Genomic DNA, 144,179 nt, shown 5'->3' on the forward strand with positions numbered 1-144,179 from the left:
GGTATTTAATGATTCTTGGTGCAATTGTTAATGAGATCAGTTTCTTTATTTGTCTTTCTGTTGCTTCATTATTGGTGTATAAAAATGCAACTGATTTCTGTACATTAATTTTGTGCCATGCGACTTTGCTGAATTCATGTATCAGTTCTAGCAGACTTTTGGTGGAGTCTGTCGGGTTTTCCATGTAGAGTATCATGTCATCTGCAAAAGGTGAAAGTTTGACTTCATCTTTGCCAATGTTGATGCCTTTGATTTCCTTTTGTTGTCTGATTGCTGATGCTGGAACTTCCAACACTATTTTAAACAACAGCAGTGAGAGTGGACATCCCTGTCGTGTTCCTGATCTCAGGGAAAAAGCTCTCAGTTATTCCCCATTGAGGATGACATTAGCTGTGGGCCTTTCATAAATGGCTTTTTTGATGTTTAAGTATGTTCCTTCTATCCTGACTTTTTCAAGGGTTTTTATTAAGAAAGGATGCAGCAAATAGCACTGCTAGGAATTTACCCAAGGGATACAGGAGTGCTGATGCATAGGGGTACTTGTACCCCAATGTTTATAGCAGCACTTTCAACAGTAGCCAAATTATGGAAAGAGCCTAAATGTCCATCAAATGATGAATGGATAAAGAAGATGTGGTTTATATATACAATGGAATAGCACTTGGCAATGAGAAAGAATGAAATCTGGTCATTCGTAGCAACGTGGATGGAAATGGAGGGTATAACGCTAAGTGAAATAAGTCAGGCAGAGAAAGACAGATACCATATGTTTTCACTCTTATGTGGATCCTGAGAAACTTAACAGAAGACCACGGGGGAGGGGAAGGGGGAAAAAAAGTTACAGAGAGAGAGGGAGGCAAACTATAAGAGACTCTTAAATACCAAGAACAAACTGAGGGTTGATGGGGGTGGGAGGGAGGGGAAAGTGGGTGATGGGCATTGAGGAGGGCACCTGTTGGGAGGAGCGCTGGGTGTTGTAGGGAAACCAATATAACAAAAAATTATATTTAATATAAAAAAATAAAAATATTTTCAACAAAATAAAAAATAAAATAATAAAATAAAAAATAAAAAGTATATAGAAATAAAGATAAAGAAATGGACAATGAAAGAGATGGAGAGATCTTTCAATATTAGGGGTATCCACCTAATACCCCTAATATATGTAGAGCCCTGAAAAGCTGAAGAATAAATGACTAAAAATTGTACAAAGATATCAACATTTTACCAAAAAAAGAAATAAAAACAAATCATAAACATATAGACACTGTTCAGCTTCAAAATAATAAGAGAAATACAAAATGAGACAATGCTGCAATAGCTTTTATTTATTTTTTTCTTATCAGGTTGTCAAAATTTAAAAGCCTTGACCAAACATTCTGCTGGCAAGACATTGGGGAAATAGTCACTCTTATGAATTACTGGTGGAAATGCAAAATGATACACATTTATACAAGGGAATCTAGCAGTGTCTAACTAAACTACATGTATATCTTTTGACCCACTTTTATCACTTTGCCCTGAAACTATACCTCTACCATAATGAAAAGCCGTATTGACAAAAATAAGTAGTTGATCAAACTGCAGCACATCCATTCAGTGGAGTACTGTACAGCTATAAAAAAGAATAAGGAGGCTCTCTCTGAAATGATATGGAGTGATTTACAGAATATAGATTTAGCTTTAAAACAGTGAGGTGCAAATAATATCGATGGTATGTTACCTTTTGTGTAAGAAAATAAAAGTGATATAAGAATACAGACATTCATCTACATATTTTCACAGAATCACAGCACGAATAAAGGAGAAACTAATGAGTTTGTGTATTCAGTGGGTAAAAACAAGGTATAAAGGGATAAAGGAACACTCCACGTTCCTGGAATATCCTTTTTTATGTATCCTTTTGGCTTTTGGAAGTATATTACTTTTCTATTTACTCAAATACATAAAATTAAACCCACAAGAATGGGATGGATGAAAAATCTAAAATGGAATACAAACAGAAACAGGAGTCTCACTATATTTCAAACAAATAACCTAAGCACACCGAAGAAAAATAAATTAAGCCAAATACCTTTTGAACATAATACTTTGCTTCTATAACCTCGATCTAAAGACTAAAACAAGTTAAAAACACTGACCTCCACTTTAGTATGTACATTTTTCTCAGTGGTATGGATGCATAATTCCGAAATTATTTTCTGTGTTGTAAAATGGAGCAAATGGATAAATATTTTGAGGATGTGGGGAACCAGATTTCTCGCTTTGGGAGAAGATATACAAATATGGAGGGGGTAGGCTTTAAAGAATTCTGTGTTGTTGGATTGAAACTGGATACAGTATGAATCTGTAGTTTTTAGTGTATGTATAAATATAGAAATAGATATGCTTATTTGTGTATGTTTGTGCACAGTATGAATTTATAGCTTTAACATAGATATGAACATAGAACTAGATGTGTGTGTCTATTTCATAGGTCTGTCTGCTGAAAGGGCCTCACAGCTTTGACACTCCAGGAGCATCCAAATCTTGGTTTCTAGACAACATTCCCCACTAAAAGGAACAAGGGCTCTCTGGAGAAACAACTGATTCAAGGGCATAGGCAGAGAAAGTAAAAGATGAGTCTGGACTACCTTGTGTCAGAAAGTAAACAAGTGCCCAAATAATGAGGACATGTTAAAAGAACACAAGAACCAGCTTAACTTCGCCTCTGCTGGTCAAATCTGAGACAGTTTGAACACCAAAATTAATACTTATAGTAATGAACAATAACCCATTGAACAAAAATAAGAACCCACTAGCCCAGACTTACAATGAATGATACCAGTAAGTGTTCCCTCTAATGCCAACTGATAAATGTAGAAAAAAAATGATGGAGTTAGAAAATCAACAATTTTGCAGCTATCACAGTAATAATTGACTCAGATAAGGATCATTAATGGATGGTAGAACTAGTAGGTAAAAGCTTGATGAGAAATAGTTTATCTACAAAGTCTCAAAAAACTACTACAAAAGATTCATTAATTACAAACAGGAAAGTCGTAAATTTGCAAGAGAGAAATTGGCAGAGACACCACCACCTTAACCAAGTGATCAAAATTAACATCATCAATAATGGGTCAAACTGACACCGAGTGCCTCCTGACAGAACACACCGAGAAGGACACAGTATCACTTAGGTAGGATTCCTGCCAAAAAGGCATAACCTAAATCTAATCATGATGGACCATTAGACAAACTCATATTGAGAACTATCCTGGAAAATATATGACCTATACTCCTCAAAAAAAAAAAAAAATGTCAATGACATGAAAGGCAGAGAAAGCCAAGGAATCATTCCAGACTGTGCAAACGAAAAAGCCATGTAAGTAAATATAATACTTCATCCTATATTGGATTGTGAACCAGAAAAGCAAAATTGCTAAAAGGGACACAACTGGTGAAATTTAAATAAGATCTGCAAGTTAGATACTATGTCAATTTCTAAATTTCCTGATTTGATATTTGAACTGTACTTGTATTAACAAATATCCTTATTCTTAGGAAATATACACCGAAGTATTCAGGTGCAAAGAAGTATGATGTGTGCCACACACTCTCAAAGAGTTCAGAGAACGATAAATATTAACAACTGGTGAATCTGAGTGAAGGGAATATGGAAGGTTTTTTAAATCTATTCTTTTTTTAAAAAAATTTTTTTTTTCAACGTTTATTTATTTTTGGGACAGAGAGAGACAGAGCATAAACGGGGGAGGGGCAGAGAGAGAGGGAGACACAGAATTGGAAACAGGCTCCAGGCTCTGAGCCATCAGCCCAGAGCCCGACGCGGGGCTCGAACTCACGGACCGCGAGATCGTGACCTGGCTGAAGTCGGACGCTTAACCGACTGCGCCACCCAGGCGCCCCTAAATCTATTCTTACAACTCTTCTAAAAGCTTGAAATTATTTCCAAATGGAAAGGAGGAAGGGAAAGGAAGTGGGGGAGAACAGAGAGGGAAAAGGAAGGAGGAGAGGAAGGGAGGAGGGAAGGGGAGAAAAGGAAGGAAGGAAGGAAGGAAGGAAGGAAGGAAGGAAGGAAGGAAGGAAGGAAGGAAGGAGGGGAGGAGGGGAGGAGGGGAGGAGGGAGGGGGGAAGAGGAAGCTTCAACTGTACTTTATTAACAAAAAAAAAAAAAAAAAAAAAAAAGAATTCTAGTCTCCTATCTCAAAACCCTTTGGCCTCTGTCTCTGAGATCACCTAATGGGTGATCCCTCCCAGAAGGAAAGAGCGAGTGTCAGATGTTCAACTCATAGCCATGGCCTCAAGCTATTTGTGACTGTTTTATTACAAAAAAGAGAGCAGGAAAAATAATTTTTTAAAAAACACAACCCCAAGACCCTTCTGCATGTGTGGCCAAACTCGTTTTCTAGCTAGAAGTCTCAGGAGGCTTACATGAAGTTCCCCACAGAGCACAAACTGGGGGTTACAGAATCAGAACTAGGCTTGTAACCCTGCTCATAACTTAATAGCTACTTAACTGTCTGAACCTCAGTTTTCTCTTCTGTCAAATGAACATAATTGTGCCTACATCACACAACTGTGAAAAAGATTAAATAACATATATACATATACGATGACATGTGTTTTGTACCTAAAGTATGTTCAATGTGTCTTTTTTTCCTCTTCCTTTCCCACAAATGACAAGAATGAGCCTGACAGTATAAATATCTTTAGGATTGTGGCCAATACTCAAATATGAAAGGTAAATTTAAAAATTTTTTCAAGTTAATCAGTGGTAAGTAAATTAATTAATACCTATCAACAGGTAAACTAGCCAGAACTACGGGCTCTGCATCAGAAGAAAGAATTGGATAATGGTCTAATTTGAAACCAGATGGTCAGCTGTGAAAACAGCCCCATGTGCAGGGCACAAACAAGGAATCCCTTTGTCATCACTGTGGCTATTCAAAAGGTGCTCAGCATCTCGTTCAGTGTCCAGACAGGGCACCCTGGCATTCAGACCTTACAACTGTATCCCAGCCAAAATTCCTGTCCAAAGGCAACACCAACTTGCTTGAGATGGTAAAAGCTATCTGTCAACTCTGGAATGTTTAGAATTAAATATAGAGATGACGAAATAGACCATACTCATAGTTTGCTACTAATAGTTTGTTCATGCACTTAGGAATGATCTGTGTATATTTTATATTTGAAGTATTTGAAGTGTTTAGGAGATTTTAGGGAATTTGATAGATTTGGTCTTCGATTCTAATCTGAAATGTATCACTGAGTAGTTTATTTTAGACTTCGCTCTTCAGTTGAAAGATAAAGAGAATTATGCAAAGTTTGTAAGCAAAACTGGAATGGATATTCCAGTGGATGGATTTTAGCTTGAGATGGACCACATTCATTAACTTAATTAGCTTAATTAGAGCTGGAAAGGCTTTGGTGGGCAGGTTGGGCAGTAGAAGTGCTTTAAATAATCAGATACATTCAATTTATAAATGCAATTTAAAATGTTCAAGGGAATTTTAAAAATTGTGATGTAAATAGAACAGAATGTTTTAGGGAATTTGGTCTGTTCAGCTACTCAATCACATTAGAATCAAATACCTCCCTGGATTTATTATATTTATTTTTAAAGTAAGAATTATAATTTGAACATGAAGGCTTGAAGAAAACTAGTATTATTTTTACTTTGTAAGTTTCCTAAATTGAATATTAATTCTTAAATCTTGAGGCTTAAGTTGTATTTTATATCCACAAAAACATAGCGTACAGACACTACATAACTCATTGGACAGTGCCAATTTTAGGTTGATGACCACTAAGATTTCTACCGTATTTTGTTTCCTAGGAGAGCTGTATATAGAATTTACTCAATTTAAATATTTTTTTTATTTTTTTTAACGTTTATTTATTTTTGAGACAGAGAGAGACAGAGCATGAATGGGGGAGGGTCAGAGAGAGGGAGACACAGAATCCGAAAACAGGCTCCAGGCTCCAGGCTCTGAGCTGTCAGCACAGAGTTCAAGCGGGGGCTCGAACTCACGGACCGTGAGAGCATGACCTGAGCCGAAGTCGGCTGCTTAACCAACTGAGCCACCCAGACGCCCCCAATTTAAATATTTTAAAACCATTTTAAACGTCAGGAAATGGAAAGGAAATAGGAGGGAAAAAACTGCATGATAGGATGATAATGGTAATGATGATGACTAAAACTTATTTTGTCCCTAGTATATACCCAGCACAGCTCTAAGAGCTCCACATCTATTACCACTCACTTAACCTAAAAACCCATGAAATCTTAGAAGCAGAAGAACAAAGAACAGCACAGAAGAGTAAAAGTGTTGTATGGATTACCCCAATCTAGGATGGATGTATGGATGGATGGATGGATGGATGGAAAGAAGGAAGGAAAGAAGGAAGGAAGGAAGGAAGGAAGGAAGGAAGGAAGGAAGGAAGAAGGAACGAAGGAAGGAGAAACCAAGGAAGAAAGAAATGAAGGAAGGAAATGGAAGGAAGGAAGGAAGGAAGGAAGGAAGGAAGGAAGGAAGGAAGGAAGGAAGGAAGGAAGAAAAAAAAAGAATTCTAGGGTCCTATCTTAAAGCCCTTGGGCCTATGTATGAGGTCACCAGATGGCCCACTAATATGTGATCTCTCTTAGAGGGGAAGATCGAGTGTGAAATGTTAAAAAATTCTAGAAAAAAATCTTACGTCAAGGTTATAAAGTAGTTCAGTTACAATACGCAGCACGCTGTGATACACCTATTCAGGTATTCATTCACTCTTGCAACTAATATTAAGCTCTTACTATGTGTCAGGGCTAGACAGTAGCAAATAGCTTATAGGGAAGCAAGCCTGGAGACTGGTTAGGAGGCTGAGGTAACAATCCAAGAGGAACTGATGGTGCTTGACTAAGGGTGATGGCAAACGGAGATGTTGACGAAAGAATAGATTGAAGAGTTATTTAGAAGTTAGGATCAGTAGGACTTATTGGAAAACAGGCCATCAGGGAAAAGGTGGTATCTTTTCACAGGTCCTCAGAAAGCAAGGCCTGAGACCAGAGTTAAGGCCATAACAATATATTTGGCAGATGCAAGCCCAAGGAAGTGAGAATGAAGACAAGTACAGTGAGCAAGGACAGCCGTACCATAATGCAGTGTGCTGCCCTGACAGCCTGGCTCCTGTTTCATGACAGGATGCAAAAACAGACAGTGGGTGGGTTCTTTAGTGGGCATGTTTATTCAGCACACAAGACTCCTTAGAAGGGCTGCAAAGAACAAACAGACCCTGAAGTAACCTACCAAGGAGACAAAGGATAACCCTCACAAGTTATCTTCTATCTTCCATTTACCAAGACAAAGAACCCTAAGAAGGAGTGAGTGGAGGGGTAGAAAGTGATGAGTTAAATGTGAATATGTCTGATTGGCTTTTGTGAGGTGTCCAGATGGCAATATCCAATAGGCAGTTGAATATAAATGTTGTCTGGAGCTCAAGAGAAAGCCAGGTTCTAGAAGGCTGGGCAAGCAGTGTGTACTGGGCTATGCCACCCACAAACCCCATCTAGGGATGAAGCACTCATTCCCCCAGCTGCAGGGACTGTTGTCTGCCAGTGGCCCATGGCCAAATCCCCCTCCAAGAATTACCCTTTATCAAAGGAAGCGGCCTTGCCCAAGTCTATACACCTGTCCTGTGCATCCAATGACAGGTTGTTGTGGGGTACAAAGGCCTGTCCCCTCTGCCTCAATTCAGGTCATCTCTGAGAGGCCATGCCAGCTCTAGAGTTTCCTAGAGTTGGATGATGCCACTGTTGTACCTACATTGCCATTCCTGCCCCCTTCATCCCTCTCCCAAGGTGGTTTCTAGAACACCTGCCTCCATATACCACCCTCATACAAATCTCTGGGTCAGAGTCTCCCAGAAAACCTGACTCAAGGTCAAGCAGAACCTGAGGAAGTCAGAGTTCTAGGGGGGAAATTCTTTCAAGGAGCTGTCTGTGATGAGGAAGGAAGGTTCCTGGCAAGAAGTACTCTCAAAGGAGGATTTTTTTTTTTTAACTTGGAAACACTAAGCATTTTTATCTGCTGACGGGAAAGAGCCAGTGAGAGAGGGAAGAAGGGAAGATTCCGGGTGGACAAAAGAACCCTGGGAAGAAATGGGGTCCAAATCACAGAAGAAGGATCGCCCACTATAAGAGGGAAGACGTTCCCTATGGTGAGACTGAATAAGGAAAAGATGAGCGTGAATGTAGGTGAATTCATTTTCACTGTAGCCAAGGTTAGATCATCTGCTGAGAGGAAGAGGAACTCAGGGAAAGCCAGAAGCTTGAAGACAGTGGAGAACATTGGAAACAGGCACTGAGGCACCAGCAGGGTGAGTCGCCTGGCAGAATACTGCAGAATCGCTAAGCAGTGATGAGGGCTGGTGGAGAGTGAGGTCACCAGGAATTTAGAGTGGCGATCATCCTAGTACAAAACATGGTGTGTTATCGTTATTTACAGGCCTCCCTCAGCACATGTGCCTGACCGGCTACAGCACCCACTAAATGTTGAACGATTGAATGGACCCGCTTTAAATGAGCCCTCCAGTCAAAGGGCCTCATCTCCTCCGCCAACCTAGTTTCATCAACTAAAACCACATGACAGCTATCTTGGGTCTCTCGCTGATATTTTTAGCCTCAAGAAATGTTGAGGTGAAAAATACGCTTTTGTACAAATTTATCATAGGTTATAAAAATATATGCTTTGTAACACATATATGCACATTAAACAGTTTTCCAAAGACCACTGGGTAGGACAGGGCAGAGCTCACACTAACTCAGGTCACCTGATTCTCTTTCCATATACTGTGCTATGAGATATGCAGTGTGAAACTGCCAATGAGTTCCAGATGATTCCATAGGCCTTCAATATTTCTTTCTCTCTTTGCTTCCTTCCTTCCTTCCTTCCTCCCTTCCTTCCTCCCTCCCTCCCTTCATCTCTCCTCCCCGAGCATGGTAGACCTCTTGGAATCTTTTCTGACCTCCCTACTAAGCTGTCCCCCAGCTTCATTATGTTCAGCCCTCATTTGCACATGCTCTTGACACCTGGTGTTTGGTGGCAGAAATGGCTGATAAAATTCCACACTGATTAATTTCATGTTTAATCTAACTGATACTTCTGTAGCCTTTGCAAATAACCTTTTTGAACAAAAACTGCAACGGCTCATTCCAAAGCCGATCAAAGAGGTATGCATGACTCACAGCCACTAAATAAACATTGATGCCTGATGGCAGTAATATGGCTATTTATATTCAGAGCCTGATTTAACCAGTGGCATTCCTGTAATAAGATAATAAGCATGAGCTGTTTACTAGAAAAAAAGGAGAGTCTGTGGTGCTGGTGTTCAATAAAATCTCTTAACAGGCAAATGAGTCTCTGAAATTGGTTGGCAAATACATCCAGAATGAGATGTGCTAATTAGTTGCTGTTACTGATTTTCTAAAATAAAGAGTTTAAACTTAAATTAGCCCTGAAATTTAGTACAATAAAAATGCTGGATGTATGATATCATGTTGAAAATCTTATAGATTATGCCTAATATATGTCCAGCAATACAATTAAGAAAAAAGAACTCTGCACCTAAATCATTAGAATTTAAACAGAGACTAAGAAGAGGTTTTAAACGGAGAAAATTATAAGCACAGATATTTGAATCTCAAGTTCGAGGGTTTTTTCTACTCAGAGAGCATCTGTAGGTGATCCTCTTGGCTATACTGGCAGAGAAATCTATTACCGCGAGCACTTTAATTTTTAAATAGAAAGAGCAAAGGAATGCAAGAATTATCCTAATAGCATTTGGATACCCTTTAAAAATAGATTAACCTATTCAGAACCAAGATCACAGAGATTCTAGGTAAGCACAGAGGAGACAATTGTCCGGATTCAGAAATAAATGATGAAAGCTTCAAGCTTTGAAGCCCCCCCCCCCCCCCCCCGCCCCAACACCTTCCAGCACTGTTTTTCCTCCACTTAAGTAAGAGCAGCGGGCACATGGTGCTTTGCTTCCTTTCTCCTTCTGCTATCACTCCATGCAGCCCCTTCCACGCTGCTCAGGATGCAGCTTCAAACCTCCATTTTCACTGCCTCCTTCACTGAGCCGGAAGGGTCTGCTTCTATCGGGACTTGGAGCCTCAACGAGTGAGATGATCTCAGGAGACGACCAAAGTATTTGTTTAAATCAAACATTGCATCTAAAAAAGATATGGCCACGTAACAAGAGGATTAAGGTTGTGTTTCCACTGTTGTTGTTGTTGTTTCCCAAAAAGCCAACGTGAATTCAGGAAACTGTTGCTTGCATTTGGCAGGTTGAGATAACGTTTGTTTTCCCAGAGCTCACGGTCATTCCTTGAGAGCCAGCTAGATGGGTAGATGTGAGTGCTGCACCCCAGAGCAGTACTGGTCCTAAAGTTAGCAATGAGTTAATTCAATCATTTGGTTCCTATTTATCCATAGTTAAACAGACAAAGGTTGCTTATTTATTTGCTTTAATTAACATGTTTAGTCTTTATCGGAGTAACTATAGTTGCCAGGGGTAACTGGTTATGTACATCTTTGTTTCCGTTTTACAGTGGGGCCCCCTGGCTCAGGTAGCAGTGTTTCCAGCTATTACTGAGACCTAAAATCACGGAGGATGGTGTCAGCCAGGCTAACACATAATTGAAATCATAAACAGAATTCTGAGTCGTGAAACCGGTGGTCTTGCCTATATTTTTCAAAACTATTAAAGTTCTCTTGAAACCAACTCTGGCTAGCTTAAGACCAAAGGGAATTTACTTGAAAGGATACTCATAACCTTACAAGATGTAAGACTGAACACCCACTCCTCAGAAGTCAAAAATCACACCAGTTCCAGAGACATGAAAACAAGAGTTTCTGGGCTCATTCTTCTATTTTTGTAGCCCAGCAACCAACACCTCCTGGTTCCTTTGTTTCTTTTTTTCAGATTCTATATTCTTAAACAAGAAAATCTGGTTGGTCCAGCGTGACTCACACAAATGACCTGAATAAATCAGTTATGACTAACAGAAGAGGGGGACAGGGTCGCATGGTATAGACATGGCTTCTGTGGAAGTCCTGAGAGACAGGAGGATGGTTGTCAGGTGGGCAGCAAACCCGGTCCTCTACCAGTGCTCCTCCAAGTACCAGTCCGTAGTTTGATGTCAGCTCAAGAGGGGGATAAAGAGCATGCATCAGAATGTAAGTCAGTGCACTGCTTACTTTATCAAGAAAGTCTGGCAATTAAAAAAACAAATGTCAGCTGAACTTAAAGCGTATGCTCAGTGACATTGGATTTACATTCTGATTCATTATTTCTTACCTCCTCTTGGACCAGTAGCAAAGAGTTTACTGATAGGCAACTGCCGGCGGACCACTCCTTGAGGAGAAGTCTCTTCTCTTCAGTCCTTGTCTGACTTTATGGGATGGCACCGGAGTCATCAAGAACAGAGGCTTTGAAGTTACCTGGGTTTCAGTTCTTGCTATGCCTAGTACCTGAATGACCTGGGGTAAATAAATACACCTGGCCTCATTTTCCTAATCTGCATGGGAGATAACAATACTACCACATTAATGGGGATTCTTTCCATCATAGGCAGCAGAAATTCAAATCATTAGGTTAAACCAGATGAAATTGTTCACATCTAATCTGAAAAAAATGGCAGTTTTATATGGTTCAAACCAATGATTTAAACAAAAAGAGATTTTATTGGTTTATGAAACTACAAAGCATAATAGTGGAGTAGGTAACATACACATCTGAATCTTTATATGAATAAAGAGAAACTCTGTCTTTTCCAGCAACCAGAATCAGATCATATGGTATATGAAATTCTAACTGGCCCTACTGGTCATTCTCCCAACCCCCAGCCCAATCACTATCGAAAAAGACACAAAGTTTCATGATGGGCCGAGCTTGAGTCACACACTTGGGATTAGTTGGGGGGGATTATGATTAACAGATTGGCAGACCTGTCAGATACACCCTTTCTGTTTTTTTGGTCATAACCCTAATGCCTAGCGCATAATAAGTGTCCCCAAATTAGGTAAACAAAATGATTAGGGAAGGGGGATTGTGTAGGCTCTCCAGTCTAAAGATGAGGCAGACAAAAGCAATTGAATTCCATAATAAATGCCTACGTCATACGGTTGTTGTAAAGATTAACTATGAACGTGGTACACATGGGGCAGGCCCTGACCTTTAATGGCACTTTTATCTATAGTATAGACCAGGTCAGGGTGGGAGCCCACATCTTCCATGCAGTGACTTGTACACAGGCACCCTGGTTTCTGGGTCGAAGGAATTAGCTAATAAGTGAACTCATGAATGACAATGAGAAATCTGGATCTACTATCTTCGTTTGGAAAATGTTCCTCATCCTATTGCAATTTTGATTTTGTCTGAAGTTTTCCTATGAATAACCAGACAAGAATGATACTAACAGCAGGACAAAAGCAAACAGGCACTAAATTACAACTGGAGGCATTTTAAAGACCTACATTAAGAAAACCTCCTAGAGTCTGGAAAACAAATCTTCCTCAGGGAAACTCAAAGAAAACAGGCTGGGTTTTTTTTGTTTGTTTGTTTGTTTGTTTTTGTCATAATTCTTTCTGGTGGAAGAAAAGGGACAGGTGACTTTTCAGGACCCTAGCACGGTCACCGGAACCATTTGTCGCTCACATTCCAATCCAAGTGAGGGCAAGGGAAGGGGGATGGGAGCAGAAGATACAATCAGAATGTTTGCCTTGGCAGGGTCCACAGAGCTCCTCTAGTCTAACCCCCTATTTTACTGAAGGAGGAACTGAGGCCTGGAGGAAGGAAGGGGCTTGCCTGAGGGTCACAGCTAGGCCCCTGGTAAGGGACAGAGCTGAGAACACATTTTTTTAGTCCATGTCCAGTATTCATCCTCCACACCACACCACAGGCAGTGGTGGCACAGCGTGAACCAATAGTGCCCCATCACCCATGACAGGTGGATGTTTCCCTAAGCATATAGGGAATGCAATATCTCAGTGAGAAACTAGTGAAGATCTTCTTGCAGTAAAGGGTCAAAAGATGGGGATTAATGTGCGCTGAGGAATAACCTGGCTCTTACTTTTGGTCACAAACCCCATGTAACTATACCTTTCCACCTGCCACCTGGAGAGAATCCAAAACGTGTACAATATTTCTTTCAAAAAGTGACATGTGTCAAGCAACCTGAGCAAATAACGAATTCAGTTATATAAAATGCAAGACACATGAATCTGACAAAGGATATCTGAGCCTCTTCTGAGCAGGAAAAATGTATATTTAGGTGCCAAAATATTGATTTTGTGGGTTTAGGAGGAGGACAGGCAGGTCATTTCCAATCGGGACTAATCCAAAAGCCAAGACGCATGCTCACTTGGAGGGCAAAAGCATCAAGTTCGTGGTGGACTATCAGTTACCCACCCAATAACAGTTCTCCTCTTCCTCACTGGCAGAGCTCCCATGTTGCCAGGACTGACAAAATGCCCAGTTTAAGTTTTTTTTATGACTATGTGAGATGTAAGTAAAAGACACTGAGGCTTTCTAGAAAGCCCCCTTTGAAGAGACTAACTCAGATGGCAGGCCCTTTCTCTTCCTCTTTCTATACCTTCTAGATGCTGATCAAATGGCTGGAGCTCTAGAAACCATGCTATAAACATGGGCTCAAGAGCCACACCAGGGATTTTGGAATGGTGAGCTGCAAAGACCTTAGGTCCCCCAAAAATCTCATGGCACCACCACATCGGTCCTACACTGCCCACTTCTGGACATCTTTTTTTTTTTTTTTTTTTTTTTGAGAGAGAGAGTGAGAGCACATGTGCATGAGAGCATGGGAGGGGTGGGGGCGGGGGAGAGGGGGAGAGGGGGAGAGGGGGAGAGGGGGAGAGAGGGAGAGAGGGAGAGAGGGAGAGAGGGAGAGAGGGAGAGAGAGAGAACACATCTTAAGTAGGTTCCACATCTAGCACTGAGCCCGAGGCAGGACTCCATCTCATGACCGTCAGATCATGACCTGAGCTGAAATCAAGAGTTGGAGGCTTAACTGACTAAGCCATCTTATTCGATGAGAGGGGAATAAAGATCTGTCTTGCTTAAACCAATTTTCAGATCGTCCAAGTACAGTTCCCAACTTATACAGTCACACAGCATGATTGTGGCAAAGCAAGTTCTTTAGCCCCTCTGTGTCTGTTTCTTCCTCTTTAAAATTGACTAAGAGTACTAACCAGATTTAATGAACATTTAATACAGTGTTTTAATATTCTGTTTACTGAAGCCCTGCAAAATTTTTGGAAATAGTCCAAAGGACTGAGGGGATACATACATGGGTTTCTGAATGTCACCAATGTTCAATCGAAATAGTTCCTCTTTCATTTGATTTTTATATTCAGTTTCCAAGTAAGATTTTATCTGGATAGAGAAAAAAATAATTTAAAGGCAAAATAATTTGAAAATCACTGGCATGAAAAAACATTTAGTACTTCATATGTGAGAAGGACACTTGGGGCATATCACTGCTCCTGAGATGATACTTCTCCAAACTTGCCAATGGATCTGATGATGCCAGTTTCATGCTTCTTGAAACCAATATCCCATACTTGTAGACCAGTCTAAGGAGCAGTCTGGGGCCACCAAGCAGTACAAAATGCCCTGATCCATGCAAGAATAAAATCAGTCACCCCCAATACCTTCAAGCTGCATTCTAACTCCCTGAAGACTAATGAGCTGGAGAGCTGTGGGCAGCTGTGCTCTGAGGTGTTACATAAAGACTGGAGGAATCTAGGGAGCTGAGTCCTTAAGGAAGGTATTTTGTTACTCAGTGGCTCTTGTTACCTCCCATAGTCCAGACCTCTCTAATCCATCAGATTTAATATACTTATTTATTCAAGGGTTCGGTAGTCTTCCACATGGGAAAAAGTTCCTAACTGGTTTTTTTGTTTGTTTGTTTTTTGTTTTTGTTTTTTGTTTTTTTTTTAGGAAGGGAAAGGGAGGAAAGGGAAGGAGGAAGAAGGAAAGAAACAGGAAAAGGGGAGGAGGGAAGGAAGGGAAGGAAGGAAAGGGAGGGGAGGCAAGGGAAGGCAAGGGAAGGCAAGGGAAGGCAAGGGAAGGCAAGGGAAGGGAAGGCAAGGGAAGGCAAGGGAAGGGAAGGCAAGGGAAGGGAAGGCAAGGGAAGGGAAGGCAAGGGAAGGGAAGGCAAGGCAAGGGAAGGGAAGGGAAGGCAAGGGAAGGGAAGGCAAGGGAAGGGAAGGCAAGGGAAGGGAAGGCAAGGGAAGGGAAGGAAGGAAGGAAGGCAAGGAAGGAAGGCAAGGAAGGAAGGCAAGGAAGGAAGGCAAGGAAGGAAGGCAAGGAAGGAAGGCAAGGAAGGAAGGCAAGGAAGGAAGGCAGGAAGGAAGGCAGGAAGGAAGGCAGGAAGGAAGTCCATCTCTGGGCCTTTCACACAACTTTGACTTCTAATCAGGCTCTGTCTTGGCAGAATATCTCACCTGGGACCTGGGGAAAGAGCTAAAGTACAAAGATCTTGGGGTCTTGGAAATCAGCAACTGTCTGGTTGAGCCCCCCACCCATCCACAGAAATCACTTCAGACCCTGAATCAAAAGTGATACACACAAGGCTCACTGATTATAGAGACTCCTATTCACACCATGCCACCTCAAATAATAAGCAGCAGCTGAGGGCTGAGGACCAGAGCCTGCTCAATCAGAGTCCCTGGAGCAATCCCAGACCCTGACTCCAAATTCTCCTTCCCAACTGACTCGATTTCAACTTTGACTTGCCAGCTAAGCTATAGCTGTCCTACTCAAGTCCTTGGCTCTGTTTCTCTGAACATGATCATTGCCCATCTATTCCTCTCACTTTGTTGGAGTCATGTCCCATTACTGAGCCCCAGACCTTTCATGAGCCCTGTTTTCACTTAACCCTTGCTCACTCTGCACACCATCTCCAGCCTACATATGTGCCCACTCAGACCACTCCAGCTGCCCAAATTTAGACTCTTCTGGAAATAGTCAATCTCTTTCTTTCTTTCTTTTTTCTTTTCTTTTCTTTTTTTCTCTTTTCAAACATCTCCACACATTCAAATAGATCATTCAAATAACAGATATCCTATTTGCATTGCGTCTCACCTCTTTCTTTTCCACCCCAAGTCCACCTTTGCAAATACATCCTTCTGAGTAGGTTTTTGAATGATGCTGAGGGAAATAAAAGAGGAAAGAGGACATTAAATTTTAAGAGGAAAAATTTAGAGAGTAAGAAGAGGAGATGGAAGGTGTCTGTTTCCTATCAGATTCAGTGAGGCAGATGGAAGTGCTAAAATTTGTCTTTTGGCCCTCAGCATCTATTTCTGCCTGTTTCTATGCTCCCCTCTGCATCACAGGGGTTGGGAGGCTTAAAACCTTATTTTCCTGACTCCTTTTCTGCTAGGGTTAAAAATTTTTTTTTTTTAAATGTTTATTTAGTTTGAGAGAGAGGGAGAGACAGAGCATCAGCAGGGGAGGGGCAGAAAGAGAGGGAGACACAGAATCCAAAGCAGGCTCCAGGCTCTGAGCTGTCAGCACAGAGCCCAACGCGGGGCTTGAACTCACGAACCTCGAGATCATGACCTGAGCTGAAGTTGGACACTTAACTTACTGAGTCACCCAGATGCCCCTCTGCTAGGGTTTTAGATATGATTTATCATCTGCCATTAAAATGTACTCATGTGTCATCTGGCATGCAGAAGGGAAGTGGAGATCATTCTTTCTGGGACAGCAGTGACTGATGAGCCTGTTCCCACAAACACAAGCTTTGGCAGTGGCCAGACTCCATGTTATACTTTCTAATGACCAGACTCAAGGGTAATGAGCAGTTGTCATGCTAGCCACAGTTTCCTGACCTCTGGTTAATTGTAGAGAGTAGATGAAAGAGAGAAAGAAGTCTTACTGGATTCAGTAAAGTGGATCAAGCCACATGCCCTCGGCAGGAAGAGCTCCAGCTACTTAACCTCTCTCTTCTCCCCACCCCACCCCCAAATAACTGAGACACTATTCCTTATAAATGAACTTTAATATAGATAGTATTGGAATAACTGCTATTTGCAGGATGCAAGTCTGGTTCAATGTTCAAAAGTCAATCCATGTAGTCAACCATATTAATGAAGAGGAAATTTCATGTGCCTGTATCAATTGATGCAGAAAAAACATTTGATAAAAATTCAATACCTATTTGCAATTAAAAAAAAACTCTCAGAAAACTAGGAACAGCAGTTTGATAAAGAATGCCGACAAAAAACCTATAGCTAGTATTATTTCTAATTGTAAAAGACTGAATGTTTTTCCCCAAAGATCAGGTACAAGGTAAAGATGTCGGCAAAAATGTATGCTCTCACCACTGCTATTCCTGTGATCTAGCCAGCTTAATAAAGCAAGAAAAGAAAATAGAGGCATACAGATAAGACAAAAGAACTAAAAATGTCCCTATTTGCAGATGCCATCATGGTCTACATAGAAAATCCTAAGGAATCTTAAAAAAACATTCTTCACACTACTAAGTTCAGCAAGATCGCAGATATAAGATCAACATACAAAAATCAGTTATAACAACAGAAAAATTAATTGTGCTTCTATATTCTTACAGTGAATTTGTGGAAACAAATTAAAAATACAGTACCATTTATAACTACTCAAAAAAATATAGCAATGGAGTGATGGCTGTTCACAGGTCTCTTGGCTGCTAGAGAGTCCCATTCTGAGATAAGACACCTCTCCACCCTGACTCTAGTAAAGAGGTCAGGAAACCTTGAGTAAGAGTGGAGGTACTAATTTCGGGCAGTTAATTACATTCTTTCAGCATCCATCTCCCTGAAGTTTTCACTGGGCAAATCCTTCAGGAGGACATCCCCATTAGCTATTCATTTTTCTTTCGCACTGACTGGAGAATGAAGTGACTGTTGGCGGTGTCACACAACTCGTTGAAATTCACCCCTGGGTGAAGTGATCCTCAAATAATTACCAAATGTAGTTCAGGTAACTGAATTAGTGAATTACATTGGCTCCTTTGAGATGAAAGGCTCTTTAGGAATGTGAAATACTTTGGTTCTTTGTTATTAATAACCTGAACAATGAAAGACCCCAAAGTAGTATTCAATATGCTCCAGGAATGGGCTGACTAAAATTAGAGAATGCAATTGATTTTCATTTTCCATACTTTTCATTTTCTATCCTTTTCATTTCAGTAGTCAGGACTGAATACCACAAGTCATCAAATCCTCTCTGATGTTAATAAGGCATCAACTACAGAACTCTGAGAAGAGAAAAATTCAGCCAAAGTGTGGCAAGCAGGTGGTTCTCCTTTCTATGATTTATTACCATTTCCTCTCACTCACCCTGTTACAATACTCTGTGGGTGAAAACTTCCTACATCCTACCGGCTTTCATTTTCTTCTGCCTTAGTCTAATTTTCCAAAATTAAGGGTCTCAATTACTCTCCCACCCTTCAGGCAAACAATTGCACCCATGACTTGTGCCCAGCAAAGAAAAGTAGAATGCCCTCAGCTTAGTGCTCTGCCCTGGGTATGAAGAAGACAGAAGCATAGAGGCAAATCCCCGGCAGACAGCTTGACCTTGGGGCTGGAGGAATGGGAAGTGGTAGGGAGAGGGCTTAGGGCTGGCAAATGAAACCCCACCCTATCTGAGGTCGGTAGAGAGCTGCAAAAGGTGGAGATGCTGGACCCTACTCCTGCTAGACAGGGGTGTCCTCCATTTACTGAATTAGATCTACAGTTCCTCATTTTCAGTTTTCATTTTTATTTTTTTTTTAATTTTTTTTTTTAATGTTTACTTATTTTTGAGAGACAGAGACACAGACAGAGCCCGAGCAGGGGAGGGCAGAGGGAGAGGGAGGCAGAGAATCTGAAGCAGTCTCCAGGCCCTGACCTGTCAGCACAGAGCCTGATGGAGGGCTCAAACCCACAAGCCACAAGATCATGACCTAAACCGAAGTTGGACACCCAACCAGCCGAGCCACCCAGGCATCCCTCAGTTTTGGTTTTTAAAGCATTGAGGGCTTTTCTATTTCTCTTCCTTGCTTTCAAAATATCCTTTTTTTTTTTAAGTTTATATACTTATTTTGAGAGATACAGAGAGCATAAACAGGGGAGGTGCAGAGAGAGAGAGGGAGAGAGAGAATCCCAAGCAGGCTCCACGCTCCGTGCACAGCCCAATGTGGGGCTTGATCTCACAACCTGAGCCAGTATCAAGAGTAGGACCCTTGACTGACTGAGCCACCCACGCACCCCTCAAAATATCTTTTTAAGTGTAATTTATTCGGTTGGAATTGGAATAGGTAATACACTCACATCGTTCAGAAGTCAAAGGCATATAATTTTATACAGTGATGCCTCCCTTCCACACACATGCTCTAGCCTTCCAGTTCCTCTCCAGAGGCTTCAGTATCACTGATTTCCTACTTTTCCTTTCAGAAACATACAAGTAAACTTGCGCAAAGCACCTCCCACCATCTTCTGTTTACACAAATAGTAACTTACTATTCTGTTCCATTCCTTACTTTTACTTAGTATGTATCAGAGATCACACAAGTAACAAAGAGCTCCTCAATCCTCCCCCACGACAAGTAGTAACCCATTATATTAACATAGGACCATTTGTCTAACCATCAGTGGTTATTTCTCTCCCGTTGGTGATCATTTCCACTATTTCCAATTTTTTGATGCTACAAATAACGCTGCAATGAATAATCTTGTTCAATAAGGGATTCCCACATCGAGGAATATGTCTGTAATTTAAAAGAATTGCTACTAATAGAATTAGTACAAATAATTCATATAATTTCTGAATCAAAGATTATACATATTTGTAATTTTGATAGATAACTTCCAAAGTGCCAATCTATGTCACCTAACACAATATCCTTTACCCACGTTTGTAGTGTGCTGTTGGTCTTTTTCTTACTGGCTATGTAGGAACAAGTTGCAGATACGTTTCCCAATTTGTCCATTGACTTTTGACACCACTTATGGTTGTTTTTGCATGCATAGTTTTAAAAACATGGTTGAATTTTTCAATCTTTTATTTTATATCTGCTATAATTTATGTCATATTTTAAAAGGTTTTTTTCGGGGGTGCCTGGGTGGCTCAGTCAGTTAAGTATCTGACTTCAGCTCAGGTCATGATCTCTTGGTTTGTGAGTTCAAGCCCTGCGTCAGGCTCTGTCTTGACAGCTCAGAGCCTGGAGCCTGCTTCAGATTCTGTGTCTCCCTGTCTCTCTGCCTGTCCCCTGCTCCTGCACGCTCGCTCGCGCTCTCTCTCTCTCTCAAAAATAAATAAACATTAAAAAAATTTTAAGTTTTCTTTGGTCATAAATTACAAGAATATAGTCCATATTTCTTTTCATATTTTTGTGATTTCACATTTTTATATTTAAAATCTTTGACCCATTCAGAATTTCTTTGGTAAAGTGTGAGGTATGGTTTCAAATTTATTTATGTATTTATTATTATAGCTGGCTACCATGTTGTCCAAACAGCATTGACAAAACATCTAGTTTTCCTCAGTGATTTGAAATGAGACTTTTATTATATGTTAAATCCCCCTATGTTTAGGGCTCTACTTCTCGATATTGATTCTGTTTCATTTCTCTCTTCATGAGCCAGTGGTACCCTATTTTAATTTTTTAGAATTTAACTATAATCAGCAAGGGAAAATAAAAGCAAAAATGAACTACTGGGACCTCATCAAGGTAAAAAGCTTCTGCACAGCAAAGGAAACAATCGGCAAAACTAAAAGGCAACTAATGGAATGGGAGAAGATATTTGCAAATGACATATCAGATAAAGGGTTGGCATCTAAAATCTATAAATAACTTACCAAACCAATACCCCAAAAAACAAAAAATCCAGTGAAGAAATGGGCAGAAGACTTTTCCAAAGAAGATATCCAAATGACTAACAGACACATGAACAAATGCTCAATCAACATCACTCATCATCAGGGAAATACAAATCAAAACCATAATGAGATACGACCTCACACCCGTCAGAATGGCTAAAATTAACAACTCAGGAAACAACAGATGTTGGTGAGGATGTGAAAAAGGGCAACCCTCTTACACTGTTGGTGGGAATGCAAACTGGTGCAGCCACTCTGGAGAAAAGTGTGGTGGCTCCTCAAAAAATTAAAAATAGAACTACCCTATGACCCAGCAATTACACTACTAGGAATTTATCCAAAGGATACAAAAATGCTGATTCAAAGGGGCACATGCACCAATTTTTACAGCAGCACTATCAACAGTAGCCAAATTATGGAAAGAGCCCAAATATCCACCAGCTGACGAATGGATTAAGAAGATGTGGTGTGTATGTGTATATATATATATATATATATATATATATATATATATATACACATACACAATGGAATACTGCTCAGCAATGAAAAAGAATGAAATCTCACCATTTGCAACAACACGGATGGAACTGGAGGGTATGATGTTAAATGAAATAAGTTAGTCGGAGAAAGACAGATACCATATGATATTACTCATATGTGGAATTTGAGAAACTTAACAGATGAACATAAGGGAAGTGAAGGAAAAATAAGATAAAAACAGAGAGGGAGGCAAACCAGAAGAGACTTAAGTACAGAGAACAAACTGAGGGTTGATAGGGGTGGGTTAAATGGGTGACTGGCATTAAGGAGGGTGCTTTTTGGGATGAGCACTGGGTGTCATACATAAGAGATGAAATCACTGGTTCTACTCCTGAAGCTAAAACTACACTGTATGTTAACTTGAGAATAAAAAAAAAGAAAAAAAAACAAAACAAAGTGAACTATAATTAATTGTACTTCAATTTTTAAAGCTTTACTTATGTATCTCCCCAAAGAGACTTTCCTTTGGGTCAGTGATCCAATGGAAATGAGGTTTCTTCTCTGGGTCTTATAACTTTGTTTACTTTCCCTCAAATAGCTCAAGACCAATTTTTTCTTAATCTTCCAGAAAAAGAAATTTTGCTTCTACCATCTGAGTGGCATAGTCAAATACATGAAATAACCTTGGGCCTCTAAGGAGAAGGCCACGGGAATACCGTATTTTACTTTTCCAAATCCTAGTGCATGACAAGAACTCGGACAACATGCTCTTTTGTTTCGAAGGCCATCACTTTAAAATCAAGTTATAATTGACCAATATTTATGATATGGCAAGTTGTTTCAGTTAGGATGCTTTTGGCCTCAAGCCAGAGAAACAGATTCAAGCATCTTTAAACAATAAGGAAATGCATTCATTGCAATAATTGTAATTCTTAAGGGGCAGAGAGCTGGGTAGGCAGTTTCAGTGGCCCAGCTATGTGATTACAGATCTAGGCTCTTACCGTCTTTCTGCTCTGCCATCCTCAGGCTTCAACTCCTTCTCAAGGTGATGGCAAGATGGCTTCAATATTTCCAGACATGACAAGACCTTGAGAAAGAAGAGACAACATCTCTTTTGTTCGCTTAGGAGCAAGAAAACATTTCTCAAAAGTCTCCCGTGTCTCATTGGCCAGGATTGGGTGACATGCCCATCCCTGAATCAACCTCTGGCAACAGGAATGTGATTACCTTCAGGCCCATCAGACCCACCCTTGGCCTGGGGAAGGGTGAGTTTCGTCTAAGGCACATTGCTGCTTAGAAGAATACATCTACTGCACGAAACCTGGATTCGAGTAGTAATGGAAACAGGTCATTGGTGCTGATAATGCTTATCATGAAAAGTGCTATGTATGTAATTTACAGGTGCGATGGGGGTTCTAAAGAATGAGCAACTTCAAGGGGGAAGGGTAGAATAAACAGGGAATATTCCAGCTGAGCTTTAAAAGTCAAGCAGGTCATGGAGGAAGAACAGCCAGGCAGGAGAGACACTGTACAAAGGACAGAGAGGGCATTGGGCTGGCACACTGAGGTTCTGTCAAGCTATTGAATTTGATGAGGAGCCGCTGCTTTACCCAAGGCACACCTGAGGGGAAGCTTTGGGCTAGACGGCAACCTCAGTTTGCACCCTTTCAGAGATGTCATCAGTGGATACCATCCCTAAGAAGTTCTGGCAGCAGTTAAATTGTGGCAAGCACAAATAGCAAATCATTAATTAACCTTCTAAGGTCACAGACCGCATCTCAGAGACCACTATGTCTCTTCTCTCACTTCGCAATCAAGCTCCTTGCAAAAAGATACCCACACTAACAATCTTCTCACTTTCATTCAATCCTCAACCCCAACCCAAGGATGTTAAGGACATGCGGTTGCTCCTGCTAAGGTCACCAGTGGCCTCAATAATTGCAAGACACAAAACAGAATAAAACCAACAACATGGGGTGCCTGGATGGCTCAGTCGGTTAAGCGGCCGACTCTTGATTCCGGCTCAGGTCACGATCTACCGGTTCGTGAGATCAAATCCCACATCAGGTTCTACAATGACAGCCTGATGCCGGGAGGCTGCTTGGGATCCCTCTCTCCCTCTCTCTCTCCACCCCTCCCCTGCTCCCATGCATTTTCTCTCTCAAAATAAATAAACTTAAAAAAAAAAAAAAAAACCACCGCCAACAAAAAGACTCCTTCACATTCTACCTTGTCACCATACTGAACTATTTATAATTCACTAATTACATTGATCAACATCTTTAGGGACCAAGGCAGGGAAAATATGCTTTCTTTCTCCCACTTCTGTGTAAAATTCAAATTTAAAACTATCTTAAATCATATTTGTTCCACAAAGACTTCATTTTTTTGAAGTATCAAATTCTTTCAAAAACAAAATCAGTCTCTCTCCCTCTCAGTACCCCTGTTTGTTGCTTATTTAAGCACACAAATGGTCCACCAGTAGAGTAATCCAACAACGAACACATTTGCATCTTGTTTGTACTGGGTTGAACGGTGTTCCCCAAAAAAGTATAACCACCCAGAACCTCAGAATGTAAACTTATTTGGCCTTTGCAGATGTAATTAAGGTAAAGGTCTTCAGGTGAGATCATCCTGGATTAGGGAGAGCCCTACGTCCAACGACAAGTCCTTATAAGAGACGGAAACAGAGAATTGTAAGCCATGTAACACCATGTGAAGACAAAGGCAGAGAATGGAGCAATGTATCTACAAGCCAAGGAACACCAAGAATTACTGACAGCCACCAGAAGATAGGAGAGAAGCATGGAACAGATTCTCCCACAGAGCCTCCGGCAGAAGCCAACACTGCTGCCCCTTTTATCTCAGACTTCTGGCCTCCAGAGCTGTGAGAAAATACACTTCTGTTATTTCAAGTCATCCAGCTTGTGGTAATTTGTTACATCAAGGGCAAGGCATTCTTGCAACCCATACTCATGCTTGCAGACACCTCGTGCACGCGCACACACACACACACACACACGGCATATTGCTCACACTTGTCCAGAAAGATCAATGGCCCAATTGCCCAGGAACCAAGGCCTAAGCCCATTTCCCCACTAGCTGGGTTTCCAGAGAGCCAAAACCCCTTCCCAGTATTTAATGGGCTCACTTCCCCCCAACATTTACATACCCAGCTCACCAAGGAATGGCTAAAGGAGACTAGGTGCCTTGAGTGGGGACACAGGGTTACTGCCAGGGTCCCCATCACTACTCAGTAACTGTGAATGAGTAGACCATATGAATAAATGGGGCCGCTGGGGGGGGCCCCTGGGTGGTTTGACCAGCCTTAGGATAAAGTCAAAACATTTTGTTCTGGAGTCTCAGACGTCCACAGAAAAGGCCTGAGGCAGAGGCAAACCAGAACACGGGATCTCTCCTCCCTGGAAAGTTAACCTTCCACCCTCACCCACCCCTTTCCCAATTCTCCCCTCACCCTGTGAAAGCTCCCAGCCAGCCCAGGCAGTGACCCACCCACTCCAGCTTACTTCCCATTCGTTTCACTCAGTCATTCAACAAACATCCACAGGCACCTACTGTGTGTCAGTCACGGTGCCAGGCCCTGGAGATCCAGGGATGCCAGGCACCGCCTGCTTGCCAGACCCCGCCGGGGAGAGTGTAGGAGCCTCCCTCTGCTCCTCTCATTCCAGGCACGCTCCACACAAGGCCCTCTCTTCAGAGAACCATGGCTTCTCCATTTCTTCTTTCAGAGGCCTCCCCCTGGTGCAGGAGCAGTGGCTCAGAAAATCTGTCTTTTCAGTTGCATTATAGGATTTTTTTTTTTTTTTAAAGCAGCAGCAGCAGCAGGGGCAGCGCCTTACCTTCCAAGAAGCCTGTGGCTTAGGCTAATATTTACATGTATTTGCATTTCCTTTGTACACAAGGATGGGGAAAGGGTGGGGAAGGGAGTTTTGCCAAAGAAGGAACAGGCACCCTGAGCCAATCCTCAAAGTACTATTGCAGTTGCCAATTGAAAATCAAGAAGCAACTTGTTTAGCTAAAACTCAGGTGATTTCTATCATTCCCGCCCTGGCTCTCCTCCCCGCTGCAAACTCCTGGCTCCTCAGCTGGCCTGTGTATCTGTTCGAGTCAGGTGTGGGCGAGCTCTATTTTGTCTTGGTCTTACATGCACTGGAAATTGTCTTTCTCCCCTAATTCTTCAGGTTTTGGTCATTTTCAGAGAACTCTGTGGGCACCCTCTGGTGGCTGACTGAAAATTTTACCTGCAAAAGTTGCAGTTTAGCAGGATGTTGCAGGCTCTCTTTTTGCAGTCACGCTCTTTGGTTGGAGGTTAGAAGCTATAAGCTTATTTGCTGTTCTTTGTACTACGTCTTTCCTCACACGATACTTGAGCTGGAGGCCAGGACAGTAGCTCTGCCCGCTCCGGAGGAAAGACACTTTACAGAAAGGGCAGAGCAGGGGCGTCTGGGTGGCTCAGGTCATGATCTCTGTGGGTTCGTGAGTTTGAGCCCTGCGTCAGGCTTTGTGCTGCCAGCTCAGAGCCCGAAGCCTGCTTCGGATTCTGTGTCTCCCTCTCTCTCTGCTCCTCCCCCGCTTGCGCTCTGCCTCTCTCTCTCAAAAATAAATAAAGATTAAAAAAATTTTTTTTGGAAAGGAAAGGAAAGCAAGCAAGCAAGGGAGGGCAGAGCAAAGAAATGGCATGAATTGTGCTTTGCAGTTTTTCCAGGTCAGCCCAGGTGAGGAGGATGAGGGCAGCCTTCTTTGGGCTCTCAGAGGACTCACCTCAGAGGAAAACTCACTGTATCTCAAGGGCAGGCCAGGCTCCTGGAACGGTTCTCTTCCCAGAACTCCTGCTCCTCCACCAGTCCAAGGGGCAACCATTCCTGAGAATCTTCCTGATCTTCAGAGAAGGGCTGGGGCTGAAAGGAGGGAGGAGTAGAAGCGGGAAGAACTGTCCACCTGAGGATGACCACTCTCAGGCCTTAAAATCAGAAGATCTGACGAGCATTGCTGTTCTGTCAACACAATAAATACCACCACCTGATATTCCTTAGCTCTTTCTCCAAGGATTTCATTAGCCTCAGGTCACTTCCCAAAACCAGTTCATGTTACCTTCATTTTATAAAAAGAGGCCCCAGGAGGTTAACTACTAATGTGACTTTCTGCAGCTTGTCAGCATGGGCCAAGATGGTGTCTTCTCTCCTGCCTGCTGGTGTTCTGGAATATTTACCACTAGCTGCTGTGGGTCTCAGCCACATCCCACCCCTGAGTCTATCAAAGCAAGCCACCCAGGAACAGGCAAATCGTGATGAGGCCTTTGTAAGGCAAGATCTTAATTTAAGGAAGGGTATACTTGAGGCACAGGAGAATGGCAATATCGCAAGTGGGTTCCAGAAGCTGGAAGGACAACCAGGTTGCTCAGATTCCAGACTCCTTCGTCTTAGGCCTAAGTCACATCATTAACTGGGAAGAAAAGAAGCGTTGTCTACCAGAAACAATCCTCTTTATTGCTGCCATTTTTCATTTGCTTTCTTTCCACAACCAGGCCCCAGGGCAGAAGGGAAGCCCCGCTCCCGGTGAGCCATCAGTCACCCCACACTGGCCGTGGCAGCCCTGTTCTGCCCAGCTGGGTCTGAGAATGCCGCTGGGGGCAGTGGGAGGGGAATAATGTCTTTGGTGGACAGCCTCGAAGCTAAGATAAGACTGGGACAGAGCAGAAAACAAAGAAGTCCGTGTGACCACAAGGTCAGGGAACAGACAGCTCAACTACCCACAGAGCCACCCGCCCAGAGGCAGGGCAGTCAGGGATCTCCTGCTAAATCTGAACTGAGCTCATGGATTTCTCCCTCTAGCTAGTGCTTCCAGCAGAATGCAAATATTGTTACTGTAGGCCCCAAACACTCACGCAGGGATGGAGAAGGCATCTTGATCATCACAGCTGAGGGAGTGCTCCCTAAGTGCAGCCACCTCCCACTCTAAACCCTTCATCTAGGGGCGCCTGGGTGGCTAAGTCGATTGAGCAGCTGACTTTGGCTCAGGTCATGATCTCACAGTTCATGAGTTCGAGCCCCGCGTCAGGCTTGCTGCTGTCAGCACGGAGCCTGCTTCAGATCCTCTGTCACCCCCTCTCTCTGCCTCTTCCCTGCTTGTGCTCTATCAAAAATAAATTAACATTAAAAAAATATATTTAAACCCTTCACCTAGATGAATTCATTAGTCTCCATGACAGCCAAATAAAGGAGGTGCATGCTGTTATTACCCCCCCAGAAAAGGACACCACGACACAGAGATTCTTGCCCCACGTCATGCATATTGTCGCTGGTGGAGTCAGGATTCAAACCCAGCCGCCTGGCTCCAGAGCCTGTTCTCTTCAACCGCTTCATCCCACCGTTTCCCTACGTGTGTGTCAGGGGCTCCTTTATCCTTCACAAAAGCTGCACATCGTATGCACTGCTATCTCCATTTTACTGATGAGAAAATGGAGTCATAGAGGCGTTAAACAGGGTTACACAGGCAGCAAGGGGCAGAGTCAGAATTTGAATCTAGGCAGCTAGACTCCTGAACCCCAGCTCTAACCATCACATTCTACCACCTCCCTCTAAGCGAGGGCAATTCTCCAAAGCTTCCGCTCATTGCATTTTGCAGATTTCCTCCTAGACAGTGGCAAGCACCACCCTTGGCTTTGGGGCTGGCCCTGAAGCCCAGGGAGTAGCCCTCCTCCCCTCCTAAAGGCAGATCGGAAAAGGCTCCTCCCTGTCTGCACACTGCTCCAGGGATGGGCTCATTGCCTCATGCCTCTGACTGGCTAGGCAATATCAGTCTTGATTCTGTCCAGGTCACCCAGGGTTTACTCTGGGGCTTCCAGCCCTGGGAAAGTATCTCACTCTTCCTTACCCAGATTATTCCAATTTCCCTGGAAGCCCAAATATTTATTTTATGGGACATAAAGGCAAATTCAGCTCCTCTACTGGGTATCAGGCTCCCCAGGGCCCCCCTGAGGCAGCCACTTAGGAAATTGGGGAATGAGTAGGTCAGTCACAGTCCTGCTCCTGAGCTGAGGGGCCAGCACTCATAGGGCATTACTAGGTTTTACTTTTCTGATTAAGAAATGTCTTAAGCAAATTCTTCTCCTTTCTAATTGATCATGTATTTGGCTACCTTCCAAAATTGACACTGGCCTTCGTCTTCTAAGGTTTGTGTTCTGCTGAGTTGGGCAGTTGAGTTTTATCAAACAGGATCAACGCCGTGATATCAACTTCAAATTGCCAGGTACCCTTGCTGGATGTCTTCCATTTGTCCCTCCATATCTCCCTTCACACTTCCCCCAGGGTGCTGACCTATAAGGACAATATCAATAGGTTCCTTGTCCTCAGGCTTTCATTGGTTTCATCCAGTTGGAGGTCACTGGCAGTAAATAAGTAGGCAGGAGGAGAGAGAGGTCAGAGTGTTTATCCTGCCAGCTTACCTTGAGTTATCTGAGTGCCTCTATGGAGGCCATAACATATATTTATACTCCTGTATCCATTGGTAACAACTTACCTCAAACAGTAACTTAAAACAATAACAATCACTTATTTTATTGATGAACCTACAATTTGGATGAGGCTTAGAGAGGCAACTCAACTCTCTTCCGTGTGGAATAGGCCAGGGCAGGGTGACTGGGGCTAGAGAATCCACTTCCAAGATGCCTAGCAAGTTGGTGCTGGTTATCATCTGATCATCTGGGGGAACTTAGTCAGGGCTGCTAACAGAGACCTTTAGTTCTCCAGAAGGGCCTCTCCTTGGGGCTGTTAGACTTCCTCCCAGCAAAGTGAGTGGTCCAAGAGGAAAGTAATGGCAGCTCCCAGTCTCTTAAGGCCCGGGCCCAGAAACTGGGACAACATCACTTCCACCATGATCTTGGTCAAAGCAGTCACAGAGACCCCTCTGATTCAAGAGGAGAGAACACAGACCTCACTTTTGATGAAAGGACTATCAAAGAATTTTAGACTGTCTTTAATCCACCATGGTTTATAAGTGGTCTCTCCTACAGCTACCTTTCCAGGGTCCAATAACTGCTCTCTCCCCTTGCTCCATCAGGCCAGGAGTGGAACACCTGGCTCCTTGTTAGTGCCTGTCCCAAGGAGTGTCCGTGGTTTGATTCACCTCTACCCTGATCACACGTTTGTAATAGCCTCTTTATTAAACTCCACCTCAAAATATCCAGCTTGAGTGTACCCAGGGATGTGCCTGGACCCTGGCAATATTTCTCTGCCAAGTGCCTACTTGACCCCAACAGGAATATTCTGTGAGACCACCCTCCTCAAAACCTCTCCTCCTAACTCCAACCAACCCCCAAACTCCCCATACTCCAATAGCCTCTCAACTTTACCTATCACTTTCCTTCTGGCCCTTGGAAGACCTCAGCTCAGTCAATAAGAGCTGGCTAGCTTATCAAAATAATCCATGCTTCCATGCTTCTAGGGTGCTCATGATTCACACATACCTCACCCAGGAAAATGTTTATACTATTATACTTCCTCAAGAGTCAAATCTTAACCCAAACTCTTAAATTCTATGTTCATAAACATAGAAATTTGTGAACCTCCAAATAGGCTAATAAAGGGGTCTGTCTTTTGGTCAGGCTAGCCTTTCAGATCTCCTCAAACCACACAAAAAACTTCCAAATCTTCCTACCTGCAGCCTTCTAAAGTTTGCCTTAACCTTGATTTCCCATGCAGAGCCTGAAGATCTATTTTACTTCTTTCGGCTTTTTCCTGGTAACTCTCATGCCTCCAGTGGGGGACCTATAACTGATTAAGTCCAGAGCCATGGCAAAAGGGCATCTTGACTGCCCCCATGCCTCATCTCATTCAAAGACAAGTGTATCACCAGCAAGTGAAGAGGAACAAAGTTGGTCCTTCTATGACACTGCAAAAGATAGCATTTTCTGGATTCTTATCTGGAACTCCAGTAATTATGGTATCTGTCATTAACTTATTCAGCAGAACTGAGAAAGGCAGTACGAAACTATTTCTGAAGCACTTTCTTCACTTCTAGTACTTTCAACACTTTTCATTAATTCATTCACTGAAGAAATATTTATTTGAACACTTGCTGTATGTGATAGGCAATGTACTAAGCATTGGGAATCAATGATGAGCAAAAACAAACTGAATGGAAGATACGTCACTCAAAGAATTTCACAAATAAATGTGAAATAACAAATTATGATACCTTTTTCCTTGTATTATGAGTGTGCATAATAAGGAGACTGTCATCATCAGGGGGGTCAGGGATAAATATCCATCACTCTTAAATCCCACTGATGCTCCCATCCTCCACCAAACTCATCCCCACCCTGGGATAACCATGGAACAGCTCAAATGGAAGGGTTAGTCCCTGTTTCTTATAGCTCTGACCTGTAAGTGCTAGGGACTTCCACCTACAGCAGCCCTGTCAGCTTCCCAGTCCAACCCACCCACCCTAGGAGATATCAGGAGCCCAGGGACACCACTCCCATCAGTGGGAGGGGCCTGGAGTGGGCCTTAGTCGGAGTCTTCTTCTAAAGCAGAGTGAAATGTGTTTCATGGTGGCATGGTCAGGTCTTCTAGGAACCTACCTATTGCCATGCCAAGCTGCCCAAGGAATCTCTACCACAGAGTCCCAGCCCCATTTACCAGGATGCCTCAAAGGCAATGTTGCCGGAGATGTCGGTGGGGTATCTGGCTCAGCTCTTCATCCACATTTTTTTTTTTAAATTTTTTTTTTCAACGTTTTTATTTATTTTTGGGACAGAGAGAGACAGAGCATGAACGGGGGAGGGGCAGAGAGAGAGGGAGACACAGAATCGGAAACAGGCTCCAGGCTCTGAGCCATCAGCCCAGAGCCCGACGCGGGGCTCGAACCCACGGACCGTGAGATCGTGACCTGGCTGAAGTCGGACGCTTAACCGACTGCGCCACCCAGGCGCCCCTTCATCCACATTTTTAATGAACTGGTTTCGGGGCGCCTGGGTGGCTCAGACAGTTAAGCATCTGACGTGGCTCAAGTCCCGATCTCATGGTTTGCGAGTTCAAGCCCTGCCTCAGGCTCTGTGCTGACAGCTCAGAGCCTGGAGACTGCTTCAGCTTCTGTGTCTCCCTCTCTTTCTGCCCCTCCCCCACTCTCTCTCTCTCTCTCTCAAAAATAAACATTAAAAAATAATTTAAAGAGCTGGTTTCTACATCCTCCTGAGTCCATGTGCAACAGGATTTTACAGATCTCTTTCTACCATGTCTCTGGGTAGTACTATCCTGATACTTACTTTTAGTTGCTTCTCTTCTTATAGCTAATCATGGCAGAAGCTATACATCTAGGCAGTACCCAAGGTTCTCTGAACCTCATGTTCACTCTGTCTTCTAATGAGAGCCAAATGCCAGCAGAGAGCCCTCTAGGGACTTCTGGGCCCTCCCAATACCGCACATGTTACTAGCACAGACACCCCACCAAGCTCTGCCCTTCCCTGCTCCTCCCCGTCTGCGCATACAGAACATGTGTCTGCCTTCCAGCCGCGTCCCCATACATTCAGATGAATGTTCCCATTTGAGGATGCCAGTCTACAGAGGCAATAAACAACAACTGAGAGAAACCTAAGTCAGAACTGGATTTCAATGCCGGCTCTACCTCTTACCAGCTACGCGCATTTGAGTAGCATACCCAAACAGCCTCAGTTTCTTCACTGACAGAAAATTGAGATAATAATTTCCACCTTCTGAGAAGAAATAATGGCAACCCTAGTACAGTGCCAGGAACCCAGAGGGTACTTGACAAATGCTAGTTTCCTTTCTGTTCTGACAAAGCTGCTGTGGCCAAAGGTCCCTCAACGGAGTCTGTACTCAGCCATCTGCTCCAAAAGACTAAAGCAAAGGTGCAAATAATTTAAAACCACAGTCCCCTTTGCCGAAATGAAGCATTCTTTCCTGTTGAGGAGGACTGCATCCTGAAGGCTATGGAGGCAGAGGAGTCTGCTCCCACAGACAGCCCCCGGAAGGGGAAGTCTGAGGGCTGGGGGAGGGGAGGTGCACCAGCTCTAAGAGATTCTTTCAGTCCTGAGGGAGCAAGTGTGGCCACCGGAAAGGTTTCAAACGGAGTCAGCCCACTGCCCTAAAGGGTTGCCTTGACCCAACTCAGGCCAGCAACTCCATGCCCAGCCCACTCTAGGAGGCAATAGGAAGAATGACTACATGGGCCACATCCTCCCTCAGAAAGAGCCAGGGAGCACCTCCCAGCTGCTCTGATCAGAATAGCATCTGGGAAAATCTGATGTCACCAACAAAGCCAACGAATGGATCTAGACGACGCCTCCAAGCTGAATCGGGACTGTAAGAGCCTCCCTCGGCCTGGCTTGCAAAGAGGCCCTAAGAGGGAATCAATCTGAGCCGGGGCTCAGCGCAGCCTGCAAGCCTCCCCTCCTGAATAAATGCATGTTGTTCTGCATGCCCAGAGGACAAGACTGCCTCTCCTTGGGTGACCTTGCTGGCAGCAGTGGCTTTGTTAGTGTGTGGACTTTCATCATATTCAAAAGATTCTACATTTGAAAAGAGTTAAGCTGGAGGAAGCTGGGAAAAAAAGAGTCAGAGAAGGCCTACTGGGGTAGCATAAGCCTTCAACCGAGTTGTCACCCCGGGGCCTGAGTGGGTAGTACACAAAGAGTGCTTTTCTCTCCGACACACACTTTTCCAAAAGCAAGGGGTTACCATAATAATAGTGATAATAACCCCATTTACTGAGAGTTGACCATGTGCCCGGAACTCTACTAAGCACCACTTTGCACCACTTTACGTCTGTTGTTTAATATAATCCTCACAGCCACTCCATGAGGTATTATCTCCGTTTCACAAACAAGGAAACTGAGTCTCAGAGATGACATACCGCCAGCTCCAGGTCATAACTGCTATTAAGTGGTAAAGCCACGATTCTCAATTTGTGAAGAGTAGTGAAGAAAAGTGTGGCATCTTAGAATTAGAGTCCCTTTTGGCTAAGGGCTTTAGGTTTATACACACGGAGGATCAGAAGGATCTCGAAGGCGTCCCAGTCTTCACTCAGGCTGCTCTGTCTCCTCCCCACCAAGGGCAGGAAGAGTGAATCCCTGGGCCCTCAGTGGAACATCACCTCTTTCTTGGGAGCATTTGTCACACACTGTCAACTGTGTGTGGGAGAGGATTAAGGTCCTTCCCTTCTTATCCTATCTTCTCACTTAGGAAGGTCAGAGCCAGGGCCAGCTTCACCGGCCTATGATCTGTGAGTCACACAGCCCCTGGCTTGAAAGGGTCCCATGTTTGATCTACATCTTTGCTGTCACTGCTTTAAAATTCCTAATAAATTTTCAACAAGGGAACTTGCCTTTTCTTTTCTCTTTCTTTCTTTCTTTCTTTCTTTCTTTCTTTCTTTCTTTCTTTCTTAAATTTATTTTGAGAGAGAGAGAGACAGAAAGTGAGAGAGAGAGGGAGAGGGTGAATCCCAAGTAGGCCCTATCCTGTCAGCACAGAGCTCGACTTGGGGCTTGAACCCACGAACTGTGAGATCACGACCTGAGCCGAAACCAAGAGTTAGAGGCTTAACCGACCGAGCCACCCAGCGGCCACTCCCCCACCCCTCCAGCATCTCCATTTTGCAATGAGCCCCACAAATTGTGTAGTTGGTCCTAGACAGAGCTTTCCACTTAGAGCATGGATAGCAGCCAGTCGAACCACAGTTTGTGTCTTTTGACTTGTAGCCTCTTCTCACAAGCAGTGGGCTGCCTGGTTAGAACACCACACATAATGGAGCCCAAAGAGCATGAATAAGCTCCTTTCCAGCAAACGCAGATGATACGGTTACCTGAAACTTGGCAGGGTAGAAGTTCCTCGGTAAATGTGTTTTTTCAACAACTGAACCTTGTAGTACCTGGTACCAATGGCTAAAACTGGCCACCATCTATGCCAGGTTTTACCAGATTTCATATAAGCCACAAAGCTTGCTACTCTTTCCTCATCCTTGTTGAAGTAGGAACGTTAAGTGCACAATCATAGCAATTATCACAATTTTTCTCAGATTTCCACAGCAATACAGAGGATCATAAGGAAGAAAAGGAGCATTGTCTGCTGTCCAATTATGCAGAGCATGTAGGAACAGGAGTGTTTGTCCCGATGTCAAAAATCCTTGTGTTTATCAGAAACTGTGCTTCAAGGCATGCTTTAGTTTATGGTGTTAAGGAGCCAGATGCCTGAATAAAGAGACAGCAGGCCTTAATCATTTTCCTAGGACTATGATTACCTGAAATAGCACTTGCTTTCACCTAAAGACAAAAGTGACGATTTGGGTAGAGAATCTGTGTTTGTGAAGAATTACGTTCCTCCAAACATTGATTTCCTGGGACTTAAAAGTTCTCATAGGCAATATGAGCCCAGGTAGATGTAACGGACCAGACCAAATCAAAATTAAGCAGAGGTCCCAAGGTTTTTTGTTTTTTGTTTTTTTCTTTTTTAAAGAGAAGAGCAACTATTTTGACCTACTGTATAGGTCTATTTCCCCCTCCTTCCATAAAAACACATACAGTTTTACCTCCTTAACTCAAAGGTTAAAGATTTTCCCCCTCTAGGTTTGGTGCCTGAATAGCTGACAAAAGTGATGTTTATTCCAAGTCATCATTCATTCACTCATAAGCCCAGGTCAAAACATGTGGGTACCCTGAATAGGCTAATAGTTTAGCATTGCTTCTACCAGTATTCTTTTACTATCCGTAGTGCCTACTTAATGGGGGCTGGGAAAGTCTATTCAATATTAATGAAAAATGAAAATGTTTTTGTTTATAACCCACAGGTCAACTATCTTCCCGTGGCCTTTGAGTATTTTCAAAGCAAAACTCTACTTACAGAGGAGCATTGTTGAGCGATGTAATTTACATGGCTCAGCAGACAGTATTTTGCTTTAAGAATCCCAATACCTTGTGTGTAGGACACCAATATATGTTCCCCGAAGACGGAAAGGCTCCTCCAGGGAAAGAAAATAACCCTGCTCCTTTTTTTTTCACCTTTTGGTCATTACTATTCCCCCCACTCATCTTTTTGTCTTCAAAGAGTCTTCCACATATTCGTAGAATTAGTGGATCTTGGTTTAACCCAGCCAGTATGACTAGGAAGCAGAACAAAAGCAGAAAACACTTCCAGTGCCTTGGTGAGCAGAGACTGGCAGTCCCAGCGCAGCAGCAGAGCCTGGACTTGCCTCTCCTCTCGGGCACATCTCCTCCACCCACACCCCAACCCCACCTACACAGACACACAGACAATGTCATCAAGACAACGCACCTTCACAAAAGTGCAGATTCACCAGGGAAACCAGACTCTGACACGGTATCTTAGTGTAACTCAAAGGGGATGTTGCCCACCTGGTAGTTGCCTGAACCTCCTCCACTGGGGGCTCAAGTGCCTTGAGCCACTATGAAGTTGCTTCTGGAAACTAGCTGGGTGATCCTCTCTGATAGTTCCCCTTTATCTGGGATCCCTTCAGTAGAAGGGCCTTCTGGGATACAAGACCATGGATGCCGGAAACCAGACAGAGTGATAAAGCCCAGCTGGGACTCTTTGGACACAGGGGGAAAGCCCCCAAATGCCTGTAAAAGTGGGGGGTGAAGAGGAGAGTGATGTATGAGAAGCTAAGGGAAAACTGCCCGCTAACAGACCCACGCAAGGTAAACAGCAGAAGTTGTTAGCTATTACTCCCTCCTCCTTTCCGTTTCAGAACCCTCCTGAAGGATCTCCTGGGATGTGCAGCAAGTAATTAGTGATAGTTGCTTGTTCACATTTACTCCTTGCACAATTTCCTCTTCTAGCCATAGAGAAAGCTACTTCTTGAGCAGTTCTGACTGGGAATCAACAGTGATGATTTAAAAAATCACTAAGCATGCCTCATAAGGAAGGCACGTTATTAGAACATTTGAATATCTTCAGAATGAGACCCACAGAGTCCTCTCCCTCCTGTCATTTATATTGAATGAGTGTTACTCCAGGACTTTAAATTATCTTAATATGCCTTTCAAATCTCTTTCTTCTCTGTTTAAGCCCCCTATTGAACCACCCTTGTCTGTTATTGTTACCATCACTGCTGATGCTCTTAAACAGTACCCGCTCTCCCTAGCCTTACCTTCTAGCTGGAGGTGCAGGGAATACAGTAAAATGGCAACAACAACAAACCAAAGCAAGGTAAGGAGTGCAAGTATCCAGAGTGTTGCAGATGTAAAGTGCTGGAAGAATCAAGAGGGAAGAGAGAGCTTTAAGCAGAGGCAAGCAGGATAAGAGTGGCAAAGATTTTGAGGCCAAAGCAGATCTGCTCAAGAGAAAGTGAATTCCTCTGTCCAAACTAGACCAATCATTCAAAACGGAAGGGCTCAAGAAAATGGCGTGCAGGTAAAAACTTGGAATTGTACATTTTTCCAGCTACCAACATGATATCATTGAACACAGAGTTGGAAAGATATGCACAAAATTGGCTTTCCTCAGGTAGGTGCAAGTTGGCTCAAGAACACCACTGGGGCAAGACCTCTGAGACCTATAACTTAAGTTTAGCTCAGTTTCATTTAGCCCCTAGACAGAACTTTTCAAGACTGAAATAGGCTGACACAGAAAATAAGTCAGCTACATCAATAACTGATGTGCTGACTCCATATGTACAATAATGGGGAACTTGGCCTATTTTCAGCATTGCAATTCCCTGAATGCTGTTTGCAACTCTGTGGCCCACCCCTAGTCTTAATATTCCCTTTCATAAAGGAAATGGAATCTTACCAGGCTCTGTTCAGCCTTTTAGGCTAAAGAGAATGTGCACCAGACCAACCTACAAGGTTACCACCATTGTGGATCCCCCTGACAGCACCCCCCAACTTTTCTCCAGATCTGCCTGGAAGCACAGGTGGTTATCTACTGACTATATCCATCCATGGTTCAAAAATGGTGATCTTGAGGCTCTGGCCTGGAAACTGTACTAATAGTACTCATAGAACTCCTAGAAGTACACACCTCAAGACTCTCTGAACTCAAAACTTCTTTTGTTTTCCACAGAGCAATTGGAAACACGAAAAAATAACATTTAGGGCTCCTGGGCAGGCTTCTTATAGGAAGCTGTACTTCCCCTGGGGGTCCTTCAAGCATTACCCCAGTTCTCCTTTAATAGCCACTCTAGGAAAAGGACACTACTACATGGGCCAGGCCATATCAACACTTCAGGACCAACATCAAATAGGGTAGTGGGAGGGGGTTGGATTGGGGTAAAAGGGAGACTGTGGGGAAGAGGGGTTCAGTGTCTAGTCTATGAGTTCTATATGAAGGATTTTTCTTCTATCCCGTATCTTGAAGGCAGAGCAGATTCAAGTGTCAAGGCATGAAAGCAAACATTTTCCAAGTTACCCTTCACCCTTTTACCCTTTAGAAATATATGCAGGTTTTCTCAGAAAACAATATGTCAGAAATAAGAAATAAAGAATAAAAAATACGTCCTGAAAAATTAATGTAAATATAAATGCGAGCTTTATTTTTCATCCAAATCCTGCTCCCAATTATTACTTAAGGCCTTGATTATGGTACAATTAGAAGGAAACATTCTAGATAGCTGCTGTGGGACATAGTCAATAGGCCCATTTATAATATCTTGGAGCCGTCTGAACTATACAACCATTCTCTCTTGGCCTCTACCCCTTGCTTTCCAAGTGAATTGAGCTAAATTCATTATGAGAGATTTTATTGTATCATACTCCCCTTTGCTAAATACCTGACTGATTTCATTGTTTTCTCAGGCCATGAACCTAAAACCTAATTGACAGAGGGATATGTCTTCTCTTCAAGTCGCACATCCATCCCAGCAGAGGAATCGCTGCGTGTCGGCTGCTCCTGTTCCAAAGTCCCTACTTATTGATCCTGATATTGCACAATTTTCCAATAAATCTTAATCACACAGACATAAATTAGCAGAAGTACTGAGAGTCTTCCTGAATATTCACCGGGTGAGAAATGCAGGTGGCTTCTCTGACTAGAAAAGCCTGCAGGCAATTGCATGCCATGTTGGGAAGGGTAAGTGATTTCCACTGGGAGAACTTATCATTTCTTAAATATTTATGTTTGTTTTCTCAGTTATAAAATTACTGCATCCCTCTCAAGAATTCTACCAAATATGTCTATTGTCTGAGGGGATTGTTTTTTCTAGTTTACTACAGCTTTCAAGATAGTACATACATGACTTTCAAAACCTCACTTTGAAAATTCAGGGGATTCTCTTTTGTCATGGGAGAGATGAGCAGGCTCACCGATTTCTGTAATGTTTCCCCTTTTCATCGCTGCACAGAGACATCACTCTGCACACTCCCAACACTCTTCTAGATGCAAAGCTTATGACAATAGAGAACCTAATATATTTTTTAGAAAGTTAATTTCTTTTTTTAATGTTTATTTATCTATTTTGAGAAAGAGAGCATGCGTGAGTGGGGGAGAGGCAAAGAGAGAGGGAGAGAGAGAGAATCCCATGCAGGCTCCATGCCATCAGCACAGAGCCCGATGAGGGCTCCATCTCAGGACCCCTGAGATCATGACCTGAGCCAAAATGAGTGGGATGCTTAATTGACTGAGCTACCCAAGTGCCCCAAGAATATAAAATTGAACAAATCTTGCATTTGCCATTTATAACCCATTTCCTTCTGCTACTTGCAGCAAAATCTTAAGATTTCTGAGTCAGATTAATTTATCTGAAGTGACCTTTACAATTTCCTTAGCCTCACTTCTGCTATAAGCAAAATGGGGAGAAACATATCTGCTCCTACCCCACAATGAAGAAAAAAATGGATAGCTAGGCTCCCCTGGGGAAAGTGGTATTCTACAGAGCACAGGATAAATGCTGTTGGAGATGGAATAAAAGGTTCTCCTTTCCCAATAATTTATAATCCAGGAGCCCTAGATGGGCCAAAGTCTGTAACAAAAGCCCAGAGACAACTCCATTCACTTACATTTGAGGATTAAGACCGCCGTCTTCCTTTCCTAATTTCCCAAGGTGCTTAGCACATTTCTATGACCAGTAAATGTGGTGGACTAATGAAATGAAAGAAATAGTCAGTTTGATTAGTGTCCTATCTCTGGCTGATATATGTACAATATTTAGTTCTTCAAAAACTAAAATAAAAGATTGATAACCCTTGCTTTGGATTACAAAGTGTCCAAAATCCAAATTAAAAGTGTTTTAACTCATTTTGTTATCATATCTAAATTTTATACCATTCAGCAGCTTTCTAGGACACAGAGTAGAATGATAGAGACTTGTAGACATTTCCACAAGAGAAATGAGATTATCTCACCTTTTGGAGCTTCGTTGGCGCCCTTCTGTCTGACACACATCAAAACATCATTAATACGTTTTAATGTGATTTGTCAACTTGCAGAGAGGGTGTATGAGTTCTAGGCTCACTTCAATGGTCAGAGAATGTCTCTGCTGAATAAAAGCCAATTGGAATTATTTTTAGTGTGTGCTACAGTCTATCTCTACCTGATTTCTTCAAAATGTTACCTAGACAGTTAACTTGCTTAAAGTGAATTTCTAGTTCACCAACTTTTTTTCACCAACTCAATGGGCTGCTAGATTTTAAGGAAAGAGGTCAGAGCTGAGTAGCTATCTTTCAAGTGTAACTTAGTAAGCATCTCTCAGTGATAACCAAGATAGTGGTGGCAATGAAAACCTCTGATGGGAGCTGAAAACCTTGAGTATCATGGTGTCAAATTTCCTATATTGCTACTTTCAGGCCAAAAAGTTACTACTCGATCACCTTAATTACGCTTAAAATATAAAATGCCCCAGATTTTTTACAGCCAAAATATAGTATGAGTCTCTTAAACAGTTCTATAATTAATTCTGAGGTTTTTCAATGTTCAAAAGATGCATACCCACTAGAGAAATCATCTGTCATCCAAAACTGTTCTGGGGTCTCTCCTCTAATAATTTTGGAGACACATCCTAGGCAGTGTAATGTGGGTAAGATTTCTTAATGACTAGAGGGCTCTTTGGCCAAGACATCAAATGGATTCCTGTCCACAACCCTAATGGGACAACTTGAGCCCTATTAAGAGTTATGATATCACCGCCCTCAAAATGGAGAGTTCTCACCCCGAAAGCCTGGGATTGAAGTAACCCAGTGCCCAATTCTCAGTGAAGTCCACTCTGGTATTACCCCCATATGTTCTTCTCTGGTTCTTAAGATTTTTAAAAGTCTTCGCTATTTCTACAGATACTTGAACTGGATGGAATCTTGACTTCTTTGAATATCCTTGTCAGGTAGGGTCACAAACCTCACAAGTATTAAATGAATATCTGATCAAATCTCTCATGGCTTCGTCCAAATCTAGTCATAGTTCTGGAGTCTATGCCCAAGACAGTCTTGCCCAAGGACTCTTGGTGGGATGATCTGGGCCAGTAATACAACAATAAGGAGTGTGATGGTAGTCATGATGGAAGTAGCAGTAGAAGTACTAGACATAATGCTATTAACAGACATAGGAATCAAGGCAGAAAATGGATAGGGCATGGGTAGCCATTACTCCAAACCTCACAGACAAAAACTAGGCCAATGCTGATATTTATATTCCAACCAATCTGTAGTCTCTTTCAGTGAATGTATCTTTTGTGAAGCATGTATTTTTAAACACTGGCATTTCCACACACCTTTTATACCATGCCTTTTGACTTTCAGCTGACAGCGAACATTTCAAGTTATTGCATGGCACTGTAGCAAAACCGCCAAAGGTTGATTTTCAGCACCATTGCCTTCTTTGTCTGTACAATGTTAATTTGAATAGTTTATTACAGTATAACCTTAGCATTTGTTTGTTTTTTAAGAAGAAAAAAAAATGAAAGAATGCAGTTGCCAGGGATGCAAAGCACAGATTTCAAACTTACTCTAATTGAGTTCAAGACAGAAATCACAAGTGATGCCAAAACACTCAAAAAACATTCACCTAACAGAGACTCTTGAGAACTTAAGAAAAAAACTGTTCCTAATCCCCTAGCATTCTTGATAGAGTGTCAAACTTGCTCAAGGCTGCTGCCTTATAGGCCACAGCCATTCAAGTTCAGGCCAATCAGATTCTCCATCTCTCCCATCTGCAGCCTTTCTGAACCCTGAGGCCTCCCCTTGAAGGACCTCAACCAAAGATATTAGAAAGAAGGCAAAGGCTGGACTTCAAGATGTATGACAAAGCTGTAATCATTAAGACAGTATGGTACTGGCACAAAGACAAACACTCAGATCAATGGAACAGAATAGAGAACCCAGAAATGGACCCACAAACATATGGCCAACTAATGTTTGATGAAGCAGGAAAGAATATCCAATGGAATAAAGACAGTCTCTTCAGCAAGTGGTGCTAGGAAAACTGGACAGTGACATGCAGAAGAACGAACCTGGACCACTTTCTTACACCATACACAGAAATAAACTCAAAATGGATGAAAGACATAAATGTAAGACAGGAAGCCATCAACATCCTCGAAGAGAAAGCAGGCAAAAACCTCTTTGACCTTGGCTGCAGCAACTTCTTACTCAACACATCTCCAGAGGCAAGGGAAACAAAAGCAAGACTGAACTATTGGGACCTCATCAAAATAAAAAGCTTCTGCATAGTGAAGGAAACAATCAGCAAAACTGATCATTTACTGTTATCAGCAAAAAGCAACTGATAGAATGGGAGAAGATATCTGCAAACAACATATCAGATAAAGGGTTAGTATCCAAAATCTATAAAGAACTTATCAAACTCAATACCCAAAAAACAAATAATCCAGTGAAGAAATGAGCAAAAGACATGAGTAGACACTTCTCCAAAGAAGACATCCAGATGGCCAACTGACACATAAAAAAATGTTCAACATCACTCATCATCTGGAAAATACAAATCAAAACCACCATGAGATACCACCTCACACCTGTCAGAATGGCTAGCATTAACAACTCAGGCAACAACAGATGTTGGTGAGGATGTGGAGAAAGAGGATCTCTTTTGCATGCTGGTGGGAATGCAAGCTGGTTCAGCCACTCTGGAAAACAGTATGGAGGTTCCTCAAAAATTAAAATAGAACGATCCTATGACCCAGCAATTGCACTACTAGGTATTTATCTAAGGGATACAGGTATGCTGTTTCAAAGGGGCACATGCACCCCAATGTTTATAGCAGCACTATCAACAATAGCCAAAGTGTAGAAAGAGCCCAAAAATGTCCATCGATGGATGAATGGATAAAGAAGATGTGATATATACACACACACATACACACACACACACACACACACACACACACACACACAATGGAGTATTACTCAGCAATCAAAAAGAATGAAATCTTGCCATTTGCAACTACATGGATGGAACTGGAGGGTATTATGCTAAGCGAAATTAGTCAGTCGGAGAAAGATATCATATGACTTCACTCATATGAGGAACTTAAGATACAAAACAGATTAACATAAGGGAAGGGAAGCAAAAATTATATAAACACAGGGAGGGTGACAAAACATAAGAGACTCTTAAATACAGAGAACAGAGAGTTGCTGGAGGGGTTGTGGGAGCAGGGATGGCCGAAATGGATAAGGAGCATTAAGCAATCTACTCCTGAAATCATTGTTGCACCATGTGCTAACTAACTTGGATGTAAATTTAAAAAAATAAACAAATTATAGGAAGTAAAAAAAAAAAAAAAAAGGCAAAGGACCTCTAGGAAGCACAGACTATGTAAACAGCGAAACAAGCACCAAGATTTTTTCTGAGCCAAAATTTTCTAGATGGTTCCCTCTTCAAAATCCAAACTAAGTGGGGGACTTGCCATGCCTTCTCTCACAGACACAGGTTTTTTGAACTCTTTGGAAGCTAAGCACCTGATAAATAAACCATAACACAATAAATTAAATTTGTATCACTGCATCTATCTCCCAGTATGAAAGAAGCTCCTGGTCTTATTCTTTCAAGGTTTATATTTCAAGGCAAGATTTCAGCATAATTTAGAAAGTTTCCTTTTCTATTGAGTCAATTTGCTGTTTTTGAAATATTGTACAAATAACTCACATGTACCATGTTGGGTGGTGAATAATCTATCTTTTGATGAAAAGCATAAGTTCTTTTTAGAAGGAATCATTTATTTCTTAACATCCCCAAGGCAAAAAACTCCCAAGATAAAGCTAGGACTCTTCCTCTCTCTGGTTTATTTGACACCATATTTATAAAATAAGTTTTCTAAATCAAATGATCTTGAATATGTGACTTGGGAGGTTTGTGCTCTTCGATTCCTAAGGAAGAAAGCTATTGGGGAATGTTCATCATTCATTCAATCACTCATTCACTAGACACTCATTGAGTGCACTGGACTTGCAGAGCACTGTGCTAGGTGGTAATACTAAAGGATGGGGAAGATAAAAAGATTAAGAAAGCATTCCTCCACATTAGGAGCTTAGAAGCCTATAATACATGAACCAAGCACTAAGTACAAAAAGCAAATAGGAGACAGGATGGTGCCTACATCTGATTGCACACCAATATCACTTGAGAAACCAATTTAAAATAAAGAGTCTTAAAATCCTGAAAGAGAACACAGGCAGCAATCTCTCTGACATCAGCCACAGCATCATTTTTCTAGATATGTCTCCTAAGGCAAGGGAGACAAAAGCAAAAATAAACTATTAGGACTACACCAAAATAAAAATCTTTTGTACAGCAAAGAAAACTATCAACAAAATGAAAAGGCAACATACTGAATGGAAGAAGATATTTGTAAGTGATATATTTGATAAGGAGTTAATATCCAAAATATAAAAAGAACTTATACACCTCAATACCAACCCCCCCAAACAATCCTATTAAAATGGGCAAAGAAGACATATAGATGGCTAACAGACACATGGAAACATGTGCAATATCAGTAATCATCAGGGAAATGAAAATCAAAACCACAGTGAAATCTTACACCTTACACAATCATCTTACACCTGTCAGAAGGCTGGAATCAAAAAGACAAGTAATAAGCATTGGCACAGTATGGAGAAAAAGGAACTCTCATGCACTATTGGTGGGAATGTAAATTAGTACAGTCACTGTGGAAAACAGCATGGAGATTCCTCAAAAAGTTAAAAATAGAATTACCATATGATCCAGTAATTCCATTACTGGGTATTTACCCAAAGAAAACAAAAACACTAATCTGAAAAGGATATTATGCACCCCTATGTTTACCGCAGCATTGTTTACAATAGCCAAGATATGGAAGCAACTGAAATGTCAATCAATAGACAAGTGGATAATAAAAATATGGTACATACACACAATGGAATACTAGGCAGCCATAAAAAGGTGAGAACTTGCCATTTTCAACAACATGGATGAACCTAGAGGGTATTATGCTAAGTGAAATAAGTCAGACTGAGAAAGACAAATGCCATATGATTTCACTTATCTGTGAAATCTAAAAAACAAAACAGGTGAATAAATAAAAGCAGAATCAGGATCTATAAATACAGAAAACAAACTGATGGTTGTGAGGGGAAAGGGTCGTAGCGGATGGGGAAAATGGGGGAAGGGGAGTGGGAGATACAGGTTTCCAGTTATAGAATGAATAAGTCACAGGAATAAAAGGCACAATGTAAGGAATATAGTCAATGACATTGTAATAATATCGTACAGAGACAGATGGTAGCTACATTTAGCATAGCATAATATATACAGTATATATATATATATATATATATATATATATATATATATATAGCATAGCATAATATATACATGTATTATAGGCTTCTAAGCTCCTAATGTGGAGGAATGTTGTACACCTGAAATTAATGTAACATTGTGTGTCAACTATACTGAAATTAAATTTTTTTTTTTTAATTTAGGGCACCTGAGTGGCTCAGTCAGTTGGGCATCCAACTTCAGCTCGGGTCATGGTCTCGCGGTTGGTGAGTTCAAGCTCCGTGTCGGGTTCTGTGCTGACATCTGGGAGCCTGGAGCCTGGTTCAGATTCTGTGTCTCCCTCTCTCTCTGACCCTCCCCTCCTCACACTCTGTCTGTCTCTCTCTCTCTCAAAAATAAATATTTTTTTAAATTAATTTTTTTAATTAAAAAAATAAAAAACAAAGATTCTTGGGCCCCATCTGCTGGGCTGAGACCTACTGAATCAGAAGAAACTGAGAATTTGTTGGGGTTTTGTTTGTTTGTTTGTTTGTTAAGTAGGCTTCACTCCCAATGCAGAGCCCAACACAGGGCTTGAACTCATGACCCTGAGTTCAAGAGTTGGACACTTAACCCACTGAGCCACCCAGGTACCCTGAGAATTTGTATTTTTATAAATAGTCGAAGTAATTCTGAGATTCAGGCAGGTGGGGAATTCCAAAGCTTAAATAATGTTCTAGTGGCTAGAAAATCCCACGTAGGCCCTACCACGAACACCAATAGCATTTTGCTGCCAACTCATAGTCAAGATCAGGGACACTGAGATCCTCATCTGCAAAGCCAGAAAACTAGCCTACAAAGAAGGGGTCTGACTTGCCCATAGAGAGTATCCAGCTGGATATGCATCTTTAACTAGGAAGTCAAAGATTTCTAGCTATCATCACATTATTAGGAAATCAAATACCTATTTCAGCAGTATGCAAGACTATTCACACAGAATCACCGCTCATCAGAGCTGGGTGGGACCTCACAGATGGTTACAGGTCTCAGGCGGTAACGCAAATGACTAAAACAGGCTAGAGGGGTCAGGAGTTAAAGGCCACCCGCTGCCCCACCTGAGCTGGTACTTGCCATGAAACAACGTGGGCCCAATGTGCCATTTCTTCCAAATTTTCAAGAGAAGCCAGAAATCTGGATTTGAAACACTCTGCATGCAAATAAAACAGACTTCACAGACAGATTTGCCCCACGAGCTACCAGTCTGTAATTCCCGATGTAATCCAAAGTCTTCACTTGACATGTGAGAAAAGAACCTGGTCCTATCCCTTGTATATTTTCAGTTTGGCCTGCACCAGTAAGGAGAGAGAGTTGTGGTTGAATTACATTCTGCTCTTTTTCCTGGGTTTGATTTTGTCAATTTTATTGATTGGCCCTGATGTTCAAAGGCAAGTTTGGACGCCCTGGAATCTGGCATCCGGTGGCTGGAAGATGCTCACATATAAAAGCCCAGCACTCTCACCCCAACTCAGGACAACTCTGCAGAGCCACCCCAGCTTCACAGCTCCCCAGGGGATGAGCTAACACTGTTTTTGTGGCCACATCACAGCCAGGCTTCCCCCAAGGCCCAGTCCTGTATCCCCTACAGGTGTGGGTCCCAGAGCACTCCCCAGTACACTTGCATAGCTTCTCTATCTTCAAGTCTGCTTCCCAGGAATCTGGCCCCCAATGTCAAGCACGTCAGGATCTCACCGAAAATAACCTCACCTGTGACAGTCCGGACTTGCAAAGTCAAATCAGAGGACCATTCTGTGCAATGTGAAAATTTCTTCTGTAGTTTATTTCGAAAATGGTTTTATTGGTTTTTGAAAAATCATACTATAGTAGATGCTTCCTATTTCACGTCCCCACCTCTGCCCACATCTGTGACGGGCAGTTCCAGAAGTTCAGACTCAGCTGGTGTTGACAGTGTCTGGCTCCTTTTTCTGCCATTACACTCAGAGCTTTTTCTGAGGCTTCAGGGCCCACTGGCCCCTCACAGGTAGAGCCCGCAAAGATGGGGATGTTTGTGCCAACGAGGACTGGGAGCTAATGGATTACTGCTCCATCCAGTCTCCTGGCTTTTGGGCAAGTCCCAGGGCAAGGAGCTCCCATTCCCCACCCCACAGCCATTATACACCCTGACATGGGCTTCACCCACCCCATCACCTCTCTCCCTCGGTCCTTTTCCTGGGATCATGTCTCAAATCAACCATACCAAGTCCGGAATGAGATAGATGCATCCTCAATTTTTAAATGCTCAACAATACGCAAAAGTATAAGAAGAGAGTAAAAGTGCATTTGCAAAACATCCCTCCAATTGTATTTCTATGCATTAATGCCCATTTATAAATAGCTTCAAATAGATTGGATCAACCTAGATACTCTGTGTACTAACCCGGCAGGTCCCTTCAAACACTTGTCTTACTGAGTACATTTAAAATTCAAACCACCTTCTACAATCGTTTCATTCATACATCCATTCATTTGACAAATGTTTGTTTCAAGTCTTCTATCTGCAAGGCACAGTGCTAAATACTGTAGATGTTACAAAGACATCTCCCATGCCCTCAGGGTGTTTCTATCCATTTTTCTATTTAATTTTTCAGGAGCATATCGATTGAACAAATTAAGGCCTGCATGTTTTCAAAAACCACATTAGGACTCCTTGAAATCTAATGCCACAGGCTTAAATTAGAGTTTCCATCCAACTGGTAGATATAAGATGAATGGACTCCTGGGTTCAAATTTTGGCTCTGTCACTAAGCAGAAGTGTGACCTTGGCCCTCATTTTTCTTGTTTGTAAAATGGGGGATCATAATAACTCTTGTCAGTAGTTGTGAAGACAAAATGAGGTAATCGATATAAAGAACTTGGCATAGTGCCTGACACAGAATAAGCGCTCAATACATTTTCACTATAATAATTATTTTCGTCTCACATTAACCTCAGGTCCACTAAGTATGAAGCATGGATCCAGGCACCATGGGAATTGGGCAGAATATTGAAACTCAAAATACAGACACTGTCCAATGCTTTTCCACTCGTCAGTTTTATCAGCTTGGAGTCCCGTCACTGTCACTGGGGAGCTAAGGCACCAGAAACACAGTGCGTTCCCCTGACCACTCCCTGTAACCACAGAGAGATTGGTCTCACCTGTCAATTTGTTGCCAGTGCACAGGTGCAGGTGGTGGTTTTGCAACTGGAGTTTGCTCTGGGCCCCCAGAGTCCTGCACGCAGTGTTTACCAATCCTGTAGGGAAAACACAAACCAGAGAACATAGAAGAGATTTAAGTATCAGATTTGCTCAACTGTCTGAGCAAATACCTTGCTGGCATGGAGACTCATGCTGCATTTCAACTCCTCAAGAATTATCTGCTCCGGCAGTCACTCCCTAACACATATGTCCCCTCAGTATGAGGGGACATGTTCACCAGGAGCTTCTCTGTCTTCTATCTTGTGTAGTCCTCCTAGCGTCCGGCACAGGCTTAATCCTCCTAGATGCTTAATAAATATTTGTCTACTGATTGGCTGAGTGCTTACAGATCTTAAATATCACCCTGGCAAAGAAAGAGTGTGAGGAGTGTGGAGAATGTTTTAGGCTGTGCATCTCTTTTGAAAACCTGACTTTTCAAAAACTTCCTGCCTACGCTTTGTAAAGTGCTTTAAAGAGACAGAGAGAGAAAGAGAGAGCAGATAAATTCAAATTAGCCTCCTGATGCAATCGTGTGTGTCTGGCTGAGAGTGGAGCAAGGGTGGAAGCAAGACCAGGATGCCTGCCACTCCATGCACAAAAGATTGCAAAACCAACATCGCATAGATTGGAAAACATATCTAAGGTGGTGGCAAGAACAGGTGAGAAAGGAGATTGTTCTACAGCTGAGGACAGCAAGCCACTGCCGAAGATATATTTTGTTTGAATTGTTCATTTGTAAGACAACAACAACAAAAAAAAAGTATTAGAATTAAATTAGAAACACTAGAAACACCAGATCCAAACTCTACAAGGTAACAGTTGGCTCTAGTTTATTCATATTCGTTCCTACCACCCTCTACTGTCTCCCTGTTATAAAGTTGCATGTAAATTGCCATTTGTCACCTTGCTTCCACTATAGTTTTTCTTACAGATCACATGAGGAGGAAAATTGGGGCTCCTGGCTGCCTCAAGTGGTAGAGCATGTGACTCTTGATCTCGAGGTCATGAGTCCAAGCCCCACACTGGGTGTAGAGATTACTTTTTTTAAAAAATTGGGAGTAAAATGAAATGTTTGCATTCACGTCTCTATCAAAACTGGGAAAACAAAAGACAGACTGAAAGGGCCACATTGCTTCATGAAAATGTTTTACCCATGGCCCACTTTACTCACTTATGGCACATTCTGTGCCTTGTGGGCATTTTAACCTGCATCTTATATTAGTTTTATATTGTAATTATCACAAATTACTGCAGTTTGGTGGCTTAAACACAACACAGATACATTATGATTGTGAAAGTCAGAAATCCAAAAGGGTTTCACTGGACTAGAACAAGGGGTCTACAGGGTCTCTATTGCTTCTGAAGGCTTTTAGGGGAGAAAATTCGGTCCCTTGCCTTTTCCAGCTCCCCTTGCTGCCCACATCCCTGGGCTCACGGCCCCCAGTCAGGAACCCATCTCTGCTTTTACTCCAATTTCTGCTTATAGCCATCATATCTCTCTCACACACAGCCCTGCTTCCCTATTGCCCCTGTATGGGCCCTTGTAATTACATTGGGCCCACCTGGATAATTCACTCCCCTCCTCAAGGCACTCAGTTTAATCACATCTACAATTCCCTTTGGCCACATAATGTGACACAGTCCCAGGTTCCAGGAATTAGGATGTGGGCATCTTCGGGGAGCCATTATTCTGCTTATCAGATACCCTGTTACAGAGGCCAGGAATTGTTATGCCACTGCTTTCTGAAGAGAAGAAAAGGGGGAGGGGGCCAAAGGAAAAACTAAACATTTCAAAACTTTTGAAAATAATCCAGTTGAAATTCAACTTGCTCAAACTTCTGAACCTGAACAGGGAAATAAGGAAATAGAATGGTGAAGTGGTATTATGTCAACATTTAAATCCCTTTCCAAGTCTGGAGAATTTCCACCTTATGAGTTTTGGTGGGAATCAGGACCACTTTCCATCACAGGGTATGAATATGTTAGATACTGACTTTCCCATCATCCCTTGCAGCTGGGGCTGGCCTGGGATCTGGCTGCACCAATCAGAATGAGTCACAAGGGCTTGGAATTGAGAACTGTTAGCATAGGAAGTAAGGAATAGGCAGCTTCCTCTCTTTGGCCAGGCAAAGGCACCCACAATTTTCTCATCAAAACCCCTAGTTCTAAGGAGAACTAGGGCATTTTTCCTGCTTTGAGCAGGAATGCTTTTTCAATCACTGAGCTTGGTGTTCCAGCCTCACAATCATCCTGTGAACTACCCAATATTTTAAGAAACTCCTTCCCTGTCTAACTCCATTACACTCAACTTCTGCTGCTTGCAATGAAGACCAATGCAGAGAGTATATGGCTACAAATTGAGTATATAGGTTAAGATAGGTTAAGAGCTCTGGACTCAACCAGAGCTGGGTTCAGGTCCTAGATCTACCCCTTTCTAGCAGTGTTTTAACCCTGGCCAAGTTACTTAACCTCCCTAAGTTTCAAAGTAATTGTAACGGTACTGACCCTAACTCATAGGTATATGGACACCAAACAGGATAACACAAGTGAAGGACTTAGTCCAATGCTTAGTACATAGTGATAGATAGCTAGGTAAATAGCAGCTACTATTAATTTTAAAGCCTTTGAGTTAAAAATGTCAGCAAAGAATACCAATCCCTCAATATTCATTCTCCTCTCTTTCTTTGGTAATAGAAGCCCCAGTTTTAGATGGGCACATGGCCACATGGAATAAGGCCTATCCCAGACTCCTCTGAAAGCTTAATGTTCCTGTGTGACTTGGTTCTGGCCAAGAGGGTATAAGCTGAAACAAGCAACTTCTAGAAAATGTCCTTAAAGAGAGCAGACGTGCTCTAATTTGTTTCTTCCTCTGTTACTTGGAATGCAAATATAATGGCTGGAGCTTGGACAGCTTTGTTAGGCCATGAGGTGGAAGCCAAGGGCTAAGTAGAGTGTAGTGGCAAGATAAAAGTGTCTGAGAACTGTGGAATGCGTTCACAACCCCGGTACTGATTACCTTCAGGTCTCCTTTACTCCATAGAGAAGTGAACTTCCATATTGTGTAAGCCTGTGGTATTTTGGATTGCCATCACTCACAGCTGATATCACTCACACCTAATTGATATCAGAGTCCTTCCTACAACATCCCTAGTGGTGAGTCAACTGACTTTTGTTCGAACACTTTGAGTTATGAAAGCTTTGCTACCTGACAAGGAGCAAATTACCTTCTATTTTTAAAAGTTGCTTTTGTATTATATAGTTAATATATGAATCCACTGTGATTAAAAAACATGTAAAAAATGTTTTAATGTTTGTTTTTGAAGAAGAGGTGGGTGGAGGGGCAAGGGAAAGGGACAGAGGATCGGAAGCAGGCTTCGTACTGACAGCAGCAAGCCCAGTGCAGGGCTCTAACTTATGAACTGTGAGATCATGACCTGAGCTGAAGTCAGAGGCTTAACCAACTGAGTCACCCACATGCCCCCCAAAAATGATATATTTTAAAGTATGAAATTCCCCATCATTCCCACTTCCATGGATTTCCTCCCTCAAAACTAACCATGGTCGGGGCACCTGGGTGGCTCAGTTGAGCGTCTGATTCTTGATTTCGGCTCAGGCCATGATCTCGTGGTTCATGAGCTGGAACCCCACATCATCATCAGAGCCTGCTTGGGATTCTCTCTCTCTCTCCCTCTCTCTCTGCCCCTCCCGAGTGCTCTCCCACTCTCTGCCTCAAAATAAATAAATAAAACTTTTAAAAAAGAACCGACCATGGTCAACAGTCCAGTTATGTCTTTCTGGTCCAATCTCAATACAATTACATTCATACCAGTAGTGTAATAGTAGTGAGAATGCAGAGAAGGGACCCGACAAAAGAGAACCCACAGTACTCAATAACTGATGAGATAAGAGAATGGTGGAATTGAGAAGGGAGAACAGTCAAACAGGCAATCCAGGAGTCAAGCCGAGGTGAAACTGGGCAGGATGAGGGGGCACAGCAGAAAAAAGAAGAGGAGAAAGGATAATTACCAGCCCAGTTCTGGACAGTTTCATCTCCAGAAGTTGGCTGAAGCCACAGGCAGGTGTCTGAGAGGTTCAGAATTGAGGGTGAGGAATGCAGTCTCCTGCAAAGAGCTGGAGCTCAGAGGAGGAGAATGCGGTGATGGGGGGGGAGGGGGGAGGGGGGGATGGAGTTGGGGAGGGGAGGAGAGAAGGACCGCAGGCAGATTTGTGGGGGGAACACCTGCCTTTAGAAAGGTGAAGAGAAAAAGCAACCAGAACAGAAAGCAAATAGGTAGTTAGAAAGGGGAGGGCAGATTTCCTTAACATAAGAATGTATTACTTTTTCTTAAGCTTAAAATAATGAAATGAAAACTGAAGCGAGAAAGAACACGAGACAACTCAGCAGTCTGTAGGTGAATGAGGATGAGGTCACTGGGAAATTTTGAGAACAGCCATTTCCCTGAGCAGCGATGGTGGACACAGATTACACACAATGGAGGAGCAGGTGGGTGGGGTGGGAGTGGAGAGCTGAGCACATCCACCATTAGTTAGGACAGGCTAAACTCCAGATGAACCCACATCTCAGTTTTTTTAACACAATAAAGGTTTGCTTCTTATTCCTGTGAAGCCTGAGATGGGTCAAATTCGCATCTTCCAGCTGTGCCTTCCTGGACACAAGGCAGAGGAAGTAGACAGCAATGGAAGTGAGAAGCGGGCTTTTTTTTCCCTCCAGTTTTATTGAGGTATAATTGACAAATAAATTTGTATATATTTAAAGTGTAAAATGTGATGATTTGATATACATATATTTTGTGAAATGATTACCATAATCAGGTTAATTAACACATCAATCACCTCACCTAGTTATCTTTTTTGTGGTGTGGTGAGAATGCTTAAGATCTAATCTCTTAGCAACTTTCAAGTGTACGATACAGCTTGACTACAGACGCCATGCCGTCCATCAGATCCCTAGAATTTATTCATCCTATAACCTAAGGCTTATTGACCAGCATCCCCCCATCTTCCCCAGCCCACAGCCCCTGGTAAACACCATTCTACTCTCTAGGACTTGGAATTTTTTTAATCTTTTTTTTAATCCCACATATAGGGAGACCAAACAGTATTTGTCTTTCTCAGTCTGGCTTATTTCATTTAGCGTAATGTCTTCTAGCTCCACCCACGTTGTTGCAAATGGCAGGACTTCCTTCTTTTTCCTGGCTGAATAATATTCCCGTGTGTGTGTGTGTGTGTGTGTGTGTGTACCACATCTTTTTTTTTTTTTTATTTTTTTTAACGTTTATTTATTTTTGAGCCAGAGAGAGACAGAGCATGAATGGGGGAGGGTCAGAGAGAGGGAGACACAGAATCTGAAACAGGCTCCAGGCTCTGAGCTGTCAGCACAGAGCCCGACACGGGGCTCGAACTCACGGACCACGAGATCATGACCTGAGCCGAAGTCGGCCGCCTAACCGACTGAGCCACCCAGGCGCCCCTGTACCACATCTTCTTTATCCATTTGTCTGTTGATGGACACTTAGGTTGTTTCCATATCTTGACCATTGTGAATAAGGCTACAATGAACACAGAAATGTAGATACTGCTTCATTTTCATTTCCCTCAGATATATACCCAGAAGGATTATATGGTACTTCTATTCACTTTATTTATTTATTTTTAAATGTTTGTTTATTTTTGAGAGAGAGAAAGAGTGCAAACGGGAGAGGTATAGACAGAGGAGAAGACAGAGAGTCAGAAACAGGCTCCGGGCTCTAGGCTGTCAGCATACAGCCCAACACGGGGCTCGAACTCACAAACTATGAGATCATGATCTGAGCAAGAAGTCGGATGCTCGACCCACTGAGCCACCCAGTTGTCCCTGGTAGTTCTATTTTAAATTTTTTGAAGAACCTCCACACTGTTTTCCATTGTAGCTGCACCAATTTACATTCCCAACAACAGACACTGGTTCTTTTTTTTTTTTTTTTCACCTCGATGTGGAAGCTACACCTGTTCGGCTTTGTCCTCTATGCCACAACATGTCATCCACTTCTTTCCATAACTTTAAGGGAAGATTTAAAAAGGTTGATACTCCCGGGACACCTGGGTGGCTCAGTCGGTTGAGCATCAGACTTCGGCTTGGGTCGTGGTTCATGGGTTCAAGCCCCATGTTGGGCTCTGTGCTGACAGCTCAGAGCCTAGAGCCTGCTTCGGATTCTGTGTCTCCCTCTCTCTCTGCCCCCTCCCATTTGTTCTCTCTCTCTCTCTCTCTCTCTCTCAGAAATGAATAGACACTGAAAGAAAAAAAATTTTTTTTAAATGGTTGATACTCCCTACAGTCAGAGTAGACAGTGAGCTAGCCATGTCTTTTGAACAGTTTGTTTAATCTATTTTATTTATAATACTTTGTATAAACATGAAAGAAGTGGTTTCAGCAATTTCCACTGCAACTCTGGACTCCAGCAAAGTTTGTACTTACAGTCCCAGCTCTGCCTGGGGGCAGATTTAAACTGGCAGAAGAAATGAACGGCACTGCAGCCCAGCTCCCTCCACGTGCACCCTGCTGCAGGGACATTTTTGCTAGTGGCCCAAGGTCAAACTGTCCGGGCATGATGAGCTCATGGTATGTGCTATGCCTGGGCCTGTCCTTTCTCTGTCCCCTCCATGGTGTTTGCTTTTCATTAGGAGTCTCAAAAATGCCCTGTGACCCCTCGACAACTACAATCACCATTCACCGGGTGCTGCTGTGCTCCTGAAATGTGCACTGTCCCACTGAAACCTCACAGGAGCTCTGCAGAGCAGGTATTATTCTTAGTTTACAAAGGGCCAGAGAATTTAGGCAAATGATAAAGATTCCATAGGTGCAAAGAGCATGGCTGAGCTTCACAGCTCAGCCCATTTTTCTCCAAGGCCCAAGCACTTTCTAGTGGTCCACCTAGCCTCCTGGCTAAAGGACATGATAAGAAAAATGAAAATAGATCAACAATAATCTCCTTAGAGCATTACACAATGGCCTTTCCAATAGAGTCTGTTTCCTCAAGGAAAGAACATAGGAAGGGAGGGCGGGACAGAGACAGACACTTTAGATATTGCTTGGAACACTCTATGCATGGTTTCAATATCTGAAGCTGTGTTGTCCTCTGTTTTAAGAGCTACAGGTCTGTGCCCAGGCTGAGCATAGGACAGGGCCCTGAGAAAGAGCAGCGGAGAAGTGGGAGGAAAACGGGGAGAGAGGTAACACAAATACCAGGGGCACACAGGAGACCCTGGGCTCTCCACGCCAACGTCACCAGCCTATTAACAGGGTGCAATGATTTAAACACATCAAAGATTGGCATGTGGAGCTAAAGGGAGAATGCTAGAGGTTTGGCTTAAAACAGAAAAATAAACTTGCTTTTTCCTCTTCCTCCTAAAGCTTGTCCTAGGCTGCAAGTGCAAAGACACTTAGCCACGGAGGCTCCGGTGGCTCCTTTCACCCGCTGTTTGCAGGAAGGAAGTGACAGTCCCACATCACAGAAGCCCTCAGCTCATCCGCTTTCTCGGCTAACAGACTTCATTTCCAGCTTCACCTCACAGCCACTTGTGAGCCCAGCCCTGATGCCCAGAACAGCCTCTGAGCCCACATTTGTATGTCGGTGTGCGTACGTGAGTCCCTTCTCGTGCTGCGACTCAAACTAAATCAAGTACTATTTTCAGTCTGAGCAGCTGCCAGGTTTTCACGGCCAGGTTAGTGGAGGCGGCTCTTCACGCCCTACATGAACTGGTGTGAAACACGAAGAACACATCGGAGGAGATCAAAACCTTCAGCCTTTCAGGAAATACAAGTTTCAGACACTCCACATCAGTGATATCACTACAAAGATAGACAATTTTCCTTATTTTCAAAGCCCGTTGGAAGGAGCCGCAATGGCCGGGTACATCTTGCACAGGTTTTGAAGTCCTGATGTGATAGAGGGGCAGGGATTTGTGTGTCCCCAGCCCAGGCTCCCACAGCACCTACAGGACGCTGAGGGGAGAAGTCAACATGCAGTATATGGTGGGCATTAGCTCCGGGTCCCGGCCTCGGCAACAACTGTGACTCCCAGAGTAGGACTCAGGAGAGGAGACAGCTCTGATTTTAAGATATGACTCAAGTCACCAGAGGCCTTATTTTCCCTTGGCCCTCAAATTCCAAGTTCATAGGGACTCCTCAGGAATAAGTATGGACTCAACTATAAGGCACAGACCAATGGGGTCCCCTGGCAGACCCTATGAATAGGGTCAACGGCCTCAAATATTTTGCGTGGGTCATGCTGACCCAGTCCTCAGTGGGGGTGGGATGGAAGGTTATATGCTTCCTTAAAAAGGGTATGGACGAGTACAGCACTTTAGTGAGGGAATGGTTTAACCCAAGCCATGATGTACCTGAAGAAGCAACTCAAGTACCACCCCAAAACCATATATTAAGTTCAATCTACTCCCAATGTTGTTTTCTTTCCAAAAGAAACCTGGGAACTGGTTCAACAAAATAAACCCAGTCTGGGCCAGGGCCAACCTGACTGCCTTTAAAAGGGAATGGAGGCAGTGGGTGTGGATGGAAGGCAGGAGAGGGGAAGGAGGGTTTATTTGGGGCTCCCATGAAGGAGAAATCCGGCCTTTTTGTGCCTTGGCCATACCCTCCACCCTGTCCTCAGCACATTCTGTTACCCTAGCCTAACCCCTGCTATTGCTGGTGTCCTTTCTCAGGCTACGAGTCTTGGTCTTGCTCAACTGAGGGAAGTCAGGGAAGGTTCTGGAACTCACACGAAGCAACCTGACGAGATGGCTCAGAGCCTGGCTCTCCTGACTTCTATCCCAGTGGTCTTTCTTACCAGAACATAGATGAATGACCCGGTCTCTTCTGTCACAAAGAGCAATATCGACAAAAATATCCCGGGGACCTCTACAGTTGCATTCAGTAATGTAATCATTCTGTGAGTCAACTAAGTTCCAACTCCAAGGACACATGGTGAGGGCCCACCTGTCCCTTCTGACTCCTCTCCCCTTTATGCGTGAAGTGCAGAGGAAAGAGCACCTTCCCACTCGGCAGAGAAGGCTGAAGCAAAAGGCCCGAAGTGACGGGGCCAAAGGTCACACGAGCAGCTGGTGCTGGAGATGACCATGGACAGAAACTACGGCACCACCCGCATCACAGCAAGTCTCGCCTCTCAGCGCAGAACCTGCGGGCAGCGGACCTGTACCCGAAAGCCCGGTCGTCCTTGACACTGAGCATGCAGCCAGATCGCCCTTCCCCGCTGTGCACCCACTGTATAAAAATGTGCCGTCCAGGCCCTGCGAGGGGACAAGCCAGCTGATGCATTAAGTAGAGTCTAAGGGTGGGAGCCAGACTTTACATCTTCTTGCCTCAGGTCAAGTTCTGTAAACTTAAAGTTTTAACCCACAAAAATGTTTCCAGGGCTGAGAAATTTCAGGGCAGGTAGGACAGGCAGGCTTAGCCCTGGAATCTCCTGGGAGGCCTGACGCTGCCCCCTCTGGAGCAGGAACTAAGGCCAGGGACTTGTGGCTCCCAGCTGCTCAGGGGGACTCTGTCCACAGGCCCAGATCACCTCTGGAAGTTTCTGACCAGCAGTGAGCTCCTTTGAGCCCAAGTGTGGCAGGTCGCTGGAGGCCTCCCGATATGCAGAGAGCAATCTGCTGCCTGACACGTTCACCCTGGCTGGCTGGCTGCTTTGCATGCCTATGGGGCAAGCAGGCTATTTTTGAGCAGATTTCATAACCCCCTTTCTAGCTGCTGCGGCTGTTGATTGCACATGTGTTTCCAGCTCCGTTCCTGTGGTGAGAATGTTTACAGAGATGCACATTATCAGAGAATGTAAAGAAAGCAAGATTGAGAGATTAGGAGCACAATTTCCATGTCTAGACATAGCTCGCACGGCCAGCATCTGCTCCAGAGTCCCCGGAATGAGCAACTTGGGCTGATCATTCCCTGAGCCATTCACCCCACCCCAAGCCTTCTCCTGCGTGTCTGCGGTAGGGGCAGCGGGTGAGGAGAGCGCTCTGGCATCCTTTCTGAGAATAAACCAGGCGTGCATTTCAGAGTACTGTGGGAGGAAAACAAAGTATCGGAAAAATCTGTGAAAGTTGGGTACGATTTTTCTTTTTGTAATCTTCGATCTCAAGCCCATTCCACCCTCTGTGACAGGCTGCCTGGAGGGTCGTCACCACATTGGTCGTTTATTTATTTACCCCGGTCTGCTTTCGTCTCCTTTGCTTACCTCCTGTCAGCCCAGTGACAAGCCTGCTCACCTATTTTGTTTTTAATTTATCCCCTTGCTCCTCTTTTCTGCCTTCGCCCACTGTGCTCAGGCTCTGTCAGAAAGCACTGTTTCCCTGTTAGATTCAGCTTTCACTTCTGAGCCCCTCCGTGTTCCAACAACCAGCTCCATCGATCCTTCTTTCGAACCTTTGATTCCATTTGTTACGTGCCCCTTTCGCCCTGTTCTTCTCTCTTGGCTCCTGTCATGTCCTGTGTCATGATTGCCCATCATAAGCCACCTCGGGGCAGGATCTGTGTCAACTAACCTTTATTACCACCCTCACCACATTCTGGGATGGTGTTTTCAAGAAAAATAGTACCTAGCCAACAGTCACCAACAGCTGAGACTATACGGCAGGTGCTGGACTGATGCTCTACGTGCATTTTTAAAATTTCCACTTAATCCTCACAACAGTCTTCTGAGGAGGCTGCTGAGATTTCCCCAAGTTCACACACAAAGAAGCTGGAGCTTTGAGAGGTAAAGTTATCTGCCCAAGCACAAGCAGCCAACTAGTGGCAGAAAAGGCTTCAACTTTTGATCTGTTTCACTTCGGAATTTAGGGACGAACAAATGAATATTCAAGATACCCTGCCTTCTGGTCATTTTGCTTCTCATATTCATTTCTGGGGTTTGTTTGTTTGTTTGTTTGTAACTTTCAAGGAAAGTAGAACCCTGAAGAGAGTTCTTCCATCTAAACCCAGAAATCAACCCTCTATTCTCCTAACAGGTACTGGGGACTTAATGTACTTTTCCTTACACAGCACGGCAGAGCAAGGACTGTGCCCTCACTGGCTCCCTCACCACGAGGCCCTAGGATGACATCACTGCCCCCTTCACGGGTGTCCCCAGCAGCACACACGGCCAAGGAAGGCCAGGCCCCTTGCTCATCGGAGCTTGCTCAATACCAACTGCGGCTTACAGGGGGATAAACTGAGGCAAGACCATGATTTCCCCAGAAATATCAGAAGACAGGCCAAGAAAAGCACCAAAGATGGTCAGTGCCCTTCCCATTTATAAAATAATGAGCAAATTTTCTGTCACAGTGACTGCAGAAGCCTAAATCTCTCTTAAATTCTTTCAAAACAAAAAATTTTTTTCAATTTTTATTTATTTTTGAGAGAGACAGAAGCAGAACACAAGCGGGAGAGAGGGAGACACAGAATCTGAAGCAGGCTCCAGGCTCTGAGCTGTCAGCACAGAGCCTGATGCGGGACTCGAACCCATGAACTGTAAGATCATGACCTGAGCCAAAGTTGGATGCCCAACCAAATGAGCCACCCAGGTGCCCCTCTCTTAAATTCTTTCATAAATCTGACTTCCATGACCTAAAAGAGCTGAAAGAGAGCAGCCTATTATAGTCGAGCTACCAGCCTGAGAGGAGAAACGAGAGCTTAAATCCAAATCTTAACCCACACCCATCTCTTCCAATCCGTGGTCTTGCGACCTGTTATCCAAGATGACTGTTTTCATGGTTTGACAGAGGAACACCATGCCAGCCCTTCTCTGGTGGCCACCACTGGGGTTGGGGGTATGGAGGGCCCACGAAAAGGCATCAAGGGCAACTGAGGGACGACCACTTCGGTCATACTTCTGCCCTACCTCTCCCAACCCAAGCTCTGGCCTATATGTGAATTGCACCCTGCTGACCCTGACTCTGCCTTGCTGCCTGGTTTCCCAGGCTCAATTCTATCTAACAAGAGTGCCCTCAGCTCCTCGCAGGTGCTCACACCTGTCCCTTCGAGGGACAGGGAGCCAGGATACTGGAAAGGGCTATGAAGATCAAGGGGTCAGCGCTCACCGTCTCTCCCCTGTTGTTGAAAGAGAATCCAGAATTCCTACAGCTCTTCCCATTGTCCCTCCTCTAAAAGAGGAAGAATTCTTACTTCCTAGAAAAAGAGGCTAAGTGATCCACATAAGAAAAGGAAGGGTCCTGGGAAGCAGGGAGAAGAGAGGAGAAAAGAGGGAGCTGTGGGTTTGGTACATGAGAAGCTCCAGGACAGCTTCCAGAAGGCTGGAGGACTGGCCAGAGAAGAAGACAGGGAAGTTCTGTCTATGTGGGTTATGAAGTGGATCCTGTTTAGTATTCTTAGACTCTGATAAACAATGATTTTTTTTAAGTTTGTTTGTTTATTTATTTATTTACAGAGAGAGAGAGAGAGAGCACAAGCCAGCACAAGCAGGGGAGGGGCAGAGACAGAGGAGAGAGAGAATTGCAAGCAGGCTCTGCACTGTCAGTGCGGAACCTGACACTGAGCCTGAGCCAAAATCAAGAGTGGGATGCTTAACCTACCGAGCCACCCAGGCGCCCGCTGAATTGTGTTGCTTTAGATGTAGTTTCATGCAAAAACTAAGTCATGTGGCTCTGTTCTCAAAACATATAAAAGGAAGGGGTGCCTGGGTGGCTCAGTCAGTTAAGCGTCTGACTTCGGCTCAGGTCATGATCTCGTGGTTGGTGGGTTCTAGCCGCACGTGGGGCTCTGTGCTGACAGCTCCGAGCCTGGAGCCTGCTTCGGATTCTGTGTCTCCCTCTCTCTCTCTCTGCCCCTCCACGGCTCGCACTGTCTCTCTCTCTCTCTCTCTCTCTCTCTCAAAAATAAATAAAACATTTTTAAAAACAATTTTTTTAATTATAAAAGGAAATGTTTCGAACTCCTTGACATCTTTAATACAGAAAGACAATTACCAGTTCGAAGTCCTGTGCCCAGGATTGCTCCCTGGATTCCTTCATTCTTGGCTTCTTCCCTTTCCTCCTCCCGATATAGACTACAGTAGAGGAGAATCTGGCTCCTTAAGAACAGGTAAGATTTCCCTCTTCCTGCAGATGGCGGCCTGGTACGATCTAAGGCGCGGTACCTGAGGAGGACCCAACGCAGATGCACAACCCAGGGGCCAGCAGGAAATGTTCCCCTTCCAGGAACTGGCTCCTTTTGCACACTCGATGGGGCTGGTGCGGGTTTAAGCACTTTCTGCAACCATCGGTGCCTCACGTGGAGACGCGTCGGCTGGAAAAGCTTTTCAGTCCAAGCAGGGCCCTCGCCCCAGGGTGCGAACAGGAGTTCAAAGTCCTACACGGGATGGGAGAGCCCGACTCTAAAGGCAAGGTTGAAATCTTCATCTTGGGGAGGCGCCGGACCGGAAGCATGCCAAAAGGCTGATTCGCATTTTGGCTGCGAAGCCACGAGGGAAACAGTGTGGAAGCACAATGATGCTCAGCCTAGAAACCATGAAGTCTCTCGAAAGAGAGAAAGAATGTTCATTCCGGTGCTTTGCTCTCCACCGCAGTGTAGACCAGCCTGGGGGAAGCCATGCAGTCACCGGAAAAAGGTTGGGAGATTGTCTAGGAGCCTGTTACCAAAACAGCGTGATCTTTGCGACTGGGACCTCAGCGCAGGGGGCGTGGTCTAGGTCAGGGGCCTTGCCCTCCGAAGCTAAGTCTGAACTCTGCCTTTGCTCCTGCGGCTAAGGCGAAACTAGTGTTGTCAGTGTCCTACCCACCTTTCTCCTGCATAGACGCTTGTTTAAAGATTCAAACATGAGTTATAATTTTAAAAAAACAAACTTAAAAAAAACATATATAGATATATACATAGATATAGATTAGTATTGTCAAGGAAGGCAATCTTGGTTTGCTTCCTCCAGGATGAGAAAACCAAGAATTCCAAATGGCTGGTTCTAATTTTTCACAGTGTTTTGTCTTAGGTGAGCGTGGCTAGAATCTTTAAAGTTCCAGGAAGCTTTTGTAGGTTGGGAAGAACATTACTGTCTATTCTTTCATTGATGCTGATTTTGAAAAAAAAAATTCCATTGATATTAAACAAGATTTATTTTTAAAAAATAGAATAGGTGGGATTTCTGATCCACAGTGGTGAGCCCAAAATTGTTGCACAATAAATGATTACTGAATTGAATTAAAAATTCAACTGCCAAAAAATTCATGTCATGAGAAGATGCTTACAAAATTATGTCATATAATAAAAGGACATCAAACTATATCATCTAATCTCAATTTCTGTAAAAGAAAATATGTGTATATTCACACATACATATAAAAAACGGAATAACCAAAATACGTAGAGTTGAGTAGTTTTGTTTGATGGGAGTTTTTGATGTTGTGGTTTTATTTTGGTTTTTGGTCTATATATTATCCAAATTTTCTATTATAAATGTGTAGCTTCCCCCAGAAAACACTTTTAATTTTTTTATTATTTTATTATTTTTTAATGTTTTTCTTTTAGGAGACATATCCAGGAAAACGTTTCTACAGCCAACATCTGCAGAAATCCCTGCCTTGCTCTCTTCTAGGAGTTTTATGGCTTCAGGTCTCACATTTAGGTCTTTCATCCAGTTTGAGTTTACTTTTGTGTATCATGGGAGAAAGTGGTCCAGTTTCATTCTTTTGAAGAAAACACTTAAAAAAATTTTTTTTAATTTTAAGTAAATTCTCCCCCACACATGGGACTCAAACTCACAACCCCAAGATCAAGAATCACACTTTACAGACTGAGCCAGCCAGGCGGCCCCGAAGAAAACATTTTTTAAAAGGCAAGAATATTAAGGTCTGGTGCCTTTGGTTGATAGGATAGGTCTTTTGAGGAGAGAATAGTCTAAGCATAGACCTGAGAGCCTGAGAAGGTCTCAGGCAGGGAAAAATTGAAAAACTGAAAAAACCAGTCCCCACATTCACTGTGGCCACCTTCCTGGCAATGGTAGAACATTCTGTGCTGGTGGGTAAGCAAGGACAGGAGCACTCTTCTTTCAGTTAGGAAAACAGATTTGTTGTTAATCAAATGGAAATACAAACCTCCCCAAAAGAAATATTCCTCTTCAGAACAACCAGAGCATTAGGTTTCTTTCTTAACATTTATCTCTCCACTTTGCATCAATTCATAGGAAAGACAAGAGAACTGACAGTGAAATTAAAAGGTATAAATTCAGGACCTGGCTGTACCACTTACTAGTTCAGGGACACTGAGCAAGTCATTAGTCCTTTTCAAATCTCACTTTTCCTGCCATTCAAAGAATGTTGTACAATAAGAATAATAAAAGGGAAAGGAAGGAAAAACTCAGAACCAAGAAAAAGCAAGAAGAACAAATATGCTCCTTATAAGAGCTAATAGTGCTTCTTCTGTTTTATTTAGAACATCAATATGACTCTGTATTTCCTGGTGTTGTTTCTGTTTGTTGCTATCCAGCATCCAACCATCACTCTATTAGCCCACAGATCTTCCTCTTAAAGACTGTGCCATTAATCTCAAGAGTGGCTATCCCTCTTGGGATGTCAAAGGGACTAGCGTCCCAAACCAAATCCTGGCCAATCAGAAGTTTCTCTCAAGACTCAAATCTTGACTGAGTGACCCAATATCAGAGAGATGGTTGGACATCTTACTCACCTTGGCCAACAGCGTGTGAACCAGTTTCTGTGGCCTCACTTTCCAGCGTGCCTTTCATACATATCTATTTTCCAAACTCGATCTCTGAGCATTCCATCTATTTGGGAAGCTCCACTCAGACTGTATGACATTCCTTAAGTGACAAGTAAAGTGAAATCTGAAAAGGATAAATAACTTAACTGCCCCTGAGCAAGTCAGTGATATAGCAGGGTCCTGAATGTATATCTTTTGATTTAAATATCCTTTCAACAAATTCCTCTTTTCTGCCCAAGACAGCTAGAATTGATTACTGTGATTTGCAACCTAGAACCCCAGCTTATTCGCAGGGTAGAAATAGAAACATGATAAGTTACAAAATTCTCATACCTAAAAAGAAGACATAGACCATTTTCTCACAAGAGACAAGGTTTTCTTGGTACTAAATTCAAAAAGCTATTTCTCAAGGGGGAACACGTATGAGAGATGGCATTCAGTAACATAATAGATTATGTACCTATGATGACCAGACACTTTTGGAGAGCCAAGCACTTGGTGTTTTATATCTTGTTTACCTACAGTACCTTGTTCATAATAATGCCCAATATATTTTTGCTGAATAAAAGAATAAATGAATGAGGTAACTTTTTAGAAACTGTTCTCAGCTGGCATTCTCAGTCTTTTATCACCTTTGTCTAGGAAATACACAAACTTTCATTAAAAAAGCCTTTTCTTCCTCCATTCCTACATATACCTACCAGCATTAGCAGGCCCTACATGATCACCCACATGGTGGGTGTTTTCCTTATCTCCTGATTTGTCCCTCTTCTATCCCTTCCATTCACCTAGCCCAAAGCCAAATGTGGAAGTCAACCTGAGTTGGAGGCCATGGAGCTCAACTCTGACAACTAGAGAGACAGCATCTTGGAGGTATGGGGCAAGAAGAGCCAATGGGCAGGAGTAGGCAAAGCAGGACTGTTCCCTGAGGCCAGGAGCCCTTTCCCTATATCCACGACTGGTTTAATAATGAGACAGAAAATGACTTTGAATGCCACCCAAATGACTTTACAGGATTAAACTAGCCAAACCTAAGGTACTGAAGACTGAAAACTACTTCTCAGTGGGGCCTGGGAGCCCCATGTGCAGGACATATCCAAGCTGTCATTTTTCTAAGCCCATGTCTTTTTTCAAACCAATTATTCAAGGAAGTTTTCTCCTTCTCCATTGAGTCATGTTGATAATAAGATACTCATTTTCCTAAACTGTAGCGATTGTGAATCTTAAAAACTGAACCAATAATCCAATAATATCTTTCAGAAGAATATTTTTTCTCAGGATGTCTGGGTAGTGACCAGGAAGTAGCAGCTTCTATTCACCCTAGATAGGTCATTACTTGGAGTCCTAGATAGGTCATGGCCTGGAGTCCCTGGCAGGCATTAGATTCCTGATATAAGCTGTGTTTTCTTAAATACCGGGAAACACCAGACGATAGAAACAGCATCATGAAAGGGAAACATCTCGCCACCTTCCCACCTCCTGCCCTCAATTTCCTAGGCAAGCCATGTGCAATCAGAAGACCAACCTGTTCAAGTGTAAGGAACATGGTGTCCTAACAGGACTGTGACCTGCCCCACCACAGCCCTGCTTTGCATTGAGAAATGCAAAGAAACAACTCCTCCTTTCACCTGAAGCCAGTCCCCATAATAGAGTCAAACTGTTTCCATCACCCCTGATGCAAGACATCAAGTCACTGCTGAGTGCATAGAGAAGCGATGGAAGCCATTCAGCTTGGAAGGATCCACATTTCACCATTTCTCTACTATCGAGTCATGTAAAAATATGCTCCAACAGCATCAGGAAAGCAAGATATTACAGAAGGTCTGAATTAAAGCTCGGGGCCATCTCGGCTCATTAGCATTTCCATGGATGGCTGGGCAAGTTCCTTCCCACTGCTTCGCAGGGTAAGAAATTCATTGCCATTGCTTGAGTCTTGCTCACCAAGTCAAGGTAGTTCTCCTTACAGCAGCTAATACAAAAAGGGAGGTGGCAAACTAGAGCCAAGGCCACCAGCGGCCTTCAGTGGAGCCTCAAGGGCTTACCCCTTTGCTTTTTCTATAAAGCACTTATTTAAACTGAAATTTACATGTTTAGCTTCAGTCCAAGGACTGCCTGAGCCCAGCCTATTTTAAACATATAATAATGAAAACTAGAACTACTTTTTTGTCTAGCGTCTCTCAATTTCCCAGGAAGGCAGAAAATATACTCTTGCTTTGTGGCCTGAGGATGCAAATTTATCTACTTGGCCCCAAAGCTATTACTTTCACATATTTCCAGGCATCCATCCCTCTCAGTAATATTTTTCAGAACGCAAAGCTTTAACCAAGCAGGGAAAAAAAGAACTTGCCTGAACACATGGCAATTTTATAAATGTTGAGTTAGGTTAGCTCTCAGGTGTCTGAGAAGTTGGGTAAACATGGGCCAACACTCAACAATCATGTAGCTGTGGTTTTTCTGTTGAAGCCAGAAGATGACAGATGGCTCTGGGCAGCATTTATGTGATCGCTCCAATTTCTTCTCACAAAGGAATCACAATGAAAAGGCAAAATGGCATTTTAAGTACAGTGTTTGACAGGGTTGGGGAGATGGAGTGGGAGTGGAGGGTGGGAAGGAAGAAGGAACAGAATTATACACCTGAACACAGAGTCAGGAAGCACTTGTCACTGCGGCCACTTTACCACTCGCCCACACACATCACCATAATAACCACTCAGCGAGCCGGAACAAAAGACAAACCAAAAAGTGGTGTCCAAAGAGAATCTTGACCTGCAATAGTTCACATAAGAATCTACTTCTTTAAGAGCTTTATCAGGCTACTGCCATCTTCAAAGAACATCAGCAGTATCATCACAATCCTAAAATCAATTTGCAACAGGCACTTGAAGCTCTCCCAGGGATGAGAAAGGTGTGATTTGCTTGTCCTTCCCCATTGACCAAGTTTTGATTTTCTAAAATACTTTCCTACCTTGAAGGTGGCTTTCAGAAAGTGGCCCAGTTACAATTCTTCTTGATTCTGAGCCTCCCTCTGATATAGAACATCTTGTTCAAATGGCACAATGGGACAGCATGGCTGGGATGGCCAACAGGACTATGGCCTAGAAGTTGTGGGGCAGGAGCACGGCAACCTCTCTTTCAATGGCTCTTTACCATCCCCTACTCCGTGTCCATGACAGCCTTGACGTTACATGAAAGTCACTGCAGCTCTTCCCCAAAACTGACACTTTGAACATGAAGTTTTCAAAATCATACTAAGGAATATGCTGTAGAATCAGTGTTCTGTATCTTTGCGTTGGGAGTTGAGTTGTTCCAAAAAGAAGCATTTAAACAATTTAGGTGGCACCGACACTTTCATTAAGTCCCCTAATTCTCACACCCTCACTGGAAGTGCATGTCATTATGCCCAATCAAAAGACCCTGAAACTGAAGTCGGGAGAGGCCAGCTGTTTTAGCTTAGGTCACACACCAGTACACGGCAGAGCCAGGCTTGAATCCAGGCCTTCTGACCCTTTCTACTGCATCATAATTGGCTCTCAACTTCCCATGTAAATCAAGGGATGCAGACCCAAAAGCCTTCAGGGGCCATATCTTGCAGAGTCCTAGAGAACCACAGACCTCCTGCACCAAGAGGCAGTTGCTACACAGTTCCAGTGCAAAGTTTCCATAAGAACAGGGATTCAGGGACCAACTGGGTGCTTCAGTGGGTTAAGTGTCCAACTCTTGATTTTGGTTCAGGTCATGATTTCACAGCTTGTGAGACCGAGCCCCATGTTGGACTCTGCGTTGGCAGCACAGAGCCTGCTTGGGATTCTCTCTCCCTCTCTCTCTGCTCCTCTCCCCTGCACATGCACTCTCTCTCTCAAAAATAAACAAACTTGGAGCACCTGGGTGGCTCAGTCGGTTGGGCATTTGACTTCGGCTCAGGTCATGATCTCGCGGCTCACGGGTTCAGGCCCCACATCGGGCTCTGTGCTGGCAGCTCAGAGACTAGAGCCTGCTTCAGATTCTGTGTCTCCCTCTCTGCCCCATCCCCTCTCGCTCTGTCTCTGTCTCTCAGAAATGAATAAACATTAAAATTTTTTTTTAATAAATAAAATTAAAAAAAAAAAAGAACAGCAATTCCGTGTTACTAGGGATTCCAACTGTCAAGAGAAGCAAGCAATCTGAGTGTGTGTGTGTGTGTGTGTGTGTGTAAGAGAGACAAACAAAGCACCTCGTTTTTTAATGAGGGCAATTAACACACACATTTTAAACCACTGTGTAGACCAAACAAACATATCTTTAGGATAAGTCTGTCTCCTGGACCACTAATTTGAGGGGATGACAGGTGTAATGCAGGTCAGTTGCTATCCTTGCTTGGGCAAGTTTATTTCAGTTATTTCCCTAATAGAGAACCCCAACCCCACTTTCAAGGTCCTTCAAATTCCCCTCCACATTTGAGGTGGTCTGATCCCCGGAGCTTCTCCTCCCAGCTCATTGCACAGTCACCTTCCTCCAGTGGAGGCCCCTCTAGTGCAAAGAAGTCTAGCTCTATGATCTGAAAATCTGGCTCACTGCTTCCACATGACCTAGCTGAGCTTCAGTTTCCTCTGCTAGAAGACCTACGATTTAAACATTAAATGGAGCAATATCTTTTGTAGACCTTACAGTGTCATGCAAATGAAAGGGAGTGACCACAACCGAATGTCATTCGTATCAGGATTCAGGTGGTCCCATAGGAAGCTCTCCCCCACTCTCCTGCACTCTTTAATGCTCAGTATCTGCGCCAGTCACTGGACATTTAACCACACCTGCCTTGTGTCATCTGGTATTGGTACTAATGCTCATGTTTTGAACTCTTCACACAAAACATTTTTATTTCCCCAGACTGCAAGCTCCAGAAAGGAGAGATTATTCCCTGTATTTCCCACAGTCCACATCAGTGCCTGCCTATTGTGATCAACACCAAAAATATGCTGACTAAATTAAGTAGACACTCTGTGGACTCTTAGATGGTCTGTATTCACTTTTGACTCCTTTCCAGTCTCTGAGAGGGAACTGGGTTTGTTGAGGAACAGACTGAAGGGTGACTTCTAAAGAAACCATGGCAAGCTGGATACGGAGGAAACCAGGAAAGAAAAGAAGTTCTCATCCTGTAGACCCCTGACTGCTACTGAGAAGTGACCTCAGGGGACCTAGAAAAAGGCTATAGAGACATAGAGGTGAAACAGGAATTCTGGATCCAAAAAGAATGGGATGGACTGTCCTGTGTTTCCTCCCCATCCTGCCCTTTCCTCCCACCATTTCCTCGCGTAAAGCAAAGGAACAAAAAACAAAACCACACCAAACCCAACCCCAAAACACAAACAAGAAGATGAGTCAGGGAATTCCAGCTAGAGGCAAGCTCAGACAGAGGGATGAACCAGGGGAAGGCAGCAACAGAGCTGGGACCCTGATCTTCTGATGCTCCCTGCTCACTATCCTCACCTTCCTTGGTGTCCGGGTGACTGGCAATCCTGTTACCCTCACTCCTGGGACCTGCATCCTCTAGCATGCAGCTAAGAGAGCCCTGGTGTGTTGATACAATGCCCAGCATGATGTGGGAAAGAGAAGATCGGTGACACACACACACCCATGCTTACTATGACACCCTGGGGCAAGTGCCAGTTAGAAGCATCTTCACAAAAATGCCATGACTACAACTTCAGATTCCGTGTCAGATAGAATTGGCTCTGCTTCCTGTGTTAACTTTACAATCTGGATAATTGCTAGGACTCATTAAGTTCTTCCTTGTTGGCTGGAGTCTTGGGCTTTCCCAACTAGATTTTAGTTTTACCGATACTATTAAAAAACAAAAACAAAAACAAAAACCTGATGAACCTAAGTCTTTCAGTGGCTCAACCATTCTTTCTCAACTTCAGTTTTGAGAATTGTTGAGTCAAACATTTACTGCATTGTGTGTACCTCTTCCCTCATGTTCCTATTCAGCAACAGCTCAGTTCCTTGTATACCTTTCCTCTCTTTCTTATCTCTCTTATACATATCTGCAATAAAAGATTTTTTTTTAGTTTTTTTTAATATTTATTTATTTTTGAGACAGAAGGAGACAGAGTGTGAGTGGGGGAGGGGCAGAGAGAGAGGGAGACAGAATCTAAAACAGGCTCCAGGCTCTGAGCTGTCACAGAGCCGGATGCAGGGCTTGAACCCACAAACTGTGAGATCACGACCTGAGCCTAAGTCAGACGCTTACCTGACTGAGCCAACCAGGTGCCCCTGCAATAGAAGATTTTGATCTAGGAATCTACAATAAAAGATGGGATATTTTACTTGTCTGTGATCTAATACTGATAGAAAAACACTTGTCTTGGTGCACCATATAGGCAAATATTGCTTGACTCTCTCTCCTTTTACAGAATAGATAGGAAGGAAAGGAAAGGAAAGGAGAGGAGAGGAGAGGAGAGGAGAGGAGAGGAGAGGAGAGGAGAGGAAAGAGAAAGGGAAGGGAAGGGAAGGGAAGGGAAGGAAAGGAAAGGAAAGGAAAGGAAAGGAAAGGAAAGGAAAGGAAAGGAAAGGAAGAAAGAAGGAAAAGAAAGAGAGAGAGAGAAAATAAATTCAAGGTCCTCAGAGAGTAAATGGCTTATTTAAGCCATGGAATAAGTTTGAACCCGGAGATTAAACCCATGTCTCCCAAATTCTAAGCCATTACTCTTCCCCATATTCTACACTGGACTTCTAGGAAGTACCATGCATCCACTTTTATGCTACTCAGGGCACATGATCCCAACTGCACTTCTGGAAGGAAACGTGAAGAGGGGCTCCCACTCCTCAGAGGCTGTTCCGTCCTTGCTTGCACCAACTGCTGGCTATGAGAATGCCCATCCATCTGTTCTCCACTCCCAGTGGCCATTGGCTCCTTGCAATGGGCCTATAGTGGGATGCTCAACACAGGAGAGGAGTGCTAGCTAGAGCTTCATAGAGGGCAACTGAATTTCAACAGAAGATTCATTCCCCACAAAGAAAAGCAGAACCTCACGGACCTGGTCAGAGATCTCTTTTCTCATCTTCTACACAACCTTCTCATCTCCCCATTTCAGTCACCTTTCTGGTCTTTCAGCTTTTTGTTTTCTTTTAAATACATTTCCCCAATATTTCTACTTGTTATTATTTTTGTAATTTTTATTTTTATCTTTTTATTTCTTATTTCCTATTTTCAATCTTCAATCCCTTTCAGTATTTTCACTTTCCAGCTCATGGAGTATTTGCATATTGTCTTAGATTTTTATCTTCTTTGCTTTGTATGTTTTTAACCTTTTACCTCATTGGTTTATAACCTATCTTCTATTTTAAACCTCATCTACTTTGTCTTATTTTAAAAAGCTTAATCTTCTATCTTTCTTGGACTTGTGAGCTTTTTTTTTTTTTTAACTGACTCCTCTTCAGGTTTATTTATTTATTTACTTATTTATTTATTTAAATGTTTATTTATTTTTGATAGACAGAGAGAGAGAGTTTGGGCGGGGTAGGGACAGAGACAGGGGGAGACACAGAGTTTGAAGCAGGCTCCAGGCTCCGAGCTGTCAGCACAGAGCCTGATCCCGGCTCAAACTCATGAACCACGACATCATGACCTAAACTTAAGTCAGATGCTTAACCAGCTGAGCCACCCAGGCGCCCCTTGTGAGCTTATTTTTAACTTCTGTTTTTCTCTTACTTACATTCAATTTTCTTTTTATTTTAGTGGCATGTAAAGTTTTAGCATTGGTTTTAATATTAATCAGCATCAAATGCAATAAGGGAGAGGGTATGCCATAAACAGATTTTGAAGGTCTTTTTCCCTTTGGCTTCCTACACCTCCCCATTTTAAGGATGCCTTTTTTTATTTTTTTTTCTATTCTAATTTTGTTCCAACTTACTTTTTAAAAAAAATTTTAAATAGGCTCCATGCCCAACATGGGGCTCAAACTCACAACCCTGAGATTAAAAGCTACCTGTAGTATCTACTGAGCCAGTCAGCTATCCCTTAAGGATGGCTTTTATTTTTTTTTTTTTTTTTTAATTTTTTTTTTCAACGTTTTTTATTTATTTTTGGGACAGAGAGAGACAGAGCATGAACGGGGGAGGGGCAGAGAGAGAGGGAGACACAGAATCGGAAACAGGCTCCAGGCTCCGAGCCATCAGCCCAGAGCCTGATGCGGGGCTCGAACTCACGGACCGCGAGATCGTGACCTGGCTGAAGTCGGACGCTTAACCGACTGCGCCACCCAGGCGCCCCAAGGATGGCTTTTAAAATGCATCTGTCATGAAGGAATTTATAAATATGGAAAGGAAAGCCTCAAATAAAGCCCATGATCTTGGAGTAGAACCAGAGGTATCAGTACAAACTCATGGCATATATGTGTATGTGTGTGTGTTCTACATAGATTTACTTAGGTACACATACATATGCAATGTATCATATACATACTCACACACATGTATTTACTTCATAGCTCTGTCTTCTGACAAAGTAATAAGACCCCAGCATCAACGAGCATACATGTTGCCCAGAGCTAGGTTTCTAAATACCATTCTCCATTAAAAGGAACCAGGACTCCTTGCAGAAATTACTGCTTCTAGAACTGAGGCAAGGAAAATACAAGGTAAATCTGAAGTATCTTGCTGTATCCAGAAGAAAACTCAAATAAGGATACAGATATATCAAAAGAACAGTGGACCCAGTTTGGAGGAGTTCCCACTGGCCAAATCTGGGACATTTTGACTATCAAAATAAATAATTATAGTAATAAATTATAAAACACTGAATAAAAGAACCCATGAATCCATGCAGGAAAAAAAATACATACACATATACATATATGATGGAATGTTCTTCCTTACAGTAGAATGCCAACTAATAAATGTAGAAAGAATGATGGAGATAGAAAATCACCATTCTGCCACTATCATAATAATAATTGATTCAGGCAAGAACCATTAACATATATAAAACTAGTGGGTAAAAGTTTGAGGAGAATAGGCTATATATATGGCCTCCAAATATGTCTCTACAAATCACTTTTTAGTTTCAAAGGGAAAAAATATTAATTTTACAGTGGAGAAATCTGGAAGACACCAGTTTAAATTGTAATCCTTCTGCCATGATGCACTGTGAAGAAGAATACAATATCACTTCTGTAACATTCCTACTGAAAATACATAATCTGAATCTAATCATGAAGTAATATCAACTAAACTCAAATTGAAGGATTTTCTATAAAATAACTGGCTGTACTCTTCCAAATATGTCAAGGTCATTAATGACAAAGAAAGACTCAGGAACTGTTCCAGATTTAAAAAGATTTAAAAGACATGATAACTCGGGGTGCCTGGGTGGCTCAGTCGATTAAGCTTCAGACTTTGGCTCAGGTCATGGTCTCACAGTCTGTGAGTTTGAGCCCCGCGTCGGGCTCTGTGCTGACAGCTCAGAGCCTGGAGCCTGCTTTGGATTCTGTGTCTCCTCCTTTCTCTGCCCCTCCCATGCTCATGTTCTGTCTCTCTCTGTCTCTCAATAATAAATAACATTAAAAAAAATTAAAAAAAAAAAGACGATAACTCAAGGCAATGTGTGATCCTGGTTTGGATTCAGGTGTGGTAGGGCCATGGGGGGCAGTATAGCTATAAAGGACACTATTGGGGTAATTGACAAATTTTAACATGGACTATCAATTAGATAATAATAGTGTATGAACGTTAAATATTCTGATTTTGATGATTGTGCTTTGATTATGTAAAAGAATTATGTTGTTCTTAGGAAGTCACACTGAAGTATTTGGGAATAAAAATCTATAATATCTCACTAGCCAAATCTGGGACATTGGGGACATCAAAATGCACAATGATAGTGATGAATTACAACCCAGTGAATAGAAAGAGGAATCCGTGGATCCATATAGATATAAATAAATACATAAACGGAAATGGAAAGCTCTTTCTTCTGGTAGAATTCCCTCAAATGGCTCAGAGTCTTCGTGAGAGCAGACACACAAGTGAGAAAGCAAATGGGGGAAATTATAACAACTGGTGAATTTCAGTAAAGGAGAGTTTGAAAGCAGTGTGCCAGCAGCAGGTACTCGGATGGAAAGAAAGATAGGCTGATGGTGGAGAAGAGCTAGGTGGCACTGGATCTTCACCTCACTCTTCTCTTGTAGAAGGAAGACCATGAAGGATTCTTTTCTGGGCTCCATTCCCCAACCATCCTCTAATATATTTCTTTCCAGTTTGTTCCATGTCCCCCCTCAGCAAGCTCACAGCAAAAGTCAAACTCTTGTACAGTGTACTACCTTTCTTTATGACAGCTATCATTGGCCAGAATGGGGACTATTTCAACTGTTTAAAAAAAAAAATGTCATCATTCATGCCTCTTTTAGCCAGCTGCAACAGTGGTCCACACAGGAAATCAGGAAGGCCTGTTTCAATCCAGATCACAGGTCAATATCATCTCTTGGACACTTCCCAGTTACAAGATAGTGGCTGAGGTAGGCTGTCTCAGATCCACCATCTGGCTTCTTCAAGGGAAAAAAGATATTATGGAATAGATGATTCCTGAAGGACAAGTCAGTCAAACTTCAGAAATTGGCTTTAGTGACAAGGTAACTTTCTGCCCCACATCTCTTGTTAGATCCTTTTATAGGATTCCATTGGGGGTCATTGTACCATCACTCACACCCAGTTTCAGAAAGTGTTTTTCCCCTTGGTTCTGTTTTGACTGAAGAATGAGACCCTCAGGCTAGCCAAACCCACTGCTGTGAGACACCATACTCTTCAGGGAAATTCTTGACTCCCTGTATAAATTACTCAGCACCAAGTCCCACCCTGGTACCAGTGACCTGACCCAGATAATCTGAAGCGTTCCCTAATTCCAGGAATTGGCTTGTGCCCCACCTTGGACTGGATGAGCTTGACTTGCAAGGTATGGGACAAGCCAGGTCAGCTGAGGAAAAAGTTTAACAGGTGAGATAGTCTGTGTCTTTAGTTGCTTTCCTTTGGGCTTCCTAAGGTCCCTGGTGTTTACCCCTTAAAGAGTAAAGAGTCTTCTTCTAGAAACACAGCAGTGTGGCAAAGGTAAGGAATTGAATGTGTTGGTTTTTTAAAATGGGTTCTAATATCTTTGTAAAAAACCTCCCTTTTAAGACACCAAAACCCCTACAATAGTGGCTTAAAAGGTGAAGGACAGTTGGAGGAGAAAAGAGGAACAAGATATATATAGCCTTGAAATATGGCTCCGTACATAATACTTATTAATTACAAGTGGAAAAAATAGTAAATTTACAACAGAGACATTTGGAAAATACCAACTCAAACCGTGAACCTCCTGATATGACATATGGAAAGAAAACAATAACACTTCTGTAATATTCAAAATGAGTGAGATTCTCTTTCTTTTTACCCCTAGGCTACTTCTGAGCTCTGCTGCTCAAGTGGCTGGAACCTCTTCTTTCCAGTCCTCATTAATTCCTTTGGAAACTGGACATGATATGTCTTGACATCTTTCCCCCACTCACCTTACCTACCTCCCAAGTTCTCATTGTTTTGCTCCCTGTATAATCTTTTTGTTATGTTGTTTAAATCTCAAATTGTTCTGTATTTTTCATGGCAGAGTTGGTTGTTTCTAAGACTCTGTAGATCGGAATTTGCGGTGAATGCAATGAGATTCTGCTAGGAATCATTTAGTAACGAATGGGTTAATTTCCTGTGGTGTGAGGATGTTCCTTTAGAGACTCACTAAAATTCATTATGAATAGAATTGTAGTACTAAGCAATAGCTTATAGAAAAAAAATAAAGAAAAATTTTACTGTATGTCTTTCCCAAAGGTTAGAACCAAGTATTGTATTAGAGTCAGGTCTTGCTTACTTATTATAATCCTTAGAGTTAGCTTAGGACAGGGAGAAAGAGCCAATTTTTGGCTAAGTTTTAGCTAAGAGCCTAAGTTTTAAGTCTAAGTATATCCAACCTGAAGTCAGGTCTGCACTCATGTTTTTTCTGGGCTGGTTCAGAAGTCTGGGGATGACAAGTGAGTTGAGGGACTTTTAATTTCTACTAGTGGTCTGATGCCATCCTATGACTTTTCAGAACTTTGCCTCAATGCCTGGAGAAATACATTTCTTTGCTCCCTTCCTCCCAATTGGTTGCTAATCACTTAAAACCTGCCTCATTCACACTGGGTCTCAACCACATAGGACTTTCACTTCCAGTGCCCATGGCAGAATAACTAAAAAGAGCTAGAGACAGCTTGACAGGAAAACCAAAACAATATGAAACTAAAACTTACGTTATGCTAATCAGAGGAATTATCTGGGAGTTTTAAAATTTTAAACATTATGAAAGCATCAGATTAAAAAATACTTTATGATTGGGACGCCTGGGTGGCTCAGTCAGTTAAGCGTCTGACTTTGGCTCAGGTCATGATCTTGAGGTTCATGAGTTCAAGCCCTGTGTTGGGCTCTGGGCTGACAGCTCAAAGCCTGGAGCCTGCTTCCGATTCTGTGTCTCCCTCTTGCTCTGACCCCACCCCTCCTGTCTCAAAATAAATAAACATTTAAAAAAAATGTTTTAAAGTAAAAATACTTTATGATTAACCTATGTGATAAAATCAGAGTTTAACCATTAGATGTGGAAATGAAGGCAGATTCTGGGAAATTGTCATCACAGCAGTGACTTTGATGAATGAGGTCTTAGAAATCTGGGTTTTGCTCAACTGCTGAGCTTGATAAACTTTGTAGATTCCAGGCTGCTTTCTTCTGGATCTAGGTCATGCTCCTTGTATTGAACAACTGATTTCTATGAAGAAATCTGACCAAATAAAGCACATGAGGAGACTTCCTGCCCCTACAATTATTAAAGAACTGCTTGAAAGGGTATGCTCAGGTCCCTGTTTGCACATCTTTATTAGCTCCACAAATATTCTACCACCCAGCTAAAACCATTGTGAACTCTATCACAGCTTTTAAAAGGGCAACTATACTATTCCCATATTATAGAATTAGAGTGTTAGCAATGGCAGTTCCCAAAAGCAGTCACCCAAAGTGGTGGTGTCCTCTAGGCACAATGTCTCAAGATCAAGGAGGAGGCCATTTCCTTGAGCATCACTGCTGAAACCCTGAAAAGTCACATGGGCAATGACCACTGGAAGGATCCCACTTTGCAGCAGAACTAACCTAATCCTAGCTGCCAAAAAATGCAGAGAAGTAAGGAATGCCACCAGGCTTTCTACTGCTCTCCAGTTTCTGCTCACACTCAATCACACAACTATCACTTCCTGTTAGCTGCAGCTACATGTGATACTTCTGCAATATCTAAAAGCCAATGTCACAGAGAACTTGTCTGCTGAAAGGACCCAGCTAAAGAGAGCTGCAGGTTGTGACCACAGAAAAGGACTCCACAGATAGCAGCATGCCTGTTTCCTTCTTGATGAATTGCAAGTTTAGGTCCAGTGAGCCAATATTTTATTCAGGAGTGGTGGCCCATAGGCATAATTATTCCACTACTGATCATTGACAAACTCTGTATTAACTTGTAAAGAAATATCTTCAGAATTACACAAGATTGTGTGTGCTCTTTTTAGATCTCTTCTTTACATTTCAGTAGATGAGCATTGACTGTAATGGACATCACAAGGTCAATATACTATTGACCCTCATTATTGATGCTTAACGAGAACCTTTTCCTTAATCCACTGTCAGAGCTAGGATCTAAAACTGATCAGGTGGAAATTGTATAAAAGATGTTTTTACTATTTTCTACTTGTTTTTATTTTGCTTTCTACTTATGTATATGTATATATACATGTATACCATTCTTGCCTGGGCTGGATATGTGCCTTGTCATGGTACAGAGAAAGAAAAACACTCTCACACACAGATCCTATCCTTTCATCATTTAGAATATAGTGGTCTGCTATAAAATGACTGCCATAAAAAGTCTATCAGGGCACCTGAGTGGGTCAGTTGGTTAGCGTCCAACTTCATGATCTCACTGGTCCTGAGTTCGAGCCTCACATCGGGCTCTGTGCTGATGGATCAGAGCTTGGAGCCTGTTTTAGGTTCTGTGTCTCCCTCCCTCTCTCTGCCCCTCTCCTGCTCATGCTCTGTCTCTCTTTCTCAAAAATAAATAAAACATTTAAAAAAAAAAAAAAGGAAGTCTGTCTACAAGTCAATTATTCTAAAACAAAGTTATCATTTTGGGGAGGCATCTCACTTACATTTGGATTCAGGAGCCAATGTACCTGGGTTTGAATCCCACCTCTGCCACTTACTGGTCATGTGACTCATCTGTAAGATGATGATGGTACCAGTACCTGCCTCACGTGATTGTTGTGAAGTCTAAAAAATGTTAGATTATGTGAAGTACTTAGAACAATACAGCACATAGTAAACTCCATGTAATCATTAGTTGTGATTATTTGACTGGAATTCAGTATAGTCAATTATCTAGTACATAAGTTAACTCATTTAGGTACCTATATAGTGACATTTTTAAATAACCAATTTATTGCCAAAGTGATAGTTTGCAATAGTTGATTTAATTTTTCCCAAATTAAAATTAGTGCAGCCAATGGAATACTGACCACCCTTTTGACTGTGCACTGTTCCCTACCCAAAACTAGTCAAGGAGAGATACTTGGCCATGTCTTTAAGTACTTCTTGGCCCACCTGGAAGCAAGGTGGTCCTATTTATCCTCCTCTAGCTTCAAAAAATATGTAAGCATATGGCTGTATTCCAGGTACTACTCATAGAGTAGCACCTCATACCCACTGCTCTCATCAGAAACCCAACTGGAAAAGCATTACTTATGAACATTTGCCTGAAGGATATCAAACTCCTCAAAATGATTAGGTAATAGTGGTAGTAATAATAATAACCCTATAAGGATTTTGTTAGGGTCATTGTCGTTTTCATTAAAAGGTATTCTCTCAAAAGGAATTCAAGGAGAAATTTTCTTTCTGGTCTCAGTATCAGAAATGATAATAAAATGTTAATGTTCATTGAGTGCTACCAAAACTGATTAATTTTCAAAGGACTTTATATGTATTAATTCATTTAATCTGTGAAACACTTCTTTGAGTAGATAACATAATTATCTTTGTTTGGCAGGTGAGTAAGCTGAAATACAAAGCAATTAAGCAACTTGTTCAAATGACATAGCTAGTAAGTTCTAGAGACAGGATTAGAACTCATTCTAGCTCCAAGGAATAGTCTCCAAACCACCACCCTTTACTGCCCCTTGGAAAACTTGTTCTGCTCCTGAATAGCCAGTTCTGTTTTAACTCATTGATTTTTGTGAATCATGAAATTAACTTTAATTCATTGCTAGGAATTTTAGAGCCAAATCCCTAGCCATGTAAGAGATCTTATGGCATAAATGTTGCATTACAACCTAAATTCTAATTTTTATCTTTTATTTATTACTTACATTTTTCCTTTGTCTCATTATCCATATCCACTTATAAAAATCATGTGTGCTTGATATGAACACCTGTCAAGAACATTAAGGAAAGGAACATTACAAGCCAGACTTATCATGGTCATAGATGCAAAAATACTAAAAACGTTAAAGAACTCATTTAAGCAACATATTTTTAAAAAATCATAATCAAGGGCTCCTGGGTGGCTCAGTTGGTTGAGCATCCAACTATTGAATTTGGCTCAGGTCATGATCCCAAGGTTGTGGGATCAAGCCCTGCATGAGATCATGCTGTGCCCCATGCTCAGCATGGAGCCTGCTTAAGATTCTCTCTCTCTCTCTCTCTCTCTCTAGCTCTGCCCCTCTACCCCACTCTCTCTCTCTAAAACAAAAAAAATATTTTTCTTTTAATCATAATCAGATTGGATTTATCTCAGGAATAGAAAGATGACTTATCATTAGAAATATGTGAATAATGAAAGTCATCATATTAACAAATTAATAATATAATCACTTGAATTCATGCAGGGAAAAAAGTATATAATAAAATATAGCTTCTATTCATAGTTTTACATTTTTAACTAATTTGGAATCAAAGAAAAGTTTCTCCCCTTCTATTAATAAAAAAAAAAAGGGGGGCACCTGGGTGGCCCAGTGGGTTAGGCGGCCGACTTCGGCTCAGGTCATGATCTCATGGTCCGTGAGTTCGAGCCCCGCGTCGGGGAGCCCGTTTCAGATTCTGTGTCTCCCTCTCTCTCTGACCCTCCCCTGCTCATGCTCTGTCTCTCTCTGTCTCAAAAATAAATAAACGTTAAAAAAAATTAATAAAAAAAAAAAAGATTAACCGACAGCAAAAAACATATTAATGGTGCAATGTTGAAAACATTCCCTCTAAGATCAGGAACATGACAAGGGTTCCTATTGTCTCCTTTTCTATTCAACACTGAGCTGTGTCTTGCCAACAGAGAAAGGCAAGATAAAGAAGAAATAAAACAATCATTACTTAGTTATGATATGACTGCACATGCAGAAAATAAAAACTCCACAGGTAAATTACCAGAATTAATAAGAATCAGCATGCAAAAATCAAATGCATTCTACATATCAACAAAAACAAATAAGTACAAAAATGTTAAGAGACATCATTCTCTCACACTTTATGTTAACTAACTGGAATTTAAATAGAAAATTGAAAAAGAAAAAAAATAAGAGGCAGAAAAAGAAAAAAAAGAAAAGAGATACCATTCTCAATAATGCTTTAAAAAGGTCTTTGTGGAGGGGCGCCTGGGTGGCGCAGTCGGTTAAGCGTCCGACTTCAGCCAGGTCACGATCTCACGGTCCGTGAGTTCGAGCCCCGCGTCGGGCTCTGGGCTGATGGCTCAGAGCCTGGAGCCTGTTTCCGATTCTGTGTCTCCCTCTCTCTCTGCCCCTCCCCCGTTCATGCTCTGTCTCTCTCTGTCCCAAAAAAAATAAATAAACGTTGAAAAAAAAAAAAAAAGATCTTTGTGGAGAAAATTATAAATCTTAGGAAAAGACTTTTAAAAAAAAACTATATAAAAGAAGAAATATATCAAGTTCATGTATTAAAAACAATAATTTAAAGATGTCAGTTTTTACCAAATTGAGGTCATCTCAGTCAAAATCCCAACCTTTTACTTGTCTGTGGAATTTCACACCCTGATTCTAAAATTTATACGGAAATACCCAACCAAAAGAGACAAATCCTACTGATAAAGGACAGGGTGAGGTAACTTGTTCTACTAGATATTAAGACTTTTTATAAACTATAGACTTTGGAACAGTATAATGTTTGTGCAGGAACAGACAAGTGGAAAGATAGAACGAAATAATGAATCCAAAAATGATCCCATACACATATGGATATTTGATGTCTGATATAGTTCGCCCTGTAAATTAAGAAAAAAAACGGACTTTTCAGGAAATGGTGCTAGGACAATATTCCTAATGAAAAAATGGAAAATTAGACTCCTAGCACACACAAATATCAACGCCAGGATTAAAGTCCCAAAAGCAAGTGGTAAAATATAAAACTTCTAGGTGAAAATTTAGGAGAATACTTTAATTATCCATGGATAGAAAAGGAGTTTGTAAATAAGACCAAAAGCACAAACCATAAAATAAAGCAAAAACTCAATAAATTTGACTGCATCAAAATTAAGAACTTCATTTACAAAAGATTCCATAATAAAGAAGAAAAGACATCGTAATATGAGAGAGAAGGGAATCATAACCAGCGATCATAACCAGAATATATAATAAACTCCTATGAATCAATTTTTTAAAAAGGAAACAAATCAGAAAAGAGCTTCAAATAGGTACTTTCACAAGAGAAAACCTGAACAACCAATAAACGAATGAAAGGATCCTCAATTTCATTAGTGATCAAGGAAATATTAATTAAACCACAATGAGTGACAATTTTATAGCCACAAGATTGACAAAAGTGTAAAAGTCTTTGAATTTAAAATGCCCAATTACAGGCATTGGTGAGGATGGGGAGCAAAAGGATTCCTCACCCACTGCAGGTGAGAAGGAAATTGGAGGAGTCACTTTGGAAGACAGTTTGACATTACCTAGTATGGAACGGTGGTGAAGTCAAACACCACAAGGTCATTATATGCAGGCACAGAACTGGTTTCGTTGGGAAGAGTTAAAGCAGAGGGTCAGCAAAACAGGATGATGGTTCACCATTAGTTCAGCCTCCCGCAAAGTGTGAAGGGCCAGAGCATTGCTGGATGCACCAGGGGGCTCTGCTCCAGAGGCAGGACCCCGTGAGAATGGTCTTGCTAATGGGTGGGTGAGGGGTAGGGACGGGATTTGACCGGTGTCAAGCAAGCAGAATTTTAGATGCCAGCTGTTCAGAAACCTGTCTGGCAATACAGCTGCTGGCACCCCGTGATCTTGTGGGAAATTGGGTGGGGGCACAGCTCCTTCCTCTGAGTTAAGGGGGATCTTCTGGGCAACCCAAACCCTCAGGGGCATTTATCAATCACCCTCGTCTCTTCTCAACTAGTAAAGCTGACCGTGTGCCTTACAGCCCAATAATCTCATGCCGAAGTATATGCCCTAGGGAATCTCTCATACACTTGCAATATTGTAAATGTATAAGAACATTAATAGCTGCATGGCTTAGAAGACCAAACTCTGAAAACGACTCACATATCTATTAGCAGTCGACTGGGTAAATAAATTGTGGTTTATTCAAATATTGGAATACTATAGAGCAGAGAAAATAAATGAAATTTAGTTATATGCACCAATATTTTAAAAATCTTAATAACATGATACTTAGAATGAGAAGTCAATCACAGAATTCAAACAAGGCAAAACAATATTATATATTATTTAGGGATATATTTTTTTAGAAATTTTTTTAACGTTTGTTTATTATTGAGAGACAGAGAGACACAGAGCATGAGCAGGGAGGGGTAGAGAGAGCGGGAGACACAGAATCCGAAACAGGCTCCAGGCTCCCAGCTGTCAGCACAGAGCCCGACGCGGGGCTCAAACTCACAAACTGTGAGATCATGACCTGAGCCAAAGTCGGATGCTTAACCAACTGAGCCACCCAGGTGCCCCTATTTAGGGATATATTTTTAAGGGGTGAAATTGTTGTAGAAGGGCCCAAAGATTGCCTCTAAAACACTGTCAGTGCTCTTTATCTTAACCTGAGTTGCAGATACACAAGGGATTGCTTCACTATTATTCTTTCAACAGCACGTGTACATTTTTTACACTCTCTGAATGAAGACATTTCACATTAAAAAAGGCAGAGGGGAAATCACAAGTATATGAAAAATAAAGATACATTTCTGAGCATATTTCAATTATTATCCTTGAGATAAATTCCCAGGAATATTATTGGAGGATCAGCATGCATACACACTTCAGCAGAACCCCTTAAGTTTCTTTTTATTCTATATGCGTTTATGTAATTGCCTCCACTCTTCTGGATCAAGGGGAAGCCTAAATGAACGAGAAAGAAGGTGAGGAAGCGGGACTAGATGCAGGAACAGAGCCCTATGGCCTGTGTGAGGCTTTTCCACAGCAGAAAACCTGCTTAGAGTCCCACAAAGGAGACATGCAAATGGTGGGGGCTGACTCCAGGATCGCAGCAGCTCTGTAGCCATTATGAACCAACACAACAAACCAGGAACTCTTCTCACCATCAGCCTGTAAATACCCTGCTGGGCTTCCCTGCCCGTCCATAGCTGGAGGCCTTCTTGGGCCATCTACTGTCAGCTGTCTCATCCACCTGGCACTTAGTGCAGCCTTGTCCTGTGTGTGCATGAGATTCATTACTGGCTCGTCTTGAGGGAAATGCCGTGACTTTAAAACCACTGATGACTATCAGCCAAAAGTCTGACATAAACATTCTAAGAGATACTTCCTTTTTTCAGAGGCTTTGTGGGGTGTGGAAATAAATATTGCTGCCTGGGCCTGGGGAGAAAATAAATCTTCCCCTGCTACAAAGACCACTGGAAAAGCAAAAGCCTCTGCAGCTCTTGTGTCTTCGGCCTAGAGTGGTCCCAGGGACGGCTCTGCAGACACCCCCACTGCACCCTCCACTCATTTCTAGCAGAGCCCGTCCTCAGCAGGGGGAAAAACTTGTCTTAATGCCTGTCTCCCCTTTTCCCCATTTGACGGTGTCTTATGCATCTTTTATCCTCAGCACCAGCATGGTGACCGGTACTTACAACGGACTCTACTGCCGGAAGAAACTACCCTCAAGAACTGGTGGCACCTTACTCTCTTTACGCTAAGGAAGACATGGGTTCAGCTCGGCAAAGAAACATGTCAAAAGCCACAGAGAGGGTGGGAAGAGGCAGAATCATTAGTCTCTGAATCCCATCCTATTTACTGCCAAGGCATGAAGATTTCAGTAACAGCTATATTGTCTACCAGCTCTTGGAGTCTCAAGCCTGCATCTCTGCCCTGGCAGAAACAAAATGAACTAATTAAATGCTTGCCACTGGCTTATTTTGGAAACCTCATGGAGTGTGTGAGAGTCTCAATGAATTTCAGGCCACTATTGATTGCTTCAAATGCAGAGGAAATCATCCAAGCATGGGAAGAAGGTGAGGAAGCTAAACCCGTGGCCAAGGGTTATTAATATTGTAATGCTTTTGCTTATTGGTGCAGAAAAGCAACTCTTGGCTATAAGGGACTAAAGCTTTAAGACTATAATGGAGGAGAGTAAATAGAATCCTTCAAGGTTGAAGAAGAGTCCAACCAAATACTCCACCTAATTGCTTTGGAATAACCAAGACCACCCTGCTTACAGTGGGAGAAAGAAAATCAATAGATTGTATTTAGAGGAAACTAAAAACACAATTGGGTCATTCTCTGTGTGGCTAGTAGAGAGCCGTACCTTGGCATAGATCCCCAGAGGGACAGCAATTAAGTGAAAAGCAGTCCATGCTGCCTGAAATAATCTAACAACTTTTAAATATAAAATAGTTGGTTGCAAAACTTAAAGGCTTCCAGTAGATCTACAGAACTATCCATTGTGGAGAGGCTTTGATAAGGTGTGTGAACCTTCACTCACCCTCCCTCCAGCACGGACTCCAAAAAGGTGTGATTTAATCCAGTGGTAAAATTGATAAGGTTTTTAGGTCACAGCATTAGTCTCAGGCACAGAGATTTTGTGGAACCAAATGAAATCTCTCCTATTTCTCACGAAGGACAATTTCTTAGGCTTTCTATCCAGAGCTTTACATGCCCAACTTTTGAACTTTCTTATCCAAAATTTCCTGACATTGTCCATCACGTGACACTTCAGAGAACATAGGATGCTTTACAGAAATACGTGTCTTCCTTCCATCACTGGCACAGGTCTGATCCAGACCAAACAAACTTAGAAACACCTAGCCTCGGGCTGTGACCATTCCAACCTATCACCTCTCTGTATGTACCTTTTAATGATGACATTTGAAGTAACTAACATTTGTGAGAGTCTCAGGCTGGGGATTCGGGTGGACATTTAAACAAGGCATGTAATTTCTTTCAAAGTAGGTTATGGACCAAGCGATCCCCAATACAGTGTCAAGCCACATGATTCCGAAAACACTTCAAAATTAAGTAAGGTAGAGATCTTTTGCAGTATGGATTTTCAAGGCCATTATTAATTCATTCTGTGTCTGAAAGAAAAAAAAAAAAAAGAACGTGTAATTTGATTTGTGGATTTTTCTAAAGTCAGCCGAAACTTGGCTCATCATTTCCTTCGACCCTTCTATTCAATCAGTTGGTCATCAGCCTCCAAAGCCCCCACTCTAAAATCTGTTGGATCTTCTCCCTTCTCACGTTCCTCTGGCTGCTGGCACAGCCTCCTGGGGGCTCTGTCTGGTGCCCTGGGGCCACCACAGGCCTCTGCGCACTTGCACATCGTGCGGTTGCCCTCCTGCCTTTTACATCCTCCGTGCTCTCCACTGCTTAGAAAAGTCCAAACTCTTCAGCAGCATTGTGACCCCTCACAAGACCCCCTAGCCTGCCACAGCCTCACCTTTCTCTGCTGTCTAACAACCTATGCTCTGGTGGAGCTAGAGTCCCCTTTCCTCAAATAGGTCTGGCACTTCATGTCTCTGCCCTTTTTTACACGACACTCTGCCTAAGGTAACTCTTCCTTGCTCCCTTCCCAGGAAAAAATTCTACTTATTCAACCCCCTGCTCCTCACTACTTCCTGAAGTCTCCCCGTTCCCCTCTCTTCTACACTTCCGTTGCTTTCTGGAACACGTTTAAACTCCTGGGTGCACGACCCGCTCCTTGTGGGCAGGGCCCTTGCTAGGCTTATCTATATGTGTCTTCTGTGCTTCTCTCGGTGTCCAGCACGTGGAAGCTACAGCACATCTTTGTTGAAAGAAGATATTCTCCTGGATTTCCAAAGAAGTGATATTGTCCCCAGGAGCTGAGACTCGGAGTGTTGGCTCTATTGTATGCTTTACAAGAGAGGACAGCTCCGTGAGGTGCATGGCAACACCCACACCCACTTCTTTTGCAAAAGCATTTATGTTATCACCAGGTCTGATGTGTAATGCTGATACTGCTGTGTTGACATTACGTCTTTTCCTTGTCACATATTTTACCAGGGAGATGCTTCTTTGCATCTCTATCAGAGAAAAGCACTCCTGAAAATGGTTTCTCTAAACTCGGAGATTAAAGCTACTTCTTGTCTCAGAAACTATAAAGCTACCTGGACGTCTCTTTTGGTTTTAGCTTTGTCACAAAAGTCACACCTCTTCCCCTCCAGATGCATCCATTCAATTGAGTTCCGTGAGGTGGGGACAGTACAGACACGTCGGCTTGCCCAGTGACTTGCACAAACGAGGCACTCGGGAAGCGATTGCTGAATTGTAATTGTCAGTCTACGTTTTAAAAGAATATTCAGGGAGTACTGCTCCTCAGTATCAGTAGCTTCCTCCTTTGCTCTTGGATGTCGCTGATCATTTAGCTATACACTCCACTTTCACCCCCGAGACAGGACATATTCACCTTCACTAGGACATGGCTTTTATTACGGTTCGGTTTGTTTCAAATTTGGCTATTTTAAATGTTTCCACATTATTACTCTTTATGTATATTCACATGGAACAAAATTTGAAAGGAAATACATATATATATATATTAAATGTAATATACATTAAATAGAATAGATCACATGGCACAAAATTCTAAAGGAACCAAGAATAAAAGGGAAAATTCTTCCCCCTCCCCTTGTCTCCCAGCCCCCTCCTCCTTTCCTTGAAGGCAATAAACATTGCCTGTTTTCTGTCATTTCAGAGACCGTCTGTGCATATACAAATGCACATTTTTTTTCCTTTTTACACATTTGCTAACATATTATACACACTGTTCTGCACCTGCTCTTTTCATTTAATTTGCTTGAAGTTTGTTTTGTATCTGTCCATAAGGGCATTCTCATTCTTTCTACAGAGGCATGGTCTTCCATCGTGGCTCTAAATTACTCCTCCAAGTATGGCAGGTGGGGTGCCCAGGCCCCAAGACATTCAGGACGCCTCCTTGTGGCTGCCGTAAGACACATGCTGGGGGTAAACAACAAGGCAGCCTAGATCTCTTGAAAAGAAGTACTGCCCCTTATGAGCCTGGCATATATATGGACTGAAGCCATGTTGTACCATATCCAGCTAAGCCAATTGGCCCAAAAGACTTTATGAAAGTAGAAAAGTATAGCTGTGACCTCCACTCCATCAACAGGGTTATATATTCTGAATCTAGCCTGTGGATGATGACACAAGATGAACATACAATTTTCTTAGGATCTGCTCACCTAGTCTCTTTTGAGCTTAGTAGTAGTAGATCCAATGAAATTATTATTGATGAGATATACTTGTTCAGCCTTATCTAAAGTACCATTTAGGTTTTATATTATATGTAATGACTTAGCTACAAGTTCATCTCCACCATAACCCTTGTATAATTTATGATTGGAATAAGAATCAATAAAACCCTGGAAGATATATTTAAGATTCCTTTCTCAATTTGTCCTTCTCTCTCTCTCTCTCTCTCTGCTTTGTACAAGATATTAGCCATCAACCACATTTGGCATGATTTCTTGAAAAGTTGCTAGTACCAAGATAGACTAGAAGTATAATACATACACCAGATTTTGAAGACTTATAATAAATATATATATATATATATATATACTATCTCATTAATAATTTTATATTGGCCATGTGTTGAAATTATATTTTGAATATATCTCATTAAGTAAAATATATTATTAATAGTCCTTTCACCTGTTTCTCTTTCAGTGTGGCTACTAGAAAATTTTAAATTGCATGTGTGGCTCACGTTGTATTTGTCCTGGACAGTCTTGGTCTATAGCATGTGTTTACTTCCTACTTAATATGAAGTCAGACTAGAATGATAAAAGTACATTGTGTTTTAGCTTCTAGAATCTAGGTTTTGCCCTTTCTTTTGTTTGATACATGTAAAGAATTTTATTTTTTTTTTTAATTTTTTTTTTCAACGTTTTTTATTTATTTTTGGGACAGAGAGAGACAGAGCATGAACAGGGGAGGGGCAGAGAGAGAGGGAGACACAGAATTGGAAACAGGCTCCAGGCTCTGAGCCATCAGCCCAGAGCCCGACGCGGGGCTCGAACTCACGGACCGCGAGATCGTGACCTGGCTGAAGTCGGACGCTTAACCGACTGCGCCACCCAGGCGCCCCTGATACATGTAAAGAATTTTAAAATTCAGAAGTCATATGCGATTTATCAAAATGCAACAAAGAAGGGGAACCAAAAAATGACCTATGAAAGCACAATTGGTACTGAGGATTAGGAATTTCAGAAGCATGGAGGAAGATGTCACGTTCACCAGCAGGTTACATTAGGAAATGCTTGGAGAGTCTCCTCGCTCATCAGGAACAGGTTAATGGAGCATGGCTAGGAGAAACGGTAACTGAAAAGTCAATTCCTGACTTTATCAGGCTAAGCCTTAGAACAATGACGCTCCTCTCCAGACGTCCTTTGATATTCTCTTTGTCCGGTTCCTTTTTTTCTCTGGCTGATTTCAACTTGAAAACTCAAAAGCAGAGTGTTAATCAGAATCAGGTAAAAATCTCTAGGATCTCACCCAGTCAAAATAAAAAGTCATGTTTTCGGGATTTCTTTTATAAAGAATATGAATTACCAAGCCTCTCTTGTCATTATCAAAAGCTAATCTTATTCAAGTTCCAATCATAGAAAGAACACTACAGCAGGCACCAAAAATACAAATGCACACAAGTCCTGTCCTCAGGAGACATAGAATCTGACAGGGACAGACAGAGCAATCCCTCTTCTTCCCCATCAGGAAAGGGAAATATAGGTTGTGAGCTGTCTGGCCTCCTTGGACTGGCTCAGGAGCCTTGTTTGCCAGCGTACGTCCCTGCCCTTGCTGACCCTGGAGCACACCCTGACCGTGTGAGAGGCCGCTCGACCCCATGCTGTCTGCAGTCTGGAATGTGGGTCCTTGTGACATTCGGGGTGCAAATCACATGTGAATCACCAAGGGTGTTCTCTGTCCTCGGCAGCTGATTGCCAATGTCAGTCTACTCCTCATCAGAAGTGACACAGGCCTCCCTGTGGACATTCAGCTGCCCTTGCCTGGGAAACATCTCGTCACCAAGGTGCATTTTATTTACACAACATATGGCCTATACTTGGAGACAGACCTTTTCAACTCATGGCCTCAGAACTTCAGGAAAATCCAGCCAGTCAGTTTTGAAAGGTATAGAAATAGAGAAAAACTTCATTGAAGTTGCATAGACAATTGGGGGATTTTTTTCCCCCTGGGTGGGGGTGGGGAAGATGGTTGTTGGATGGTGTCTTTCCCCTTTCAAAGTCACATTCCAACATTTGGCATATTTTTCTGTTTCTTCTCCTTGGCTAGATCTAGTCTGTTAGTTCCTTGGCTCACATCCCTCCTTGACTTCCATTTACTCCATGTTCCTTTCCCTGTGTTAATGGTTAACAGAGCATGTACTGTAAATTAGCATTTATAAAAATCAATTACACTGCTTCATAAGACAGAGCAGAAACTTAGATTGTCTTCACCAGATCATTTGTATTTATCTGTTAATTATAAACCTTAATTGTCTCTTTTTATCATATTAATTTGCACAAATTGTACAACTTCAGAGTTTAGCAGTTTTCAAGCCCTTGAAATACAATTATTCTCTTAACATTCTTTTCAGAAACATGGTATTCATTAATGATTAGGTTGGTAAAAATTAGCAGTTCTGATAATTGGCCTTGGCTTCTCCTTGGCTTTTTTTTTTTTTCTTTCCCCACTAAAATCCTGGTTCTCACAATTATGCATGCCTGTTAGCCTCTTACTGTGCCCAGCTCTGTTTTAATTGGACTTCATGGCCCATGAGATTTCACGGGGTTTTGGCTCAAAGTAGAATACAGTTCTATCCCAGTGAACTTATTCCAAGTAGGTTTGACTCTTTTCCCCTCTCCCCAGCAGAACCTGGGCTTTTGTCCCCAGGGACAGCCTACTTGCCCTAACCTTTGATATAAAAAGACTTATATATGAAGGGAGGGAAAAAGCCTTCCAAATCCCAGCTCCATTTGTGTAATCGTTGCCCTCCTGCACTTTGCACGTTGGCGAGCAGACATGAGGAAGAAGGGGCTCTCTAGGCATTCCCCAGCCACCTCTCAATTATAGTTCTGTTTTCACTCAATGTGGCAGCCACTTAGAAGGAGTCATATGTCACACAGCATATATCCAAAGGCCAAAATAAGCTTTCTTCTTTCAAGAGGCTGTGCAAATCGGAGTTATGGGAAGTGATCCAGGCTGAGGGACAAGGCGTCCCGACCACCCTGGAACCAAGGGGCTTCCTGTCTTGGGCACTGTAGGTATGTTCCAGATGCCTTGCCTCCAACTTTGATGATGCTGACAGATAAGCTGCATGTTCTGTCCCACAGGAGCCATGAGGAGGAAGACACATCCACATAAGGGAACAAAGAAGAAGATTTTTTCCTATCCCACTTGGAAAACCCAGCTGCTTTCCCCTGAATAGTGGGGTTCACCAAGTGTGAGGTGGTTATCCAAGATTATAGGACTAAATGTCTGATACAACTAGAATTCACTGGGTTCTCTGACTGGGTATCTGGAAATGCTTAGCTCAGCATGATTCTGTCCCTTCAGAAGCAACAGTTCTCATATGTCATCTGAGACAGGACCTCAGCCACATACAAATTTGCGAGTCAAGATCTGAAGTCTCTGAGCTGTGGTTTTGCAGGGATTTGTTCATTTCACTGGTTTACTGAAGGTGCTGTGAAAAGGCTGGCTGGCCAGTAGGGACTGGCCCAAAAGGCACATGGGAAGAGAACAGCTCACCAATGTGCTAGAGTATGAGAGGACTGGCTCCATCAGAAGGGAAAGGCTTCTCTGTGTGCTTTAGATACAGGAACACTCTACAGTACTCTTCATATCAGGTTTCACTTAAAATAAGGCATGTTTTCCCACCCATAAAGTACTCACCAGCTAGATCTGTCAACATTCTCTTTACAGTTTGGTTTCCTCCCTTCCTGGCTTATGCCAGCTTGTGCCATAGAAATGTAGTCAGAATGCCTCTCAACGGTCTCTCCCCATCCCACAGTTTCCATCAAATGGGGCGATTCAGCCCCTCATGCCAGTGCCCGGCATCCAGGACTAAATCCAGTGACAAGGTGGGAAGCTATTCCCGGAGAATGACACATTTTGGCTGAAAATAAGGCATCGACTCAGCCACTATCACTTCTGTGAACCAGGAGAGAGGACTGCTCTCATTCTCTGAACTGACTTGACAAGCAATTGGCCAGAGTGCTGAGAACGTATCTGCCTGGTTAGCACCTTGGGGAAACGGTGGGAGGTGGAAGCAGAATTTTCCACCTCCAAGAGCTTCTTTCTGTGAAAATGTCTCTGCAGGAAAATCATCAGGTATTTCGGGTCATCTCGCGCTAACTGTGACAGTGTCGTTGCCTGCTGTTTTTCCACCTCAAGTGTGAATAAACAACAGTGTGCTAGACATTTAGACCTACTCTTGCCAGCTGCCCACCCTTGCTTCCTTCTCACTCATCCTCCCTGTTAGGTACCTCCACACCTTCCTCTGTAGCTTGGGCATCACTGTCCTTAGGCTGTCACGGCACAGGTCAGCTAACAGGGCATCTGATGATGTCAGTCTAAGTAGAAGCAGCTGTCACTGACCAGTGTGGTTAATGAAAACTCAGCCATTGGTTGTCATGGAGCTCCAAAACAGGTGAAGAGAGAAGGGCTATGCCAGCCTGTTCATGGGCAACCACATAGTCAAGACTAAGCTGGGAGCTACGATTTCAAATTGATAGAGGGGAACCAAATAAGAAATCTGAACTCTACCTCAGGCCAGTCTGCCTGAGACTTACAAGAATTAGGATGTAAAAAAAAACCTTTCATAATAAATACATAAATCTACCACTTAGATATGGACCCTGGTGCAGTGTACAACCTGTGTAACTACGTGCAGTATCTCTGTCAAAGGAGATAATCAGAAGCAATAATAACAGTAGCTAATGAGCTCTTTACTTTGTGTGAGTTCTGGGCTGAGCACTTCACATGTATTATCTCATCTAATCTTCACATCAACCCTGAGGATGATTATTATCCCATTTAGGTCTTGCAAATTAGGATACTGAGACTGACCAATCTGCCAAGACCAGAAGTTATTAGGTGTCAGGGTGAAGATTTGAATGCAGGTGGGTCTTACCCCAGAATCCAAATTCTTGTCCACTATGCTCACAGAAGTGGAAACACAGCAATCCATGTAACTTTGGATGTATATTAAAATAAATGCACTGTTTTAGAGAAGATTCCCTTGGAGCACAGCCTTGAAAAAGGGACTTGGGTGCCTGTGATCTGTTGAGGGCAGGCTCTTCAGGAGAAACCTGCAAAGCTAGCAAGGGAAGTGGGAGAGTGAAAGGCAAGATGCTGAGCAAGGATGTGGTCTCAGGTAACACCCAGCTCGGCCTAATCCACGAGACTCCAGAGGATACATTATACAGCAGAATTGTCCCACTTTGAGGCAAAGAGGCCAGCCTGTTGCACTCCCCTTAAATCATTCAGTCATTGGCCATGAGGGTCAAGCAGTGGAAAGTACCATGCGTCTCCAAATGAGATGACTCCCAAGAAGGCCACAGATGTACAGCCTTGGCTATAGCACCTTCAGCAACTGAAGGATGAATGCGCCAGCAGGTGAAGAGAGTCTGGGTGGGGCACTAATAGCATCTATTACAGTTACCCAGTACATTTTGGGAAAGGGTCAGCAGCTGCGACTTCTGTGATGTGTTAAGGGTACACTCCCACTTGAGTTAAAAGTAGAATTTTATCCATCATGTAACTTTGAAGTTACAGTCTAACCACGACCAACCATATGGCACCAACAGGTGCTTATCACTCTTTAAGATAGTATTGCGGGACACTCGTCAGATACCATCACAACTGCAATCCAAAAACTGACCAAGCTTCCACTGCCTACTCCAAATTACCAAGAGAGGAATTTGTAAGGTTGATATGACCAGTTTCCAAAGCACCTTTCAAGCCTCATTTTCCACACTATCACTTCAGACAACCTATGCTGCAATGTTCATTTGGAGAACTCTTCTCAATTAACCATGAACTTTCTCACACTCGTGCTTTTCTTAATGCTGTTGCCTGAATTCAGAGTGCCCTCTTTCAGCTCTTCTTTGTCTCGTAAAATTTTAGTTAAGGCCCTTCTGTTGCAAGAAATAGAAACCTACTCAAGCTAACAAGTGGGATTTATATAAGGAATCTGGATCTTTCAAGAAGAAAGGAAAGGCTTGCACAAAGGAAATGCTAATGGAAGCTGGAAAGTCAGCTCTCTCCCTGATATGTTGTCCTCTTGTTATAGCATAAAACTTTGAAGGTGGCTTCTTGGTTAGGGCTGACCTTTCTATTAACCTCTTCACATAGGAGTGGGTCCCCAACAGCCATATACAAGCCCCATAACCTGCTCCCATTCCAAGGCCACAGGTACTGGACCAGGAAGAGATACTTGGTATCCTCTGGGGCAATCTGAATTTGGAAGTAAGACTAAAAGTTAGATTCGAGTTCAGTCTGGCCTGCTGTCTTGACCAAGGAAGATATAAAACTCGAAGTTATGGGATGGCCATCTTGTAAGGTAGACCAATTAGCAGAGAAAGCCAGTCTGCAAACAGAAGAGGGTAGAGCCAAAATGTGGTGAGAAATGGCCAGGTCCTGACAGCTTTCCAGTTTCTGGGTCCAGTCTCCCCCTGAGATGCAGCTACATATCTGCCCTGCAGCCTGTCTCCTCATAATAAAGGCTTATTTTCCGTTTAACAAGCTCAACTGGAATTCAGGAACTTGCAACCAAAGACTCCTCAACAACACACCCATCCCTACTCACCAGTGTGTCTGTTTATTTTGTCTCTTCTACCCTTCCTTTCCCTCTACCTTCCTACCCTTCTTTTCCCTCTCTTTTCTTCCCTTTCCTTCTGCTCCTCCTCTTCCTCCTCCTCTGCCTCTTCTCTCTTTTTCTCCTCCTCTTCCTCCTACACTCCCCCTCCATTTCTCTCTCTTTTTCTCTCTCTTGCCCCCTCCATCCTCTTTTCCCTTCCTCTTTTCCCCCTCCTCTCTCCTACTGAGCTTTACTCATCTGCTCTCAGAATCCAAACATGGCTGCACCTTTATGTCTGCCCAGCAACAAAGCTACCATTCAGTTGCTCTCAATTCTAGACTCCCAGGAAAACTTAATGACATACCCATTGTGCCATCTCCCCTAAGACCCTTGGTTCTATAAAATTTAACAAGGAGATCCAGAATCCCATACAAACACAGGTGAAGAGCCCACAGTCACTACAGGGAGGTGCCAACTGAAACATCCAAGTACAGGATGTCCTGTAAGGGCTTCTGTGTCCCTCAGTAATATTTTATTTCTGTTCCCTCTATAACTCCATCACACGTTGCTTGCACCTCTAATGACCTTGTCATTTTCCATTCCTTTAAATCTTATTTATATATAGAACCCTGCAATAAAACTTTCTTGAGGCATGGTGGACACATCATATGCACTAAAAACATTAACTTTAATCTTATTTGTGTACATGAACAGGGATGGGTAATAATTGCACTTTGAATTCTGATGGGTGTTCAAGAGATAATATGCATTTTGGGATGAAGAACCTTCTCAAAATATTATTTTCTTCTATATTTCCAACTAGTCTGTCCTCTCCAATCCATGGTACTTTGTATATATTTATTAAATAATCATCACATCGAGTTGTCTTTATTTATTTCAATGTCTAATGCCTCAACTGGACTATGAGCTCCCTGAAGACAGGGGCCATGTCTTTTTTATCTTTCTATCTCTAACCTAGTACAAGCCTGATACACAAAAAAACATCTACTGAATTTTTTTTGTTGGATTGGATTGAATCCAATCCACATGAGCTCTGAGCTGAGGATATCCCACCTGCTAGCAGTCATTTACCTGATCTTCTGAGTCCTCTTTGAGGCCAAATGTGGTGAAACTTTTCTTGGAAACCACAATTTTGGCAATACTACAGCCTTCCTTTTCTGAAGGAGCTCGCTTTGTTTATTACAATAGAAAAACATGATAAATAATCTTGCCCATAAGAAACATGCTTCCTCTTTTTGACAATTTTGACAGCCTATTGCTTAAGTCTGAAAAAGGAGCCCAGAAATAATTTACAGAGGAAACACGGCTCAGGTGTCTTCCCCAGATGCTATTGGTATCTTGAGACTATCCAGAAAGGTAATTTATACACATATACACATACACAACAGAATTTAAGTTTGCTTTGTGTTTCCACAGGGTGTCCAAATACTAACATTTGCCATCTGGCCTGCTCAGATGGCTGTTTCTGACGTCTGCCCCAAAGTCTAGGTTTGCCTTTGTTTATTAGTCAAACATTTATAGAATCTGAGCACTATGCTAGGCACAAGGGATGCAACAATGGAAAGGAGCACTCTGCTCTCAAAAAGTAAGGGTAGACCATACAAAAATAATTGCATAATAATGCAGTAAAATAAAACTATCATATGCTAAGGTAAATCTTACAAAACGTAATGGGAGTGTAGGATAAGGATCCATTTAGTCTGCCTATGTAAGATAGGGAGAGTTCATATAGGAGTCAACTCTTGAGATCATCCACAGAGAACAAACTGATCACAAGGCAAATAATGGAACCCAAGAAAACACCAACATTAAAGGATAAATCAAGGGGAATCCATGGAAGAGACAGAGGAGGAGTAGTCAGAAATGTAGGAAAAGAATTAAAAGAGAGTAAAGCCAGGAAAAGCAAAGGAAAAGAAAGAACATGGAAGTTCAACAGTGTTGAACAGTCACCTGCAATGAACACACAAAGTAACTGCATAGAAACCTGCACCAGACATCTAACTTTGCCTTGAAGTATAGCCAGCAGCATCTGTATCACTTGAGTATGTGTTAGAAATGCAGAAACCCAGGCCCACCCAGGACTTTTTGTACTTTTTGTACTTTTAAGTTTGTGAAGCAACCACACCCTTCCCTAGAAAAGTGGCAGCTTAGGATGAATGATCATATAGGTGACTTGCAAGGAAATGGCTTCACAAGGTTTCAAATTTAAAAATCAACTTGACAGCCTAACATAAGACAAAATAATATATGCAGAGCATTCTTATCTATAACCTCCATTTAAACATTGTGAATTTTAGAAGATATTATTACTCCCATTTTACTGACGATGAAACAGGAGCATGAAGAGGTTAAATGCCTTGTCAAGGACCACAGTGAAAATAAATAGCAGAGCCTGGACTTGAACCCAGGTCTTCAGATTTGCTGGCAGGGAGGAGGATTCCGCTCATGGAAAAGAATAAGAAGTCAGAAATAGGGACACCTGGGTGGTTCAGTTCGTAGAGCATGTGACTTTGGCTCAGGTCATGATCTCACGGTTCACAGGTTCAAGCCCCCATCCAGCTCTGTGCTGACAGCTCAGAGCCTGGAACCTACTTCAGATTCTGTCTCTGTGCACCTCCCCCACTTGCGCTCGCTCTCTCACTCTCTCTCTCTCTCTAAAAATAAATAAATAAACATTAAAAAAAAAGAAGAAGTCAGAAATGGGTTTGAATGAAATATCATTTAAAGCAATTCAATTTCCTTTGTTATAATTCTGGGTTTGTCAAGCGCCTTCTGATGACTGGTCTGGCTTTGAATTTTAATATTGAGATGGGGTGCCCTGGAACAAGAAGAGATGACAAGGAAAAAAGGCAAAACTTTTTAAATGAATAAACTGACATTATCATTCATAATTTTTTTTCTGAGATTGTTAGAATGAGCCAGTTTTTCCAAAACTGACTTGCCTTAACTGAGATGATAAATTGAGTTTCTGAATTATCAAAGCTTAAAGTCTACTCTAACCTATGTGAGCTTTACAGTGAAGTATGCAAAGGGTTAGGGAGAAAGTACATTAGGAGGGCAAGGCTGGGAGTCCATCTGACTATAGTGTTGGCTTCCTCAAGTTGGCCCACAGTTTTCACAATGTCTAAAAAACTTGGGTCTGATCTGGGCCAGCATTATTACCCAAGAGTTTTAATCTAGTGGGTGAAGGGTGGCATCAGATGCTTCTGGGCTGATATAATCATTTCTCCTCATCAGTCATGTGAACAAATCATGATTCTATGGAGGTCAGTCTAGTTTGAAAGAATGCTTGGCCCCTGGTGGTATCCTCTTCTGGGGAAAGGAGGTGGCAAAAGTTAGGCAGGGCTCTAACCAAATGGTCTTGGGTTCAGGGCCAGAGATCAGACCCTAATAGGAAGTAGAATAAAGTTAAGAAATCAAGAAAAACACCCAGCAATATATCACGGTATTTAAAGGCATAGATTTGGGAACCAGCTACACATGCTTTCAGGACCCAGCACTTCATCTTACCATGTGACTGTGGGAAAGTCACTTAACCTCTCTAAGCCTCAACTGTAAGACCAGATTAATACCTCACAAAGCCGTTGCAAAAATTAAATGCTAACAGATTTTACACCATACTTAACATAGTGCTATAACTCAGAGGAAACATTCAAAACCAGGTGGTATCATCATCATCTGGCCTGGGCATTCCCAGTGGCGTTGAGAGTAAAGGCCTCAGTGGGTAGACCGCTGGGTGAGATATGGCCCCAGGAACACCAGAAATGAGCAGACAAGCAGACTTCACCTGGTAATGGAAATGGGGCTTTGGATATTACCAGGCCTGGGTTGGGTTGGGTTCAGGCCTGATCTGAGCTGAACCACTGGTGAAAGGCCTTACATACTATACTTGTTAGTGTCTGAAGGGTTGGACATAAACAACCCTAGAAAGAAATGTATTCCTGAGGCCCAGCTCTACCTGCTAGCCAGTTAGCTCTTTTCTCTTGGTAACAACAATAAAAGATTTCATAAAGAAATACCTTAAAGCTCTTGACTGAAGTTATTTCTATCAGGATGCTTCAATGGCTCAGTTCGTTAAGTGTCTGACTCCTGATTTCAGCTCAGGTCATGGTCTCACAGTTCATGAGATCAAGCCCCGCATCAGGCTCTGCACTGACAGCATAGAGCCTGCTTGGGATTCTCTCTCTCTCCCTCTCTTTCTACCCCTCCCCCACTCATTCATTCATTCTCTCTCTCGACTCAAAATAAATACATAAATAAACTTAAAAAAAGAATAAATATTAAAAAATTTTTCTCTATCATTCTAGTCAGCCTTGTCTTTCTCAATCTTTCTCCCACACTCTACCTCCTCCAGTCTGAAAAAATACTGAAGAGTTATTGGAAATACTTTATAATTTATTCCATGATGGAATGATTTCCCTAGAATATAAACAAAGGGAAAGGCCTTTAGGTGATGTTAACTCAAGCTGGTAGGAGAGAACATATAAATATTCCCTCTAGCGCTTGGGCAAACTGGTGAAGTTCACTCCCAGGACTTCCTGATAAGATTAATACGGAAAATTTCCTGGCGGGCTTTGTTATACTTTTGGAGGTGAGGAAAACTATTTCCAGGGATCCCCAAAGAGGCCTATTGTGACCCAAGACAGCTAGTTAACCACCTGCTAGCAGCAGGCCAATAAAAGCTCCACATTACTCACATCTTCACAGGCTGCCAGGCTGAATCCCCGCAGTTCTGCCGTCTGTCCTCCAGGCCCCAGGTCTGTGCCCTCTCATTCCACAGGCCACAGAACTGCAAATAATTCTTAGTCAGTAGGGAAATGATGAATTCTTCTTGCTTTTTATCTCCACTCTGCAGTGTGCAGATCATCCTGCCTCAGCAGAATTACTCTACCCTTTCTCTTTTTCTGTTCTGGGGTCAAAGTTTAGCATTAGGCACCAGCTTTCCAGTCCCTGCCTTCTTACTGTAGGGACTTCTTAGTGAAATGCTAGAACTCAAGAGGTCAAAACCATTAACACTGTCAAAGATGCCTTTTCTGGCCTGAGAGCTGGGGCCAGAGCTGCTTAACAGGGTTGAGCAAAGGCTGGCAAGAGAGTCTGCTGTTATTTGGCCTCTGTGTCTCCAGCTCACAACATGAGTAGGTTTCATTTAATTAAGCATAAATGATATCAAAATGTTTGCCAAAGTTGAAAAAATAAATAAATAAAATAGAACTGGCAGAGGAGGTGGTAAAGACAGGAGCAAGAAGATCAGTAAGAATCTTCTTTAAGCTACACCCTTCAGGTTAGGTAATGACCACAATCTATCCCATCCCACCCCATAAAAAATCCACGCTTTTTCTTTAAAGAATTTCTGGAAATGTTAGCCTATGCTAATTATGCCGTCTGAGAATGCTTCCTTTTTCTCTTTTCATGTGTTTGTCATAAATATATATATACATATATATATGCCATATATATACATATATATATATACATATATATACGCCACTTATGTGTGTGTGTGTGTGTATATATACACACACACATATATATATATGAATTTAAGCCACTTTATACCGCTTCCTTCTCTAAGTCCCAGATTTCTGTTGGAGTCCCAGATTTCTGAGCTGTTTTCCCTTTTTGGAGATGTCATCTTGCTGAAGACAGGAAGCAACAGGCCAGTTTAAGGCTTGGAAACCTCCCAGACCATCAGAAAATCCTGGGGACCTGGGTATCAGTCTCTTTGAAAGTTGGTTCCCCTAAAATAATAAGAAGGCAGCAGAGGACCTCTCTGAATCCCAGCTCCCCAGGTCCAATGATTTGTAGCCATTCACAGGGTTAAAACTCTTCCTGATGAAGTCCTTTGTTTGTTCTCTCAAATGTCAAATGGTTATGAGAGGAGGAAACCCAAGGTCAGCTTCCACTTGGAGCAAACCTAGGAACTGACGCACTCCACTGGGGATCCACGGTGTATATTTTCATTTACATTTGACCTGGTCTTCCTCTACTCTCAGATTTTCCTTATTTTCTTTCCCCTCTACTATCCCAAAGGGAGAGAGCTCAAGGTTTCAATAGCCTGGCACCTGAAAAAAAAGAAAAAAAAGAACTCAGAAGACCATGGATCCTTGGCATCCCTCCAGTTGCTACAGCTTGAGGTAAGCATGGTCAGTATCAGAGCATGAAGGATACTTGCAAGATGTCAATCTGGCAACAGGCATGAAGAACTCCCTGTTAAATGGCAAAGGGACATGTGCAGAGACCATGTTAAACAAGTTCCAAGTTCTAAAAGCAAAGCCTTACATATGCAAGGTTATGCTCTTTCAAATTAAAACAATAATAATAAATTATCTGGAAATATTTACCACCCAGATCTTGAAAACAATAGTATTATCTATGTTTCTAGATGTAAATTTCACCCCCTAATTTTTTTTCATTGCAGGCCTGCTATGTGCAAAGACTGTGATGGGCACCAACAGTTTCTCTCTCTATTAGCCCCTAATCCTGGAGTTGATTGGTTCAGGGGGTTGAAGAAGAGCATTTGACCCAAAAGAGATGTACAGTCAAGGTACCTACTTAGAACTGTAAAATTTCAGAGCTTATCGATATGTCACAAAAGATGAAAATCCATGGAAGTGAAGTGACTTGTTCAAGGTTAGTCACACCACTCCAAAGCCAGGACTAAAACACAGGAATCCTAAGGTCCAATCTAGGGCTTTTTGCCTTGTACTTGCCTCTTTAGGTTAGCAAAGTCTTGCCAATCTAAGAGTCACAAGGAAGAAGATAAAAACTTTGGCAGCAGGAATGGGTGGTACAAAGGGCATTGAAAAAGTCATAACCAGGGCTTGCTAGTAGGGAAAATTGCCTGTAGCTATTGCTCAAGTCCCCAGAAAAGGTTGGGGGAAAAAAACTATTTCAAAAGGGCCTGTCTGAAGAGGATCCAAGATGGCAACATAGGAAAATTCCCAAACTCATCTCCTCCCATCGACATACCTAATCTATAGCTACATATGAATCATTTCACTCTGAAAAAAAAATATGAAAACTAGACAAATTTCTCTCCACAACAAAGGACAAAGGACCACACTGATACAGGTAAGAGAGGCATAAACAGCCTTGCAAAAAAAACAAAAAAAAAAAAAAACAACAACCCACCCCCCCAGTGTGATGAGACAATGAGGAGAGATCATATGAGATAGGCCCTTCTCCCTAAGAAGCAATAAATTGAACCCCACATTGGGCATCCCAGTCTCTGGGATCTGCATCAGAGAGATGAGCCCCCAGAATTTCTGGCTTGGGAAACTATAGGGCTGGTGTCTGGGGGGTCTCAAAGAGCCATAGGAAACTGAGATTTCCCCTCTTAGAGGGCTCATGTGTGGTCTTGCTCACCCTTAAACCCAGTGAAAAAATAGCAGTTTGAAAAGTGCCTAAGTTGTATGTGAGAAAGATTCATTTGCTGATCTGAGGTCATTAACTGGAAGGACAAGAGATAGTTGAGATCCTCCCCCAAGACAAAGGTGCTGGAAGGCACCATTTTTGCACTCTCCATATAGCCTGCTAGCACAGACACACAAGTTCAGACATGGCACCAATTGGCCAACTTACTGGGAAGTGGGGGGCAAGTGGTCTTGGCACTTGCTGAGGCTGGAGAGCATAGGCAGTTGTAATGCTCCCCTGCTTCTTTCCTGAAGCCAGTGAGCACAGAAAGTCATGGAGTTCTCAGTCTCCCTAGCTAAAGGTAGGGAGTGTGGGTCGCTGCAAAACTTCCATGACCCCTACTCCCCAGCTGGGGCTGGCAAGTACTAGCAGTCAGGGCATTCTCTTGCCACCAGCCTAAAGCTGGCACACACACCCACAGACAAGGTACTGTCACTGCACTGCTGAGGCCCACAGGCACGTAGTCAAAACATTTTCCTGATGCACTTCCAAGGCCAGCAAGTGAAGCCCCAACACAGTCCAACTGCCTTGCTAAACGCAGCAGGCATGCATGCACAATCCACACAGAAGACACCCTTCGATTGGCTGGCTCTGGCGGCCAAAGGGGCTAGTGTTCCAGAGCTCCACGGGACTGTAACAATCAGAAAGACTGTTCTCGGTAGGCCATCACCCCCAGGGCACTACACATACAGCATACTGAAACACAACCCCAGACTTCTTGCAAAAAAGGCCTATTTACTTAGCCTAGATCTTTAACCTCTGGGACAGGCTTCAGATTTCCCATACATCTAGAGGTTAAGTAGGTGCTTCCAGGGACATAAGCAGGGAGACAACATCCTCAGACACCCTCTTGACCTTCCTACAGCTGAGCGAGACTTCTCAGAAAGGTGCTGTATTCATCTGGAGGGCCAATTATTGCAAATTGTTGCCCAGGGGACACCTCCAGATCTTGTGGTCTGGAGGCCAGCAGGGTTTATGATTGTGGCTCCACTAGACTATATATATTTGCATACTTTAAAAGCTGCTGCTGAAAAAAGAAAAAAGAAAAAAAAGCCGCTGCCTGAGGGTCTTTTAATCAGCCTGAAACTGGGTGATAAATGAGATTCTTCCCCTTGGATCACTGACAAGTCTTGGCACACTCAATAATGGGGGCATCTCAAGAATAAATCAGATGGTTTAGACAATCACAAAAGTTTGAGAGAAACCAAGAGCTAGGGCAAGTTTGAATAAGCAGGATCATCACCCACACAAGGCGACTCCTTCAAGACTGAGAGAGGTAGCTGTTTTTGCTTAATACATAGAAACACACACATAGAGTCAAGAAAATGAGGAAATGGGAAAATATGTGTCAAACAAAAGAACAAGACAAAGCCTCAGAAAAAGACCTTAATGATATAGAGATGAGGAACCTACCTGATAAGAATTCAAAACCAGGGGCGCCTGGGTGGCGCAGTCGGTTAAGCGTCCGACTTCAGTCAGGTCACGATCTCGCGGTCCGTGAGTTCGAGCCCCGCATCAGGCTCTGGGCTGATGGCTCGGAGCCTGGAGCCTGTTTCCGATTCTGTGTCTCCCTCTCTCTCTGCCCCTCCCCCGTTCATGCTCTGTCTCTCTCTGTCCCAAAAATAAATAAACGTTGAAAAAAAAAAAAAAAAGAATTCAAAACCATGTTCATAAAGATACTCACTGAACTAGGAAGAAAAATGAATGAATACAGTGATAACTGCAACAAAAAGTTAGAAAACTTAAGAAAGTACCAAACAGAACTCAGAAAGCTGAAGAATATAACTAAACTGAAAAATATACTAGAGGAGTTCAACAGCAGACTGGACAAAGCAGAAGAATGGAACAGTGAACCAAAGACAAAGCAGTAGAACTCACCCAAACAGAGCAGCAAAAACAAAGAATTTTTTAAATGAATATTACTAAGGGACCTCTGAGACAACATGAAGTGGGATAACATTTGCAATATAGGGATCCCAGAAGAAGGAAGAGAGAAAGAGGCAGAAAACTTATTTGGAGAAATCATGGCTGAAAACTTCCCTGATCTAGTGAGGAAAACAGACATCCAAGTCCAGGAAACCCAAAGAGTTCCAAACAAGATGAACCCAAAGACAGCCACACCAAGACACATTATAATTAAATTTTTCTTTAATTTTTGTTTATTTTTGAGAGAGACAGAGCACAAGTAGAGGAGGGGCAGAGAAAGAGGGAGACACAGAATCTGAAGCAGGCTCCAGGCTTTGAGTTGTCGGCACAGAGCCTGATGTGGGGTTCAAACTCAGGAGCTGTGAGATCATGACCTGAGCCGAAGTCAGACACCCACTCTCTTGAGAGAGAGAGAGAGAGAGAGAGAGAGAGAAGACACATTATAATTAAAATGTCAAAAGTTAAAGATAAAGACAGAATCTTAAACGCAGCAAGAGAAAAATGAATTGTTACATACAAGGAGAGCCTCATAAGGCTATCAGCAGATACTCTGGCCAGAAAGGAGTAGCATATATTCAAAGTGCTGAAAGGAAAAAATTTCAAACCAAGAATACTCTACAAGGTAAGGTTATCATTCAGATTTGAAGTAGAGATACAGAGTCTTCCAGACAAGCAAAAGCTGGAGTTCATCATGACTAAACAGGCCTCACAAGCAATAATAAAGGGAATTCTTTAAGTTGAAAAGAAATGACACCAATTAATAACAACATACAAAAGTAACAACTCACTGGAAAAGTTATCTATAGTAAAGGTAGTGAATTAGTCACTTACAAAGTTACTAAGAAAGCTAAAAGACAGGGGCGCCTGGATGGCTCAGTTCGTTGAGTGTCTGAATTCAGCTCAGGTCGTGATCTCACAGTACTTGAGTTTGAGCCCTACATTGGGCTCTGTGCTGACAGCTTGGAGCCTGGAGCCTGGCTTTGGATTCTGTGTCTCCCTCTCTCTCTGCCCCTCCCCTGCTCACACTCTGTCTCTCTCTCTTTCTCTAAAAACTAAATAAACATTAAAAAAAAAAGAAAGCTAAAAGACAAAAATAGTCAAATTAACTGAAACTACAATAATTAGTTAAGGGATACAGAAAACAAAAGGATGTAAAAAGTGACACCAAAAACATAAAATGGGGGGTGGTAAAAAATGTAGCGTTTGGGAACGTGTTCAAATTTAAGTTGGTATTAACTTAAGATGCACAGTTATATTCACACGAAGATATGTGTAAACCTCATGATAACCATAGGGCAACCTGCAGCAAATACCTGAAAGAAAATGAGAAAGGAATCTAGACATAGCAGTCAGGAAATTCATCAAACCAGGAGGAAAGAGAGCAAGAGAAGAAGAAAGGAACAAGGACAACTACTAACCAAATGGAAATAAGCACCTACTTATCAATAATTACTTTAAAGTAAATGGACTAGAGGTACTCGGGTGGCTCAGTCAGTTAAGTGTCCAACTTTGGCTCAAGTCATGATCTGCGGTCTGTGGGTTCAAGCCCCACATCCGGCTCTGCTGACAGCTTGGAGTCTGGAGCCTGCTTCGGATTCTGTGTCTTTCTCTCTTGCTGTCCCTCCCCTATTCATGCTCTGTAGCTCTCTCTCTCTCAAAATTAAATAAACACACACAAAAAAATTTTTTTAAGTAAATGAACTAAATTCTCCAATTAAAGACATGAAGTGGCTGATTGGATAAAAATACAAGACACCTTTATACTGCCTAGAAGAGACTTAGTTCAAAAGTAAGGACACACAAACTGAAAGTGAAGGGATGGAAAAAGATATTCTGTATAAATGGACACAAAAGAAAGCTGGTATAGCTATACTCACATCACACAAAATAAACTTTAAAATAAAGACTTTGTGGGGCGCCTGGGTGGCGCAGTCGGTTAAGCGTCCGACTTCAGCCAGGTCACGATCTCGCGGTCCGTGAGTTCGAGCCCCGCGTCGGGCTCTGGGCTGATGGCTCGGAGCCTGGAGCCTGTTTCCGATTCTGTGTCTCCCTCTCTCTCTGCCCCTCCCCCGTTCATGCTCTGTCTCTCTCTGTCCCAAAAATAAATAAACGTTGAAAAAAAAAAATTTAAAAAAAAAATAAATAAAAAAAAATAAAATAAAGACTTTGTAATAAAACTCAAAGAGGGGTAATACACAATGACAAAGAGGTCAATCCAGCAAGGAAATATAACATTTATGAATATATGTGTATATATATGTGTGTGTGTGTGTGTGTGTGTGTGTGTGTGTGTGTGTATACACACTCATACCCAACATAGGACCACCAAAATATATAAAGCAAATATCACAGACCAAAAGGGAAAAATGGACAGCAATACAATAATAGTAGGGGGTTTTAACACCCCACTTACATCAATAGATAGGTCATCCAGACAGAAAATCAATAAGAAAACATCAGGCTTGCATGACACATTAGACCAGATGGGCTTAATAAATATACAGAATTCTACCAAAAAGCAGCAAAATACACATTCTTCTCAAGTGAGCATGGAACATTCTCCAGGGTAAATTACATGTTAGGCCACAAACAAGTTTTAATAAATTTAAGAAGAATTTATTATTAAAACATTGAAATTAGATCAAAAATATTTTTTTCAAGCATCTTTTTTGACCACAATGATATGAAACTAGAAATCAATCACAAGAAGAAAACTGGGGAAAATGCAAATACTTGGAGATTAAACAACATGTTACTCAACAACTATGGGGTCAACAAAGAAATCAAAGGAGAAATTAAAAAATACCTACAGACAAATGGAAACAGAAATATACCAAAATCTACAGGATATAACAAAAGTGGTTCCAAGAGGGAGGTTCATACAAATAAAGGCCTACTTGAAGAAACAAAGAGAAACCTCAAATTAAATAATTTAACTTTGGGGAGGAGCCACGATGGCGGAACAGCATGGAAGTTTCTTGTGTGTGTGTCTCGCATCCATGAAATACAGCCAGATCAACACCAAACCATCCTGCACACCTAGAAAACTGATTTGAGAATTAACACAACAATCTGCACAACCTGAACCACAGAACTCAGCAGGTATGCGGAGTGGAGAGGTGAACTAGGGGAGAGAGAAGCCACTGAGGGTAGGAAGCTGTTTTTGCTTCTGGAGAGAGGACGGAGATAGGGGAGGGGGAGAGTACAGGAAACTCACCCTCCCAAAAGCAGCTGGAGAGAAAGTGGAAAAGTAGAAACAGCCACAGGGACTGAACTAAAAGGGGAGAAAGGAGAAAGGAGAGGGTTTAAACTCCATTAAGACTCTATAAACAGGGGGAGCACAGAATCTGAAACTCCGCAGCTTGATACCTGGAGGTGCTCTAGTGAGAAGGGCGAATCTCCAGGAACAGAGTGAAGTCCGGGGATCCTCAGGCCATGTGGGGAGAGGCAGCTCCCCTGCTGTGCAGCCCCCCAACAGGCAAAGGCCCCAGTGGACCCCAGAGAGCAACCACATTCCCTGGTGCTGGAACAAGGTCACTAAGGGTGAAACCTGGTACCAGATGTGTGTTGTGATTTTCCACAATCCCTAAAATGCTGCTGCTACACGATTGTGTGAACTTTTGCTGTGACAGGCTGGCACCCAGCCACAGTCTCTGGGCATCGGCAGCAGCACAGTCCTGCAAATGTTCCTGGTGTGGGCAGCACCCAGACATTGCTCAGTGAGATCCTCCCACAGAGGGGCGGAATGGGTCAAAGCCACAGCCCCTCAGAAGTAAGAGGTCAGGAAAAACAGCCACACCTGAGACAAAACTTAGGAGGGAGGTGCCGCCTGACAACCTGACAGCTTGGTCATGGACAATGTAAAAGCAGGGAGTGGACAGAAGCTGGAAGCAAACGACGGCTTTATTGCTGATCCAGGAGAACAGAGTTCCGATACTAGAGACTGGGTAGCTGGGTGACATCATTTTCACCCTTTCCGCGCATGCACATACACACCTACAAGTGCCACAACAATCCACCCCAGTAAGCTAAGCAGCGCTATCTAGTGCAGAACGGAGCTGTTAAACTAAGCCCCACCCAACTGGGCCAGCGTCCCTCTTCAGAAACATCACAAGTTTCCCCACCTGATTAGTTTATGTATTATAAAGTGTTTCAGAGTTTCACTTCTAGAGGAAATGATGTCATTTCAATTGTATTTCAGTCTGTTCACTGGCCCATCTATTCAATTTTCTTTTTTTTCTTGTTTCTTTATTTTCTTTTACTTGAATACAGAAAAAAAAAATTATTTTTATTTTCAATTTTTATTAAAAATATTTTTCTTTAATTTTTTTCTACTATATTTTTACTTTTTTGTAAATTTTTTAAATTCTATTTTGCTTCCATCATTTCATTTTATTCTATTTCATTGTATTCATTTTTTCAAATTTTCAAACATTTTCCTTTTTTTTTTCTTTTTTTTCCCCCATTTTTCTCTAATCTATCAAGCCCCTTTCAACACCCAGACCAAAACACACCTAGGATCTAGCATCATTTATATGATCTTTGTGTGTGCGTGTTGTTTTTAATTTTTTAATTTTAATTTTTAAAATTTTTTTTACCTCATTAATTCCTTTTCTTCCTTCAAAATCATGAAACAAAGGAATTCACCCCAAAGAGCAGGAAGAAACGACAGCCAGGGACTTAACCAACACAGATACAAGCAAGATGTCTGAACCAGGATTTAGAATCATGATAAGAAGAATACTAGCTGCAGTTGGAAATAGATTAGAATCCCTTTCTGCAGAGATAAAAGAAGTAAAAGCTAGTCAAGATGAAATAAAAAATGCTGTAACTGAGCTGCAATCTGGAATGATTGCCACAGCAGCAAGACGGATGAGGCAGAGCATCGAATCAGCGATATAGAGGACAAACTTATGGAGAATAAGGAAGCAGGAAAAAAGAGGGAGACTAAGGCAAAAGAGCACAATTGAAGAATTAGAGAAATCAGTGACTCATTAAAAAGGATAAACATCGGGGGCGCCTGGGTGGCTCAGACAGTTGAGCGTCCGACTTCGGCTCAGGTCATGATCTTGCTATCTGTGAGTTTGAGACCCGCATTGGGCTCTGTGCTGACAACTCAGAGTCTGGAGCCTGCTTCAGATTCTGTGCCTCCCTCTCTCTCTGCCCCTCTCCTGCTCATGCTCTATTTCTCTCTCTCTCTGTCAAAAATAAAAATAAACATTAAAAATAATAAAAAAAAATAAAAAAGGAACAACATCAGAATCATAGGGGTCCCAGAAGATGAAGAGAGAGAAATAGGGGTAGAAGAGTTATGGTGAGCAAATCATAGCAGAAAACGTTCCTAACCTGGGGAAAGACACAGACATCAAAATCCAGGAAGCACAGAGGACTCCCATTAGATTCAACAAAAGCCAACCATCAACAAGGCATATCATAGTCAAATTCACAAAATACTCAGGCAGGGAGAGAATCATGAAAGCAGCAAGGGAAAAAAAAATCCTTAACTTACAAGGGAAAACAGATCAGGTTTGCAGCAGACCTATCCACAGAAACTTGGCAGGCCAGAAAGGAGTGGCAGGATATATTCAGTGTGCTGAATGATAAAAATATGCAGCCAAGAATTCTTTATCCAGCAAGGCTGTCATTCAAAATAGAAAGAGAGATAAAAAGTTTCCCAAACAGAAATTAAAGGAATTGTGACCACTAAACCAGCCCTGTAAGAAATTTTAAGGGGGACTCTCTGAGGGGAGAAAATAATGAATGAATGAATGAATGAATGAATGAATGAATACCAAAAGCAACAAAGACTAGAAAGGACCAGAGAACACCACCAGAAACTCCAACTCTACAAGAAATATAATGGCAATAAATTCATATCTTTCAGTACTCACTCTAAAGTAAATGGACTAAATGCTCCAATCAAAAGACATACAGGAACAGAATGGATAAGAAAACAAGATCCATCTATATGCTGTTTACAAGAGACCCACTTTAGACCTAAAGACACCTTCAGATTGAAAGTAAGGGGATGGAGAACCATCTATCATGCTAATGGTTGACAAAAGAAAGCCAGAGTAGCCATACTTATATCAGACGATCTAGACTTTAAAATAAAGACTGTAACAAAAGATGAAGAAAGACATTATATCATAAATAAGAGGTCTATTCACAAAGAAGACCTAACAATTGTAAACATTTATGCTCTAAATGTGTGAGCACCCAAATACATAAATCAATTAATCCCAAACATAAAGAAATTCATTATAATAATACCATAATAAGAGGGGACTTTAACAACCCACTTACAACAATGGGCAGATCATCTAATCAGAAAATCAACAAGGAAACAATGGCTTTGAATGACACACTGGATCAGATGAACATAACAGATATATTCAGTACATTTCTTCCAAAAGCAGTAGGATCTACATTCTTCTCCAGTGCACATGAATGGTCTCCAGAATAGATCACATCCTGGGACACAAATCAGCTCTCAACAAGTACAAAAAGATCGAGATCATACCATGCATATTTTCAGAACACAATGTTATGAAACTCGAAATCAACCACAACAAAAAATTTGGAAAGGTAACAAATACTTGGAAACTAAAGAAGATCCTACTAAACAATGAATGGGCTAACCAAGAAGTTAAAGAGGAAATTAAAAAGTACAAGGAAGCCAATCAAAAATGGTAACACCACAGCCCAAAACTTCTGGGATGCAGCAAAGGTGGTAATAAGAGGAAAGTATATAGCAATCCAGGCCTTCCTAAAGAAGGAAGAAAGGTCTCAGATACACAACCTAACTTTACACCTTAAAGAGCTGGAAAAAGAACACAAATAAAACCCAAAGCCAGCAGAAGACAGGAAATAATAAAGATTAGAGCAAAAATCCATCCTATCGAAACCAAAAAAATAGTAGAACAGAACAATGAAACCAGAAACTGGTTGTTTGAAGAATAGACAAAATTAATAAACCCCTAGTCAGTTTGATTAAAAAGAAAAAGGAAAGGACCCAAATAACAAAATCAAGAATGAAAGAGGAGATCACAACCAACACAGCAGAAATAAAAACAATAATAAGAGAATAAAATGAGCAATAACATGCCAATAAAATGGGCAATATGGAAGAAATGGACAAATTCCTAGAAATATATAAACTACCAAACTGAAACAGGAAGAAATAGAAAATTTGAACAGACCCATAACCAGTAAAGAAATCAAATTAGTAACCAAAGATCTCCAGGGCCAGAGGGCTTTCCAGGGGAATTCTACCAAACATAAGAGTTAACATCTATTCACTTGAAGCTGTTCCAAAAAATAGAAATGGAAGGAAAACTTCCAAACTCTTTCTATGAAGCCAGCATTACCTTGATTCCAAAACCAGACAAAGCCCCACTAAAAAGGAGAACTATAGACCAATTTCCCTGATGAACATGGGTGCAAAAATCCTCAACAAGATATTAGCCAACTGGATTCAACAATACATTAAAAAAAATTATTCACCACAACCAAGTGGGATTTATACCTGGGATGCAGGGCTGGTTCAATATCTGCAAAACAATCAATGTGATTCATCACATCAATAAAAGAAAGGACAAGAACCATATGATCCTCTCAATAGATGCAGAGAAAGCATTTGACAAAACACAGCATCCTTTCTTGATAAAAACCCTCAAGAAAATAGAAACAGAAGGATCATACCTCGAGATCATAAAAGCCATGTATGAAAGACCCAACACCAATATCATCCTCAATGGGGAATAACTGAGAGCTTTCCCCCTAAGGTCAGAAACAAGACAGGGATGACTACTCTTGCCACTGTTATTCAACATAGTATTCGAAGTCTTAGCCTCAGCAATCAGACAACACAAAGAAATAAAAAGGCATCCAAATCGCCCAGGAGGAAGTCAAACTTTCACTCTTTGCAGATGACATGATACTTTCTATGGAAAACCCAAAAGATTCCACCAAAAAACTGCTAGAACTTATCCATGAATTCAGCAAAAGTGCAGGATATAAAATCAATGCACAGAAATCAGTTGCATTCCTATACACCAACAATGAAGCAACAGAAAGAGAAATCAAGGAATCGATCCCATGTGCAGTTGCATCAAAAACCATAAAACACCTAGGAATAAATCTAACCAAAGAGGTGAAATATCTATATGCTGAAAACTATAGAAAGCTTATGAAAGAAATTGAAGAAAACAAAAAAAAAAATGTAAATATTCCATGCTTCTGGATAGGAAGAACAAATATTGTTAAAATGTCGATACTTCCCAAAGCAATCTACATATTCAATGCAATACCTATCAAAACAACACCAGCATTCTTCACAGAGCTAGAACAAACAATCTTAAAATTTGTATGGCACCAGAAAAGACCCCAAATAGCCAAAGAAATCATGAAAAAGAAAACCAAAGCAGGAGGCATCACAATCCCGGACTTCAAGCTGTATTACAAAGTTGTAATCATCAAGACGGTATGGTAATGGCACAAGAACAGACACAGAGAACCCGGAAATGGGCACACATATGTATGGCCAACTAATTTTTGACAAAGCAGGAAAGAATATCCAGTGGAATAAAGACAGTCTCTTCAGCAAATGTTGCTGGGAAAACTGGACAGCAAACGTGCAGAAAAATGAACCTGGACCACTTTCTTACACCATACACAAAAAGGAACTCAAAATGGATGAAAGATCTAAATGTAATACAGGAAGCCATCTACATCCTCAAAGAGAAAGCAGGAAAAAACCTCTTTCACCTTGGCCACAGCAACTTCTTACTCAACACATATCCAGAGGCAAGAGAAACAAAAGCAAAAATGAACTACTGGGACCTCATCAAAATAAAAAGCTTCTGCACAGTGAAGGAAACAATCAGCAAAACTAAAAGGCAACCAACAGAATGGGAGAAGATATTTGCAAACGACATATCAGATGAAGGGCTAGTATCCAAAATCTATGAAGAACTTATTAAGGTCAACACCCAAAAACAAATAATCCAGTGAAGAAATGAATAGACATGAATAGACACTTCTCCAAAGAAGACATCCAGATGGGCAACGGACACATGAAAAAATGCTCATTCATCATCATTCATCATCAGGGAAATACAAATCAAAACCACCATGAGATACCACCTCACACCTGTCAGAATGGCTAACTTTAGGGGCGCCTGGGTGGCGCAGTCGGTTAAGCGTCCGACTTCAGCCAGGTCACGATCTCACGGTCCGTGAGTTCGAGCCCCGCGTCAGGCTCTGGGCTGATGGCTCAGAGCCTGGAGCCTGTTTTGGATTCTGTGTCTCCCTCTCTCTCTGCCCCTCCCCCGTTCATGCTCTGTCTCTCTCTGTCCCAAAAATAAATAAAACGTTGAAAAAAAAAATTAAAAAAAGAAAAAAAAAAAGAATGGCTAACTTTAACAACTCAGGCAACAACAGATGTTGGCAAAGATGTGGAGAAAGAGGATCTCTTTTGCACTGCTGTTGGGAATGCAAACTGGTGTAGCCACTCTGAAAAACAGGATGGAAGTTCCTCAAAAAATTAAAAATAGAACTACCCTATGACCCAGCAATTGCACTACTATGTATTTATCCAAGAGATACAGGTATGCTGTTTCAAAGGGGCACATGCACCCCCATGTTTATAGCAGCACCATCGACAATAACCAAAGTATGGAAAGAGCCCAAATGTCCATCGATGGATGAATGGATAAAGAATATGTGGTGTGTATATATATATACACACACACACACACACACACACACACACACACATACACACACACACACAATGGAGTATTACTCAGCAATCAAAAAGAATGAAATCTTGCCATTTGCAACTATGTGGATGGAACTAAAGGGTATTATGGTAAGTGAAATTAGTCAAAGAAAGACAAATATCATATGACTTCACTCATATGAGGACTTTAAGGTACAAAACAGATGAACACAAGGGAAGGGAAGCAAAAATAATATATAAACAGGGAGGGGGACAAAACATAAGAGACTCTTAAATATGGAGAACAAACAGAGGGTACTGGAGGGGGTGAAGGAGGGGGGATGGGCTAAATGGGTAAAGGGCATTAAGGCATCTACTCCTGAAATCATTGTTGTGCTATATGCTAACTAACTTGGATGTAAACTTTAAAAAAGTAAAGTAAAATAACTAATAAAAGGATAAATTAAACAATTGAAAAAAAATTTTAACTTTACACCTAAAGGAACTAGAAAAAGAAGAATAAAATCAAAAATGAAAGAGAAGTTATGATACCACAGAAACACAAAGGATCACAAGAGATTACTATGAACAATTATACGCCAACAAACTGGACTATCTAGAAAAAAATGATAAATTTCTAGAAATTCAAAACCACACCGAGATATCACCTTACCCCTGCCAGATGGCTGTAATCAAAAAGACAAGAAATATCAAGGATTGGTAAGGATCTGGAGAAAAAGGGAACTTTTGTATACTGTGGGTAGAAATGGTAAAGCCATTATGGAAAACAGTATGAAGATTCCTCAAAAATTTAAAATAGAGCTACCAGATGATCCAGCAATTCCACTACTATTTATGCAAAGAAAATAAAAACACTAATTTAAAAAGATACATGCATCCCTATGTTTCTTGCAGCATCATTTACAATAGCCAAGATATAGAAACAATCTAAGTGTCCATCAATGGATGAATGTATAAAGTAGACACACATATATACATACACACAAAGTAGAATACTACTCAGCCCTAAAAAATAATGAAATCCTGCCATTTGCCACAACATAGATGGACCTTGAGGGTATCATGCTAAATGAAATAAGTCAGACAGAGAAAGACAAATACCACATGATTTCACTTATATGTGGAATTTAAAAGACAAAACAAAACCCAGACTCATAGGTATAGAGAACAGATAGTGGTTGCCAAAGGGTAGGAGGGTTGGGGGGGGCAGGGAGGGGTCCTAAAATGGACAAAGGGGAGCAAAAGGTACAAACTTCCAGTTATAAAATAAATAAGTCATGAGGATGCAATGTACAACATGGGGAATACAATCAATCATACTGTATTAACTTTATAAGGTGACAGATGGTAACTAGACTTATCGTGGTGACGATTTTACAATGTGTAGAATGTTGAATCACTATGTTGTACACAAGTCTATATAGTTTTGTATGTCAACTATACCTTAATAATGCAAATGAAAAATAAAAGGGCCTGGATCTAAAAGAAGGAACAACACAAAAAACAGACTAATCTATTCACTCTAGTGGTAGCCAGTCTCCCCAATGAGGCACCACTTCCTTGTAAAGCCCTCTCACACCAATCATGGGAAGTAATGCTAGTAATGCTAATCTTTCATCTTTTACCTCTGAATGCTCACTCTTAAGATGCATCCTCTCAGAACACAGTGTCTATGCTTTGAGAAGCCCCAGTTGTCCATGGAGAGGCCATGTGAAGTTGCTTCAATGGGACAACCCCAGCTGAATCCTCAGCCAGCGGCCAGCATCAACTGCCAATCATGTGAGCAAAACCCTTTAAGTCTTTAGATGACCACAGGCATGCCCAACGTCTGACAGCAACTGCATGAGAAACTAGGTGAAAACTGCCCACCTATACCCAGTTAACCCGAAGACTTATGAAAGATAATAATTATATTCTAAACCACTAAGGTTTAGGTGGCTGTTATACAGCAAAAGATACCTAGGGCAATTCCTTTACACAGAATGGGACCCACAGGGAAATCCTAAAAATCACTAGTAAGGCACCATTTTTGATTCTATTTTTATTTAAGTCTTTATTTATTTATAATCTCTCCACCCAATGTAGGGCTCTAACTCTCAACCTGGAGATCAAGAGTCTCATGCTCTACAAACTGAGCCAGTCAGCCCCTTCAGGCATCATTTTTTAATTTTTTTTTTTCAACGTTTATTTTTGGGACAGAGAGAGACAGAGCATGAACGGGGGAGGGGCAGAGAGAGAGGGAGACACAGAATCCAAAACAGGCTCCAGGCTCTGAGCCATCAGCCCAGAGCCTGACGTGGGGCTCGAACTCACGGACCTCGAGATCATGACCTGGCTGAAGTCGGACGCTTAACCGACTGCGCCACCCAGGCGCCCCCAGGCATCATTTTTTAAATAAGGACTTCCATGAGGTTTAAAAAAAAAAAAAAATAGCACAACCGGAAAGAGAGGTATGAATTTTTGTGGAGTAAATGCTGGCAAACTGGGAGGTTTACAAGAGGAAGTAACCAAAAGAATCAAACATCAAGGACGCTAAGGGGAAACAGAAACTGTTCAAACTTAAACTTAATGAACGCCCAAGGGTATTCATTATGCACGTCACCCCAGCAATAAATACTTCAGAAGTAAATCAAATGGAGGACGGTGCAGAAGAGAGAAGAAATGCAAAGAGTAATCAAGGGGAAGAAAGAGGCATATGCTCTGCTTGGTACAAAACCATCTGGAACACACCAGAGGAGGGTGAGGCGGCATGGGATGAACAGAATATCATGCTTTGGAGACTATAAGAGATTGCCCAAGCCATTCAGAGGAATAACAAGCAAAGTTAAGCGGGATAATGAGAAATATTTCAAATGTGCATGGAGAGACAGGTCAGAGCAGGAGACAAGAGGTCTGGGAGTGACACGGAAGGGGTTTTATGAACAACAGCAGCAACATGAGCTAATGGAGCGATTATCACACGATAATCGGCTTCAGTGCTAAATGTTAATAGTCACTGCCCAGCTTGGGCCTCAGAGTAATTCAGCCAGTTACAAGATCTTAGCAGAAATTGTCAAGATCTCTCACTGGGTCCCAAAGTTCACAAAGGTCGTTGCTGGCGACCTGGTTAAAAAGAAGCTTTGGATTTTATTCTTTCCTTCAATGATCACAAAGACTGAGGAGCAAGTGCCTGAGTCAGACTCACTTGCTCCTGGAGGAGACATTTGATGGAAATCAAGATTGGCTGAGAATGGGGGTTCTAATGACCTTAGGGAGCAAGGACCTCACTATGGAGCAGGGACATTGCTTTGGAGACTATTTCAGTGCTGTGTGTCCCTGCACTGTCATAATGCGTCTAGTACTACCTCTTCATTTAAGTTTTCTGCCAAGCCTCTAACATAACAAGGTAAATCAGGTGGAGGTTATTCATCATATGTTAAAACAGAATACCCTTAAGAGCGCTTCTATGATAATACCAGAAATTGGGCTAGAAGTTTTACATACATTAAGTAATTCCAAGAACCATATGAGATTGGTATAACTACTTTGGTTTTATGGGTGAAGAAACTCAGGCTTAGAGTATTTAACTTACTAGCCCAAGACAACAGAGTTAGTAATGGCAAGAATAATAATAACAATAGTTCAACTTGTTTTGAGTCAGGCTCCACCCAAATGCTTTCACATGTACTAACTCATTTTACACCCCCAACAACACTATAAAGGAGGCACTATTACTAACCCACTTGGTAATTTTAAATTTTAAATTTATTTTTTTAATGTTTTTAATGTTTATTTATTTATTTTGACACAGAGGTTGAGAGAACACGAGCAGAGGGAAGGCAGAGAGACAGAGAGAGAGAGAGACAGAGACAGAGAGAGACAGAGAGAGATAGAGAGACGGTCCCAGGCTATCAACGCAGTCTGAAGTGGGGCTCGATCTCACAGACCATGAGATCATATTTTGCATGGAAATCAAGAGTGGGACACTCAACCGAATGAGCCACCCACGTGCCCCTACTAACCCATTTTAGATACCCAGTAAATAGTGCAACTGGGATTCAGTCTCACCCCAACCACCTCACCATACGGTCTCCCATGTCTAGATGTTTCCAAAAGCCTGTATTCTCTCTCTCTCTTTTTTTTTTTTTTTTTTTTTTGTTTTTGTTTTGCATCTCACCTCCCCCATGACTTCTTTGGTAAGTTTCCAATATATCAGAATCCAAAATTAAATCTCCAGAATTTGTTAAGTTCCAAAAAATCATCCTGAATACCATCCAGGGCCCTACAATTAGCCGAATAGATTATGGTGCAGGAAGATGAAGACTTCTGCCCAGGCAGATCCTAAACTGATGCTCAATGTCCTTGTTATTGGTCCCCTAAAGGGAAAAGGGATGCTGACTAAGGCCAATTGTTAGAATTTAGAGTTACCTATGAAAGCCAGAACTGAGAACAGCTCATTGAATTATGGGTGAGGGGAACAGGGAACAGCTCACTGACAAAGTCTATATCCTGATACAAGATACACCTTCAAGATTAGAAAGGCAAGTAATATTTTATTGCAAAACAAGAAAGCACAGACAAAGTGGAGAGAGGGAGGGCCAAGGAACAAACACAGGCACAAATGATCAGCTGCTAAAGAGAAGAGAGAGAGACTCAGGTTCCAAACAGAAACTCATCTGCTTGGTTCTCACTGAGGAAAAAAGCAGAAGGGGCAAGAATCCAGGTCAGAGTGAGATGTGCCTCTCCTACTCATAGAGCTTTTCCTCCCCTTCAAAAGTGCATTCTGCCTGGGGTGCCTGGGTGGCTCCTTCAGTTAAGTGCCCAACAATTGGTTTCAGCTGAGGTTATGATCTCAAAGTTTTGTGAGTTCAAGCCCCACATTGGGCTCTGTGCTGACAGCATGGAGCCTGCTTGGGATTCTCTCCCTTGCTCTCTCTGTCCCTCTCCCCTTTGTGCTGTCTTTGTCTCTTTCAAAATAAATAAATAAACTTTTTAAAAATGTGCATGCTGCCTGGAAGCTAACAGCCTTCAAATTTTTTTTAAGAATTTCTTTTTTCTAGGGGCGCCTGGGTGGCTCAGTTGGTTAAGTGTCCGACTTTGCTCAGGTCATGATCTCAGGGTTCATGGGGTTGAGTCCCACATTAGGCTCTGTGCTGACAGCTCAGAGCCTGAAGCCTGCTTCCCACTCTCTCTCTGCCCCTCCACTGCTCATGCTCTGTCTCTTAAAAATAAATAATAAACGTTAAAAAAATTTTTTTAAATAATTCCTTTTTTTCTTAAGTTAATTTTTGGGCAGTAAGAGTCACACAATTAAGGGTTGTTCCTGAGGTTTTTCTTTTTTCCAACAACAAGAGAAACAACTTAGCTCCTGAGTTTGTGGAAGCAAACACCCTAATACCAAAGGTAAATTTCAAGGCCCAGAGCCCAGCGGCCCTAAATTTTATGTAACTTTCTCACCTCGTAGTCCCTACCCTAATAGCCAGGTCCAGGTCCAGGGCAACAGGAGAGCACAAAGCTGAGAATCCTAAACAAGTAACATTTAGCTCCTCCCACACGCTTTGCTCCACACGTGGAGCCCATTTCCCACGCAGGTCTCACTTGCTACCTGCCCAGGAGTGTGTTTTCAACACACACAATGCAGAAGGCTCAGCAAAAAAACAATTTTCCAGTTCTCCAAACACTATTTAAGAGTCAGAACAAATCTTGGTAAAATCTACAAAGAGGAATATCTCTGGGAATCATCCAGAAGAAGGGATCAAAAACTGAAGAGGTATCAAAACTAAAGTAGGGTTCACAGTCACCCAGGTGTGCAGAGGGCACAGCAAAGAGGCCCCCTGAGGGAGGGCACAAGGGAACAATACCAATTCACATACCTACCTACACACACTACACATGTAGGTATCTGCACACATACACACACACACCAATCTCAGACTGCCTCCCCAGAAGTCTCCCCAGAATCCCTCCCCAGAAGTACACTCTGTGAGGACCTTTAGGCTGAGGGGTGACCATACCATAAATTGACTGTAAGCGAGCACTGAAGCAGGAATCCTATCCCCACCGGCTAATGTGCTGGACTAGCTATCAAGGCCTCCTGTAGCATGTGGGGTGGGACCCAGGATGCATAGGCTTTTGTCTTTGTTATCCACAGCAGTGCAACAGATTACCCCAAGATTTACCTGCCACAAACAACAAGCACTTATTACTACATATAATTTTTGAGGGTCAGGAATCCAGGGACAACTGGGTGGTTCTGGCTCATAACCTGTCCTGAGGTTACAGTCAAGATGCTGGCTGAGGCTTGACTAGGGCTGACAAATCTGCTTCCAGGAGGGCTCATTCAATAGCTGTTGGCTAGAGGCCTAGGTTCTTTGCCACTTAGACCTCTATATCAGTGTGTTTGAGTGTCCTCACAACATGGCAGCTGAGTAAGTGATCAAGAAAGAACACAGCAGGGGGCGCCTGGGTGGCTTGGGTCATGATCTGACAGTTTGTGAGATCTAGGCCCAGATCAGGCTCTGCACTGATACTGTGGAACCTGCTTGGGATTCTCTCTCTCCCTCTCTTCTCTACCCTGCTCTCTCTTGCTCGCTCTCTCTCTCAAAAGAAATAAAATAAACTTTAAAAAAAAGAAAAGAGCAGAGCAGAAAAGTCATAATATCCTCTGTGACCTAGTCTCAGAAGTCACACACATCATTTCCACAGTATCTTGTTGGTTCACACAGGTCTGCCCTATTCCATGTGGGAGGGAAATAACACAAAAGCATGAATTTCAGGAGGCCAGTATCATCAAGTGCCCTTCTAGAACTCTGGCTCCTAGAGCTTTACAACTGCACTTCTGTCTGGTTCCTAGCACCCCACCAGTCTTTGCTGCTGGTTCCTTGGCTGTCATCTTAGTTCTTCTGCTTGGTAGACCCCAAACTAAACAGTGATCCCTTGTGACTTTAGATGCTTTTATATTGTTTGAAACATTTACAGTAAGAGTATATATAACTTAAAATGTTTTCAAAATGAGATACTGACTTGATCAAGTTACCCAAATAATTTTCTGGATCTTTCCATTGTTTGTTTATTGTTATTATGCAACTTAAGACTATAATTTTCTGAATTTCTTACCAACTAAAAAAAAAGATTTGTGATACATATTCCATTTTTCATACTCCTTAAATGTCTCCATTTTAATTGAGTGTGATTAATTAATCACTTGGTGATTACAACTACAGTTATCTTTGCATGAATGTACCTTAAGAATATGGTTACTATTTCTAAGTCTCACCAACTTATAAAGGGGTCATATTTTTAAAAATTTATTTATTTATTTTTGAGAGAGAGACAGAGAGTTAGAGGGGAAGGGGCAGAGAGAGAGGGAGAGAGAGAATACCAAGCACGCTCCACACTGTCAGCATGGAGCCCAATGTGTGGCTCACACTCACAAACCAAGAGATCATGACCTGAGCCAAAACCAAGAGTCAGATGCTTAACCTACTGAGCCACCCGGGCGCCCCTAAAGAGGTCATATTAAATACTTAAGAGTATTCTGTTGGCTACAAGCATTAGAAGACCCAATGAAAGTGGCTTAGGCAATAAGGTGATTTTATTTTCTCACAGCTCATGAAGTTCTACATCTGTTCTAGATCTGTGTGATTCAGTAGCTCTGTGATGCTGTCAAGGACTCAAGTTCTTTCCATATTCTGCTCTGGCACCCTTAGTAGGGTGACAACTCCCTCTCACAGTTGCAAAATGGGCTATGTCTACATCACATCCTCACAGCTACATCCAAAGCAGGGAAAGAATCTCTGCACCTTGTGCTTTACATATTTAACAACAAGGAAAGCTTTCCCACAGGTGATCCAGAAACTTTCCTTTGTTCCTTGTTGGCCAAAACTGTATCCTATGCCCATTTTGTTTCATCAGCAAGAGGGGTGGAATTACTTTGATGGACTCGGACTAACCGAAATCCACCCCTCGCCCTGGGGCTGAGGAGGGACTGAGCCTCCCCTGAAGGTGGTCACACAATACCTGAGCCAATCATGGAAGGTGTTGGCTATAAGATAGACCATCAAAAGCTCTGAGTCGATGGTTTGAGTCCCCATCTGTATATTGCAGACATCAGCCTCCTCCTTCCCAACCCCTAGTGTCACTCACATATTTCTGAGAGATCCCCGGATGCTGCTCAGGAATGCTCAAAAAGAAGCAATGACAAGATCACCTTCCCACAAAAGAACTGTTCTTGGGCTTTCCTGTTCTCCACAGGGCTCACATCCAACCTCCACAGTGAAATGAAATAGCTGAGGAAGTTTCCTGTTCACCTTAGTCTAAAGTGTGCTTATTGAATCTTCTTTTCCTATCCCCAGAATTGCCTTCTTCCCAGGTTGACTGAGAGAAAATCCACTTCCTTCTAGGAAAATCTCACCTGCACCCATCTACATGGCATGGAGTGAAGTCTGGGTCCTGTGGCCCTCATAACACAATCACATCAGGAAATAATAATTTAATATTAGTAAAGTCAGGGTTATTCAGCCTGGAGTAACATCACGTGCAGGACGTCAACAGCACAGCCAGTATTGACGAGGGAGCACAAGGCAGGCTGAGGGCAAAGTACGCGCACGCTCACACACACACCGCCCCAGGTGGGACATGTATGATATTCCTTGGACACTCCTAGCTACCCCCAAAAATGGGAAAGGACAAAAAAATGCTTAATCTGATCAGTCTCCACCAGTTTACAAGAAAAAGGCAATCCCATCAATAGCCTAAAGTCCAGGAACCCCCTACTGTCTTAATGTTAATGCTTTGAAAGCAGTAAAAACAATAGCTTGACAGTAGCTAGCCCTCCAGTAATCTGTGAGTCTTTAGCATATGAAAAACCCTTTAGGAACTCCCTCTTGACTTTATCTCCCCAACTCTATAAACCAGTCACCTCCCACACTTACACTGCAACTCTTCCTGCCCGAGGGTCCTGTCCCCTTGCTTTAATAAAATCACCTTTTTGCACAAAAGACATCGTCAAGAATTCTTTCTTGGCCATCGGCTCCAAAGCCCCCCACCATCACCCCCAAACCCATCAGTATGACTTATGCCAAGCCAAACTCAGGTCATTTTCAAAGTCTGTTCACAAGCACAACATGACGTTCAGGCCTACACATCTTTCTGTCATTTTGTGACTCTAGTTTCAATGTGAGCAAGTGTTTAAGTAAAAGCATACATATAAGAACAAGCATTAATAGAAGGTACATGATGGCAAACTTTTTCCAGTAAAAGGTTAGATGGTAAATATTTTAGTTTTTTTTTTTTTTTACATTTATTTACTTTTGAGAGACAGAGCACGAGTAGGGGAGGGGTAGAGAGAGAAGGAGTCTCCGCGAATCCAGGCTCCGAGCTGTCAGCACAGAGTCCAACATGGGGTTCAAACTCACAAACCATGAGATCATGACCTGAGCCGAAGTCAGAGGCTGAACTGACTGAGCCGCCCAGGTGCCCCTAAATATTTTAGTTTTGAGGCCATACAGTCTCTGTCACAACTACCTATTCTTATAGTAGGAAGGCAGCTGTAGATAATATGCAAATTAAAGAGCATGGCTCTGTTTCAATAAAACTTTATTTATAAGACAGGCAGCAGGCCAGATTTATACCATACGCCATAGTTGGCCAACCCCTGATATAAGGCATTGGGCAGTTTTGGGTTTTTTTTTTTTTTAAGATTTTATTTTTAAGTAATCTCTACTCCCAATGTGGGGCTCGAATTCATGACCCCGAGATCAAGTCACACACTCTACTAACTGAACCAGCCAGGTACACCAAGACATAGGGCAGTTTAAATCCAAGTAGAGATAATTTTTCCCAACAAAAAAGTAAAGAGGTCTAGACATCTTTACTTTGCTAAAATATACACATAATTTACATTAATAATATTTCAATATTTACTGTCAAGAAAATCTTGAGTTCACAGTTTACCCCCCAAAATGGGTAGATACTTAAGATTTTTTTATAGAACAAAAGTCCCAAATCCAGATTTAAGCTTTTGCCTCTTAGGAGACAGACACCGTTTTACATTTTAAGTGACAATCTTCCCAGCTTCTGAAAATAAATCATCAAGTTTGGGAAAAAGTTAGGTTTCATGTTTCAGCCCAGACACCACATTGCATCAGTACTGCTCACTGTTGGAGAGCAAACTACACTCTAGAGTAATGGGCCCATTCAAAGTCCTATGCCAACCTCCACCCAACATCTGCTTCTACCATATACATTGTAGAATACAGAAGCGTGACAAGGCCCAAGAATGATGCAGGAAGAGATAAAGTTGCATCCCTTCCAATCTGCAGCCATTTGCTGTCCATAATCATCTTCTTCCACTTAGGATGCTACAAACACGTATTTTATCAGAGAATTGAGTTCCAAACTGAAGAGATTTCTACAGTTTATTTTACTTATTTTACTACATGAGTTTACTCCAAAGGCACAGATGCTCTTCTCACTACCTCCCTGGAGAAAACAGTAACTCATCCTCTGCCACCAGTGCAGTGCTAGCAGGAGGATTAAGTCCAGGAAATTTTAATCTCCTTTAAAATAATGCCCATTGATTGTACATAGTAAGCACTTACTGTCCTGATCCACTCTTGTGTGTACTTACTGAAATTTATTTACTCTCTCCCATCATCAATCATGGAATCCCTGCTCAGAAAGGCACTTAGGCAGTATCAGCAAGCTCGCTGTTCAAAAGCTTGGAAAAGCCTTGACTTTACTCGGGGCCAGGACTTCGGCAGGTGTGTTCTCCCAGATGTGGAGCAGGTGCCAAACATCCCAAAACATGTAGACAAGATAAAAAACTAGCAATCGGTAGCAACTGATTGAGGCTAAATGGGTGAGTGGGTGAATGGTTTTCCTTTTAATCATTGAACTATATTAAAAAAAAAAAAAAAAATATATATATATATATATATATATATATATTGAATTTAACAACTGCCTCATATTGTTGTAAGAATAAGGCAAGTCACGGCTTTCAGCCTCAATCTAGGTACAGACATACACCTTCTGAAACGTGCTGTGATTGCCACTATTTTATCATAAGGGCATGTCAAGCAGCCACAGGGGAGATAAGGTAAGTTGTGACAAACAGAGACCTGGCTCACTTGATACCAAACTATCAGTGTGTGAATCTAGCCTTCTTCAGCTTTCAAGAACACTGACATCAGATTCTTTCCTATCTGTCTTGACCTGCAGCCTCTCTCATATGATTCTTTTTTTGTTCCGACTTCTTCAATACAGGCATCCTAAACAGTTTTTTCAATCCTCCATGGTCAGGTGTTGAACAAAGTGATTTCTCACACTTTCCCCTCTCCCGTTTCTTACTCCCTGTTTCCTGTTTCCTGATATGGGTGGTAAGGAACCCACTAGTTGGGTGGCATGGCAACCCAAGATAGAAACACATCTTCCCGCCCCTCTTTTTCCTGAACACGTCTGATTTAAGCACATTCAACAATGGCCCAGGCAAAGACTTGACCCTACCCGACTCCCTCTAATCATGACCCCAGGGCAGTGTTCTCAAATGTTAGTGTACACCAAAATCACCTGAAGGCTGTGTTAAAACTCAGATTGATGGGCCCCACCCCCAGAGTTTCTAATTTTGCATTTCTAACCAGTTCCCAGGTGATGCTGACACCACTGGTCTGGGCACCACATTTTGAGAACCTAGGGAATTTTGCTGGGGCGTTAGACCATCCTATGGACTAACAGAATCACCTAGGAACTTTGTGAAGCAAATCCTGTGAAGACAACCTAGCACATCTGCCTCTACCTCAGACAGAGAAGCGGGATTCACCAGCTACCAGACCCAGGGTTTGGAAGCAGGGTAAGGTGAGTCAGATAAGGCCAGGCCTGGGAATGTAAGTAGATCCGAAAGCTCAAAAACTGTGGGAGGTAATGAGGCTTGTGATCACAGCCCAAAGCTGGAACCAGATGACCTATATTTGAATTCCTGCCCAGCCCTCATAGTTTTACCATGGACAAGGCCCCTCATGTCATTAAAATACAGTTCCTTCCTCTAGTTGGTCATCCTAGCTAGAACCTCAGGGAGTTGAAGTAATCCATGCGCAAACCATGCAAAGTAGTGTCTGGAGGATTCCAAATAGGTTGGCTGTAAATGCCCAGTAAATTCCTAGCATGGGAATAAGGCTAAGACTTGTGCCTGATCAGACTAAAAGGTGGATCTACAAAGATCTGGCTACAAAAGGTTCATCCACACCAAGAAAAAGAAGATGAGGTACAAATAACATATAGGTCAGAGGTAAAAGTAAGTCTGTGGTACATATTTTCTGCCCAGATGTTGGGAAAATAAGTAAAGTTATGCACCATAAGCTGGCCAACAGTACTAACATAAGCTCTAGTTCCTAGCTTAGAGACTCCTCTTCTGGGTTCTTCTTCCTGCTCTGCTTGTTGTGGGTGCCAAATTACTACTAATGCAGAATGTGGAAGTGACAGGTGATAAATAATCCCCCATGCTTGTGCTCAGGACTCAGATCTCTGGAGAAGGATGTCCTCTGAACCCACCAGTGTAAAATAAAACTTTGATCCACCAAGATCTCCAAGTGCCGCTTGGTTTTTCTGCCAGCGATCCAGCCTGGTTCCATGACACAGCTAAGAACAAAGTAACTCTAAGTGGTGTGGACATTTACTAGGTGGTTGGCATTTAGGAGATCAAGCTTCCGAACAGTCGGGGGAGACTGGAGCTCAGGGCAAGGCATCCAGTTATTGGAAATCGAGGTAAAAGAATCCAGACAGTGCTTGGGTAGCTCAGTCTGTCAAGCATCTGACTCTTGATCTCAGCTCAGATCTTGGTCTCAGGGTCATGAGTTCAAGCCCTGAGGTGGGCTCCACCATGGGCATGGAGCCTACTTTAAAAAAAATTTTTTTTGAACAAAAGAAAAAAGAATTCAGTTGTGCTGCCAACATCAGAGGGTGAGCAGATGATTATACAAAGTTAGGGAGCTGTTAAGGGAGGCGTGGGCCCAGCTTCTGGAGCAAGACTAAGCATACAGCTAAAGATGAAGCATACAGATACAAGCAAAGGAATACAGCTATTGATAGGGAAAAATCTGTTATAAGATGGCCAACAGGACTGATAGGGGAATTCCAGTCCCTGCCTGAAGACTCCCCTTCTGGGTTCTTCTTCCCACCCTTCTTGCCCCTGGCACCAAATTACCACTAATGAGGAATGCAGAAGTAACAGACTATAAATTGTCTCCTCTGTTGATGCTCTGGCTCAGACCTCTGGAGAATGATCTCTTCTGAGCCCACAGGTGTAAAATAAACCTCCTGCCTTCCAAGATCTCCGAGTGCCACTTGGTTCTTCTGCCAGATGATCCAGACCAGTTTCCGTAACACTGTAAGGGTTAAAGAGAGGAAGGATAGAGAGCAAACAGAGTAGGGGATCTCTAGCCTTCCACCCACTTTGGGCTCCAAACAACACCTATGCATAGCAAGCAATCTAAAATAGTCTGCAAGGCCCAAATCCCCTCCCCTTAGGAGCAGAGTTGAGATCTGCCCTCTGGTACCCCTTTTCTTGTCTGACCAACCAGCCTTTGGATTCCACCTGCCCTACATCTCTAGTACCTGCCTTAGCTGATAACCCTGAAACTGACCTCTCACCTGTCTAGACCTGAAGCCTGCTCCTTCTTCGCTGGAATGACAGTCCCTTGCCATTTGACCTGGCCTGTCACCTTGCCATGCACACTGAAAAGATCAAACTATGCTGAAGCTTGTACCCCACACACCTTGCTATGACAGGCATTCATTGATAGATAGTCCAACTCTACACCCCATTTTTTCAAAATAAGCAATGCCCTAGTAATACTCAGAAACATGATTTTCCTCATAGTTTTCGTGTTGCCCAAACAAGGATGTCTTTGCTTTGTTCGCCAATTCCAATTGCTTAGCAATGGCTGCCTGGGGTGTGTGCATATTTTTAATTATTAGTTAATTTTCTTTTTATTGTTTTTTAAAATAATTTCTTAATCAGATAAACATTCATGTTTACAGTTAATTGTCAAATAATCCTACAAGGTTTATTTTCTTATCTCCCTCAGCCCCATATCCCCCTTTCATGAAGTAATTACTTTCACATCTTTTCACCAATTAAATGAAATTCGTCCCTAAGTCTTTAAATAACAGTTTTGCAATCCACTGCTTGGTTGGTTGTTTCATGAAGGTTTACATGTTATGTATTCACCCCAAACTCTAAAATTTTAAGATTTTATTCTTTTCCTTTTCTCCCTCTCACTGTACTCATGCACTTTCCCATATTTCATCTTCCCAATGTAATTATAATTTTGTAATTTTAGATAGACCAATATTTGGAGTTTATAGTATTATTACTATATTAATACTATTCACATGTAATAGCTATAATTCTTTTTCCTCTTCTGTGCAGCTTTTTATTTTCCCTGTAATTAATAATTAGCTTATTGTCTTCATTTACTTCATTTGCTATATACTTATCACTAATTTAATACCTACCTTTGACAGTTGTCTAAATCCCTTCTCAAAACTTTCAACACATAGGAGAGCCTAATAATTTCATTTTCCTGAAGAAGTGTGTCTGGAGCTTTCTGATCTGTTCCATACCTCTATGCCTGGTACACTCACTGTCTTCCTGGTGTCTCCCTTCACTGTCCTTCTGGGAATCCCTTTTGCTCCCAGCTTCCTGTGTCTCCTATGTAGCTCTTTTTAGCTTACACCTTTATTTTCATGAAACATATCTACCAGTCACTTCCTTTAAAAAGGTCTGTGGGAAGGAAATAGTTTTGAGAATTAGTATGTCTGGAGGTTCCCCCCGACACACACACACACACACACACACACACACACACACACATATCTGACTGATACTTTGAATAGGTATCAAGTCCTAGGTCAGCAATAATTTGAAAGCATATTGCTATGTTTTCTACATCCTAATTTTGCTTTTGAGAAGTCTAAAGTCACTGATCCCAATACCTTACATGACCTACTTTTTATCTTTCTAAAAGCTTGTAGGATTTTCTTTGTCCTCAATATTCTGAAATCTCATAATAAGGAGACCTCAGTGTGAGTCCATTTTTATCCATTTTGAGGGTTCTTAATGAATGCTTTCAGTCTGGAAGATTATGCCCTTCCCGAGCAATTTTTCTTGAATCATTTGGTTGATGAATTTCTCCTCTCTTTCTTCTCTGTTTCCTTCTTCAGGAACTTTTGTTATTCAGATGTTGGACTTCTCAAACTGTCCTTAAAAATTATTTTTATTAATATCTCGTCCTCTCTTTTTCATCTCCTTCTATTTTTGCTTTATTTCAGGGAGATTTACTCAACCTTTTCTTCAATCTTTCTAGTGAGTTTTTTATTTTTGCTATTATATTTTTAAATTCTAAGAGTCTATTTTTTATCCACTAAATATTCCTTTTTAAATAGTATTCTTTCTTATTTCATGGGTAAATAGTATTCTTTTCCTATTTCATGTGGGCCATATCTTCTCTCATCTCCCCACATTAATGATAGGCCTTAATTTTTTTAATTTTCTTCTCCTGTTCAGTCTCTGTTTCTTCCAAGCTGCTTTGTTTCTGTTTGAACCTCTCTCTCATATGTTAGGGGCCTTCCTCAGATGTTTTGTCATCTTTGGTTTTCTGCTCATATCTAAGTGGGGACTGAAAAGCTGATAGTAATACAGGCTTACCCCCAAATATGATATGTTTATCCTTTTTCCTCCTGGGGTCACTTTTCACATTTTACTGGCCACAGGGGAGGAAATGTCCTCCATGTCACCAGAGGTGCTCTCAATTCAGCCACTCCAACACTGGGCCCTGGAGGTCCTAGGGGTTGGCTGGCCATGTTGGACCTATTCCCATCATCTCAGAGGGGCGCTGGATAGTTGTAGGGCATAGCTTGGTTGATCATGGTGGCATATTTGGTGAAGGGGCTGACAGCAGACAGAATTATAGCAAGGCCCCCAATGGTGAAGGGTGAGACCCACACCGGCTCCTTGGTCCAGGCATCCTTGAGGTACATGACAAGTCTCCTGGCCATCCTGGTCATGGCAATGGCAGTGGCAAGGATATAATGTTGATCCTAAAGAAAGATCAGCATTATTTCTGTATCTCATTAATCACTTTCAATCATAATTACCAAGAAGGAGTCTGTTAGTGTCACACTGAACAGTGGGTTGGTTACCATTAAAGGCAGGAAAGAAGAAATAAATAAATGAGCAAAGTCCACAGCAGGTTAGATACAGAAAAACAATCATCAAAAGAGTTCTCCTCCAAGGTTTATGGAATTACTGAATTTCTTTCCCCTGGAAAAAAAATTTTTTTTTAATTTTAGAGAGACAGAGAGAAAGCACATAAGCAGAGGAGGGGGAGAGAAAGAATCTTAAGCCCCAGTGTACAGTCAAAGGCAGGACTCCATCTCACCACTATGAGATCATGACTTGAGCCAAAATAAAGAGTCAGACGATCAACAGTCTGAACCATCCAAGCAACTCTCTGTGGTAGGGTCCCTTCTCTAAGGGAAAACAAAAAACAAAAACTCAAGGCAATCTGGCTTGAGTGACAACACCCCTCATGACCTTGTAACATGAGACCACTTAATCAGACTGCACATTTGTGTGTTACCATATATGAGAGACAAAGAAATAGAAAATGTATAAAAAACTATGTCACGTGGTGTTCAGGGCTCAGTTCTTCGAGTACGAACCCAACTGAACAGTGCTGGCACAAATAAAGTTGCTTCCTGGAAAGAAAAGCCTCGGTGTCATGACTCTCTGTGAGAGAATCCTGCTACACCTCCACTGAAATTTTTAAAGAATGAAGCAGATAAGCTGCCTTTCCAAATGACTTAAGGACGTAATTAGCCAACACTCTTACCTGGGGTTTGAATCAGATATTCTTCACAAGACTGACTCACTGTACTATGTAGAGATGCTTGCAATTGCCCCAACCACACACCTTTCTGGGAGGAAAGAAAGTTCACATCCCTGGAAAAGAGCAGTCCTGTGTGCCCCTATTCTCCAACACACCTGAATGGACCATAAGTGGACCTAACTCAAACTGGGCCACTCTGAATTTCTCTTGCAGGACCCTGGAAATAGGACACTGAGAAACAGTTAAATGGTGGGGATTCCCTGAACTGAAAGGTTAAAGAGGGGCAATGCCAGAGTTTATACCATGGCCAAAGTGGGGGAAAAAAATCCATAAGACAGAAAGACAATGTCAATATGTAGAAAGCAGCAGAAGAAAGCAGATTTAGACATAGTCCCACCAGACTGAAGAAATGGTTTTGGAAACTGATTTTCCAGGTGATTTGGTATTTGTCCTTTACCTCCCCTGTGTCCTTTCAGTAAATTCACTTTGTAGTTGAGCTAGTGTGTATGAGCTTCTATTCTTTGTCATTGAGGGATTAAATGTTTATCAAGTGTTATAGGTCCAGATCCATGAAGAAAAAGATGGCACATCAAACATGGTAACACAGGAAAGTCTAATAAATGGATTATTTACAAAGAGGGGCAGAATGTAAGGAAACCAGCCTTAGGTTTAGCAACAGCAGGGAGCTGTTACTTCGCCGTAGCTGAAAGGGCAAGAGGAGGAAGCATCCACCTTAGTCTGTAGAGAGGAAGAACTTTCTGACAGGAGCTGTGTCATAGGTAGATGGACACAGCCAATCCACAGCAACCTAGCAGGAAGGGAATCAAGAGAATAAATACCCTGACCTTATTCCTTTCCTGCCTTCCAGTATACCATAGATGCCTCCTACTGTCAAACCCACTAGAAGACAGAGGTCAAGGGAGCCACCAATGTAATCAGTGGGTGTAGAAGGATGGAGAGTAGACCTGGAGAAAAAATGGAAAATATCTAGCACACAAGGTAACTTCTGTCTACATTTTCTGGGACAAGCTAGCTCTCCTCTCTTGACCCCTGGGTAACTTGTTAGCCTCACTGCTAACCAAGGGTAAAGGAGCACAACAGAAATTTAGACATGTCCCAGTCAAATTCAGCTTCCTCACAGATGAGTACATTCAATTACAAAGTAGCACCAATCTTTCAGTCATAGACAAGACATGTTAGTCATGGATTTCCTTCAGAATTTAGAAATAGAAGTTCTAGGTTGTCCATTTATGAGCACACATGAATACAAATATATGGGTAGCCCATTTCATTTTCCTGCAGAATTTCCAAGGCAAAGATCTATGCCTTCTACTTCCCTTTTGGCTCCCCAGAGCATCTTATCATCTTATGCAGTAATTCTCAATCTATAGGGATAAAGCATAAAGTAATCAATGAATAAACACACACACACACACACACACACACACACACCCTCTTTAGATGTCAGAGACCACATAGATTAGAAGCTTTCTGTTGGACAAGTTTGAAAAAGTAAAACTCTAAAATTCCAACTTAAGGATATTATATTTCCTTCAAATTTACTATTACTCCTAATAAGAATACATCCAAATAATCTTAAGTTATGATAGAAACTTGGCACAAGAAGGTCAGAAGTTCTAGAACCACCCATGTGGCTCCAAAGTGCCTTCATCTCCACAGCAGACCCTGGCAGAACCCTCTCAGGACAGGCATTAGAGGTACCAGTGAGCCTCGATTGCATATCACCCCTGCTGTCTGGTTTTTGATGAGCAGATAAGATTGGTGATGAGCCTTTCATCTTTAGGTCATAGAAGCCCTGCATCAGAGTCATAGTTATAAGCTGCTCTTTCTGGAGATGGTGGGAAATGAGTGGGTGTACTCAGCCCACCTCTTCCTAGAAGAAAGCTGCCTAACAAAACCACCTCAATACATCTGGCACTAATTAATCTGTGCAGATTCCTGTGGTGAGCAGACGGGAGATAAGAAAAGAAGCTCTGAACTCAGATTCTGGGAGAGAGTTCAGCCCAATTATGGAAAAACACAAAACAGCCTGGAAATGTTACTTTGAAATTACTAACTCTAGTCATGAGATCTCCAAGTATAAATAAAAAAGGCCCTGTTTATGATATTGGTGGGCTGGGACCACATGAAGATTAACATCCTCCCTTCATGAGTAAGAACCTTTCCGTGTCGGTATGATATTCCTATATAAGGTTATAATACTGAAGGTTTTCATCTGCTCAGTAGGATTCAATTCTCCCAAAACCCAAAGACTTTCAATTAGTTGTATTTTCTACTAATGAGTACTGATGTGAATGGACACATCACAATATTAGGTTATAAACTCATGGCAGAATTGGTCTGCATGCCTTCTTAATGTCTGGTGCTAAATTACCATGCAGGTAACCACAAGCACGGGCCCAAAGAAACAGAGAACACAGATAAAGCTGAGAGGCAGGTAAAGGATAGAGCATGGCTAATGTCACTCTGTCTCACAAGGGAAGCCACTGGGCCATCAAGGGGATTGGTCTAAACAAAAACAACGGTTGCCCTTAGCTCCAGGTCAGCAAGACCCAATGGGCTAAAGCACACAACAGTCTGTGCCCTCCTGTGGATGAGTCCTGTGGAAGACAGGGGAAGGGTCAAACTGAGGAAATCAAGGGACTGCAAGGAGACTAGGAGTAGATACCATTTATTTACCCCACCTTCTATTAAGATAAATAAAAGCAGACTTCCTTGGTTGGCACATTATTTTTGCAAATGCCAGAAATGACATTGTATACACTCAGTGGCATTTCTCTCTCTCTTTCCTGAGGAGAGGAGTACAAATCAGGTCATAGTAAAGTTTTAATCTGTGAGATGAGATTGTGTCATCTACTGTGTCCTACATTTGGGACTAAAAATGACCCCAGATCTGGCAGAAAATATCTACCAGCATCTTCTTTGAACTGACCTCTTGCTGAGTAGATTGCAAAAGGGTGTTTGTACTGTGATTTCATTTTAGGGAAAATTATAAAGACAAATATATACATAGATGAATAGAAAGATGACTGGAACAGTGTTGTAAAAGTATGCAAAATAGTTATATCTGAATGGTAGGCGTTCAGGGAACCTCATAATTTTCAACATTGTTGATTTCCTACAATGAATATGTGTTATCATTGTAAACAAAAAAAGCAGTTAAGATAATTTTCCCTGAACTAATCATAAACCAGCATATTCAGAAATTTTATTATACAAGCAAGAGAGAGAACAAACATTTTTTTCAGGATATTTTTTAATGTTTATTTTATTTTGAGAGACAGAGACAGAGCATGAGCAGGGGAGGGGCAGAGAGAGAGGGAGACAGAATCTGAAGCAGGCTCCAGGCTCTGAGCTGTCAGCACAGAGCCCGACGCGGAGCTCAAACCCATGAGCTATGAGATCATAACATGAGCCAAAGTCGGACCTTTAACCAACTGAACCACCAGGCACCCTGAGAACAAACATTTATTAAATGCCTCCCTTGCACTCAGGACTACATGTGGCACAAACCCCGTGAATTATTATTTTTATTTTACAAATAAGAAACAAAAGCTCAGAGAGTTTGACTAACTTGATCAAGACTTCTGCAAGTCTTAATGTTTCAGCAAAGCAGAAATCCTAGGCTGGCTACTTTTCCCCTTAGTGTGAGAAAGAATCCCAGGAAAAGAGAGTTTTTGGTGGAAACCAGCAGCCGGGGAACCAGATCTCAAAGTTCCCCGTGACCATCCTTCACACAAATGGCAGAGCCGGGCTTTGTGGATCCTTCCATACAGAGCATGTTGCCCTCCTAGCGAGGTGCCGCCAAAACAAATGAGAGCAAGATGTTTTGTGATCACCGAATAGCAGGAGTAGCTGTGAGGGGTCACCTGCCACCATGACATATGTTCTGGGGAACATCCACAATGAAGGCAGCAGTCCATTATTTGAGGTCCAGTTGACCTCATGTCAAAGCACAGTGCTAGGGATCAGGAAATCTAAGCTTTAGCTATTCTGATCATCACTTAAAATAGCCGAGCTTCTCTGAGCTCGTTTCCTCAGTAGTAAGCAAAAGGGGTTGCTTAGAAAATCTCTAAAGTCCTTTCCAGCTCTAGGAATCTATAATCCATGATCTAGTTCCGACCTTCCCCTGGATTGATTAAACAATTGCCCTAGCACGTTCAACTGGTCCACCAGACATTGCTCCGGGGCCTAAAATTACGTGTGCTAACGCAGAGATGTAAAATGTCTTTTGTAATCTGCGTAGGATTTTGCTGCCTACTTAGCTTTGTTTCATAACCCGCAATTATCTTTGAAAAACAGACAAGTCTATTTACTCCCTATCATCTATGTTCCAAATGGGGCCAATCTCTCCCTCACCTTCTTAATAGAAAATCCCAAAATCTCAGGTGGGACTCAGGATAACTCAGGAGATTTGGCAGAACGAGCTTGGAATCTTTCCCATTGGGTCCCAAATGCTTTATTTCCTAAGAGCTGCTTTTGTGAGGCCAGCAAGAAAGGCTGAGTTAATAGTTAGAATTTATAAATAGTTTTTGCAAATTAAACAGAATTCTATATCCGAAAGGCAACCAGTAGAGTGGTTCTGTCTCCTATATTATTTCCTCACAAGCAAAAATTCAAAATGCCAGTGAAAGCCCCTTGGTGCAGCAGGTAGGCACTTTCTTATCAAAACAGACCAGAAGAGTGAGTTGAACCACCCAGGAAATCATATATCCACCCCTTAATAATATTAACTAGGAAAATCTCAGAGACAATGATAGCATGAACAATTATAAACATGGGCTGCAGATGGCTGAACACAATAGTCAAACTCAATTGCTATTTGGAAAGAATAAGCCAGAAATGAATTTAAATAAGTGGTTCAGAGGTCAGCATCTAGTATTTTATCTGGGGCAATCCATAGCCTGCTTTCCAGGGTAGGTGGGCCAACGCACCAAGTTTTGGATAAGGGATCTGCCTTCTCTAATTTGGAAATTCTGCATAAACAGCACCAAGCCACTATTCAGCCTCCTTGGTGCATCCTTTTTGTTTACTGTGGAGGCACCATGGCACGAAGATGCACTGACCTCTTCCTTGCTCCTCCTCCTTTGCCAGGTAACTTGTGGCTGAAGGGTAGGTCTGAAAGCTCACTCTTCATGGTCTCTGAATAGTCATTTGCAGTATTCATTCCAGGAACTCAATTTTCTGAAGCCTATTTCATAGACTTTAATAAGTTCTCTATTTAAAAATAACCTTTGAAACTCTCTATTCAAATATATCTCATGCATTCTTATCGACTCATTCCTTTGACCAAACCATGTGTTATCTGCTTGCTCTCTAAAATACTGTACATTTTAACTGGGTCAAGGAGATGTGTGCATTGTTTTTTTGGAGAATTTTTTTTTCATTGCTAGAGACATGTTATATCTAAGGATACATCCTAATCCAAGCTAATAAAAGAGTCTATTTCCATTCTCTGCCTTGGCATGTTCCACCTTTTAAAGAGGCTAATGAGTGACTCATATTTCTGGCTGACTTTTTCTTGAATATCAGGTCTTCTCTGAGTAAGCCACCCATCTTCCACACACATACTGCATGATTGCCCGCCCACCCATCACAGCCCAAGTGCTGTTTGTCCTGCTCCCTCTGATAGGAAAAACTATTCAAGTTCTGTCTTCCCACTCACTTCTTAAGCTCAGCGAATGGGTGGGGTTGAAGAATTTGATGGCACCAGCTCTGAGATTCATACTGATATCTCTACTTCTGAACATGTCGTGACTAATCACCCGAAGACCCCAATGCCACTTATGATTTACTTTTTGCATCCATGGAGACTTTCAAACCTGATTCTAAACACCAAGATAATGCAAGGAACTTAACATACCCAGGTAGACAGGAAGGAAAGTCATTTAGAGAGTCAGTTTCGCCACTAATGCTCATCTTCCCCTTCACCCAACCCATCTCCAATTCTCTCATCCTTATGGTGCTACCTGTTCCAAGAAGCTTCCCTTGGCCCCAACACTACCCACCTTGATTATCTATCACTCCTCTCTAGATGTTTAACAACTCTATCATTTCATTTAATTTCACTATGTTATAATTGTCTGTTAATAGGTCTATTTCCTCAATGAAAACAGTGAACTAAGTATTTTTTTAATTTTTTTAAGTTTATTTATTTATTTTGAGAGAGACAGAGAGAACGAGCTGGGGAGGGGCAGCGAGAGGAGGACAAAGGATCTGAAGGGGGCTCTTTGCTCACAGCAGCGAGCCCCATGCAGGGCTCAAACTCACAAATCTTGAGATCATGACCTGAGCTGAAGTAGGACGCTTAACTGACTGAGCCACCTAGGCACCCCAGGAACTAAGTATTTTTGACTTTTGATTGCCTATGCTTGACCCAGTCTAGCACATGAAAGGCAGGAGAGTGAGAATTAATGGTCATTAATGTTGTTCAACTGCTGTCTGAGTCATTTAAGAAAATAAGAATTTTAGACTCAAAGGTAAAAAGTTATGCAATTAATAAAGAAAATATCTGAGAGCCCTCTTTAGAAACATTAAAAAAAAAAAATTATTACAAATGGCTGCTTGGGGAGCCTGGGTGACTTAGTCGGTTAAGCGTTTGACTCTGGATTTCAACTCAGGTCACGATCTCATGGTTTATGAGTTCAAGCCCACATCGGGCTCTATGCACATAGCACAAAGCCTGCTTGGGATTCTCAGTCTCCCTGTCTCTCTGTCTCTCTGTCTCTCTCTCTCTCTCATTCAAAAATAAATAAACTTTTTTTAAAAAGCATTTAAGACAACGGCTGCTTGTTGTCCCATGCGTCGGTGCATATATTTCACTCTGCCTTCTGTTAGGATTGGACATTTACATAACTCAGTCGGTTCTACCGCCTCCACCACCTCCACAAGCTCCTGTACTGCTCTTTCGGCCTCCTCCATCATATCCAATACAATATTCACTTCCATTGCCATTTCCACCAATGTCCTCACCTCCTCTACAAACTCCACTAAACGCTTCCTTCGCCTTCTTGGTTACTACCTCCACCGCCTCTGTTATCCCCCACCATGTTCTCCACCAGCTCTCCTGCCACCACCCCACCTGCACCACCTTCGTTACCATCTCCATCTCCTCCAACACCTCAACCATAACCTTTACCACCTCTCATATCGTCGCTGCCTCCACCACCATCTCTACGGCCTCCAACCCCACTGTTTTTACCACTATCTATTCCACCCCGTCCATCTCCAACTTGACTACTTGTCCCACTTCCATAACCCCTTGTACCACTTCTTCCTCTTCCCCCACCACATCCTTCCCCTCCATCTCTTTCTCCACCACCCTATCCTCCACTTCCTCCACCATCACCTCTGTCTTCACCTTCACCACCTCCACCATAGCCTCCATCATCACTAGTGTTTCTCCTATTCAAGGATCATCCTCCTCAAATATATTTGGGGAATATAAAGGAGATGAGTTTCATAATCCTCTTTGCTTCTTCACTCTCTCTTGCTTTCTTACCTGCTTCAACCACTTGTGTTTTCTTTTTCACACTTCTATACCCTGCAGACATCTTTAGACCTATTATAAACCCACCAGAGATCCTGCTCTGGACACATGTTTAAAAATGAAATTGGTTTGCAAAGCTTCGTTGGAAGTTGTGGAAGCTTGGGGCAGAGATCAGAAAAGGCAGAGCATAATAAAAGCGTGCCCACCCTGTCCTTCAGCAGCAAACACCTCTGTTCTGTGATTCTCAGACCTGTTTCTTCTCCTGTCACTCTCAGACCATCACTAGAATGGGTCCCATCTGGTGTCCATAGAGTAGAAAGGTAGGATGATTCTTCCCTCTCTTATAGGCCTTGAAAGCAAAATTCCATGCAAGAAGGTACAGCACAAGCTTTTTCACCCACTGAAAACTACTTCAGCCAAGGCAAAACAGCCTAGAAACAAAGTACAACATAAACTGGGCATGCTGCCTGCTCCAAAGATAAAACTGGAGTCTGGACTGCAAATCTAAAAGGTCCATCCATTCCCAAATGGTTGCACTCTTTATTTCATAGATGCATGAATATCACAGCAGAAAAAAATATTTAGCCTTATGTTGCATGTGTTCAGGATGATTGAAAACAACACAGTAAGAACTCAAGGCATAATGAGATATAAACATACAAAGGGAATTTACCATAAAAATTTAACTCAGCAAGGCCTCTATCTCCTGTGGGAGATTTTGATGGAAAGGCATGGGGATTTTCAGATGTTAATGTGGCCACCAGAGGGAGGGAGGTAAGTTTGAAGGATGAACAAATCCTAGATCTATGTAACCCCCTGGAACAGACTATACACAGATAAAACAAGAACTTCCATAAAAGTCACTGGAATGACTAGTTCCAATGCCACCAATTTGGTTCCTTTTTGTTTCTGTAATTTGGAATGGTAAGTTTAAAAAAGAAATGAGGGGCATGTGGGTGACTTAGTTGGTTAAGCACCCAACTTTGGCTCAGGCCATGATCTTGCAGTTGTGGGTTCAAGCCCCGTGTCAGGCTCTATGCCAACAGCTCAGAGCCTGGAGCCTACTTCAGATTCTGTGACTCCCTCTCTCTCTGTCTTATGCTCTGTCTCTATCTGTCTCTCTCAAAAATAAATAAAGATTTTTTAAAAATGAAGAAATAAAGACCTGTATCTTTTTTTTTTTTTCAAACAAATACAAAAGCCTTAGGTATCGAATCTCCATACCCAAACATAGGAACATTGAGAATGATGAGTCATATTCAGCTTTACATTTTATTATCTCACAAGGTAGAATAAGGAATGAACATAGAAAAGAAGAACTTTCTCAGATTGTAATGGTCATCAACATGTTCTAAGAAGTGGCCTGTGAATGTTAACCACCTCGCCATGGATGTGACTGACATATACACAGGGAAAATCTGGTTTCTGGGGAAATCCTAGGTATTCCTTCCCAAAGTTCACCTGGTGGCAATGAGAAGAGAAACTTTTGTTTGTGTTTCTCTTATCTCTTTCAGTTTAGTGATGTTATTTTTAATCAAACTAAAGTTTCCATTATCACTAAATTTAAAGACTTAGTGTCAAGCATTTGCCATGCCCTTTGCCCAGAGCCAAATCCTTGTGCTGTTCAGGTCCCAGCTCAAGTAAAACCCTTTCAGAAAGGTCTGGGGAGAGCACCCCGTCCAAAATAGCACACACCTACATTCATCTGTCACTGCCTGTCCCCTCATCCCACTTTATTTTCTGTTCTTTCTCTTATTTATCTTCTTCTTTTTGTATTTACTTATCTATCACTGTTTTGTTTTTCCTTCTTATCACCACCCAACAAAGATGTATTTGTTGACCTACTCACTATCTCCTCTCCCAAGAACATAAGCTCCATAAGAGCTTTGGTGTCTATTTTTGTTCACTCACAACTGTATCTCCAGCACTTAGGGTGGTGCCTGGCACAAATATACTTGCTCAATAATTAATTAATTAATTAATTAGTACATATTTTACAGAGGAAAAACCTACAGTCTAATTAAAGGAATAATTCTATCTCTAAATAATACCAAATGTTAATACAAGTATAAAATTGTCACTGAAAACTAAAGTATATTTTTGTACATTTCCTCAGCTTCAAGGTTTGAGGCCAAAGGAGGTCAAAATCACCAGCTCCCATGTCTGCTTTTTAAAATCTTTCATTCTACTCTGTTTCCATTGATGAAAATGAATTCCATTCTTCATGGTCTCACAGGCTGCTCTCCAGCTTAGCTCTTTCCTCCTTGAAGGAGAATAGGAAGAAAGAGAAGAGAGACTGGAAAAGAGAAAAGGGCTGGAGGGATCATTAAGAGTGAAGTATCAGGAAAAAAAGTGGTCTGGTATGAGGGTTCCCACCTTTAATCTCTGCCTTCTTTCTTTTTTTTTTTTCATTAAAAATTCATCTTCCAAGATAATCAAGATGAGGCAGGGAGATATTTAAGGGAAAACCTACACTTGAAAAAAGGTCCCACCTTCTAATCTTATTATAAGACTTGGAAAGATGGAAATGATCTCATCTGTAGTTTAGGATAGAAATAATCCTTATAAGGATAGAAAATTGTGGGTGAAGATTAGTTAACTGGGAAATTATTTGTGTTAGAATATATGTAAGAAGTAAGAATATATGGTCACCTCTGTACACTTGCTTAGATGATGGGCAGAGAAGGCAGTGGCCAAAAACATTCTGACCCTGAACGTCTGACTCTGAGTGGAAGGTTTGGGTATACAGGAGCTTTGCGTTGGATGTTAAAGTTACCTGTCAAGGTAGGAAACCCAGGCAACAGGGAAGGTGGCCCCACAGGGCACATAATAGCTAGTATTTTTCAAGTATTTATTATGTTCAAAATGATTTTACAGAGCTAATTCATTCAATTCTCAACAACACACCCTTGAGGTATTATTATCAACCCCATTTTATAGACAAGAAAACTAAGGACCAGAGAGGTTAAGCCCCTTGCCCAAAATCACACAGTCAGCAGGAGGTGATGCTGGTATTCGAACTGAGACAGTCTGGCCCCAGAACCCACCTGCTGAGTCCCTGCCTTCAGTGAACATGGGCTGCCCTGCTGGTATAGGCTTTAACTGCTGGGGTCTGTATCCACAGACTAGTGTACATCTTAGCTATACATAAGGTGTCATCAAGATAAAAGTATCATCAAGAAGGCAGCCCAAAAAGGATCAAAGACAAACAACTTCCATCATCTACTTGGAAGAGTGCCCTTACTGTCCTGTCCTTCTCCTGCTAACACCACACTTTTGGTCTTACTTATAGCCTTCCTCTCCCTTTCCCTCCCTTGAGTTCTCACAGTTTAAGGTGGTGCGAACAAGTAGGGAGATTGGGTAGAGGTATAAGATATTTCTTCTTACCTTGGAATCATCCTTGAGGTGAAAAACAAGTCCAAGAGTATTCTTTGGAATTTTAAAATTCTTTTCAAAACTAACTCATAAGGTATGACAAAGAAACACACAGTACCTGAAACACTTATGAAACATTTCATGTTTTCCCTCTTTCATACAGGGGAAAAAAAAAAAATTCCTACCCTTAGTGTCATATTCAGGTAAGAGAATCCTTGGGAAATAATACCAGAACTCCCTGTGTTATAGGTTTATAAAGCACAGTTCTTTCAATTCGTGTTCAAGGAGCCATTTCCCCTACAGCGTGCCCATAGTAAGAGCAAGTATTAGGTTGGGAAGGATTTTACTCTTGACTGCATACTAAACCCAGAATTTTCTTCCAACCCTTCACTTTTTTAAACAAACAAACAAACGAACAATTAATTTAAAGCCAAAATTACATCATTAAGGTGGTAGACACTGTAATGTGGCATTCATATTCTCCTTTAGGAATGAAGGATTTATTACTCATTATGGGAATTGCCTTGCTGAAAAGAGCGACCTTACCCAAGCTGATGTACTCTTTCAGGCACAGACTCATTTGATAACTGTTTGAAAGCTGCAAGTCTCAACTCAAGACAAATCAAAAAGGTTATCCCAGCTTCAAAACCTCCCATATCACATCTGCTCTGCTGAAGCTTCATTTCATTGCCTCTGCTCACACCTGCTTCCTTCTCTTCCTTCCCTGTCCCTTCTCCAATGATTGACCCCAAGAGCACTCTCAAATAAACCTCTTACATGCTAATATCCATTCAGAGTTGGCTTTCCAGGAAACCCAGCCCACTATACTGATTATGCCAACAATTATAATTACCCCAGATTTCCTAGGTTAAAAAGTTTCAATTCAATAAATAACCCATGTTTACCCTGGCCACACCAGCCGATAGGCAAATACAGACCACACCAATGGTCCTTCACAAAGCAAAATACCTGGAATTCCAGCCCTACCCTATTTTTGGGGTTGTCTTAAAGGTTCTTTAGAATAAGCCACACAGGGGCGCCTGGGTGGCGCAGTCGGTTAAGCGTCCGACTTCAGCCAGGTCACGATCTCGCGGTCTGTGAGTTCGAGCCCCGCGTCAGGCTCTGGGCTGATGGCTCAGAGCCTGGAGCCTGTTTCCCATTCTGTGTCTCCCTCTCTCCCTGGCCCTCCCCCGTTCATGCTCTGTCTCTCTCTCTGTCCCAAAAATAAATAAACGTTGAAAAAAAATTTTTTTTTAAATAAAAAATAGAATAAGCCACACATACCTATGAATTATGATCTTCCTCTTGACTCCTCGATGTTCTACATGGTTTCTGATGTGAATATTGTGGTCCTCAGAAAGCTTAAGAACACACTCCCAGGTAAGGATGCAGCTCCACTTTCTCTGTGTTTCCAATCCTCATGCCAAAATTAAGAGAAATCACCTGTTAAGGAGCTGCTTTATATGCTCTATTTTTTCATATTTTCCAAAATTTTTCTAACTATGTGAGTTATGTCTAAATAGGAGGAAGTGTTTCCTTTTTTCCCAACCATTATTATTTAATTCATTATAGAGTCTTCCACCCCCTACACCAGAAAACAAATTCACCAGAGACTGGACAAAAAGTTACACTAGAGCATCTGGGTGGCTCAGTCAGTTAAGTGTCCGACTTCACCTCAGGTCATGATCTCCCAGTTCATGAGTTCAAGCCCTGGGTCAGGCTCTGTGCCAAAAGCTTGGAGACTGGAACCTGCTTCAGATTCTGTGTCTCCCTCTCCCTCTGCCCCTCCCCCACTCGTACTCTGTCTCTCTCTCTCTCTCAAATAAACATTTAAAAAAATTATTTAAAAAAATTCACATTGACACAGGTTTCATATAGAAAAAAAGTTCTTCAATTTGCATATGTAAAATCTGTGGGCAAATTTTTATAGTAATTTTTAGTTCCTACCATTTAGATTAGTTAGTTAGTTAACTAGCTTTCCTTTTATTATTAATTTCTAGTTCTATTGCATCACAGTCAAAAAATATAACCTGTATGAATTGAGCTTTCAAAATTTATTAAACTTTTTTTTTTTAATTTACATCACACAGGCCTGAAAAGAATGTATTATATATGTTTGTTCTATATCTTTCCTTTTTTTTTTAATTTTTTAATTAATTTATTCATTTATTTTGAGAGTCAGAGAATGTGTGGGAGATGGGTAGACATCTAGGGAGAGAGAATCCCAAGCAGGCGCCACACAGCACAGAGGCTGACATGGGGCTCAAACCCAAAAAGGAAGAGATCATAACCTGACCCAAAGCTGGATGCTTAACCAACTGAGCCACCTAGGCACCCCTATATCTTTTCTTATTCATCTGTTTGCTCCCTGAGTTTCCAAGAGGTGATTTATTGTTTGTTTGTTTTTTTAAGTTCCAACCATCATTGTTGATCTATCTATGTCTTGACTTAGGTAAGTCAGTTGTTGCTTTTTATATTTTGCAATCTTATTGTTAGCAGCATATGTGTTCATGACTATTGTGTTATATTTCCTTTACCAACACACAATGTCCCTTTTTATCCTATATTATGTTTTTCACCTTAAATCCCATTTGCCCTAATATTAAAAATACTACTCCTGATTCCTTTGCTTCATATATGCCTGGGATATCTTTTTCCAATCCTTTATTTTAAATCTTTCTGATTCCTTTTGTACTTAAGACTTTTATGTCTTAGTTTTAAAAAATCTGACTTTCTGTATTTTGATTGGTCACATTAACTTATTTATTGTAATTATTGTTACACTGACACTTACTTTCCTGTTTTATTTGGTGCTATTTGCCGTGTTTTCCTTTTATTTCTTATTTTTCTTCTTCCTTGGTTTCCTTTAAATAATTTACATATTATTCTGCTTGTTTAAAAGTCATAATCCCATAGTTATTATTTTGGTAGTTTCCCTAACTGAATAAAATTCATACCTATGCTGAT

At 42.0% G+C, this 144,179-nt stretch overlaps 1 long non-coding RNA gene across 1 annotated transcript; it reads right to left on the bottom strand.

The window, feature by feature from the left end:
• Positions 1-14,294: 14,294 nt before the first annotated feature.
• LOC116738160 lies at positions 14,295-99,165 on the bottom strand. Its single transcript, XR_004343803.1, has 5 exons — positions 99,073-99,165; positions 48,258-48,353; positions 26,170-26,306; positions 22,389-22,474; positions 14,295-14,433 (listed from the first exon to the last, which is right to left on the bottom strand). It is a non-coding gene; the product is annotated as an uncharacterized LOC116738160 (long non-coding RNA).
• Positions 99,166-144,179: the final 45,014 nt, after the last annotated feature.

The sequence above is a fragment of the Lynx canadensis genome, chromosome B3 (genome assembly GCF_007474595.2).
Source record: "Lynx canadensis isolate LIC74 chromosome B3, mLynCan4.pri.v2, whole genome shotgun sequence".
NCBI classification, from domain to species: Eukaryota; Metazoa; Chordata; class Mammalia; order Carnivora; family Felidae; genus Lynx; species Lynx canadensis.